The sequence below is a fragment of the Solanum verrucosum genome, unplaced genomic scaffold (genome assembly GCF_900185275.1).
Source record: "Solanum verrucosum unplaced genomic scaffold, falcon-dt-bn FXZP01000235.1, whole genome shotgun sequence".
NCBI lineage: Eukaryota > Viridiplantae > Streptophyta > Magnoliopsida > Solanales > Solanaceae > Solanum > Solanum verrucosum.
Window position 1 is genome coordinate 150,437 of NW_026019948.1, and position 112,836 is coordinate 263,272.

Below are 112,836 nucleotides of genomic sequence, written 5' to 3' on the forward strand. Positions count from 1 at the left end.
GTGAAAGTTGCTCAATTAATAATCCAAATATTCTTGTATTAGTGGTTATTTTTGTTTGTTTTAAAGTTATTTTTTGTTTTTATCCTGTGTGCTCGATATAATTTTTGGGGATCCTATTAATTTTTCGCATACTTGAATTTCTTTCTTTTTTAAAAAAAATAAATCTAAAACATCTAATTAAAAATAGAAAATTGTATCCATCTAATCACAAAAGAAACAAAGAAAAATGAAACAAAAACATAACAAAAAGGAAGATAAAAAAACCTATACAAAAATAAAATATGGTATTAATCATAATCGACATGTATTGCCATAAAAAATTTAATCAATAAACAAGAAAATAACAGATTAATTCAAGGCTGACGCTCTCAACAAGATTTTCTCCTTGGAGTTCAAATCTAAGACTTCTGATTAAGGATAATGAAACAGTCTTGCACCACAACATGAGTTGGTTATTTAGAAACACTTTTATTTTTTCTAATATAGTTTGATAAGTTATCAACAATGAAATGGTTCCATATTGATCTCTTTCATCTATTATATAGCTCTAATGATGATGATGGTTTAGTTGTTGCATTTATGTATTGGTTTATGAATTGATTAAAGTTGTCGTAGTTGCAAATTGTGTGCTTTTTTTCAAATGATGATATACAATTACTTTTTAAAAATTTGCCATGTCACGAGTCAAGTCATCATTCATCAAATATGTATAATATTTATGCAAATTAATCATAACTCAACGTCTTAATATACACCCGTATAATTGCTTTAATCAAACAAGCTATAAAATAGAATCCTAAACCAAGAAACACATGACAAAGAATAAGTATAATCCTTTTTTAAAAAAATCTAGTTTACGCCATTACAACAATTAGAAATTAGAAATATATACCCTTTGGGTCGTTTCGTTGGAAACAAGTTATCCCAGGATAAGTTATCCCATGATAGCCCCATGATAAGTTATCCTGGAGTTAGCTATCCTGGGATAACTTATCTCATCGCTATGATATAAATGGTGGGATAAGTTATCTCAAACATGGCAACCAAACAACATAATTTTTTTTTAATCCCATCACTATTATCAAGACGGTGATTAGTAACTAGTCACTAGAATTGAGACACAGCTCAACTCCTATTGAAAAAATTGAAATGTCTCACAACGTTCTGAATCTAGCTCAGGTACCATTTTTATGAGCCGCTTTGAAATTTCCGATGAAATGAGGCAGGTAAACTTCACAATTGTACGTTGAGTATAAAAACTACTCATTTAGATATATATCGTCTGATTGACAATTTTCTTAATAATAACTAATAAGTTGCTAACACATAATATAAAAAGGTCTTTACATTATTCATGGTAATTCTATAAGTAAAATCCGAAGAAAATAGCATGTACGTATTCACAAACCTTACCTTACATTGCAAAGATAAAAATATTATTTCCGATAGGTAACGATTGGTGGAAACGCATGGGAGGTGCGCGTGGGGAAACGGAATAGTGAAAAGATTCACATGTGATTGACGCCGTGGATTTCGGGGGCCATTTGGAAGTCAAAAGCATTTGGTTGGAAGACAGACCGGAGAATATGAAAATGTTACCCCACATTTATCTATAATTACATTTTACTCCCCAAATTTTGTTTATTTTATTTTGTCAAATAATCTGACTATATCGTAATGATTTTGATTAATATAACATTTTATGAATTTATTAATATATATAATTTAATTTCTAAAAATTAAAAATAATAACTAGACTAAATGATTTGATAACAGTATTTTAACTCCGTTTGCACTTTAATTTATAAAGTTAAATTAGTTGACTTAGTATAGATATATTTGTTTACATATAATTAAATAATATATATTTAGTTGATTTAATATAAACATAATATATAGTGCGAGTTCTTTTTCTAACTATTTATTAGTATGAGTCGTTAATCAGAGGCTTGTGATGAGATATATAAGATTTCTTCATTATTAATTAAATATTTTGTATTTAAATTTTGAATATGAGACTTTATTTTAGATGGGAACTGGGAAGTACTTATTTTAATGAACTTATGTGATTCAAACTAAAATTAGTCGAATATTAATATTAATAATTAAATAAAATAATGAAAAAATCTTAAATATAGCGCTCTACGTGCCAATCACTTACTCATTGGCCGACTCAAGTGATAAGTCGGCCTTTTCCATTTGATTAATGAAATAATAAAATAAACACCAAAGACCAATATTTATTATCGTGATGGCTGAGATCTTTTTATTCTTAATTAGAGGTTTTAAATTAAGTTTTTTGAAAATGAAAAAAATATGTTGGAAGCTTCGTTCTCATAAATTGAACTTAAGTTCGAATTTAGTCAAGATTTTACATAAATATCAAATATCGAGCAGAAAAATGAATTACCAAAGTGCCCATTCTCTTATTTCTTTTTATAATTTTATTTCTTAGAAGTCACATGTAAGGAGGTCCTATTCAGAGTAAGTGCATAACAGAAAAGTTGTTGACAAGAAAGTCAGTCCAAAGTTTTAAATATACTTGCCTTCAATTTTTTAATATTTTTTTTTTGGAATTATGTTACGCAATATAGTTTAGAAAAAGAAACTGTAATTTCACAATATTTTCAAGGAATTAAAGTATGTAAATAAGAATTGAACATATAGTTAGTTGAAAAGTTGTAGTATGAGAAAAAAAAACATGAACCATACCTAATCATGCAGTCTTTCTATTTCACGTTTTTTAAAAAAAGAAGGTGTGATAATGTCATATTTTTCTTTTAATCCTTTTAATTTTTCATTCGATATTTAATATTAGTATTTATTTTGGGGCACAAATTTGCATAGAAAGGTTTAGATCATATATTTATATTAGAAAATTCATTAAAATATATAAATATTTAATTGTAAACTCATCAGTAAACTAAAACCAATTATAGGTTCAATAAAATTAATTCCTAGGATGGTCAACTTGTGGAAATATACTACTAATTAATTCACCTTTATTTTTTTTACGACACACTCAAATTTGCCTTTTTATACATAAAAATATATACAAGACATGTATTTGATATGTTATATCATGCTTTAACATCCTCATAGGTTGGGTGCATGACTTCAATGATATGCTTAAAACACATAAATTTTAGATCTTAGCTCCATCATTCTATATTTATAATTTAAACTTCTTGACTTGGTTTTTTCCATGACGACCTATTCTTGCTCAATGCACAATTGATTATAAAGAAAAGTTCAATTTGTCAATAACATCCAAGGACCAAGATATTGATTGATTATATTCAAAAAGTATTTGATTAAGACTTAGTCATTTCTTAAGATTTCTCTTGTATTATAATTGATGTGAATATTGAATTATTATAATTTATTAATTTATAAGTGGGATATATGTATTTCTCTCTTTTTTCTTTAAAAATAAGAAGAGATAATATCAAATTGGATAGAGTGGAATGAAGGAATAACTTTTTATCCAACTCCTTTTTGATTTGTAAGAATTGGAATAGGTTGAAATTTTGCTCTAAAAAGAACAAATACCTTTGAGAATGCAAAATGACAAATTTTGTGGATTCAATTCTTATTGTCCCCATCCTTCTTCTATTCTTTTATAATTTTATGTAATAAAAGATTAAATCTTTTCCATGTTATTAAGCAAACTCTTTTAGAAAAGATTTTAAAATTAAGTTTTCTAAGAAAAAAAATACTTAGAGCGATTTGCTTAAATGTAGAAATTCTTTTCAGAACATTACAAAATTATTTACTTAAATATAGAAACTCTTTTTGAGACGTTACAAAACTTGTTAAAAATAATATTTTACACTATTTTAACGGATCACCTTAATTTTTTTTTACATTAATTAATAACAATAAATACAAAGCATATACTGATTTACAATGTTGTTTTCATTTTCATTTAATAAAAGTGATCTGTTATTTTTTCTTTTGCCTCTTAAATATCATGCACTTATTAAAGTGAGTATCAAGTTTACTCTTAAACTATTAAAGTGATAATTATTTTCAAATATTTTTTAAAGTTAAAATTGACTAATAATTTAAGAAAAACAAAAGAGAATTACTAGAATAATAAGCATCTCTACCTTTAAATTTACGATAGCGGATTTAAGTCATAAATGAAGCAAAAAGTAACTTAATAATTACTCACTCCATCACAATTTATATGATATTGTTTGATTGAATACATAATTTAAGAGATATAAGAAAATTTTATAATATCCAAAACTACTCTAAAATAATAAATTGTCTTTTTCTAACAAAAATAGTTTTCTTCTCCCGAAAGAGAAAAAGAGAAAAAGAAAACGCGCCAAGTTGCGCAATTTAGCAGAAAGGGCGTAGGATAAGGTAATTAACAGCTCATATATTCCAGCTTTTTATTTTATTTTATTTTAGTGTTAACGCCGAACCAAATAAGGGATGCGTTTCTCGGACATTGTCAGCACATGTTATTTACATCTAAATATGCAACAAAACAAATCACCATTTCTTCAAATCTATACACAAATAGCATCTTCTTCTTCTTTTTTCCAAAACCCAAAATCTTCAAACAAAAAATAACACCAAAAACTCCATTTTTTATGTGCAACATTGACAATAACATTTTTTTTTCGTGTTCAAAGGTAAATTAAAATTAAAACAGTATTGTATATGCACTACAATGGATTTTATTTTTTTTGCAGAATTTGAAATGTGGGGATCTGTGTTTCTCGATGATCCAAATTCTAAGATGTTTTGTTTTTTTTTTCTTCTCGTTTTTATCCGTGTAAAAATACATTTTATTTTTTGCTATTTATGAATTTGGAATGTGGGTTTTTTGATTTGTTAGTGAGAAGATCTTTGATTGTATTAGAAATGTTTTACTTTTTTGTATGAATGGAAGAAATTTAATTTTGTATGATCGTGTATTTGATTAGATTTTGTGTTTTTTTTTTAAAAAAAAGATGTATTGATTTGGGTGTTTTAATTTGTATAGGTAATTGTTGGATTTGCGTTGACTGATTGTGTTAACAGCCAATGAAAGAGGATTAGTTATATTTTGTTTGGAGAAGAAGATATAATTTTTTTGTGATTTGGAAAGGGACCAAATTATGTTGTCTAAGGGTGAACATCAGACGGTCCCATTATCTGTGTTGTTGAAGCGTGAATTGGCCAATGAGAAGATTGAAAGTCCGGAGCTTTCTCATGGTCAAGCTAGTCAGAGCAAAAAAGGCGAAGATTTTACGTTTGTCAAGACAGAATGCCAAAGAGTTTTGGGTGATGGAGTAGCTACATATTCTGTTTTTGGAGTAAGATTTTTCAGAAAAATGTTTCATTTATATGCTAATGTTGTAATTCCTGTTTGTATATGTCTATATATGTTTGATATTTGTTATTGTTGGATTATTAGATAGATTTATTGTTTGAGAAGGATAGTTTTGACTTTGTTGGATTGTGTAAGATGCAAGTCGAGAACTCTTTGTTTGTTCCGATTATCATTGACAAGGAACTGCTAACTCATTTGTTCAAATGCAACATCTAGTAAGTAGAGGTGTATATTGAGGTTGTTTCATTGCAAAAGTTTGATTGCCCCATTTGGTTACGCTATTTAGCGATGGAGATAAAAGTGGAACTTAAGGTGTGGGATGGTGTACTGATAGCTCTTGTGTGGGTTGTATGGAAGGAGAGAAATAGGAGAGGCGTTTGAAGGGATAGAAATATGATTTTGTAAATCTAAAGGAATAATCGTATATCTTTAGTTTCCTTTTTGTGCACCCATGAGGTCCTGGTGGTATAGGTGATTGAGTGTCCTCCGTAGAATCATGATTTTGCAGAGATTCTCTAGTTTTTGGTATTTGAAACTAGTTAATACGATATTATGTAGCAGTGATGCAACTCTGGTTACAGACTAACCTGCTGTTTGTTGTCTAGTATTGGATGTCTTTTGAATTTGGTCGACTTATTGAAGTATAATGACATCTCTGATTGTTCAATCTGTGCCATTGGTTATGTTTTTGACTTGTAGAATTTATAAGATATAGTTTCCATCTTTGCGTTTATAAATTGTTGGTCTTGCATCCTTCCGTAATCACATTGTTATATTTTCTACTCTATGCAGAATTAGCTTTTAAGTTTTGTCTTTTTCCTTTTCTCATTCTCATTTCTTCAACTTTAATGCTGTTTCCAAATAAAGAATTTCTGTGTTGAACACTACCTAACATCTCTGTTGACCTGGAATTTCTGTTTAAGATGTTAAATTTCAATAATCGCACTTACCATTTCCTTTCTTAAATAACGTCCGTCTAATAGTTGTGATCTCCCATCTTTGCAGTTATTTGATGGGCACAATGGGTCAGCGGCCGCTATATATTCTAAAGAAAATCTCTTGCAGAATGTCTTGAGTGCTATTCCTCCTGATCTTAGTAGAGATGAATGGGTTGCAGCACTGCCTAGAGCTTTGGTTGCAGGATTTGTCAAAACGGATAAAGATTTCCAAGAAAAAGGTATGAGTAGTGTTTCTTCATTAATTTCTGGAAACAAGATATTGCAATTTGGTGTGTATAACGAGAGCCAGTGAGTGAATTATATTCAAAGTGGAGAAGTAATTCCTGATGCCCCTGTTGACTTTTTGTTGTGAATTACCTGAACCCTAAGTTGCCCGGATCCTTCACTTTCGGTGTCGCGCCCATGGGTGTGGGTATGGGATACTTACTGGATTTGTTCAACCGGTTTTAGGTACTTTGGTCAAAATTGACGGATATATTCCGGGATAAATATAATGGTTTATGTAATCAAATCGTGAGCCAAGGTGAAATTGAAGAAAATGGAGTACCTTGTGTATAGAAATTTCTATATCAGTCCATTTCCTTATATCACCTTCTGGGAATCTCCTCTTGATCAATATTTTCTCCTCGGAATATTCCTCATAATGTCTCATAATTTAGACATATAACTCTATTTTTAGATATTTTGAATTATTTTCCGAATTCCCGCACCCGTATCCGTATCTATATCTGTATCCTTGAGTCTTAAAATTTGGATCGTGAAGGATCCGAGCTCTATATCCCACACCCAATTCTGAACAACTTAGCCTGAACTCATTGAAGGATGCAGAGAAAATGCTTTGACGTCCTTACATTATTATGCCATGAAATGTAGATAATCAAGGAAACCTTGTAATTTTGATTATGTGCTGGTATTAGGCCTGCTTGATCAAACATGGCACATAAGGCATGTGATATTCCATTTGTTGATGCAAGACTTGTTATTACTTCGGGGCTTCTGAATTTGTATTTGCTTCCGATGATATTATACATGTTTCCTTCAGCTCTTGGCCTCTTGCTATATGTTTTTTTCCCCTTCTGGCTTGGCTTCAAATATTAATATCTCCGGTATAGTTGACTTTTCTCAAAGAAGAAACAATCTAATTGTCTGCTACTATACTATGCATTTCCTGACATTGTATTGTGTTAAACTTGCAGCAAAAACCTCAGGGACAACAGTCACGTTTGTCATAATTGAAGGATGGGTTGTAACAGTTGCATCAGTTGGCGATTCTCGATGCATACTTGAATCTGCTGAAGGCGGAATTTATTATCTATCAGCCGATCATAGGCTTGATTGCAATGAAGAGGAGTAAGATTAATGCCTTTAGCCAATTAATTAGTATGCTTTCACCTCTTGCAGTAAGGTATTGATTGTTTTTGTTTTCAATTGAATAGGAGGGAACGTATAACAGCTTGTGGTGGAGAAGTTGGTCGGCTTAATGCTGGCGGCGGTACAGAGGTATGTTGGTGGTCTTGTTACATATGCTCTCTGGTTTTAAAACATTACTGCACCCTACCCCACCCCACCCCACACACATACATTCTTGTTGTCTTTTTCGTTTTCATTTCTCCAACTTCCTTCTTCGGGAAGAAGTTTCAGAAAGTGGGTTAGCTTTGTGCTTTATGTCTTACCAGTGATTTAAATTTATTTCAGATTGGTCCTTTGAGATGTTGGCCTGGTGGACTCTGCCTCTCGAGATCCATTGGAGATATGGATGTTGGCGAATATATAGTTCCTGTACCCTATGTGAAGCAAGTAAAGGTTGGTGTACCATGTGTTATGCTTTGCTTTTATGTGCTTGATCTCATTGCTCTTCATTTCCCTTGTGTATCTGCAACGACGTGTAGCTCAAGTTAACTTGAAAAGACTCTACTTCTTCCCTGTATTCTATAGTGATTGTCAAATTTGGGATATGGATATTGGATAGTATAGTTTGACTTGAGGTTTTACTCTAAAGCATTTAATATTTCTTGATTGAATGTCAATAAATATTGTGCTTGACGGTGAGGTGGACTCTAGTCAGGATTGCTCTTTTTCTTTAGTTTTCCCCTTAAATGATTTCCATAGTGTAGTGGTTTTGCAATTATTTTATTTTTTTGTTGCTTTGGATGCTTGTTTGACGATACACAATTACCATAAGCCTTTTAATCCAGTCTTGATTGGTGCAAATATTGGGGGAGAAAGTGTATTGGTTCCTGATTTAGTTTGTCTGTCCCTGAAATCTTTTTTCGTATGTTTGCGTTGAATTATAAAGTCAGAAAATTACCATCATTAGGTTGGCATCAATGAGATCATCCCTTTTCAAGAACCCAATGTGATTGAATATCATATCTGTTCTAAAAAATTCTAAATATTTGTCAACAGCTAACACCAGCTGGTGGAAGGCTAGTAATAGCAAGTGACGGCGTCTGGGATGCTTTGTCTGCTGAATCGGCTATTGAATGTAGTCGTGGAATGCCTGCAGATGCTGCAGCTTCTCAAATTGTTAAAGTATGATCATTACGTGATATCTTATTGATTTATTATGATATTATTTCCTTGATTAATTTTGCTTCTATCTAGTCTTAACTCTTCCTCCAATTTGCAGGACGCCGTACAGCCAAAAGGGATTCGAGATGATACAACCTGTATTGTGGTCGATATACAGCTCCCAGAAAAATCAAATCCTCCTCCGCCACCACCACCCAAAAGGTCAGGAAAAGGAGTATTCAAGTCTATGTTTCGCAAGAAGACTTCCGAGTCATCTTCTAATATTCAGAAAGATTTTTGTGAACCGGATGTTGTGGAAGAACTATTTGAGGAAGGATCCGCATCACTTTCAGACAGGTTTTGTCTCATGCTAAGTGTGTCCCATTTCAGTTATTGCAATGTCTTAGATCTCGTGTTATATTTGCTTTCTTCCCATAATTGCAGGTTAGACGCAAAATATCCAGTCTGCAACATGTTTAAGTTATTCATATGTGCCGTCTGTCAAGTAGAGATAAAGCCCGGACAAGGTGTTTCAATACATGCTGGCTCCTCAAATACAAGAAGTTCACGGCCATGGGACGGCCCTTTCCTTTGCTCAAGCTGCCAAGAGAAGAAAGAAGCTATGGAAGGGCGGAGACCTTTTGGAGGTCAGTTGCCTCACTCTCTGTAGCCACGTTGCACTCATTTGCCTTGAAATATATCGATAACCCTTACTTTACTATTTGCTGCAGATGGAAGATACAGTAGTGAGTGACTAGTTAAGCAAATATGCATACTAACAACTGCTTCATAGACTATTTACAATTGGGAGGTATGCCATCGTTGTCCCAATGGTTCTTTCTGTTTCAGTAAACAAAGAACGTGAAATGGCTTCTGTGACTTGTGAAATACATGCATTAGTGCTTCTAGTTTGCCTCCTCTAGCTCAGAAATTGGAGCTCTGAACTGCATAGTACATAGTTGGGCCATTTCTAAAAAAAAGGTTCACATTTGGAATATGTTTAAGGATATCTTAATTCAAGGCCTTATTAAAGCACATCAGAGATAATATCTATGATTATGTTCAAATGTACACTAAAATAGTGAATTAATGGCGTGACAACGATCGCCATTTTTTCGTTGTAACATCATTAGTTAGTAAAGTTTGATTAGGGATTCTTTTGAGTCTTGTTTTTGTTTTCCTCTTTGCCCTCCTCTACCAGGAGAAACTTGCTGATCATCTTCTTATTAAATTAATTCTTATATTATACATTAATCACTCCCTTCTCAAGCAAGAAGTGCAAGCATTGGAAACTGGCACGTATTTCGTATATTTGGCTTATTTTTACTGTATTTCATATGACGATGATATGAAATGAACTTAAATGAAGAAGTGTGGGTTCATATGGACGTTGTTTTCGATATTTGTCTGATTGATTTATCATATTAATGTTGAAAGTATCAATATACAGCATATCCTTGGATTCTTTTGCCGACTTTTATTTTAAAATTTCTGGAATTTTACACAAAATTTTAGGCATGTAAATGTAAATTCTGGACTTGCAATGATGTGACAATGTACCAAAAAATTGGAGTATTGGAAAGCAACAACACAAATGAGATCTTCTTGGTCTGGAATTGTTCTTTCCTTTGTCAAATCACATTCTCTCATCTGAAAAAACCAGAAAAAAATTATTTGTGAATTCTTTGTGAGGAGCCATCAATATTTGCTATAGTGTACACTCTCCTATCATATACTATACAAAACAATGATAGGACATAATTAAGTTGATAAAAATGTCCTCTTTCTAGCGGATTAAACCTTAACATGGAGACATATGATTCTTTATTTATCTTGTGTTGGACCGTATATTGTGTTGTCTACTGTCCTATCTAGGCATTGGATTTGCTATGTATGGACCAGAGGAGGATGTAACTAATAACCAACAGGTTCAGCTGCACTTGGTATTTTTAGCGTTGAACTTAAATATGTGTGTTTGTGGAAACACACTTAAAAGAGCCTTCAATTCTAGATTTGTCAAGTTTAAATTCTGAATCGGCACTTTAGGAAAGGACATATAGAAACAAACATGGTATAAAACAAAGAGTTGATGGTCAAAGCACAAATAATATCCTTAGTGGAAAAACTTTTTTTTCTTGCTTTGCCCACTAAGCAACTTGAAACTTACATGCCCTTCTTCTTTTTTTTCCCTTTCTCAATAGACACTATGAATTATAGGATGGCTAGACAAGAAACAAGCAAACATCTCTTATCTTTAGCTTAGAATAAATGAGTGTATGATGAATAATTATATTATATACATAAAATATGAGTGGTGTTTAATTTTGGTGGAGAAAAAGAGTATGGCCACTCAAATAATGGCTCTATGATTGAGATGTTGACCTTAACTAAGTAGCCAAAATTCTTCTTGTGGTCTAACCATGTTCTCCAAAATGGACCACTTGGTACACGTGTGTTTGGCCCCACCAACCCCCCACCCCCAACTCCAACCCTTACCTAATTGTTATTTTTTTTTTCACTTGGAGTCCGCATTGGAGTTTCGACTAAATTTGGATCGACATTGTATGATCTATTTGGGTGACACTCCCAATGATATTTTCCAAGGCTGATCCTGAGTCCTCTGATTAAGAGTGAAACAGTTTCACCGCATCACAACTCATGTTTCTAGAACTCTCTTACTACAACTTTCCTATGTTCTTTTTGGTCTTTCCTAACTCCCAACTTTAATTTTAATGCACTTTACTTTTATTTCAACTGCTATCTTTTAAACACTTTGTACCATATTATGCTCCACTTATCTTTTCATATAAAGCATTTACCTTCTTTAGAAAGAATCAATGAGATTTATGGAGTAGTTATTTTGGTATTAAATGAGGTTTTTTTTTGGTTGATTTATGCAAATGTTACTTTATTAAGTTATCATTTAAATTTTATCATATTTTTAGAGGTATGACAAATATAGTCCTTGGGAAATTATACTTTTGAACATCGTTATACTTAGAATTAATTTTAATTCATATATTATTCAACTTCACAGACAAACATTAGATTGTCGTTTGTTGTTTAGCTATAACTTACAAAATGTTAGATCATGGTCTAATCGTCTTAATGTTATTCCATAAGATTTTCAGTTTGTTCAAAATGAATATTTAGATCAAGATCTGAAAGGTTCATAAGTTATAAAAAGATGGTTATTAACTAAATAATTGTCTAACAACAAAAAGACCATTGACGCTGATTTTTTCTCTCTCTATTTATTTAACTGTCAACCCTTAACTACTATGAGTAACTCGAATTCACATCAGACAAATCAATTTAAAGGGATCAACCCTTTCTATTGAAGCATTTACGAGACTCAAATCTGAGACATTTGGTTGATTATCGGAAAAAAAAGATGCTAGTGGACACAACATATGGGGCCAATAAGATGAGGCATAACATGCAACCCTTACGTGCATTAACTATATGGTGTTTTGTTCAATTCGTCTAGATAGATTGAACCTTTTGAAGTATCCATTAATATTAGCAACACATTTTTCTTTTTTTCTTTTTTTGTTTGTTAGGCAAAATTTCAAGTTGAAAGGTGAACCAAGAAGCTCTAAAAAGTCACAGATTTAAATGTCATTCGAGTTGTCTTTTGAAAATAGATTATGACATTTTTGGTAGGGACATTAAATATGAATAAATCATTTGCATTTAATATTATTGATTGGCATTACTGAGACAAAATATCTACTCGTATCTAAATTTGTACATAGAATAAGTGTACGTACTATACATATAGAGAGTGACTTATAATTATAATAATAATATTCAATAAATGCCACCTAACTTGTCTATCATTATATTGATATTGAATCCTTTCACGGGTTCTCACCATTTTATTTTTCCCAACAATCTTGCAAAAGATTTTTATTATTATTAATTACATTCAGTTTGAATGGTACTAGTCGTATATTTGTAGTTTTTTTCTTTTTTATCTATCGTTATGTATTGTTTAGACTGCTTCGATTACTACTCTATTTTCTTGTTGTTATTGCTTCTTTTGTCGACTGTACATTGTTTTTCTTATTTAGTTGTTATGTTTTCTTCTTCTTTCACTTGGGTTTGATATACTTGAGCCGAAAGTCATTTGGAAACAACTTCTTTACCTCCACAAGGCAGTAGTAAGGTTTGTGTACACTCTAACCTCTGCAGATCCGCCCCATTTAGCGGGATTTCACTGGGTATATTGTTATCGTATCATTTTTCGTCGTTACATAATCTCACACATCAACAATTTGAGTAATAAATCTACGAGAGAAATAGGATATGAGATAGAAATATTATAAAAAGATAGGATAAAAAATAAAATAAAACTATTAAATAATAATATGAGATAAAATGAGAGAAAATATTAAAATAACGATGCAATCACAAATCAAACTTCAGACACGGGATTGTTAAGTCAAACTTTAGCAAAAAAAAATGTCTGAAATTTGGATTAATCAGGCCAAACTTAGATAAAAATGATTGAAGTTAGCTTGAAGAAGCAAATATCAAATGATTAAATACGTATTACACATGCAAATCAAATGATGGTCCCAAAATAAACTATTATGTACACTTGTCCCAATAAACTTGTGTATTGTACAGTAGATATGTTTTCGTATCACATTAAAATAGAGTTAATTTGCATTAAAATAAAGTGATGCTGGTGACAGGAGAGAAGATTTGGTACCTATAGTCTAAAAGGGGTTATATTATTAACAAATAAAAATGTTATTCCCCAGCCATTTGCGTGCAGAAAAAAGACATTAAAGTTGAAATTACCTAAGTGCAACATACAAATATCATCTGTTTGATTTGATCTAATCAAAGATTCTTCTTGAAAAAGGTGCACTCCATTTCGAGCTATGAATATAAAAAAAATTATGTTAGAAATATTAACATCAAATAAGTCATGCAATGCACCATTCAGATTTAATTGAAATTTCAATTGAACTCCAAATATGGAGAGAAATCATCAACAAAAAAGGTGCACTCCATTTCAGCATGAATTCTCACATACCTATATGTGACAAAGTATTACAAAATCAAGCCCCAAAAATAGATACTCTTGGTAACAATTTTTACTGAGGTGCAATCAGAATTTTAAGTTGATATGTTACTAATATAAATAATCGTTAATTCAATTAATTAAATTTTAAAATATATATTCATAAATGTATAATCCATGTTATAATAACTATATGAAATCAACGAGAAAATCTATGCAGGATTATTTTATGCAGACTAAAAAATGAAATAACTAATACTATATGAATAATCCATCTTGCATAACTAATATTATAATTGAGGGGTAGTTCAGCTAGTAAAGGCCTGAGGACAAAGTCCTTCAGGTCGCCAGTTCGAGCCCCAGCAGGGCCACTGGAGGCATTACATACCGGCCGCGTCTCCAGGGCCCCGTGGAACTAACCGTGGTGCACCCGCCTTGAAACAGCGGGACCCAGTAGGTACAGCTAGTCGGGTTCGCAAAGCGACACCCGGAAACCACGGTTAAAAATAAAAATAAAAAATACCTATATAAAGTGATACATAAATTTCCTCATTACTAGTTCTAATATTATAATATCTACCTAACTTTTACCGTCTATCAAACGATCCCTCAATGCATACCAAATAAAATATATTACACATATATAGTTTGTGTTAAGACAAGTAGTACATTTACACTATCCATCCCATGACTAGTACTAGTAGAAGACAGTACATTTATACATTAAAAATAGGGTAGTAGTATGTTTTTTTGCCTATGGATTTTGGCCCCCCAAAATAAAACTGCTATAAAAACCTTGGATTTTGTTCTGTCAGTGTACTTTTCCTGAAATTAGCACCTTATACCTGCTCATATATATATGTATATAAAATAAAAATATATATATACCCCACTTCAATTAGCCCAAAAAAAAAAAATCAATCTCCTTCTCATATCCACCATAAAAAGTAAAATAATACAGATTGATGCACATAACATTTCGCGTTTCACAAATTCGAGAAAGGGCCACCACATCCCCATCAAAAGCTCATCACTATAATTGCCACACAACAGACATTTTAGCCTACAAACTCTTCTTTCTTCACATATAACCTTATCTTTTTTTTTTCTTTCTTCAAACAAAGAACATCAAATCTTGAAGAAAAATAAAAACACCCAATATTAGATCTTAGTATAAATTTTATTTTATTACTTTCTTTTAACATTTTTTTTAAAGTCATGGATAATATGAGAGTTGGAGAACAAGAATTGAAGCAGAGCAATAAAGAAAACCAGAAAACAGAGCCACCACAGTCCGGCGGTGTTGCTGCGGTGTCACCACCGTCAGCTTCATCATCTCCGGCGCATGAGTTCTCCTTCACAATTTCACTTCACCCAACAAATTCCACAAAAGCCCTTGAAAGTAAAACCAAACAAAATCTGAATCCGAAATTGAACCCGAACCCGAATCAGAACCCATCCGCCATTGATTTAACTCCAGCTGATGAAATTTTCTTCCATGGCCATTTACTTCCTCTTCATCTTCTTTCCCATCTTCCTGTTTCGCCTCGCTCTTCAACAAATTCCATTGACAGTTCAATCCCCATTAGTAAATCAGAACAAAAAATCCAAAAATCCATTAAACAGTTAGATGATGATGATGATGATAATTCTTATTATGATTTAAACCATAGTTTTCATCATCATCCCGAAACAACAAATTCATTTAACATACCCAAAGATCAGAAACCCAAATCCAAATCTTTTTCCATATTTGGATTACCCAAACGAAAAAAAGGCGAAAAGGATGAGAAAGAAAAACAGAGGAAGCTGAAATTCGATGTAAGTCAAGTTTTGAAAAGGTATATGAGAATGGTGAGACCATTTTTATCATTTGGAAGCAGAAAAAATATGCAATTTCATAGACAAAGTTATTCATACTCTGGGAATTTGAGTTTTCGAGGAAAGAATACTAGTAATAGTAATAATAATAGTAGTAAAGGAATAAAAAGAGGTGCATATTCAGCTCCAGTTTCTATGAAGAATTCACCAACAAATAGTGGATTACTTGTAGCAACACCTGGAGGTAATTATGGTAATTCATCATCTTCTTCAAGTAGTGATAGTACTATGGAAGAATTACAATCTGCTATTCAAGCTGCAATTGCTCATTGCAAGAAATCTAGTTCTTCAATGGAAGACAAGAAAATCAAGATTTCATCATCATGAAGTAAAAAGGGCATATCGGTACACTACAGCTCCCGCTATGTGCGGGATTTAGGAAAGTATTGAACCAAAAGGGTCTATCGGCATTTCTGCAAGAGGTTATTTTCATGGTTTGAACCTGCAACCTCCTGATCACGTGAATTTGATCATTTTTATCCTCTTTGGTACTACTTGTTTATTTCTAGCATAGTTAAATTTTTATTTTTAATCCTTTGTGTATCATAAATTCATAATCATGAAGTATATTTGTAAGTATTTTTTTTTACTACATGAGCTTAAAAGCATGGATTGGCAGGGCATTGGACAACCTTGTAGAGTTGATTTTTTTCATGTGAACTTTTCTTCTACATTGTGTGTCAGTGCACAGAAGTTAAACTCTTTTTATGAAATCGACATCGTAATTGGTTATCAATTTTCATTGCTTTCAAATGTTGATAGAGATCAATTAGGCCATTGAAAGAACAATACAAGTCTCTTGATTTGAATATAAGAGAAAATTCCCCAATTTTACTGCTATGTTATTTCGATTACTTTTTTTTCATTCATGCTTTGATTATGTTTCTTTTAAGCGGAGAGCTTTGATATGATTTGCGTACATCATATCCTCTTCAGATCGAATTTATGAAGTTATATTGAATACGTTATTGTTGTTTAATTTATCAAATGCCAAGAAAATGACCTGGTTTGAACTTTGAAAGATTATCATTATGAAAAAACAAAAAAATGAATCTTGATATTTTTATTAATCTTTATTGTTTCTTCTTTCTTGCATACTTAAAATTGATGTCCTGGTTAGAGTGTCATTTTGTTTTTTCCTTCAAACGTTGATTAGAGTCAATTTAGCTATTAAAATAATAGCATTGGTCTAATGTTTTGAAAAAAATGAAGTATTCAAAGATTGTTAAATTAGTTGTCAATATCAACTGTCAATCATCTAGGTAAAATTCAGATTACTCCTCGATAAAATATGAATTTAATATCTATACACCGAATTATTTTACATGATCTACTAATGTGGAAATCAACGTTTGCAACTCAATTTTTGGGCCATAAATGTTTGAACTTGAACAAGAAAATCATATAAATTAATGATTAAAATGACTAATATAGCAGTTATGTTTAGGCACTTTTTATCCTAGTTCAAATAATTATGACTACTTTCTATAGTAGACCCTACCCCCCCCCCCCCCCCCCCCCATAAAAAAACTAAATTAGAGAAGGAAGGACAATGTCTATATCGCGATGTTCTTTCTACGAACAAGGTAGTTCCATCTTTATTTATTAGGAAAACACCGAAAGCAAATAAGATTGGAACTCCTTTTATTATGGTCAATCTAGTGGTAGCAGAAATGCCGGCCACCTCCAATGTAATGATGTATAATATTGAATAAATAAATCATTGTTCTAACTTCTAACCCAAAAAAAAGAAGAAAAAAGAAGGGACCATTGAGGTTGTCTAAGAGTAATAATGTAACACAAAATACATAGCATGTGTAACATGTTGCTTTCAATGTGTTCATGCACAACTCAACTTTTAAATTTTTGTTAAGTCCATTCTTCTTTTTGGTCTTTGACAACTCTTCTTAATGGTGACTACCAAGTCCTAAAATCCTTGTGCTTTTTTTAGTCTCTCTTCCTTTTCGAATCTTTCTATCTCTTTCATTCATCTCATCCATAATCCTAATCATTTTAACATAAAAATTTGTGTGGCTCAAAAAGATTCGATGAAGTGATGATAATTTGTGGAAATTCGTTTTGATAACAGATGAGAATCAAATTCAAAATTTCTAAGTTTTATATGCTTTTATTTATATCATTAGGTCCTCAACAAGCGTTACATGTTGACATTATCATTGGATAATGGTTAATAGTGGTGGATCTAGAACACAACTTATGAGTAGGGAACCTAGCTAGGAGCTTCTTCGCAGATTATATATATATGTGTACAGGGGCAGACCTACATGGGTGCTAGGGATTCACCTCAACAAAAAATTACACGGTATAAGGTAAATTTTCTGTATTAACGTAGATATATTAATTTTGAACCCCTCACAAACAAGAAGCAAGTGTGGTGTAGTGGTTGATCTCCTTAAAAATTGACTCTTGCAATCAAGGTTCAAATCCCATTGTGAACTTTATATTTTTAGCAAATGATTTTTCAGGTCTCTTGTAATGGAAGTAACTTTTTGTGTCTATAAACTATATAGTACTACTTTCTTGGAATTGTGAATTGTTGGCTTATTCACACGTATATGCTTTTTATTATTTTTTGAATCCCCTAAATAAAAATCTTGGATCCACTGTATGTGTATATAGTATATAGAAACAACAAAATATTATTGTAAATGCAATTATTATTACTATATATCAATTTGAAATTACTATAGGAAATCATAATTTTTCAATCTTGAATTCACCCCATATCATGGATAATTCTAGTTTTCTTTGTATTGGGACCTGATTTTGACAGAACATGCAAAAGATGAGATTGTTTGACAAACATTCATTCTTCTTATCTTTCATTACCTTTCGCAAAATACTTAGTTTACTAGAATTTTTAAAGGTATAACAAAAAACATATTTGAAGTTCTACTTGAACTATTACAACACACCCCAACTTTCAATTGTTCTCTTTTCCTACCTTTCGATGTATATTTGACCATTATGATTTACTAGGATTCCTTTATCTTTCATTAAAATTTGCTAATACTAATTAGTTGACCAGGTTTTTAAAGGTGTAACCAAAATATACCCTATATATATGTTTTCCCAAGAGTAACTGAGGAGTTGTATTTATATTGTTGTAAGTTACAAAATAGGAACGTTTTATATATCAGAGACAAAGTCAGCATTTAAAGTTTATATATTCAAAATTTTGATTCTTTTAAATTATTTGTTCTAAAGTAATAATTTATACATATTTAATTGAACCTAAACCACTAAATCCAACCGATTCATAAGTTATACTCCAACTCCACCCCTAAATACCACTTCTTCTTCTTTGTGAGTTGTGAGTTGTGACCATTAGCTCGAAGCTAAGTATCAAACTTGCTCACATTGCTGCCTTATATGTGAAAGCGTATCGTCTAAGATTTATATTTGATTAGTTCAATATTCGTAACACCGAATATATATGTTGATATAGTAGATCTAAAAGGCAGAAGACAATAAGAAGAGTTTTTTTTTCTTGTCAAAACAATGTTAAAAGGTTTGAAAAGTAAAGGCACTATTTAGGACCAATATATTCAGTGGGTCACATGAGTTGATGTTTATGGAATTTTATTTCTTTTATCAAAGTACAACAATAATGTTTTAATGTGGTACTTTGGTCCAGTTTCACATCCCAACAACTACTTTTTCTTTGTTAATTTGAACTCTCCAGCCCTCATGATAATAATGATGATTTTGAACTCAAACTATCATCATTAGAATGATTTGCTACTCATGAGGAACTGATTAGTGAAACAAGAAAACAATTATCATTAACAATCATCACATAATATCCATTTAGAATTATTGTTTTTCTTTCTTCCAAAAATAAGATAGAATAATAAGAACAATGATTATGCCCTAATTTTTGAGTAAGTTGTGGTCGGTTTTATGATTTTTTCACTACATACATAATTTCATTTAATAGTATTTTTGGTTGTCCCCTGCTCATTCTAATTAACAGGACATTTTATTCCATTGATATCTTTCGTGGAAAGAAGGGAAAAACAGCTTAACAATTTCTTATATACATTCTTACTAGTTCAACGTGAAAATAGAAAGAGAGAGTTGTGCCTAAGACAACATGATCGCATAAATAGTTAGTTCTAAATAAATTGTACGAGAAAAAAATATGTCCGATTAATATTATTTTTGTTGTTTTGAAGTACTCTTTGAAAGGTTTGCAAAGTAAATATTTTACAAAAATTATTTAAACAAATGGTTAAAGCGTGCTATTTAAAGAAAAAATAAATTAATTGACCTATATTTATTTATTTTGATTAATTAATTTAAAATATAGCATAAGACATGCCGATCTTGTCATCAACAATCATTTAACCGTAATTATATTGTGAAAAGCTCCAAATAATAATAATTCAGAATGGTCCACTTATTTTCACAAGTTAGTGATTTAAATCACCTCTTCCTTTTCCAAGAAGTTAACACTACCATATCATTTGACACTCAAATAAAACTGAAAAGACATAATAATAATAATACAATAGAACTCCATTGCTAAGAAAGTAATTAGCAAATTCACACTACACTAAACTTATCACTAAAGGTAGATTCTTTTACTAAGGGGTCGTTTGGTAGGAAGTATTAAGAGAAATAATCCATGTATTATGTATGGTACTATTTAGTATTATGTTTGGTAGAATTTTAGGCTTATGTATAACTAATCCATGTATTAGTTATACATCTTACATGGTATTATAGGATGTATTACAATACCTCTCATTTGGAGGTATTAGTAATACATTGGATATAATATCATGGGATAAGTCTATGTAAAGACAAAAATATCCCTCAAATCATTTTGATTATTTTCGTGATTTTTTTTTTATATTTGTACTAGTTAATTTATTTAAATAAATTAGCTCATAAAATATTTAGAGAAAGTTGTTTGTTACTAAAGAAATCCAATACAAATCAATGCAATGTTTTGAAATTTGATTGTTTAACATTTACTAATTAAAAAGATAAATATAACACCACATGACGTTTGTGATCTTAATTGAATGTATTATTAAATCTATGAAAAAATAAAAATATCCCTCAAATTATTTTCATTATTTTGTTTATTTTATATATATATATTTCAAAAAGTTGAGGTATTTGATTAAAATTTTATGAAGAAAATGACATTAAACATTGAAGAGTAATATGCCACTCGAGTCTGTATCATCCAACAACTCTCTGCAAAATAACCATATGTGTAGAATTGATTATGAACTTCTAAATTAACTAAAATATACTTTATTGGCGAGAACATATCTAATAATCACCTAAAGATCCTCCCCACTAACATCTTTAAAAGCCACGTATGTATTTATTAAGATGACAATTATTTATCTTCAAATAATTCAAGTGAAAAAATTGCAAACATGACAACAAAAGTGTTCTTCTCCTATCTAGTTATGCAAACATGACAACAAAAGTGTTCTTCTCCTATCTAGTTAGAAGGTCATTTAAAAAAAATATTATTTGGTAATTATCTACCTTGACCCAATTTTATAATAAATCAAGGGTATAATTGAAAAGAATTTTTTTTATAGAGTTTTAGTCCAAACACAAGATGAGGTGAGAAACAATGAACCAAACACTTGATAAAAATAAACTCTGCGTTACTAATCCCTGCTCTATTAATCCCTGCATTACTAATCTCTGCGTTACTAATCCTTGCGTTATTAAGTTTTGTACCAAACGACCCAATGCATTAACATCTTGTAGATGGTAACTTAGCGTTATTCAGGTTATAATATAAGTGCAAATATCATGATATAGAAGTACTCTTGCGGTGTTCCAATTTATGTTTAACAAGAGTTAATTTGATTTAATTTTAAAATTAATTCAACTCAAAATTTTTGCAAAAAATACTACTCCACTATAAGTTACACTTAATTTTAAAAGAAAAATGTATACTCCTAGTTGAAAATTGTAGTCCAAAATTTCTTTGAGTACTCTTGGGAAGGGAAAAGGTGATGCATTAACAAAAGCTTATGGTTTAGTGGAACCTTTGCTCAATAATATTCCTTAATATCGAAGCAAGGCATTGACCCAATTGTAATTTACTTCTTTGGTCCCTAATTACTTGTTCACTTTTGATATGACACATCTATTAAGAAAACAATTAATGACCTAGTAAGTTTACCATTTTACCTCTATTAATTATGAAATTGATGAATTAAAAACTTAAGATTTTCAAAAAATTATACTTTTTTCAAAGTAATTAATGAGGATATAATCGATAATTTTTTTTTTATCCTTTCTTGATTTATCAAAATAAACAAGTAATTAGGGATTAATAAAAAAGAGTGAACAAATAATTAGAGATAGAGGAGTACTTGACAATTAACATGTTTTACATCAGTAGTTGAAAATTCTGAGCAACCAACAGACAAGATCTAAGTGTAATAAGTCGGCCTTAACTTTATTTTACCTGTCATGCTTTTCTTTTACACGACTTTATAAAAAAAAATTTAACTAAAAATAAAATTTGACTAACTAAATTGACATTTTCTATTTTTAATCTCAATTATTTAATACTATTCTCTTTTTACTTGAATAAAGGTAAAAAAAACTAATAGTACCTGGTGCATAAAACATTCCACGTTAACAAGATAGTCCAAAAAAGGATCATATCTCAAGAGATGTGACCTAAATAACTATTATAAACCAGTTATTACTAGTAAGCACGACAATTAAAATAAATGGTGGCATGCATGAGTATATTATTGTATATATATCATATTCTTTGGGACAAAAGAAAAACGAAAAGCAAATCCATTTCTGAAAATTAAATTGCCTCATTAATCATTTCCCAAAATCTTTTTCTTTCTTTTTGACTGAGGACCACATTTTTTGATCAGATATATCATATCATATCATATCATAGAGAAGTTAGATCCAATGCATTGAAACTAATAACATGTATAAAAGCTTTAGTTTAGAATTCCAAAGATTATTAAATGGAAAAAGAAAAAGGAAAAAAAAAGAAGATATACTTAAATGGGCTCGATGAAGATTTTTTTTTTCTTCTTTCTCGTGATTGGAAAAACGTGCAAGCATATACTTGATTTATGTTCAGTCTTTTTCTTCTAACTTTTTCAACTGAATAAATGATAAAAAGTGAATAAAAAGAAAAATAGTAGAGAAACCTAATAATTAATTAATACTAGTGTCACTCTCCATTACTTTTTTCCATCTCCATAAATATATCTCATATTTTTTACACTAATCCGTATCCAAAGTTTGGAAAATGTACATAATATATTATTAGTATGTATAACTTGAATAATATTTATACATATACGGAATCCAAATTTTTACTAGTCAAAATATAAAGAAGTAAATTCATAAAAAATCCAACGAGTATATATATGTAATACTTTTACCTATCTACACAACTTTATTTTTCGAGGACGGGACACCCCTCAAGTACATGTGGCTCCACTTATTATTGATCTATTGTACAGCTGAAATAATATGTATACATATTAATGTATATTAATATTTATAACATCCATTATGGTAGTATATATTTTCACATTTATTTCATTTGTTTTTATTAGTTTCTTTATAATTCTACATTCCTTCGTATTCACCTAACAAATTTGTGTAGATTTATTTGCATTGATATCCATTGGTTCACGCGTATTCATTCACTTCAGAAAGTATTATACATCAGTTTGCAATAGTATATATTGATCTGTATACGCATATTCTCTTATGGAATTTTTTTCAAAATGTCGATATTATACATCTTTTTCTACTGGGCTTCAGATGTTGATGTTCTATTTACTGGGCTGCAGTGGATATCCAGCCCAACTTGTACAAGCTTAAATACCAACACAAATTTGGGCTATTTAGAAGCTTCAACTTATCTCGGCCCATTTGAAAGCCCATAGTTTATACGGTTCTCGTTAAAAATCAGGAAACTATGCTCGATCTCGAAAATGAATGATCTTGAAGTTTGACTCTCGTTTGTTCTATGAGCAAAACTTACTGTGAATTTGGGAGTAAAAGTTGTTTGATAAAAAATAAAAAATAAAGTTTTTCTCGACAACCATGAACAACGTATTATCATTTATCCAAAATCAAAAGGACGGAGAGGAGGAAAGAAAAAATTTCGCCTTATTTCTTCTAATATTGGATCTATATTTATATAACTTTAAAAATCACTCTTACAAAGGGACCTCGTGTGATTTATTTTTTACAAATTGAATGTAAAATAGATTTAAAAAAATTAAAGTCAAACGTATAAGTTAGAAAAGAATTTCAACTCAATTGATTATTTTTGTATCAACTCTTGATTAATTTGTAAGGCCAAAAGTTTGGTTCTTTGATATTTCTCATATAAAAAAAATGGAAGAATTTATTTAATACCGTGTTGAGTAGGTCAAAGTGACATTTCAAAAACTATATTGTGTTATATAATGTTGTAAGACTTTTTTTCCAAAAGAAAAATATACTCCTATAATAATTACCTTTCTTCAAACAAGAATACTCTTTCATTATTATGCCTAAAATGTCAGAGGAATGTGACGGAGTAATAAGTACTTTTTTGTTTTTAATCGGAGTTTGAGCTATGAATATAGAATCCTCTTTATTAAGAAAGGTTTTTATCATAAAGTAAAACTTTCTGATGCGAATTCAAATTTAATTGAGCTTCAATACAAATATGAATGATAGTGATTTAAAAAAAAATAGAAACTTTAGATTGCTCAATGAAAAATAATCACACGAACAAAATGCACGTTGATCAATATAAATTGTTTTCTTGGTGCACAAAAAATTAGACGTTGCAATATATCATTTTTTGGTTAAAATTTACAATTTGAAATAATCCATGATGTCCAGAAAAAAAATCACGTGAACATAATAATTTATGATTTGAATAAAGAAAATAATCCTACAAAGATCTATGACATGTAAAAATAAAGTTTTTATTTTTATTTTTATAAAACTGAAAATAAATTCATAAAAGGCTATAGAGTACTTGACCTAATCTAGCCTATTTCAGAACTATAGAAGTTAAAGAAGAATAGACAATTATTATGAATCCAAAAATGCTATGACTACTAAAGGATGTGATATGATTGTAAATGAGGTTGCTCCTTTTTTAATCAGAAGTTTTGAGTTTAAACTCTGTGTATGAAATAATTTTTAATAGGGGGCGCTTCCCCTGAATAGAACCTTATGTAATGTAAATTTCAGTAATAGACACCGAATAAGAAAAAAATGCACCCCAAAATAAATGCTATATCAAATTCTTTGTCCCATCTTATTATGTGATGTGAAAATGAAATGGAAGGCACGTACTTCTAGTCCCATTTAATTTGAACTTATCATATTTGGAAGTTAAATAAGTTCATCAACTACCATTTTCTTTTAAAAGATATTTTAATTATAAAAAACAATATTTATAAGTAATATTTTTACAAAACTCTTATGGTAATTTATTTTGCAACTTAACTATCAGAAGTCCGAATATTTATTTTCTCTAGATATTGTTTGATCAAAACTATTGTAAAGGTAACTATATTTCTTTTTAAAAAACTATTTTAGAGAAACGAGCTTTTTGACCAATTTTTTTTTTTGTTTAAAAAAGTGTTTTGAGTAATAATAGAAATTATTTTTCAAAAACATATAACCAAATACAGTTTGATGGTCTGATATTGAAAAAAAACACGTTTGATTTGTCAAATTGAGAAATCAAACACAAATGTTATTCTTTCACTCACGTTCTTATTGAACTCAAATGACATCAATAAAAATTGTGGTAGAGTGATAAATACTCATTTATTTTTAACCAAATATATAATGATCGAGTTTCCATCCCTTTGTTCGGGAGCACTTTATGCTTGATATAGGTTTTCTTGACGCAAGTTCAGTCGAGCTCCAATGCGGTACGAGACATCCGATGATTTTTAAAAAAAAGACTCAAATGACACGTCATTGCCACCTGTAGAGATCTATTTTGCTACTCCAAAGAATTGTACATCCTGCAATAAAAACTCAATTATATACCAAACATTAACGTTGTACTCAATTTTCTCTGTTCCATTAGTCTTCAATTTCTGTTCTCTTTCTCCGGTAAGTTCATCTAGTCTTTACAGAAAAAAAACCCTTTGATTTCACCCTGTAATTTCATTCTTCATTTGGTTACTTACACGTTTTGAACTCTTACGTAAATACTGTATATTATAAGTATAAAAAAAGAATACTGCTAAGTATTCAATACGATGGCGATGTCAAATGATTATGGCAGTGGCACATTCGAATCATATTAAAAAGAATATGCTTTTTTTCAACGCTCAGTCTTTGACAGTTATTGTTTCTGAATTATGATTTCTTTGTATATTGTATTTTGTATTTGTGGGTTTCTTGATTTTTGTGACCCTAATAAGCTCAGCACTGATTATTTGAGCTGAGTTTAGTTTCTGATACCATTTTATTGATGGGGTTTTGGTTTGATTTGTTGGGTATTCAGCAAATTTGTGTATTGTTGTAGTATATACATGTTTCCCTCTTTTTGAATTGTGATCAAATAGAGAGTAAAGATTGGGAAAACTGTTAAAATTTGGATTTTTATGGTGAAGATTTGGAGATTTAGTCAATTTGATGAATGGAATGTAGTAATGAGGGGGAAAGATTCAATCTTTGATAAATTGGGGTTTTGATTTTGTGATGGGGAAATAAGATTCTGTAAAGTGGAAGCTTGTTTGGTAGATATTGATAATATTTAGAAAAAATGAATACTGTGGGGAGGATAGGTAGCTACATTGGGAGAGGGGTAAGTAGTGTTTCGGGGACTTTCCATCCATTTGGTGGTGCTGTAGATATCATAGTGGTGGAGCAGCCGGATGGGAGTTTGAAATCCTCTCCTTGGTATGTTCGATTTGGGAAGTTTCAGGGAGTTTTGAAGGCAAGAGAAAATGTGGTTAATATAGCTGTCAATGGCGTTGAAGCTGATTTTCATATGTATTTAGATGGTAGGGGACGGGCTTTCTTTATAAAGGAGGTAGATATAGAAGATGGGGATTCTTTGTCTTCTTCTTCATCCTCAGGTGAGGATACTGATGGGCAAACCAGTAGTAAGCGGCCAACAATATCAAAGAGTTGCAATTATGATGTTGCTGAATCTAATTCAACTGCTCAGATTAACGTGAGCGGTGAGAATGTCTCGGTGAGGGCCAATTCCCGAAGACCTGGGATTTTAGGCCGGGTTTTTGGGACAAAGTCGATGAAAAAAGTCAGGCTTCCTGGGGAAGAAAATGATGCCAGTATTATGAGGACAGACTCGTTGGAGTGTGCTGAAATGGCAGCTGATCTGTTAGAAATGAAGTGGTCTACTAATCTTACCCCAAAGAGGTACAACAGAGATTACGTCATACCAGTTGCTGCCCAAGATATGTCAAAGGGTGTTAAAGAAGAGGACTTGCAAGCAAATGACAAGAAAAGTGATACGAGTTCTCTTGCACATGATAACATGTTAGACAATCTTGACTTCCGTGAGCCTGCTTGTGAGAAGGATGATGGTTCTCATCCAAGCTTTCAAACTCAAGAGGAGTCTGTCAAGGTAACTGGTAAACATGTGTTTTTTCCAGAATCTGAGAATGCCGCAAGAGTGTCTGTTGTCCAAGATGTTGAAGATTATAGTCGTGAAGAAAGCTTAAAAATTTCTGGTGACAGTGGTGAACTAGGCGTAGTTAACGCTGATCATGATGCCACGGGTGGTACATTTATATCTGAGGTTGCGAGCCCCTTTTCAAAATTTGTGGATTCCCCTGATATAAAGAAACATGATTCTTTTACAGTTAGCCGTCTTCCCGAGGAGGAACATGAAAATGCTGCAGTCCAGTCCTTTTTCTATTGTGAAACTGAAGAGAACTCGACAACAGTGCTGGATGTTTCAACTGAAGAGTTCACTCAAAACTTGTGTGCTTCTCGCGAGCTTGAAGCTCGTATGCGCACCCAAACAGTCCTCAGTATGAATGATTTAATGTCAAAGGGAAACTCTCAACCAGAAGAGGATTTATTATTTGAAAAGGATCCTTCAAATGGTTTCAAGGTTATAACCAACAACACTTATCCAAACTCAATCTCTCATTTTTTGGTTTCCGATAGCGGTTCGTTGAATAGCTCTGCTGCAAAAGATTTTGGGTGCATTTTACCCATCTCTTGTTCAAGCACCTCAACCGATAAAACAACAAGCATAAAAGATAAAGCAACAGGCAAACTTGGAGCCTCTTCCGAGGCTCTTGGTGATCCTAATGGATCTAGTGGCAGTTTGGTCCCACTTCCTGTTTCTTCATTAGAAAGCTTGGAGGAAGAGCACCTCATCTTTGGTGATATTGATGATGGTTACGACACTGTAGGCAGATACACGGAGTCAACTTCTTCAGATTATAAGGAAAATGAAGATTACCCCCCTGCATCTTCAGGCTCTCCTGATATCAACGACTACCGAGTACCGAACTATGAATCTGGTCCTACTCTGGACAAGTCCATCCAAAGTGATCTGTCAATTGTTGCAGATGGAAGAAAACTCAGAACTGTATTAAGCAATGTTGACATTCCTGCAATAGTTCAGGGCGATGAAGTTATGCGGATGGGCAGATCTTTACCCAATATGTGGTCTCATGATACTGCTTTTCCTTCTATTCCTGAGGATTTACATTCATCAATTGTACTACAGACAACAGAAGTTGCTGAGTTTGCAAAGGAGGTGAAAAATATTTCAGCCACCCCAGAAATTGGTAAGAGAGTATACAATTGTGCGTCCTCTTAAAATCATTTTGAAGCTTATTGTGATGCCTTTTCTACTCTTTATCTTTGTATAGTTTGATGTTCAGATAATTTTTCTATTTTGTCTGGTGATACTGTGATCTTACCTTGAAGGACCTGAAGTTTAATTTTGTTTTAGATCGCTTGAGAGGTTATATGCTGGAAAAAGAAGCTTATTGATATTGACTAAAAAAATTAGGCAAGATAATCATTGACGAGTTAAAATGAATCTTTGCAGAAAGAGATCCTAGATCCATTAATTCATTGGGTAGTAGTAGCAGCAGCTGGAGATCATGGTCTTTTGCTTTCAAGAGATCAAGAAGCATGAAAAATTCTGGCTTGTCCATGGATGAAGATGTAAATACTGGTAAGGATATTTCAAAAAACACAGGTGGTAATAGAGAAGAAGATGTGCCAAGGCCAAAGATTTCTAAGAAGAAAATAATGGTAACCACTCCAGCACCTGAACAGCTGGCTACTTTGAATCTGAAGGAGGGAAAAAACATAGTTGTTTTCACATTCTCGACTGCAATGCTGGGGAAACAGCAGGTCATATGCTGGGACTTTTTTTCCCCATTACATCCCCCTTTTGTGTTTGAGCACTTTCAAGAAATTTTACATCTTTCTTTCTATGTAAGTGTGGCAAATGCTTCCATGTTTATAGTTTGTCTAAGGTGCTTACTTCACAGGTTGATGCACGTATATATTTGTGGAGATGGGACTCAAAAGTTGTAATATCTGATGTTGATGGAACAATTACAAGGTAATTGATTCATTTTCTACTATAGATAGTTGGTGATATTATCCTCTGTACGAGCTTGCTTTTGTGTCCAAGACGTTCTATTTTGTTCTACTTTGATCACAATGAATGTAACAATGGTTAACTTCTAATTTATGCAAATGTTTGCCTTGGTGGTTATTAGGTAAGATATATCAACTTTGTTCTGTTACAACAATCTGTCGTATCCTTTTTTTTTGTTTTTTTGATAAGTAGGAACTGTCTTATCCAACATCAACTTTAGCAAGTAGTAACAATTTTGGCTGTAAATTGCTTTCTACATGTAGTTAACTTTGTGATTCACTTCCATGTCCAACTACCTAAGCATTGGATGTGAGATGTTCATAATTGCTGGACCTTAAGATGATGCACTTGGAGCTGTTGAAAAATTCCACAAGCCTAGCGCTCACCCTCTGTAATAGATTGTCACAAGAATTAAGAATAAAGTTTTTATAAATTATTGTAGAGAAAAATGGGTCAAAAGTTAGATATGAATTGGATGTTTTGGTACTAATGAGATTTTATATTTTGAAAAGGAACCTGGAAGATGGAATTTGGACACCAAATTTGAAAACCTCTTCCAACATTTCTTTTAAATGTCCTATAGAGTTTCCCTAGAATTGTTTCTGATCTGAAATACAAAATTGTAATATAACTAGAAATAAACTTCTGAATAGAGAATCAAAGCTGAAAATTAATGTAACTTCATCCTTACACCCATACTTTACACCATCTGACCTTGAAACATTCTACTGGAAAATAGGGCTTATTTGGTGCAACCTGAAGTATAGTTATCAGAAAGAAGGAAATGAATCTAGTAGGGATGCAATTTAGCAGAGTTCAAAAAGCAATTGACAAGTTTGGTGTCCCCCCTGGCTCTTGGATCAAGTAGATTGAGCCGTAGAATTTTTGACTGAAGCCAAACATCACGATTCTATGTTGTTTCTTCCCATCAAAACCTGGAACAGCAACAGATAAATAATGTCATTTCTAGCAAATTTTGCCAAGTGTTCCTTTTATAGGCAGAATTTAAGTTATAGCTTTTCTAGGTTGAGCCATTCTTTCACTAGAATTACCTATAACCTGAGATGATATATTGAAACAGGTGGAAGTTGGTTTACATTTTCCAACTTGTTTAAATTAGATATCTAAGGTTCAAACTTTTCTATGCTGGTCCTTTCTCCTCTTTAAACTTCTGTTGGTTCCACTATTTGGTTCCTTTGTGAACAAAAAAGGTAGACTTTTGTTTGAGCTGGTTGATATATGATAAACAATATAGATGTTCTTCCTGGTGCCTGTCTGATGTGCGATATTTTTGTCAATTAAACAGATCTGATGTTCTAGGACAGTTCATGCCTTTGGTTGGGATGGATTGGTCACAGATAGGCGTTGCGCATCTCTTTTCGGCCATCAAGGTCCGTAGACTTCATTTGTTTTCTCTTTTTCCCTTTTTCCCTTTTTTTGAGATTTGTTCAAACTTCTTGCTGCTTCTGCTAATTTTGTAGTTCTGGCAAGTAATCTGTCATTAGGCCCCAGTTTTTATCTTAAGAATGTTCCTTTTCTCTGTTAGCTAAGGGTCAAAATGTATCTACACTTCTTCTATGTTAATAAATTACTCTTTGTCCTCATTTATGAGGCATACTTTCCAAAAAGAATGTCATACTTTTTTCCCCATACTTTCTTATTTAAAAACAATTTGACTCTTAACTTCTTATTTTGCCCTAGTAAGATGATTTATAGCCACACAAATGTCGATGACATGTTTTAGACCACAAGCTTCAAAAGTCTTTCTTTCTTAACTTTCATGTCCAGTCAAACACCACCACATAAATTTGGGATGGAGTTTTTATTTTTAACTCATTATAGCACAAGAGTGCATCATGATTAGACAATTCCTCTTTGCTGCAGGAGAATGGATATCATTTGCTTTTCCTAAGTGCACGTGCTATTTCACAGGCCTATCTCACTAGACAATTCCTCTTTAATCTTATGCAGGTAATTTGATAAAAAGAAAATTTGGCTTAAGTAATCACTTTTTCCTCTCCTTCATTAATTTGACTTCATTATTTTTACTTTTGATTTTGATAATTGCAGAATGGCGTGGGATTACCAGAAGGACCAGTTCTTACATCACCTGATGGAATTTTCCCTTCTCTATTTCGAGAAGGTCACTAGTTATTCATTTCTTTATTTTCTGAAGAGTTTCCCCTTGATTTTTTCATTGTTCCAAACTATGCATCCCATTGAATTGCTAATATTTTGTTTGACGTATTCTTATGAATGAATCATGATTATTGGAATTAAACAAGACCATCCATTATTGTCTGGGTAGCTAAAAACAAGACCATATTGTACTTCCTATCCTTGTATACTTTTCAGTTGGGCGTGCTGGTAGAGAGCATTAAAGTAGAAGTAAGCTGTTGCCTCCTTGCCGGTGCTTACCGTTTGCTCCCACCACTCTTTGATGAGCATTTGCACAGTTACGCCACTCTTGCTACCACATATTTCTAAAAAAACATTCAGTTAGTGCCAGAGTGCTCAGATTACTGCTCCCACTTTGATATCTTCTTTGATTTTTTTAATTTTTTTTTTTTGTTGATGAAATATATATGTTCTTTGATTTAAGTGCATTTGAAGAAGGAACTTATTCTTGAAGATGTAACAACAATTTTATTGAAATTATCTACTCCAGCGAACATGGTAATTGGTAATGATCCCAGGAAGTTGATGCTATCAGTTGTTGGATATTTACCGACTTTTCTCATACTCTCATGTTCTTATCTCGTTTTTTATTTATTTAGTTGTTTTAGTGATTTTAACTACCCTGTTGACAATTACCTCCACAATTCTGCAATATAAATGGAAAGATCGATGACATTGCCGGCAACATGCCTCAAACTGTATCAGTAGCAATGTGCATTTAGAATGCAAAAGGCATTTTGGTCCAGTGGCTGCTGGTTTCATGCGAAAAGGCATTGTTGGTTCACTGGCTGCTGTTTCAAATTTTTTCTTTTACAGCGTGAACTTAAAATGTGAAAGAAACTAGTTTTTATTCTGCATTGTAACTCCAATCTCCGTGCTTGCAGAGTGTCTTAATCTGATTGAGTATTAGAATATTAGGACATGCTCTCAATTTTGCTAATATTATGACTGAGAGATGCATATTCTGTACCTTTTGCAGTGGTTAGAAGAGCTCCTCATGAATTCAAAATCGCTTGCTTAGAGGTCAGTTTCTTGATTCAGATTTTCTTCCTTTTTTCGTAATAGAACTTTTGGCATTTTAAGCAAAAGGAGTTTTGCACGTCTGCCAAAGCCACGAGGCTGGGGAGGCTTACAGACTATTGCTTTGATGATCTGCATTATGTTTAGTGTTCTTTTTTTTACTGAAATAAAGACGACTCAATTATATCTTTAGTCAATCTTTATTTTTTGTTAGATTAAGGGAGTTATGACTTGTAAACATTATACAACCCGAGTAAGTGTAATAGATGGGTAGTTGGCGCTTTTGTGTTATGATGCACAAAGAGTCACTGTTTAAACTGGTAATTCCACATGCTCAATATGTACAAACCAGCTGCTCGAGCCTCGATGCACTAAGATTTGGTTACTATTTAAGAAATCTTACTGCTGTTCAAGGTGGATGACAAGTTGGGTTGTTTGGTGTCGCTTAAAATATGGCTGTGCAGAAACATCAAATGTTTTTGATGAAACAAATAAATTGCAAGATGGGTATAATGGCTAAAAAGAGTAAGTGTGAAACGTTGGGAAACATCTTTTACCATGTACACAACAAAGGTTTTTTTTCCCTTTATGTATTTTGTTTTATTTTTCTGTTTATCACGGGTTTTCTATGGGAATAACAAAGAATGCAAATTATTGAGGGCAAGGAGTATCAAAATTACTGGCTCTGTGGAAGATATAGTTACTAACGTTGAGCATATGTATCTAGCTATGGTGAGAAATGCAGATCAATAACATGTTAAGTTTCAAGTTTGCAGGATATAAAAGCATTGTTCCCTTCTGATAGGAATCCCTTTCCCTTCTATGCTGGTTTTGGAAACAGACACACAGATGAGATCAGCTACCTCAAGGTTGGAATACCTAAAGGGAAAATCTTTACTATCAACCCAAAGGTACATAGTCAACTGTTACTATCAACTGGAAAGGACCTTTTGCAGATAACTCTGTTAAAGAAAGTTTCTTATTTTTTATATTCTACAGGGTCAAATCGTTGTAAATCGACACATAGACACAAAATCATATACCTCTCTTCATAGTCTTGCCACTGCCATGTTTCCAGCAATTCTCTCATGTGAGCAGGTTGGATTTTTTCCCTTCTCTAACTATGAATTTTGGATCATTAGAACGTAACAGAGTGAAGAGAAGTATGTGATCTCATTCTTCAGTTTTTTACCTTCTGCAGAGAATGTAGGATATAATTAGCTTTCTTGAACTGGAGTATAAGATTCACTTCCCGCATCATGTTAACTTTAATAACTCACCATCTTGTCTAGTCCTGAACGTGTTTCTCTTATTTAGAGACTTAAACACAATCTAGAATTACAGTAGGTTCACTACACTCAAGTTCTTTCACCTCGTCTCCTGTGGAAGCTCAAAATTCTTGACTTGTTATCATTTTTGTTTCAAAACAATGTCTGTTGTGCTAGGCCCTGCAGCCAAGGAGCAGCCATTTGGTGTGCCCCTTCTTGCTGCAGTGTTCTTGTACAGTGATACTTTTTCTTTAAATGATTAGTATCATTTTCGAGATCAGGATTGAGATAGTAGTTGTTATATCCTCATGATCGGTAACTTTTTGTATAGCAGACACTTTGAAGAGTGTCTCCTCCTGGAACAGTCTCTCTACTGTGACAGGGTTGGATAAATTCTGTTCTAAATAATTAAACCAATTATAGGAAGAAAAAGGGCAAGACCTTGGGACTCTTTCCTTAGGCTGGAAAGTTTTTATGGTCAACATATGAAGTTTAGAAGTTATTGAATTGGAAAGATAATTACTTGCATCCTTTTACTGGTAATAGAGCCTAATAGTGCTGAAACTTGAAATGTTATTTTTGGAAAATTAAAACTGTGTACAGAGCAAAGAAAATTGAAAGTAAGGAACTTTGAACCTTTGGTCCTTTTCACTTGGCTGGACATTTTTTATTATTGAACTTACAAAATCAAAATTGAATTAGGGATAGCCAGCCCATCTCACTACTGAAAGTACCAACATTATCAGCTTAAGCTAAACCAGTTTTTTCTATGTAAATATTAAGAGTGTACGACAATGGTTGAGGGAATTGGTTGTCTCGTTGTATGGTTTTGGACAATTTTCATCATAGGATCTAGCTTTTGCGATTGAGTTAAGCCCTATGTTAATTTTCTTAACATGATACCAGAGCAAGACCCGTCACTGTTGTAGTATTTCCCAGTGTTGGGGGTCCTGAAGTTATGTTATTGACGTACTGGAATGCAAGTGCAGGGTGTGTTAAGGTTTTAGGGTTTCCCATATTGGTTTAGGAAATGTGATATTGTCTCATCATATGGTTTTGGACTATCATATTATTTTGTTGTAATTAGCATTCGAAATGCTTTTACTTTCATTACTTCTTTTTGAACTGTTTTGGACGGTTTTTCCTTGAGCCGAGGGTCTATTGGAAACAACCTCTCTACCTGTAGGGGTAAGGCTTGCATACACTCTACCTTCCCAGGCTCACTTTGTGGGACTACACTAGGTATGTTGTTGTTGGCATCTGCAAAGAATTTGCCAGTTGTCAATTCAGATTATGGTTATTCCCCATGTGCGAAAAGGATAGTTTTCTGGATTCCGAAACATCCTTAGAGAATCGCATTTTCGAGTCGGGACGAGAAATTTTATGTTGTTTATTTTTTGTTTGTAAATGGATCATTGACTGCCGTTTAGTCAGGGTGTTGCTTGATCATATCCCATACTCTTTCGGGATATGAAGTAGGCGCAGGTCACCATGTCAAATGCTTCTTTCATGTACCTGTCTGTAAGCTTCAATAATCTTACTCTTGCTCAACAATTTTCACTTTTCTTCAGGAGGATTTTAACGTGTGGAATTTCTGGAGAATTCCACCTCCTTATATTGATTGAAAATTAGCAGAGTCCATCCTGAACTATTTTTTTGAGATTCAGGGATGGTACCCCCACGGCCAGCGTAAGATTCAGGTAACTTTTATTTATAGTTTCAACTTATGATGCTGAAATTACAGGAATTTGTTACATTAGTGTAGATTCCGAACACAGTCTGTGGTCTAATGTGTAGGCTTTTACATTTTTTTTTTAAACTTCTTGCAGCAAAAGGCTAACGTGTCTATACTTTAAATATGCAGCAAGTTTGACTGAACCGCAGACAAGGCTCATTGTATCTGTATATTGCATATGGAAACGACTAGTGTATATACTATTGTTTTATATCCGTCATCCTGGAGGAGGAAAATCGTGTACTCAATTTTCTGGTATTCTACTCATCAATCATAATATAGCCAATTCGCTAAGCCATACATGTATGTATACACATACTTATGGGAGGAAGATATGAAATACGTCCCACATCACCCCTCCTTCAAGACGAGTTGAACTTTGTAAATTGTTGTAGTATTAGTATATGTTAATGAGGAAGTGTAGAATTTGTTGTAGTTTGGTGATTTATAGTATCTTTGTCTTATAATGGGACTTACATGTTGAGGCAAACTGTATAAAGGTTGAATTGTGAATAACACACATCAGAATATTGGACCAGCATTTGAAGTAATTTTTTCTGTATAAAGGTTATGTTGCTCAGATTCTTCACAAATCTTGACGGATGTGTGTTGCCAGATCCTTAAAAGGTAGTGCAGTTTTATAAGGAGCTGGACATGGGTGCAAGAATATTTTTGGAGAGTCTGAGCAACGTTAACTTTGGTCCTTGAAATTGGTTAAATGTGCATCTTCAAATCCTCTAAAGAGAATTGGTGGATAATCCATCACTAATTTATTGTGGCATGGTGAGATTCCGCCTAAAAATTCTAAGAATACGGTGCACCTGTTAATACTGTATCCATTATGATTGCATAATCAAAGGTTCTGATTTTTGACAAGTTCCTATTTTGATTCTTAGGCCCGTTTGGCCATGCGATATGGTATCATGATATGATATTATGATATGGAATCATGAGATGAAATTGAAGGTTTGTTTGGACATGCGATATGAAATTTTTGTGTTGTATATTTTCTTATAAACAAAAAAATCTCGTAAGTTGTAAAACTATTAAAATAGCCCCAATTTTTTATTCAATCTTATCAAATAAATAAAAAATTATAAAATCGCATAATAAATTATTACAAAGTTATTTGTTCTCCACTTAAGTAATTGTTTTATCTAACTTTAATTTAATAAAAAAAAATTGAACATAAATTGTAGTGTACTAGTCTTTAATATAATCCTCCCACATAGTACAAACAATTTCCTCACGTTGAACTTGCATTTCTCGATCATGTGACCGAGAAGACGAACCAACATTGTTACTTTGAGCCATTTGTTGGTCAATATCCTCCGCAACTATATCTTCATGTTCATAGACCATAAATTTTTCATCACTACTTTGGTATTTTCGCAAATAATTATGTAACACTGTACAAGCTATGACAATTGTCACTTGTGTATCAATATCATAATGGTTCATGCCTTGTTTCAATATTCTAAATCTATTTTTCCAAACTCCAAAAGTCCGTTCAATCACATTGCGCAGAGATGAATGCCTATAATTAAATAGTTCTTTGGCATTTTGAGGCTCTCTTTCACTTCCTCGATAATCTTGCAAATGATAGCGTAGTCCTTTGTATGAAACTAAAAATCCTTTTGTGTTTCGGAACTGCATCAACAACATAATATTTATCTACCAAAAAACATTTTATAAAGAATTACTAAAAGCATATGTGACGTAAATGAGACAGTTTTGTGTAAATAAATAATATTTATTCTAAGGATGTAATTTAAAGTTACCATGTGGCGGAAATATGTAACTAAATACTAATAACTTACACAAAACATAAATGTGCACTTATTAAGGCCATAAAATAAATTTATTAATGTGATTGAAATTTTACCTTAAACCAAGGCCAAAATCGAGTATTATGTCGAATTTTGGAATGTACACCAGTCATATTTTTTGGTTGTATAAATGTTGGTGCTATGTTACTAATTGCCTCGGCAACTATTTTAACATGCCGGTTAATTGTTTCAAGTGAATGTTGAAAAGTTTCACAATCGTGAGGTGTGAGTTAAAGTGACTATATGTGGGTGCGAATAATAAATTTTATGTCGGTGAGAATAATAAATTTTTAAAAATAATGATGTGATTATAAATTCTATTTACATATGAAACAAATGGTTAGTAGATATAAATGTGGGGTTGTTTTAACAAAATATAAACTAATGGATCAATTATTGTATTAAAATATCCTAAATCATGATATGGAATCACCATGTAATTCCATATCATGGTTTTTGGAGAATATGGTATCACCTCTCATGATATGGAATCATGAGATGGAATCAGCGTAAAATCGCATGTCCAAACGCTGATTCCATCTCATGATACCATATCGTGATATGGTATCACATGGCCAAATGCCTACTTAGAGTAAGAGTAATCCATCCGTTTTAGTTTATGTGACATAATTTGATACAATACAGAGTTTAAAGAAAGAAATAATTTTTTTAAAACTTAGTCTTAGATATATCATAGCTTTTACATGACTATACTTTTTCTTGAAACTTGTGATATCAAACATGTTATAATTTTGGTATGCTTATTGAAACTTCTTATTAAAGTTTACATTGTTCAGATTTCAGAATCCAGTACTTTTTTTCATTGGAAAAGCAATAAGAAATCCAAATATGCCTGAGAATCCTGTACTTTCATCTGGACAAAGCAAAGAAGAATTATTTGTCCACGTAGCCCAGGACAACAGCAAGTGTAGGTAAAGGATAAATTGGGTTCGAGCGGTGTGAATTGATCTCTAGTCCTCTAGGTAAATAACTAAACGTCTAATCAAGTACAAGAAAAAGCCATGGATTTACGTGCTCTATATTTTAGCTATAACTATGGAGAATTATATTTGAACCATATAAAAAATGTTTGGAAGTATTTTTTTATGAATAATATAACAAAGAGTAAACTCAATCCTTTTCGATAAAATTGATTCATTTCCCTTTAAACAATTATAATGGTTTTCGAAACCTAACATATTATATTGTTTTGTCTTAAGGTATGGAAAATGGTTCACAAAAACTCCAACTTGCCCTACCCTACTTCGCATAGTAAAAATATCTATTTTTTTTTACAAGGAATTCACAATCCTAGCTTTTAAGTGGGCAGAAGGTAAACTTCACTCCAGTATAACAATCTGCAAACCAAAAAGAAAAGTAAACGTATTAGATTTGACACGTCTCACGGGATAAGCTCAATCGAGAAAATATATAAGAATTTGAAACCTATGACCCCCATTTAAAAGATCATCTACTCACTCAACTCGATCAATATCCTTCATTAATTAATTACCCGCTTGATATATATGTGTGTAGAGTTACCTAAATACGAGTCTGACTTTGTATAATCACCTAATCAAAATATTAGGCACACTAGCGGTGTTGTTTTATTAGACTCTATCAAATCTCAAATAATAATTATAGCTGTGGATCATTACTATATTATATAAAATAAATACTATGCTCTTTCACCAAACTATTATTCAACGTTGAATATTCTTGACGGTTTGGTTCTGAAACTATGATTCTCTTTTAGATTTTGGTTTTCTCGATTTCTGACCAAAAACTAAAAGAGAATATGTGAGCCTGAGAAAAAAATTTCAATTTCCTCTCCCATTTTATTGCTATCTTTTATGTTTGATTTGCTGGGGTTTCAGCAAATTTATGTATGGTCTTTAACTTTTTCTTCTTTTTTCTGCCTATCTTTATCTGTGTTTGAATCTTGATCAATTTATGTTCTTTTATCATTTGTTGTTAGAATCCAAATACGTGAGCAAGAGAAAAAGATTTGGGAAATAAGTAAAGATTGGATTTTTATGGGAAATATCTAAAGATTTGGTTGAGGGGATCAATGAATTGTAGCATATGAGCTAAAAAATACAATCTTGGTGAATTGGGTTTGTTATTTGTGGGAAGCTTTGTTAGATTTTGTTGTATGTATTGACATTAGATGATTTAAACGGAGTCACGTGGTTAGTGAGGATTCATATAGCTGACTTCGAATTGTTTAGGACAGAGGCGTAGTTGTTGTTGTTATAAGAGAATGAGTACTATGGGGAGGATAGGTAGTTACATAGGTAGAGGGGTACGTAGTGTTTCCGGGACGTTAAATCCGTTTGGTGGTGCTGTGGATATCATTGTGGTGAGGCAGCCAGATGGGAGTTTGAAATCAACTCCTTGGTATGTTCGATTTGGGAAGATTCAGGGGGTTTTGAAGGCTAGAGAAAATGCGGTTAATGTAAGTGTCAATGGCGTTGAAGCTGGTTTTCGTATGAATTTAGATAATAGAGGGCAGGCATACTTCCTAAGGGAGCGGGACATGGAAAATGTATATTCTTTAACAACTCGAACATCTGAACAACTTGCAACATTGAATCTGAAGGAGGGAAAGAATGTGGTTGTATTCACGTGCTCGAAACAGCAGGTCATTTGCTGACACTTCTTCTCATTACATCTCTTTTTGGTGTGTATGCAAATGCATGCTTATAATTTGTCTGAGGTTCGTAAATTTCAGGTTGATGCACGTATATATTTGTGGAGATGGGACGCAAATATTGTAATCTCGGATGTTGATGGAACAATTACTAGGTAAAATCAATTCCTTTTCTAATATAGATTGTTGCAGTTAGTGTCCTCTCTATGTGCTGTTGTGTCCAAGACTTGCTATTTTGTTCAACTTTGATCATAGTGAATGTAACAATTATCAATTTTTTATTAGTGCATTGGTGGTCTGTTATCTAATTGTATAGGTCAGAGGTATCAACTTTTCTCTGTTACATGAACTGATATCAACTTTACTGATTACATTTCTTTTTGGCTCTAAACTGCTTTCTTCTCAGAGTTAGCTTTGTGATTCATTTCCATGCCCGAAATTCTTAGAATTGGATGAAAGGTGGTCTTAATTGATGAACCTTAACATGATGCACTTAGAAGTGTTCAAACACGAGTCCAGTATCCACTCTTCCCTTTTAGATTTTCGTAGTTTGTCTTGGGAGATTAAGAGTAGAGTTGATACATAATTAATTGTAGAGAAAAGTGGGTTTACAAATAGATATGAAGTTGAGATTTTTATCTTTTCTACTTTCGAAAGAGAACTTTGAATCCCAAACTTGGAGCTTTTTCTATGTTTACCACCGACTTTGTCCCTTAAATGTTGCATAGAGTTGCACACAATGGTAATATAACTAGAAATGAATTCAAAAACTACGAGAATCAATGCTGAAAAAGGTCATGTCACTCACTGCACACCAAGCAGCCTACTCCAGTCATAAACTAATTATGAACTTAATCTGATAATGACCTATGGTTGTCTAAGACTTCAATTCAAGATCCATCCTTTACATGATTAGGAGATTCTTAGCCCTTCTGAGGCACATTAGAATTACAAGCTTTGATATAATTGCTGAAATTTATCAATTCCCGAGTCCATCAAACTAGGTATTGATTGTGATTCATGGAGAAAGCAAATACTTTTGTTAAGATACATCTTGCTCGTCTTCTCTCCCTCTATGATCTTATGCCGGAACTGAAACCTTCAAATGGTGCATTTCATATCATAGTAGTACTTCTGTCATTCTTGATTTTCCCCCCAAAGAATTGTCATTTGATACTTTTCAAGAGTTGATCTTTTATCACAATATTCTTAATCATTTCAATAATTTGGAGGGGAAAAAGCTCCAACTTGTAGTATTGTTGTGTAGTATCAATTTTCTAGATCTTGATGTGCTACATGTTATCTTATGTCCAATATTGCTTCGATTTTCGGTCAAAAGTGAGACTTATGAGGCATAAGAGTATCAGCTTAGGATTTATTATTTTTTATGCACCTATAGAAAGTGGGTCCTCTTTAACTTTTGCAATATTCTTTTTCTTTTGTTTTGATAATTTTAGCTATAATAGTAGTGTTCAAAAAGTAATTAATGGTTGAAGAGAAGATTTTTTATCTAGGACAGGGGATGCTATTTTGGCAAAGAATATAAGACAATCTTTTTTACACCAAGGTGGGTAATTACTATGAGAGGTGCAAACTGCCAACCATTTATATGTTGCAACCACATCCATAGTGTATACTATATGACCTTGAAACATTTTATAGGGAAATAGGGGTTATCTGACAGTGCAACTTGAAGTTAATAGTTATCAGAAGGTTGGAAATGAAGGATCTGGCCCTTCTTCATTGGTCTCCAGGCTCCAATCGGGATGAAATTTAGCCGAGTCAATGAAACATTTGATGTGTCTGGCTTGGCTCCTATGTTCTAACTTTTGCAGACGCTAAATATAGCTGCAAGACTTCTTGATAGAATGCAACCCTATGACTCTATGTTGTGTGTTTCCATCAAAAATGGCATAGAAACAGATAACAACTGTCATTTCTAGTTACTTTTGCTCCCTTTCTCTTTGTTTCTTGTTATGCACTTGCTTAAACCGTACATGACGTGTTCCTTTTCCAGATTGATTGCAACTTTCTTACCTGTTAGTCATTTCCCTGCTCTAAAATTTTCTATGCTGGTTTCCTTTGCTCCTCATTGAACTTATGTTGGTTCGCCTCTTGGTTATTGGCTCCTTAGTGAACAAGAATGCTAGACTTCTGTTTGAGTTGTTTAATATATATAGATAATAAATGTAGATCATATTTTTCCTTTGTTTCTGCCTGATGTGTGATAGTTTTTCTCAATTAAACAGATCTGATGTTCTAGGACAGTTCATGCCTTTGGTGGGGAGGGATTGGTCACAGACAGGTGTTGCACATCTCTTATCGGCTATCAAGGTTTGTAGACTTGATTCATTTTCTCTTCTCCCTTTTTTGAGGAGGTTTATTCAGATTAACCGTGAGAATGTACGTTGCCAATTTCATAGTTGTGGCAAGTAAATTGTTACTAGATCCAGGTCTTTAGTACAAGAGTGGTCTTTACACTGTACTGGTTAAAAAAAAAAAGAATGTTCATTATATTGGGAACACATATTTTGCGCTTTTGCAATGACTGCTAAGGTTCAAAATGTTTCTACACTTACTCTATCTAAATATATCGTTTGGTTTTCCTCTGATAGTAGGATAAGAGTGTATGATCTTGTCTTCTTGCTGCAGGAGAACGGCTATCAATTGCTTTTCTTGAGTGCACGTTCTATTTCACAGGCCTATCTAACTAGACAATTCCTGTTTAATCTTATGCAGGTATTTTATCTTAAGTGTACATTTCCTTTTTCTCCTCATCCATTAGTTTGACTTCATCTTTTGTGTTTTTGATAATTGCAGGATGGAAAGGGATTACCGGAAGGACCAGTTGTCACATCTCCTGATGGGCTTTTTCTTTCTCTATATAGAGAAGGTCGTTCCTTTCTTTATTCTGTGAAGAGTTTTCCCTTTAATTCTTCATTGCTCTAAACTATATCCAATTGAGTTGGTAATATTCTGTTTTCCCGTATTTGTGTGAACCATGATAAATAGAATAAAACACAATCATCTTACAACATCTGGGTAGAATAAAAAGCTAATATAAATCTGTTTTTCTTTTAGAAATTTATTTATAGTGGCATGTTGCACTTTCTTTCATTATATAATTTTTCAATTGGTGATGCAGGCATATCTTTGAAGGAGAAGTAAGTTTTTGCTGGTGCTAATTGTTTACTACCACTCATTTTTGTTAAACATATTTGCATTGTAACGCCAATCTCACTACCTCATATTTTAACATCTCCATAGTGCCAATTGTTTAGTTACTGCTCCGGTTTTTATTAGCTTGATCTTTCGTTTAAGTGCTTAGAACATGGAACTAAATCCTGAAGTGGTAACAACTATTTCATAGTTGAAATTATCTACTCTAGCAAAAATGGTAGTGATGCATGGAAGTTTCATAGCATCAATTGTTGGAAATTTTCCGACTGTTCCATCATTCTCATGTTCTTAAGTCCTTTCTTATTCTTGAGTCATTTTTGCACTTTGTAACTGTCCTGCCGTAGACAACCTATTTACCCTTGCATAGAAAAAGAAGGATTGTTGCTTCAAACTGTATTAACAGCACTAAGCATTTAGAATGCGTAAGACATTATAAGTGCAGTGGACTGCTAGTTTCATGCTTTTGGGAATGAGCTAAAAATGTGAAAGGTGCTATTTCCTTGTGCTTTTCAACTTCAACTTCCGTGCTTGCAGTTTCTGATTTAGTAGTAGGATATTTGAAGTAAATTCTCCCAGAAGAAGTTCTTCGGATATTGCTAAGAGAATGATTGAAAGATGCATCTAACTCTTTTATCTTTTGCAGTGGTTAAAAGAGCTCCCCAGGAATTCAAAATTGCTTGCTTACAGGTCAATTCTTGATTCATTTTTTTTCCTTATAGTATTTTTAGCATATTAAGCAAAGAAGTTCTGCATGCCTGCCAAAGCCGCGAGGCTGGGGAGGCCTTGGACTGTTGCTGCAACCTAGTGATGATCTGCTTCTGATAGAGTGCTTTTGTCATTTAAAGGAATAAACAACTTACATCTACTTACTCCTGTTTAAGGTGGATGGGAAGTTGGGTTGTTTGGTGTGCTCTACGCTTAAAATATGGCTGTGCAGAAACATCTCCAGATGTGATTAATATAATAAATAATCACAAGACAGATTGTATAATAAGATAAAACTTGAAATCATAACTTGGAGTGGGAAACGTCTCTCACGATAAACGCAACACTGCTTTCTCTTTTGGTGCTTCATAACCCCCCCCTCTCCTTTTTACCAGAGATTTTCTCTTGGAATAATAATGTTTGCAACTTCTTTAGGGCTGTGTAGACGTTTTAGTGACTAACTTCGGCAATTCATCTTAGGTCATCTTAGCTTTGGCAAAAATTATAGATTATAACATATTGAGTATCGACTTTCAAAATGCAGGAAATCAAGGCATTGTTCCCTTGTGATAGGAATCCGTTTTATGCTGGTTTTGGGAACAGGGACACTGACGAGATCTGCTACCTCAAGGTTGAAATACCTGAAGGAAAAATCTTCACCATCAATTCAAAGGTATGTAGAAGTCAACTGTAATGGACCTTTTGCAAGTAGCAGTTTTTTGATGATATTATTATGATGGTGTACAGGGTCAAATTGTTCTAAAGCGCAACACAGATACAATGTCATACTCCTGTCTACATGGTTGTGTTAATGACTTGTTTCCACCCATGTCCTCAGTGAGCAGGTTGGATTTCTTAGCTTTTCTTTTTTCGCATAGATGATACTTGACCATATAGAAGGGGAGAGCCTTGACGTAACTGGTAAAGTTGCTGCCATGTGAATACTATAGACTCTTGTGATCCGGCTCTTCCCCAGACCTTGCACATAGAGCGAGCTTAGTACACCGGGCTTCCCCTTTTTATACTTGACCGTTTAGCATTTGATAGAGCAAAGAGATATTAATCTGTGATATCTCGAGTTTCAATTGTTCCCCTCACAGTTAGCTATCTTAACGTGGAGCATCAGAGCATTTTCACCATTACATTCATTTTAATGATCGTCCGTCTTGTTTGCTCATATGTGCAGCTTACGGAGGCTGACTATGTGAGAATAGCTTCTTGATCTGCATATCGCATGCTAAGAGAAAACACGTGTGAGTGGACTCACAATGCGAACCTTTGTTGTATTTTTTCTCTCCTTTTACTTTATTTGCATAAAGAGACGAGTTGGTAATTACATACTCTAAACTACACAGCTTCATTCTTTGGCTTAGCCAAAGACAGCTTCACTGTAACTGTATCTATTGCTCATGGAAGTTACTATCATGCATCAATAGTTGCTTTTTACTCATTTGCTCTGCGTTCATGTATATAAACAATTTTCGGAGGAAATTACAAATAAGTTCCATAACGATCGAATGAGTTGGATTTTGTAAAATGTTGTAATAGTTCATAAGAAGCTGCAGAGGTTTTGGTCACCTATATAAACTCTTGTTATATGGGCAAAAGTGTTGTTCCCATGAGGTAGTGTTTTCGTGCTGGATAATTTTAACATTGGAGTTCTATGTTTATTTTATATGCTGCTCTATGGATTCATTAACTATTGGAAGAAAATTGTGTCTCAGAACTTTTAATTGCTGGTAATATAAGAGTACTTTAGATCAAGTTCTCATTCATAGGATTTTAGAATGTTGGTAAATGAAAACCACCTCGATCGGATCAGAGTAAACAACAATATTGAATCAGGCTACCCTTTGCCTTGAAAAAATTCACACGCGGCCACTAGCTTTCCCAAAATAAGGGGAGATATGCTGCTTACTGCTCACGAAAACATTCTGCCTATACCTATAGTGAAGTTGTCGTCTATGTCTTTCTGATCTCCTTTCCTTCTGTTCATTATATTTTAGGTTTTGACTCAGTGAAAATGGTGTTGGCCAAAAAAGGGAGAGAGAGAGGAGAGCCTTAGGCCACGCAAATATAGGGAGTGTGAAACTAAATGGAAAATTTAGCTTCGTTGCATAAGTTAACAGTAAATCTACTGTAGGTAGCTTAGGGTGTGTTCGGTATGAAGGAAAATCTTTTTTTTTAAAAAAAAGTGAATTTCTTACTACAGGGTATGGAGTGGTGGAGGGTGGGTAGGACACACGTGTGGAACTTGGTTATATTTTATTTTATTAGAGAAGTTATTTTTCTCATTTTTAAGGAACTCGTTAACTATTATATCATTACAAAATTAATTCAATATGGTTATGTATTTATGTTTTGGTTTGTGTGGTACAACATGTTGGAAATTGTCTAGTGACCATCTTGAAACGCCACACGTACATATATATCAATATAACTCTGTCCATCGAAGCTCCAACAGAAATAGTTAGTTATTGTTACAAACATGCAAACATGAAAATTAATAAGACACAATCCTAATACCTAAGTGCTTCAACGCGAACTCCGCGAGGTTAATGATTTCATCCTCATCAATGGATCCATCGCCGTTAACATCAGCAGATTTAACAGCCCGATGGACCTTTATCCGGCGGAACCAGCCTCCATTCGATCGGACCGCCTCCCGGAGATCTTCTTTGCTAATCTTTCCATCCTTGTTTTCATCGAATTTCTTCAACCATCTCTTGAATTCTGCCAAAGTCATTTCACATTTTCCATCGCTAGAAACGCTACGATATTCGATACTTTTGAATGCCATAAAGTGATAAAAACTAGTTTGTGATTGAGACGTGATATAACTTAGGTGATGAAATGACTTCACATTTATAACAATAAAAACACATAGATGCTTCACTTTTACGCAACTGTGTAAATTATTTTATTATAGTAGAAATATAATGCCACTTTCACTGCTTATGGAATAAGTTAATGGATTAAAAAGTGTAACAAGTGAGTATAATTAAATTTGTTAAAATCAAATTTGTATCATATATATTGATCTAACTTTGAATACTATATTGTTAGTTGATTCGAAAAGACTGAAGTTTAATCCTAATGGCAAGGAAGGCAACTACTAAACGAATCTCTCATGATAATATCTTTTTCTGTTAAAATAATTGAAATGTTCTTAAAGTTACTTAAAAAATATACAAATTTTAAAGTATTTTAAATATAAAATTAAAGGATGAATAATAGAACTAGAATGAAGAGATAGATAATTACGAATACATTTTTACTAAGAGTATTTCAAAATTAGTCATGAAATATTTGTTGAGGATAACCAATTTATGACTTTTGATTATTTTTAACTTATAAACACTTTTAGTATTTATTAAAGGGAAAATTGTACATAATGACAACTATTAATTCAAATTAAATAGTATAACCACACTTTGATTTAATTGTGTCCTGTAGCAAACTGTTTGGCAGTCGCCTCTCTCCCTCAAACTCTCGCTCGCCACTCTCCCTCTCTCGCTCGCTTCCTCTGTGCTCGCCTCTCTCGCTTTATACAACAGAATTGTATAAATTGTGTTTCTGTTTGTATAAAGCGAGAGAAAATTGTATATACACATGCAAATACATATATATTTGTACTATACACTTATAATTATACAATAAAAATATTTCCCTGCCCAGTTCTCTTTTGTCTTTCTCTCTTTCTCGCTTTATACAACAAAATTGTATAAATTGTGTTTCTGTTTGTATAAAGCGCGAGAAAATTGTATATACACATGCAAATACATATATATTCGTCCTATACACTTATAATTATACAATAAAAATATTCCCCTGCCCAGTTTTATGTTTGTATAATGTATAATTTATATTTGTATAAAACGAAAGAGAGCAATTTTTTATATACAAAATTTTTTATCAACAATTTATACAAACGAGAGGCTAACAACAATTTATATAAATGGGCTGCCAGCGAAATTATACAAATCTGAAGAGGAGCCAACTAATTATACAATTGCTTCTTTTTGTATATATGTATAGCGAAATAGACATAACTTTCAATTGTACATGTATAGCGAATTATACATATATATGTTTGCTATAGAGCGCAATTATGCAAACTTTGCTATAGTATACAAATATGATTTTTTTATTTGCTATATGTGAAAATTGCTCTTAATAAAATGCGTGATAACTCTTTTGTTATTATTCACAGGAGATACATGTCTTGTAAACGCAAATAACCAAACAACCCCAACTCTATGAGATTGGACATGACCTACGATGTACGAATAGTTGCATGTACCTCGTAATTTGCACACAACTTAACTTTTAAAAAGTCCGGAGCCTAAAGGGCAAAAAAAAATTGTCAAAATTTTTAAAGGGGTATATCATTTTTTTTTTTAACCAAAAGGGTAAAAATGCTCCTGAGTAGCAATTTTTTTCTAACGCCGTTACTCCGTTAAAAGAATCAAAATCGCTGACCAACCAACGATTTTGTTCAATTTTTTCCCCCTTTTTTTAAGAACATCACTACATGTGCAGCGTTTTGCGCGATTTTTTTTATAAAAAAAATAAAATCCTGCTATGGCAGCGTTTTTATATAAAAAAATATTTATAAAATTAAAATTAGCATTGTTCCACAGGTAGCAATTTTAGTAAAAAAAAATAAAATCGCTGCCTTTGCAGCGATTTTAGTAAATTTTTTTTTTTTTTTAAAAAAAAGAAGTCATTTCGCTGCCTTTTTTGAGAAATCACTGCCAAGGCAAAAAATATTTTTTAATACGATTTTTTTTAATTTTTTTTTATTTAACTTCAAATACTCTTTTTTGGGAAATCACTGCCAAGTCCCTTTTTTTTTTTCAATTTAACTTCAAATATCACCCAATTCATACCCAGACGGCTACTTACTAATACCAAAAGTTTACATAGTCACTCTGAAAACTCAAAAGCATCCATATCGATCTCCACTTGTACAAGACATGAACTGACATACAAAAAAAAAAAGAGTCTACGTCCAACTACACTCAATTACCACAAAACACAATTTATTTATTTAACAATCTTGAAGGTCAATTATAAGTGAAACTACACTTATAACTAATTAACTCCTTCTACTTGTTGGAACAGGCATTTCTTAGCCTATAACCACGTTTTCTTGCATACTCTACAAGTTTATCCAACTCTTTCTTATCAATAAGCCCATCACCATTCTTATCAGCCCGGTGGAGGGCTCGGCCCGCTCGATATCCCGGGAAAGTGGACCCCAGCTGCCGGAATGCCTCCGTGAGATCCTCCTTGGTGAGGTAGCCATCCCCGTTGAAATCACATTTTTTGAATATATTCGTCAATTGAACTTCAGTCAAAGGTACATGTCCACACGTACATCGTATGATGTTCCTGGGAAGGAAAAAATCCAACATATTGTAATTTTTTTCAAAACAAGAATCTTTATTCTTTTGTATTTGAATGCGAACTCTCCGATGGATGAGGAATTAAGTACAAATTATGAAATTAAGATTATATATAACTACTGTTCTAGTGGGTGCAGCATCTTTTTATCGAAACTTTATTCATATTTTTCGATTAAATTATTTGATTGAGTCCTTGATAATATGGAATTTGTGAGATGTGCCTACTCAAGTTTCAGAATTTGCAAAAACTTTCCGTTTAATTTGTGATGGTAGGGAATAGGGATATCATAATTCCATTTTTAACAACCTTTTATAAAAATCTGAGACTTTTTGATTAAGGATGAAACAGTCTCATCACTGCACCACAACTATGTTGGTCGCAGTAATTGTCTTTGATGAATGACATAGCTGTTAATAAGAATCGAATCAAATTAAAAGAGTGGCATACAACGTGTATCACGAAGAATATATTACTTCAAACACTCAACTGGATAAAGAGTGACTGTAAAGAAAAATATACTACTGGTATCTTTTTTTTTCTTCTAGTTGATAATTTCAAGATATCTTTTCTAACATTTCATTTCATAATATCCTTATCTTCCTTGTGTGGTTTATGATATAATTATTAGTTGTTGCCTGCCTATAATTGACTTAATGCCTTTTTTAGTATTTATTAAAAATACTCTCTTTTTTTCATTTGATGTGATGCTATTTCATTTGTAAGTATGTTTCAAAAATTCAAAAATAATAGTAATATCTATCGGTACTTTTAAAGTGGGAATTAAGAAATCCTTTTAATACTAATCTAACGTAGAATCTTACTCTCTGTCTATGTATACATTATATTACTTTATTTATGTTTTATTGTTTTGCTATATCACCATAAAACTTTCTAGTATAAGATAAGTTGATTGAAGAAGTTATATATTTAATGAAGAAAATTTCTTATCTTTTATTGTTTTGTTTGTTTACCGGTTCGTATATTATACGTAAATGGAATGAGTGTAGCGTAAAGGGTTTCTGATATATCTGGAAAAATTGATATCAATACTAGGAGTTTTTAACAAATAAGATAAAAAATCATTATTCTTTCGTTTCGATACAAGAAAATGATTTTTTCTACATCCTTTTTTTGTGTCGAAGACTAGGAAGACAAAAATCCCTCCTAGAATCTTTTCTTTCCCGCATTTAAAAAAAGAATTTATTTTTTAGCCAATTAAAATTCATGTAATTTAACTCTCTAGCTAGATCGCCAGATATATAGTATTTTGGAATTCAAAGAGTAATAACTTGATGAAAAAGGCTAAGCTATTGGAGTGCTAAAAAATCCATTAGTACAAGTAATAATATAATGCTACTATCAACATGAGTTGTAGTTCAGGGGTGTGACTGTTTCAGTGTACACTTAATCAGAGGTTTCGGTTCGCTGGGTATGGAGAAAATTCTATTGGAAGCATCATACCCCCGAATGTCCAGATTTAGTTAAGGCTCCAATTCAAACTCCGAACACCAAACGAAAAACCAAAATAGCTATAGGCCTATATAACAAAACTTACATAAAGAGAAAATACAAACATGATGATCAAACCATATAGACATACTTTGACCATATTCTAAAACCCTAAAAAGGCAAAAAAAATACGCAATTTTTTCACGTACATAGTTATTGATTTACTTCTTACAACAAGCGGAAGCTAGTGTACACCCATGTTTTCTTGCATACTTAACAAGTTGATCTAACTCCGCGGTCATATCAATACATCCATCACCATTCTTATCAGCATGGTGAATAGCTCGAGCAGCTCGCCATCTCGGGGCGTTGGAGCCTAGATGCCGGAACAACTCCTTCAGATCTTCTTTGTTGAGGTAATTGTTGCCGTTGGAATCATATTTCTTTATAACTTTGGTTAATTGTTCATCGGACAAATGTACATGACTGCAGACACACTTTATGTTGTTGTTCCTACTAGGCCTAATAAAGTTCAACATATTTAATTTAGATGTATGTATGTATGTACGTACGTGTATATGTATTTTGTGAGTTAAAGAGAAAAAGATACAAAAAGTAGTGCTTTATAGGAGGATGTTGATAATTATCAAATGATGAGTAATTAGACAAACTGCATGCAAAGGAATATATATAACAAGTTTCTCGCTAAGGAGAAAAACTTTTTCATTTTCCACCATTGGCCGTCTTGCCCACTCGTTTCGCGACAAGTCAAGGTTACTTAAGTGGTTGAATATCTTTATCGTTAACGACGATCCCACTTTTCGTGATAAGTGAGACTTGCTTAACTGATTGAATATTTTTATCATCAACCGACAATTGAGGATTTAAATCAGATAAGTGGGAACACTACTGATCATAAACTATAAGGTTCAAATTTATATTACACTTATGAAAGAATAATGTCAATAAAAAAACTCATTTAACTTTTTAAACTCGAATACTACTACATAAATTAAAACGAAAAGAATATATATTGTAAGCTCGTTCGCATCCAACAAATATGTATTCCTCCATTATTGGTTATGGTCTTTGTGGAATCACCTTAACTAACTTCTTTTGACTAATAATTACTCTTTTTGACTGATGCTTACTTTACACGTGTTATTCTTTTTTTTTTTTTGTTTTCTTATATAGTACTGAATTGATGTAAAAAGTCCATTGGATTATGAAATTTGTTAGGTTCCAAACGCCCTCTTTTGGATAATGTTTTTCTCAAAAAATAATAAATAAAGAGAAGGGGGGCAAAAAATGGAATATGTTTCCCAATTCTTTTTACATTTAAGTTTCTTATATATTTTCTGAAATAATTCTTTCTAAATTGGTTCGATTCGTTGTAAATGGGTAAAAATCACGTTAAAAACGTTATTCTCAAAATTGAGCTCCGCAATATATTAATTTTATGAGGTCTCAATGTGAACATCAAACATTAAATCGGGTGGGTAATAAAAGAAGTTGAGGAATATATAAAGGAATTATATGATTGGAATTCTCTTTAGAAATAAAGTGATATAATATGAATTTCTTTTACCGGCCAAATTAATACACAAGCCTGATGATGTCATTATACATGATATCACTTATAGGGAAAAGAAAAGTATGAATATTATTTTTTTCGATCCATTTTCTAGGGCAAGAATAAAAGGATTACTAGATACACAAATTAATTTAAATGATAATATTTATTACTTTTAATTACATAATTAAGTAATAGCTCAATCAATTAAGGCAATAAGGTCAGTGTCCATTTATGTTAAAAATCTTAAATATCGAATACATTAAATTCTAACTATTGTTACAACATGGTAGGTAATAAATTAATAGGAAAACCCCACCTTCTAGGGGGGTGGGGGGGGGGGTGGGGGGAATCGGGTTCATATATATATCATTTTCATGACTTGGCTACATATATTTGAGCTTGTGGAGGGCATGCTTAAGAATCTAGCCAAAAATAATTTTAATATTATTCTATTTATTAAAAATATTATCTCCATTCATTCTAACTGTCATAGCTTTAACTTTTTATGTTCATTAATTAGATTCTCAATATTGAACAAGTTTCAAACTTTTGAAAATCATGCATGGTAGGGGTCACAGCAACACCATCTATAGTTTGGACGGTTTTTTTGAAGAAAAATAAATTCTAGAATGTTTTTTTGAAGAGAATAAATAGAGGTGAGAGGGAAATAAAATAAATTGAGATAGTGCAAGTGCAAGGTGTCAAATTTTGTGGCTTTATTATATGGGTCAGAGATCAAGGGAGCACATCTAATTATTAAGAGTTCTTACTCCTCCTGTCATAATTATATCTGTGATTTTTTAAAATTTAATGCATATATTATTAAATTTAATTGTGAATTTGGATATAAAAATAGAATTTATATATTTAAAAATTATATAAAATATACTTTAAGTTACATAAAAAAGAATTGCAGAAAAACTCGTTTGACTCTCAAAATTTGAGATGTACATAAATCGGACATACAAGAGGAAGTGCCTAAAACCTCATGTAATTTTCTAAACATTATCAAATTTCTCTTTTATAAATGTGAGTCGTCTAATTTAGAATTACGGGGCTAATTACATACTCTCCTCTGTTCTTAATTACTTATCCATTTTTTCTTTTTTAGTTGTCTCTAATTATTTGTCCATTTTTTGTTGTCCCTAATTACGTGTCCATTTCGACATTATACCCTCAATTAATTACTTTGAAAAATGTAGAACTTCTTGAAAACCTTAACTTTTTAATTCATCTACTTCATAATTAATAGGGGTAAAATGGTAAACTCACTATGTCAATAATTGTTTTCTTAATAGATGTGTCAATTCAAAAGTGGACAAGTAATTAGGAACAAAGAAAGTATGTTTTAACAATATCTGAGAAAAATTATTAAATTCTCGAGAATTAACATTCGCAATTATAATCTACTCCAAAATGAAACAACCTATTTGTCTTCCCGTGGAAACACATTATAACTTCCTCATATTGGTAACGAAAAAGTAGATTCGTTGAAGATCTCAAAATAAATAATTAATAAGAATGTTCATCACCATGTTCTATTTTTTTCGTTAAATTTATTGCATGTTAGAGTCATGAAGAGAGAGTAAGATGTTGAGACTATAAATTAGTATGATTTTAGGAGAAATATTTCATCACACATTGAACTCAATCGCTTACTATCACGCTTCTCATGTAATAAACTTACACATTTTGATACAAACGCAAAATATGACTAAAATCATCTCAAATTAAAATTTTCTCATTTTATCCCCCCCTCTATATATATGTGTGCTAATTTGTGTCACATGTAATTATTTCTGATTTAAATCGATCCAATTTATCTATCCAATCGTGAAAATTCAAGAAGTAAATAAAAATCTATTTTGCCTACTATGACCAAATTTACATAGCAACAATACATATAATATATTACAACACCCAAAAGATCCTCTCTTTTTTTCCCATATATTACAAGACGATCTAAAAAAAAAAAAAAAAAGACAACAATACAAAAAACACCAACTAAAAAAACAAATCAAAAGGACACATAGAACCCAACCTAGCTTTTTTTTTCTTCATTTCCCACCTGGTATCCTGTATCTTGTTAAGAAATACTAATGCCCCATCTCGAAGCATATTGAACAAGTTCACTCATTTCATCTTCGTTAATATATCCATCACCATTTTTATCTGCGTAACGAAGGGCTTTCCCAGCTTTCCAACGACAAAAATGTAACCCCATCTCTTTAAAAGCTAATCTCAATTCTTGTTTGCTAAGTTTACCATCTCTATTTTTATCATATTTCATAAGCATACCTTTCACTTGCTCATCACTTAATCGATGACTTACTCTTCTAGGAATGAACCAAGGCATTTTTATTTTAAAAAATATTTTTGCTATAGTTTTTATTTGTGTAATCTCCTTAGGACAAGTATTTAGTGGTTGGATGAATTTTCAACAAGTTGTATTTCATCTATATATATAAATCAGTTTAGAATTCATGTTGATCAGTCATTTTCTATTTGAGAATATTATTTCTTTTCCGTGGATTTATAGATTAAAAAGAATTTATTCCTTCTTCAACTATTATTTACACTTGTTCGGATATATGTGGAGATATGGGGTCATATTATATATATAAAAACGAATTTAGAATTTAAATTTTATTGATTCAACTTTCATGAACATTAGTTAAAAAGGAATTAAATACTGTCGTAAAGGAGTGTATCTAATAATTCTCTTTTGCTTTTGTTGTTCTTTATGGATATTTTTGTAAAAAAAAAAGAAGTTAAAGATCTTTCAGTAGCTTTGAACTCTTATATATGCTTCAATTATTACTACTATTTTTTTTTGTTAGAGCAACAGTGACCTATGTGAAAAGATAAAATAAAATAGTTTAAAAATTTTAGGATTGTGCGTATAGGTTAGGTAAATGTAGGCTTCATTAGTTTCACATTATGAAATTCTAAAATTTAATAATTCAAATTAGAGTTATTAAGTATATCTATAATATTTACATATTATTAATTATTCATATCTTAATTATTAAGTCTGTGATAATTGATGACAATGGTGATTGTGGTAGCTGTTGATAATAGTGAAAACGATGATTAACTGTATGAAGTAGATAAAGTACTAGTAGCAGTCGTCAACTATCAGCTTAACATTAAAATTTTAAATTAATATAATAGTATAATTTAGAGGAATTTTCGCAAATAGCCACTATAATAAACTTAATTATGTTCTATAGCTATAGTTTACATATTTACGGGTTGTAGCTACAGTTTAAGCTGCCCTGTTTGTATAATTTCTGGATTTGTATAATTTAGTTATTTTTATATAAACTCGAAATAACGAATTTATACAATTACAAACATCAGAAATGTAAATAGTTATACAAATTATAATATACAAATTCCGAATTATACAAACGTTATACAAATTATATTTTACAAATTCTGAATTATACAAACGTGCGAATTATATAAAACTAAAAAGTTGAGCCACGTAATTATAACTAAAAGTAGGTCGCAAATTGTAAATATAGCAAACTATAGATATGTTCAGGGGCGGGCCTTCCTTGTTGCAAGTGGGTTCATATGAACCCACTTGGTTGAAAAAATACATTGTATATATATATATATATATATATATATATTCAACCTGATTTTTGAAACATAACACTATATATAATTAATTTGACCCCACTTGAATCAATAGTAACACGTAGCCCAGTGGCAAAGTGATTACAATTTGACTGATGCATCGCGAGTACGATTCCCACCCACAACATTTAATATTGCTTAATTTTTTTGCCACTGACTATGTTAAGTAATTAACTAGTACATATTTGCTCATACACATAATTTTCCCTTTAATTAATTATTAATAAACTACTCGATAATTCTTGAAACCTCTTTTCTGTGGAAAATATAATATTCCAGAAATTTGATTGAATTGACAATTCGACCGATCCATTTGATTGAAATTAATCTTTAAGAATATTTTTTTGGGACTCTTTTTCCATTGTAACTATTAAGTTTCTCAACTTTATATTTGGTTATAATTTTTTTATCTAGTAGCTTGGTCGAAAAGCACTAAAGAATTAATACTCAAACCACTAAAAGATTAATTATAAAGCATATTTTTTTCCTTCTTATCCACATATTCTGCTATTTTAATCTACGTAACTGGTAAAAAATTCTAATATTTTATCTCAGATTTGATCAATCTCATGTTAGAGAAAAAAAAGTCATTTTTTATTAAATCTTATGCTCTAGATAAATGTATATTCTACAACATAAAGTATAAACTCTTTATTAAATTAATTAATACTATATTAATATAGTCATAAACTCTAAATTTCCAATACCGGATCATTACGCAATCCATACTCCATACAAGGACAACACATGCACATCGACCAACTTGTTCACTTATATATCATGTCGAAAGTTATGAGTTCAGAAAAAATCGTACTTAAAGGGCTATATCCATTGACTCATATGTGAATTCAGAATTTGAATATAATATATTCAAGTTCGAAATTCTATTAAAGCTTATTTGATTTAATTTTTGGATTCAAAATTTATATTCCCTATATTATAATACGTAGCACATTACTTTTAGCTTTTTTTATATGAAGCAAAGAATAAGTTCCCCTTATATATTATATATATTCAAGATTCATTTGGGTAATCATAGATTAATTTATTTATAAATGGATATAAGAACATATATGGAAGATGATAAGACAGGCAAACACTATAAATATATACCAAAGGTTTAAGAATATACAACAGAAAGTAGAACAATATATATCTTGCCAAATGATTTATGTTAATCTTTTAACACATTATCTATGGTTCTCTTTTACATTAATTATTTCAAGAAAGTTTATTATAATTGTTAAAGTATTTAATGAAAATGGGTGTCAGTTAAAAACGAAGTTCTAAAGAGATGAATTTTAGATTTAACCCAACTTTAAAAGCTAATTCATGAAAGAGGAAGATTGTTAAGTCTATAATAGAAGACCACTTGTCTCTTTTTTATCCACGTGGACTCTTAGGCAAAAGTCTTAAATTTCTAATATTAATTCTTTTTTTATTTTTCTTGTTTTTTATGGTTATTTTAAATTTTAAAAAAGATCTTTCGGTATCTTTGAACGCTTGTGACTTGATCAAAAGTGGAAGTAATAAGAATATGAAATAACTATAGTTTACGCTATGAATGATTTTCTTTAAAAGGGGGTGGGGTGAAATCAATAGTGACTAAGTATGTTTTCTATGGTAATTTTAGGTATTCATATAGTATATCTCAATTATAAGTGTATTTTTAAAAATTCTATAACGTAACCATTAAATGGATCAGCATAAATCTAAATGATTAATACTTATAGCAAAGTCTTAATATATCATTAAAATGCTAATCATTTCAAGAATTTGTACAAAATATGACATTTTAATATTCAAATTCATCCTAATTATATACAATCAAATGGTTCATAATATATCCTTTGGATGACTTAGTTGGTTTGGAGGATGGTCATCCATATGGATGATTTGAAATCGATCCCCTCAATGTTTTCTAAGCATGTCTCATAGGACTTGCCTATTGCAGTTTATATCCCTATGTGATTTGCAGGATATTACACAGTTAGGTGTTTACAATGCACACAAAGTGCTCACCCCACGGATACAGACGGTGCAAAGGTTATATAGTGGATGCGGATTTCCTGGGATTCAAAAAATAAAATAAATGGGCCATAATATCTTTGGTGTATCATTTCTAGTGTTCAAGATTTGGAAGGAATGTAATATGTAATAATTGAAATTAACTATATTAGAGTATAGAATAATTTCTAGCTTGTCCAAAAGCACAATTTAATTGATTATTAATAAATTAACTACAATGCACCAAATGTTGAGTTACGTTACTAGATATTTCTTGAAATCTTTTATGTGGAAAATATCGATAAGTTCTACCGAATTAAATTATAGACATTACTTTAGAGTTTTCTAATGAATGAATTGACAACTCGAAGAATCCATTTGATTGAAATTGCTATTTAAGAATCTTTTTTGAACACTTCTTCGTTGTTTGATTATTAAATCATACTTTACTTCGAGTAATTTTATATATGTAGAACTCAAAGCACTAAAGATTACAATGCATTGTATTAATTTCGTACTAAATAAATATAATACATTTTAAAATACTTAAATATATACATTTATATTATATGCATAATTCATTTTTCCCTTTTTAATATATTGTAATTGATTTTTATAGATGATAATAAATAAAAAATATCGCCAAAATTAGTAATTAGCTATAAAAAAAACTCACCCAAATATTTTTTGTCAAAAAAGTCTCTAAATATTTGTACATAATGTGATATTCTCACTACTAAGACTTAGACTTAAAGCATAGTTTTTGCAAATATATATATATATATATATATATATATAAAATTATGTGTTTTTCTAATATTTTTTTTTTATGTGTATGTGATATACAACATTACAAGACAGACAAATTACGAGCATTTGTTATACAATAAACATAATTTTTATATTTAAAAATAAAACATATTTACATTAACTGACTAATAGCAACTTCTTTAAAAAAATAGTAAAACATATTGTAAAAGGCAAAGTAATAAGTAATAACTTGTCAAAAACTGGGCAATCATGAAAGTCTTTATCTTAATTCTACTAAATTGGAGGATTACCTAAATTTCGGCTGATGATTTATTATTAAATATTAGTTAGATATGTTGTTAATAAACTATATATGGTCTAAGAAAATAACAATATATGGAATCACTTAAATATATATTTGTACACCTTTACTTTGCGCCAAAAAGATTCTGCACTTGCCTGCTCCACAGATATAGGTTGGAATAAAATAAAATCATATATGATTATAATAATAGAGTGTTTTTTTGGGGGGTTCCCACGTGGTGTTGAGAGTCCGTTTTATAACCCTGACTAAATTTAGACCATTCCAACATAATTTTCTCTATACCTAGTATTGATATCTTTAATTAAGGGTGAAGCAATCCATGATATAATCATAGAGTTATATGTGTTACATCAGAAGCGTATCCAAGGAGGGGTTACCGGGTTCACGTGAACCCATGCTCCCCTTCCGAGATCATAAATAGTAGTGTTATATTTTTGAAAAATGTTGAAATATAGATGTGTGAATCCATATCATAAAATGATATGATGACTGGGTGCACCTCTCTACGTGAGGTTAGAAATTTGAATTTTATATTTATCTTGTTTTATTTTTCTTTGTAAAATTAGTTAACACCTCCTAAGTAGTTATTGGTAACACTTTTGACATTTTAATTAGTTTTGGACCTATAATATTAATTTTAACGATTTTCAGTAATAAGAACCTAAATGTCCAACCGATCAAATTTATATTTTAGATCAACCTTTTTGTAATAATGCACCCATCATTTCAAAATCCTGGATACGCCTCTCTGTTACATTCACTATAAATAAATTATATATATATTCACTATAATTTAATACTATATTCTAAAAGTTAAGATTACTTGTTTTAATTTTTCAAAATATTGTCGATTTCATTAATTGTGGATAATTAATCTGCTTCAATATGCCCTAAGCACGAACAGAAAAAAAATATGAGTAATCTCACTGCTACCCATAAATAAAAATTAATTTGGTTAGCTTCTAGAACAGAATTATACAATTACATGGAAATTAAAACATTGAACATCGACAATAATACGTGTCCCACATGTCAATTACATAGCAACAATACATATACATTACAACACCCAAATGACCCATTTTTTCCCCAAATATTACAAGATATCTTTGGTTCTCAAAAAAAAAAAAAAAAAAAGACACAACAACACAAAAAAACATATATAAAACCCTGCCTATATTTTTTTCAACGTTTCCCACCTGGTATTCAATACCTGTTAAGAAATCTTAAAGCCCCATCTCGAAGCATAGTGGACGAACTCGCTCATTTCATCTTCATTAATATATCCATCACAATTATTATCCGCCAAACGAAGGGCTTTCCCAGCTTTCCAACGACAAAAATGTAACCCCATCTCTTTAAAAGCTAATATTAATTCGTGTTTGCTAAGTTTACCATCTTTATTTTTATCATATTTCTTGAGCATACCTTTCACTTGCTCTTCACTTAATGGATAACTAACTTTTCTATGATTTAGAATGAGCCAAGGCATTTTCTTTTAAATTTTTATGTATATAAGTATTGGTGGATGAATTTTCAACAAGGGGTGTTTTCATATATATAAGTGTTGGCTTAGAGACTTTCATGAGGAGTCATTTTCTATTCTTTCCATATCTCTTGTTGAATTTTCCCTCTGCAATTGCAAAATAGGCCGAATTCCAAATGAAGTTGGCAACTTATTAGACCTTGATCTTTATGGAAACAACTTGGTTGGATCAATTCCCACATCAATTGGAAACTTGAGAAACATTCAGCGCTTCAACTTGAGTAACAACTATCTTACAGGATTTATTGGAGATAACATTTGTAAATTGCAGCAGCATTTGGGTGAAATTTACTTGCGACAAAATCAACTTTCAGGATCTCGTCCTAATTGTTTAGGGAACGTTGCTTCCCTTAGATTGATATATCTTGCTTCCAATAAATTGAGTTCCAATATACCAACAAGCTTAGGAAATCTTAAAGATTTAGTGTTTCTTGACTTATCGTCAAACAACATGGTTGGTTCTTTACCTCCAGAAATTGGAAATCTAATGGCTGTGACATATATGGATCTGTCAATGAATCAATTCACAAATGGAATTCCTAGGGAAATTGGAGGATTGCAAAATCTGGTGCATCTTTCTTTGAGACACAACAAGTTGCAAGGATCTATACCTGACTCAATCAGCAACATGGTAGGCTTGGAATCCTTAGACCTTAATTTCTCATAATAATATATCAGGAATCATTCGTATGTCTTTGGAGAAACTTCTATACCTCAAGTATTTCAATGTTTCTGACAACAAGTTGCACGGTGAAATACCCTCGGGGGGGGGGGGGGGTCCTTTCAAGAACCTCTCGAGTCTGTTTTTCATCGACAATGAAGCATTGTGTGGTTCTTTAAGGTTTAGTGTCCCACCATGCCCCACATCATCAAAGCATAGATCAAATAGGAAAAAAATGCTTGTTCTATTTCTTGTGCTGGGAATTGCACTCGTATTTGTTCCTATTACCTTTCTGTTTGTATGGATAAGGTATAGAAGAGGTAAAAGTGATCCTCAACAAGCTGATTCATTGTCTATTGTAACAACAGAAATAATTTCATACTATGAACTGCTCCAAGCAACTGAGTCGCTTAACGAGAGTAATCTAATTGGTTCTGGAGGTTTTGGCTCTTTACAAAGGTGTTCTGAGAAGTGGGACTGCCGTTGCAGTTAAAGTGTTCGATCTGCAACTGGAAGCGGCATTCAAGAGTTTTGATACAGAATGTGGTGTTTTGCGCAGCCTTCGCCATAGGAATTCGTCAAAGTCATTACAAGTTGTACCAATCTTGATTTTAAGGCTTTAGTGCTCGAGTATATGCCTAATAGAAGTCTTGATAAGTATTTGTATTCCCACAACTACTTCCTAGACATCAGGCAGAGACTAAGCATTATGATAGATGTGGCATGTGCTTTGGAATATCTTCACCATGCGGTTGCTCCTCGCCCGTGATTCATTGTGATCTGAAGCCTAGTAATGTCTTGCTGGATGCGGATATGGTTGCCCACCTAAGTGACTTTGGTATTTCAAAACTGCTTGGTGAAGATGAGAGTGATTTATACACAAAAACCTTAGCAACATTTGGTTATATTGCACCAGGTACATCTCTTTGTTTTTGCTAATTTAAACATTGATTTTTCGTCTTTTTTTTTTTTTCAATCAAGAAAGTATATTGCATCTTTAAATTAATTGTTTGACTATAGAGTATGGACTGGATGGACTGGTGTCAACAAAATGTGATGTCTATAGTTACGGGGTTATGTTACTGGAAATGTTTACTAGGAGAAAGACTAGTGATTTTGAGGGAGATCTTAACTTGAAGCAATGGGTGAGTTATTCACTCCCAGAGGCAGTAATGGATGTTGTAGATGCCAACTTGGTTACACCAATGGATAATCGCTTACAGAAGGAGTTAGATATCATGGCATCAATCATGAAAGTAGCATTATATTGTTGTGCTGAATCTCCGACAAGAAGGACAAACATGAAAGATGTTGTAGGGATGCTATAGAAGATCAAGATTCAACTTCTTACATGTTGAGCAATTTCTTAGAATCTCTTGTAACAAACCAATCACTTGTTTGCTAAATTTTTGGATTCATGTAAAGATTGCTTCTGTTTTTTTTAGCACTTGATTTGTGCATGATTCAGTTTTCAGAAATTCTAGATGGTTGCAATAAATATCATTATTTCCTTTTAACTAAAACTAAATTGACCATCTTGAAACAGAATGAGTTCAGTGCTTCTATCCTTTGTTTAGTGCTTTTTACTGATGCAGAGGATGAGTGAGTTTGTGTTCTTTTACCTTTAATTTTGCGCAGTATTCTTATGTAATGTGTTGGAGCAAAATTCAGTTCAAGTATTTGAGCATTTCAATAGTTAATTAAAATTAATGACTCATGTGAAATGTGATTGTGCAACAACATTTCATTTACTACCCTATAATTTTTCTATAAATAGTGAAGATCTTCCATTATTTTATACACAAGAAAACATAGAGGGTAAAAGATGAAAAGTATTATATCGTGTTTATATTGAGATTAGTGTAGTGAAAGAAAGTGTTAGAGACTTCCCCTTATATGTTATCAGTGTCGGTTGAATGGGAAAGCCACTACATCAAGTGCTTTAGACAATTAGACCCCCAAATTGAAGGCCCCAAAATTTTATTTTATATGCTATAAAAATATGAATAAGAAGTACTAAACTATTTCTTTTTTGAAATGTGATAGAAGTTAGTGAACTAATTCAAATTTATACTCTTTTCAACTCTATTTTTGTGGCTTGGTATCAAGAAGAATGGCAGTTTTTCATATTTAATTAAAATATGATGTTAAATATCTCATTTTAACATTAATGAAATAATTATTGCTATAAATTTTTTATAATTTATTTTAGATCATAATTTATTTTTATTTTTTTAAATAATTATGCACTATCTAATCAAATACATTCACATGAATCAGAGAACATAAACATTATGCAATATATAAAAATGATGAAGTCTCTTGCTTGTTTTTTACTTGGAGAAGGGAAAATAGAAAAGGAGATTGTAAGATGAGAATCGAACCCTCACCAATAATGTGAAAATTCAGATAGTCAATGAATTGAACTATTGAGATTTTTTTGACAAAGTCGATTGTAGAGTTAATTATATTTTTACTAGATAATTTACTCGCGCGAAAATAATCTTTCTAAGCTTTTGAACAACCTTTCCAATAATCGACTGTTATAAGAAGAAAAAAGTAAATTTTAGTAGGTTTTAAGAACATTTCAAATTAAATGATTTGACATTACCACATATCTCAAGAATTTTAAATATATAAATGAATGATTAAAAATATCTTGATATGTAATCATTTTTATCTTTTACATAATTTATCATGATATAATTGTCTTGTTAAAACTGAGTGATGTTTTTATGTAGCGATTAAACATAGTTTTTTATATTTTTTTTTGTACATGAAAAATACAGAATTCATAATTTTATGATTAGAATAACTCCTTGTTAAAAACAAATTATATAAAAGTTTTCGATAATCAATATTAGTTTTAAATAAATTAAGACTGTTAAAAATGTACACCACAACAACATAAATAATTTTTTTAGAGACAATCTACTTGTCTGAGGTCAAACGCTCACCACTTTTCATTATTGTTACTTTGTTACTCTAACAAAATTTATAGAAGGAGAAAAATAAATTTGAAATACAACAACAAAATAATATTGTTGACCCTTTTAGAAATTCATTCTTCATTAAACTGGTGCTTTGAAGGCCCTTCTAGATGCGTCATGAATGCAACTTTATGACTTTTTCAGAAATATGTATGTATAGTTGTTGCATTATGAAAGTACAAGTAGATCAAAATGTTGGATTCTAGACTCATGTTAAAGAAATATTCTCGAACATTAAAAAATTAAAAATGAGTCTAACCTAGATAACTCAAATGCTCAGCAATGACTTGGGACATAAAGGACAACAAATCTATGTTAATAGACATATCTTTTGTAGCTTAAGATATTACTTTTATTTAGAGAAAGTTTTGTTTCATATTCTTCAAATTAAGCTTGCTGAAAATAGTCATAACTCACACCAAAAATATTAAGTAGAGCTGAATGAGAAGGAAAAAAAGAAAAAACATTAAAAGGACGAAAGTTTTGTCCAAGTGAGATCATATACATACCAAACAAAAAATAATCAATACAATTTTAAGGAGACAACAAAACAACGAGAAAAAACATACATTAAAGGGAGTAAACTATGAGATATCCAATGATAATAACAAATCATTCTAACCAGAAAAGTTCTCATGTTTTAAAATAACATACCTCAGAAAATTGACAAGTATTCATAATATCCAGTGATAAAATTTAGTAAAAACAAAAAAATATGGACATGCAAAGTTATTATATAATATTTATTACGATTATGATTATATTTAATTTTGTCTTTCACAAAATTATAATATTAGTATTTAATAGAATGATTATTGCTTTTGAAGGCCCTCAATATAATGATGGATTGTTAGAAAATTGATATTAAAGAATGAAATACACGTGCATACAAGAATAAACTCTTCTTTATCTATAGCAAATTTATAAGTGGTTTAGACATTTAAAATGTGATTTCTTGTATACTTAGATATAAGATAATCTCACATTATTTTAAATTGTCACCCCCTTCTTCACTTCACAAAAATTAAAATCACTAACGAGTGACACCCCTTCAATATTTATGATGTCATGACGATTCAATACTTGAAAGAGGTAAAATTTATTTAAAACTCTCATCTCAGGTTGCAGATTTCTTAATTTGGAGAGTTATAGTTAAGGGATGAATTTTAAGAAACTGTTAGATTAGTTTAATTTTTAATTATATTTCTATTTTATAAAGTTTATAATGAACTACTGATAGATGTTAAAATTGAAACATGATTATCGTGTTATATTGTGTAAGAATTATATTTAATCAAATAAAATAATTAAAAAAATTATTTATAATGAGATGTTAAAATAGTAGAAAATTTCAAGTTGCACTTGAAAAATTCCTTTCTCAATCTTAAATCCGAGCTTACTACTTGAATCACGAAATGCGATTTTCTCACTGCCTATTCAATAATTGATTCCTCAAATAGAAACTAAAACACATTATAAATTGTGAAGTCTACAAGCTAATAATTTTCTTTAAAATGAAAATTGCCAAACACAGCAATTAATATAAAATGCAGCCAAAGCTAAACAAAATTATTAATTAACATTGCATCAAACGGTTGACAATATGTGATTTATACTCCTTGCGGTATATTGTGTTAACTGTTGAGTATATATATTAGATCAAAACATCTTCAATTACAAACTTCGATTGCAATTTCTTAATAATTCTCTTTTGATCTCATGACGTGTTAAAAACAACAGGAAAAAATATGACATTTAATATCATAACAAGGAGTTTTTTTAAAATAATAATAATTATACATAAAAAAATAAAAAATAACTTATCTAAAGCATGAATATAATTCGAAAATTAAAATATTGTTATTTGCAACTTAGATTTTTACATGAATAAATTTATTTTTATTGGTAGGTCATGCAACAACCATTGTTTTATATATATATATATATATATATATATATATATATATATATATATATATATTCCAATAGATATTATCTAGATGTTCAAAGCTTTAAGTATGACGAGATCATCGGCTTTTGGTCCCAAACAAAGCATTTTCGTACAATAATATCTAATGTCAACATAATATTAAAATAAATTATCATAATGAACAAATCGTTACAGTAGAATTCATTCAAGGATTTGAAATATCAGATCTGATAAAAAAAAAGGAAATAACAAATATAGGAATAATGTAATTTCATAGAACATGAAAATGATCATGGTTATCAATAAAGTTGCTCAAAGTCCAACTTGTTCTTTTAAAGATTGATTTCAACCTCTGGGAAGATTTCAACATCCCTTCTCTCGTTGTAAACTCCATTAAAAGATCTAACAATCTGTACACATTTCCTTTCTATTAACAACAAATGAATATAAGGAGAATTAGCGTGATCAGTGTTATGAACTGAAACTAAAAGTGATATTATTACTAAAGGATAAAAACAATAGAAATATACACAATTTTTTTTTTTTATTTCTTCCAAATGTACCTAAGTCTCTTCAAAGTGTATAGATTGTTAGCGTCAAATACCACAATTTATAGGGCATCATTGAGTAAAATCAAAAGGTATCATAATCATGCCATTAATATCTTGAGAGTGTGGGAAGATTACGAAGGTGTGAAGATTAATGATGAGATAGTGGAGGTGTGGTATTAATACACATTATGATAGAAATTACACCTTAAACTGATCAGATAGAGAAACGAAAAGTTTCTCTAATAGTTTTTCGTAACTTTATCATTAATTATTTTTACAACTGATCTTCATTCTCCTACTTTATTTTAACAATAAGTGAATCAACTTAGCAATTTAGGCATATTTAATATTTAATTAATTAGATATTTTATAATATTTTAATTTAGTATAGGGATAAAATGGTAATTCAACTTTGCAACTCGAGGCTTCCCACTTTTAATAATATATGATTTTTTTTTACTTTGAAATGAACTTGAACAATTCTAAATGTATGAAATTAGTGTATGTTTTTTTTATACAAATATACGTGTATTAATCCCTATCAATTAGTAAAAAATATGAAATTTACTTGAATATTGTTAAAGCTTCACTATCTCAAGGCATATACTTCTACATAAAAGTTTAGCAAGTTACACAGTTAACAACTAAAGAATTAACAAATAAAAACACATGCAAAAAATAACAAACAAAAGATATTGTATCTTGATTCTGCTTTCAAAGTGATAAGCATTGATACTTCCTCCGTTTCATATTAAGTAAATTATTGAGCCTTTTTTTAATGTTAAAAATTAAGTGGATTGTTCAAAATTCAAAAGAGTTGTTGCATTTCTTTTTTTCCATTTTTGCTCCTCATTTACAATTTTCAGGTGATAATTTTAAGAGAGTTGATTGCTCATATTTATGATTTTACTTTGAGTTATTAATATTTTCAAAAGTAATTTGAGAATAATTAAAAGGGCAAAAGTGGAAAATGATGTTCAGTTTATATTCTAAATTTTTTTCCTAATGAATATGTATTGCCTCATAAATTCACTTAATATGGAATAGTGTGAGAAACTATATATATGACACTACATAATGATAAAAATTCATAGATTTATACCAACGGTTAGAAGTTGAAAATGAAAGCAAGACTTGGTAGATTCACATTCTTTTTTGTCATTTTTATTAACATCTCAACAAATTAAGTGAAAACAACAAGAAGAAGACCATCTACTTATCTAAAATGAGTGGTTTCAACAGTACTTGAATATCTGTCTACTTATTACATTGAATGATGGAATGAATGAAGAAAAGTAGTTTTTCCTTTTTCCTTGAAAAAAGATTCCAAAGAAAAGTCTCCTAAACACTAATATATGTACATATGGAGAAGGACGGCGAGATCTTTTCTCTTAACATTACTCTTGTTGTTTCACTATGTTATACCTACTTCAGCCATGACTCCTACCAATGTTTCTACGGATCAATTAACTCTTCTCTCTTTGATATCCCAAATTAGTTCAGACCCATGTCATTACTTGAATGAAAGTTGGTCTCTGAATATTTCTGTTTGTCATTGGGTAGGAGTCACTTGTGACTATCGTTTCCAGCGAGTGAAGTCCTTGAATCTTTCCAACATGACTCTTATAGGCAAGATTCCACGCGATTTTGGAAACCTCACATTTCTTGTTTCTCTTGACTTGGGAAGTAACAATTTCCATGGAAATTTGCCTCAGGAAATGGCACGCTTGCGTCGGCTTAAGTTTGTTGATTTAAGTTTGAACAAATTCAGTGGGGAGGTTCCTTCTTGGTTTGGGTTTTTACACCAGCTTGAAGTTTTAAATCTTAGAAATAATAGTTTCACTGGTTTCATTCCCCCGTCACTCTCGAATGCCTCAAGGTTGGAGAGTTTAGTAATATCTGAAAATTTACTCAAGGAAACGTCCCGGAAGAGATAGGCAATCTTCACAACCTGTACATAAAAGATAATCAGCTTACGGGTTCTATACCATCGACAATTATCAATATTTCTAGAATCGAAGTCGTTGCATTTACAGACAATAGTTTATCAGGAAATCTTCCCAATGGTTTATGCAATGATCTCCCGATACTCAGAAGGCTTCATCTATCATGAAGCAAGCTTCATGGTCATATGCCTATAAGTTTGTCAAATTGTTCACAACTTCAAATATTGTCTCTATCCGGAAATGATTTTGATGGACAAATACATAGTGAAATTGGAAGATTGAGTAACTTGCAGACATTGTATGTTGGAGGTAACCATTTCACAGGTATATATGTTTTATCTTTGAGGAAGAGGCAGCTAAGGTGGTTCACTTCCAATGGAGATATTCAACATTTCAGCACTGAGAATAATGGCTCTTTCAGCCAACAATCTATCAGGAACTCTACCACCAAACATACCAACATTGAAATACTTTATATGGGTCGCTTAACCAATCTTGTTGGGATTATTCCTCATTCTATCTCCAATTGTTCAAAGCTTACTAGACTAGAGCTTTCATAAAACAAACTCACAGGATTGATTCCCAATTCTCTTGGATATTTGACTCATCTACACTCCCTAAATAACTTGAGTGGATCGATTCCTACATCAATTGAGAACTTGAGAAACCTTCAGCGTATGTATTTTCAGTACAACAAACTTACTGGATTTATTGGAGATCATATATGTAAAGTGCAGCATTTGGGTGCTATTGACTTGGGTCAAAATCAACTTTCAGGATCTGTTCCTAATTGTTTAGGAAATGTTACTTTCCTTAGAGAGATACATATGGATTCCAATAAATTGAGTTCCAATATACCAACAAGCTTAGGAAATCTTAAAGATCTAATGGTTCTTGACTTATCATCAAACAACATGGTTGGTTCTTTACCTCCGGAAATTGGAAATCTAAAGGCTGTGATACAGATGGATCTGTCGATGAATCAATTCTCAAATGGAATTCCTAGAGAAATTGGAGGATTGCAAAATCTGATGCATCTTTCTTTGAGACACAACAAGTTGCAAGGATCTATACCTGACTCAATGAGCAACATGATAGCTTTGGAATACCTAGACATTTCACATAATAATATATCGGGAACTATTTGTTACCTCATGTATTCAGGTTAGTCCAAAAATGCAGAAACAGAAAGTAGATGAAATAGACAGAATGATTTTTATCCGAGTCCACAGAAACCACTGTGTTTCCTTAAAAAAATTTAATCCCCTCACTGTACCCGAGGTTGCAGATTAATTCCTCTCAAGATAAAACGGATTAACCTGTTAAAGAAGTAGCGGTACCTCAAACTTCAATAACTTCAACGAACGCAAGAACAACAACAAGAGCACACACAGACTCAGTCGATCGACAATTTTGTTTATGTAAGAAAATGTATGCAGAGAGGAAAAAATTTCAGTGTTTAAAACCAGAAAAAACATCTCTATTTATAGCCATTTACAGCAAGGAATGCGTCTGTTCAGACCCATTTTTTCCAGAAGGTTGTGTCTTTTGGGAAAAATAACGACTTTTCGGAACGTTATTACCGTTGCATATGAATTTCAAATAAATTCCGTTGCGCCAAATTAATTCTGTTATTTTAACTAACATTCTGAATTAATTTATAAGAGAAAAGAAATGAATTAACAAGATTGATTAAATAATTTTTGTCCAAAAATATTATCAATCAATCACTTGCCAAATCCAAATCCGAAGCCGAAGCCGAAGTCGAGGCCGAGCGAGCGACGACGACGGCGCGAGGGGGCACCTTCTTCTTAACCCTTTTAGAACTAAAAAAAGTGTTTCCTAATATAAAGACAACAATTTCATTTCTTCTACCAATATGGTAAAAATGACTTTTCATTTGCACTTTGCAATGACTTTTCATTTTCCCTCCAAAATTGGTTCCCCCCCTTTCATTGGTTCTTTCTCTTTCCATTTTCTTTTTTTTATTTCCCACTCACACTTGCTAAACCCAACAATCCCCCACATGAATGGGGAATGGCTATAGTTAAAACATATGCATGAAAAACTTGTGTGTCTTGTAAGTAAGAGTTAATCGCATCTGGATAAGTAGGTTTCCCTTTAAACTTTCCGTAGTGAACATATATCGTATATACTCGGTCAATCAGTAGATTTGATATCTTTGAACCGTCGAGCTTTGGTGTATACCTAGACAACATAAGTCACACAATCAACCCGTGAACTGTTTTTGGTTCTCATTGTTTTGTTCATTTAAGCCATGAACACATCTCGATTAATAAGTGCTTAGAGAACTGGCTTTATCGGATTCTCCTTGAAGCGGCTTACACTTCACACTTACATATGTGGTTTCTAACTGTGTTATCCCGTAGATACACCATTTGATATACCCTGTATCAAACTTAGAAACCATTAAAAAGTCCTTATGTCTTTATCCTGGTTACTGAACATTGTCACATCATGAGAATGGACCATCAAATATGTTTTGACAATGTTGAACCGTCATCTATGACTTTGTTTGATCTCCTTGAACCTAGATCTTGGGATCTCCAGTCTTCTAGGTAGAGTTACCGCCACGATGACTTGTTCTCGGCCATAGTCCCATTCCCGTCGATGATCTCTCAACCCTCTCTCTAGTTAGGCCTTTTGTAAGTAGATCTGACACATTATCCTTTGACTTTACATAGTCAATTGTGATAATTCCACTAGATAGTAGTTGTCTAACAGAGTTATGTCTTCGTCTTATGTGACGAGACTTCCCGTTATACATAACGCTTCCAGCCCTTCCTATTGCAGCTTGACTATCGCAGTGTATGCATATATGGGCAATTGGTTTGGGCCAAAACATAATATCTTCTAAGAAATTCTGGAGCCATTCAGCTTCTTCACCTGCCTTGTCTAAGGCGATAAATTTTGACTCCATTGTAGAGCGAGTTATACATGTTTGTTTGGATGATTTCCAAGATATTGCTCATCTACCAATAGTGAAAACATATCCACTCGTGGATTTCGTTTTAGTTGACCCAGTAATCCAATTTGCATCACTATATCCTTCAAGAACTGCTGGATATTTGTTGTAATGCAAATCATAGTTTTGAGTGTCTTCTAAGTACCCCAAAACTCTTTTCATTGCCAACCAATGATTTTGATTGGGATTACTTGTGTATCGACTCAGCTTACTAATAGCGCAGGTTATGTTTGGTTGTGTACAATTCATGACATACATCAAACTTCCCAATACTCTAATGTAATCCAATTGAGACTGACTTTTACCTTTATTCTTAGCAAGATTAAGGTTCACATCAATTGGGGTCTTTGCCTTTTTAAAATTCAAATACTTGAACTTTTCAAGTACCTTTTGAATATAATGAGATTGAGACAATGCTAGACTGTTAGGAGTTTTGTGAATCTTTATTCCCAATATCAAATCGGCTACTCCTAGATCTTTCATATCAAACTTATTAGCAAGCATACGCTTAGTAGCTTTTATATTGGCAATGTCATTGCTCATTATCAACATGTCATCCACATATAGGCATATAATGACTTCCTAATCCGTAGTGTCTTTAATGTAAACACATTTATCACACTCATTGATCTTTAATCCATTTGACAATATGGTTTGATCAAACTTTGCATGCCATTGTTTCGGTGCTTGTTTTAGTTCATAAAGTTACTTAACAAGTTTGCATATTTTTTTTCTTTGCCGGAAACTACGAAGCCCTCCGGTTGTTCCATGTAGATCTCTTCCTCCAGCTCTCCATTTAAGAAGGCGGTTTTCACATCCATTTGATGGATTTCACGACCGTATACTGCAGCTAGGGCAATTAATATCCGAATTGATGTAATCCTAGTCACTGGCGAGTATGTGTCAAAATAATCAAGACCTTCTTTCTGTCTAAAGCCTTTGACAACAAGTCTTGCTTTATATTTGTCAATAGTTCCATAATCTTTCATTTTCTTTTTGAAGATCCATTTTGAACCCAAGGGTTTGTTCCCTGGAGGAAGATCAACCAACTCTCAGGTATGATTGCTTAAGATTGATTCAATCTCACTATTGACAGCCTCCTTCCAAGAGGTTGAGTCGCTAGACAACATCGCTTCCTTGAATGTTTGAGGCTCACTTTCAAGAAGGAATGTTACAAAATCATATCCAAATGAAGTAGTTGTCCTTTGACGTTTACTGCGACTTGGACTTTCTTCATTGGTTTCATTCTCTTTTGGTTCTTCTCGAGGTTGTTTAGACCCCCCACTAGATGACTCAAGTTTAGTTTTATACGGATAAATATGTTCAAAAAATTTAGCATTGTTTGATTCCATTACCGTATTATCATGAATATCTGGATGTTCGAACTTATGAACCAAAAATCAACATGCTTTACTATTTGTGGCATATCCAATGAATACACAATCCACAGTTTTAGGCCCTATTTTCACCCTCTTAGGTATAGGAACCTGGACCTTGGCAAGACACTCCTACACTTTGAAATATTTCAAGTTGGGTTTTCTACCTTTCCATTTCTCATATGGAATAACACGTGTCTTCGTATGAGGCACTCTATTGAGTATTCGATTTGCTGTAAGGATAGCCCCCCCCCCCCCCCCCCCCACAAGTTTTGTGGTAAACCTGAACTTATAAGTAAGACATTCATCATTTTCTTTAAAGTTCAGTTTTTTCTTTTTGTAATTTCATTAGATTGTGGAGAGTAAGGAGCAGTAGTTTGATGGATTATTCCATTTTCCAAACATATTTCTGCAAATAGAGATTCATATTCTCCACCTCTATCAGTTCTGATCAATTTTGATCTTTCTATCCAACTGATTTTCAACTTCAGTTTTATATTGCCTAAATGCATCTATTGCTTCATCCTTACCATTTAGCAAATAGACATAACAATATCTAGTGCAATCGTTAATAAAAGTTATGAAATACTTTTTCCCACCACGTGTTGGTGTTGACTTCATGTGTCAGTGTGAATCAGTTCTAAGGGATATGAATTCTTTGCAACAGATTTATAAGGATGCTTAACATACTTAGATTCAACGCAAAGTTGACATTTTGATTTATTGCACTCAAATTTAGGCAAAACATTTAAGTTAATTAGTTTTCGCAAGGTTTTGTTATTAACGTCCCAAACGTTTATGCCATAAACATTTAGACTCAAGCAAGTAAGAAGAAACATAATCTTTATTCATATCAACTGCAATTACATTGAGTTTAAAAAGGCCCTCAGTGAGGTAACCTTTTCCTACATACATCTCATTCTTACTTACTACAACTTTATCAGAAACAAATACACATTTGAATCCATTCTTAGTCAGAACTGGTATAGAAACTAGGTTCTTTCGCAATTTCGGAACATACGAGACCCTGTTCAAAGTCACCACATTGCCCGACGTCATCTCTATGAGGATCATGCCAGTTTCTTCCACCTTTGCAACAACGGAATTTGCCATAAACAACTTCTCGTCTGTAGGTGCTGGAGTATATGATGAAAATAAATCTTTGTTGGCACAAACATGGCATGAGGCACCAGAATCTATTCACCATTCTCTTGGATTTCCAACCAAGTTGCATTATGAAAGCATTGCACAAAGATCGTCCATCTCTCCTTTGGATTCAGCCAAATTTGCTTGATCCTTTTTCTTGTCTTTCTTGGGACCCCTACATTCGGTAGCCTTATGACCATGTTTGCCACAGTTGAAGCAACTTCCATTGAATTTCTTCTTAGGAGGATTCCTCTTTGGACCATATGCTTTCTTTCTTTTATTTGATTTTGTGGGATCTTCTTCAACAATATTTACTCCAGATATTGCTGAATTACCACGTGACCTCTTTTTTGCGGCCTTGTTGTCCTCTTCGATTCTCAACCTTACCATGAGATCTTTAACAGTCATCTCCTTGCGTTTATGTTTCAAGTAGTTTTTGAAGTCCTTCCACAATGGAGGTAACTTCTCAATAATTGCAGCCACTTGAAAAACATCATTCACAACCAATCCTACATTAAAGATTATGTGAGTATTAAGAATAAACTTAATATTTCCAACATAGGTATTAAATAAATTTATACCTTCAGCAAAAGGATCATGGATTATGACCTGCAATTCTTGAACTTGGGTGACGACGGTCTTACTGTCTATCATCTTATAGTCCAGAAACTTTGCCACAATAAACTTCTTCATTCCGGCATCCTCTGTTTTGTACTTCTTTTCTAAAGCATCCCAGTGTTCTTTTGAGGTTTTCACATTACTGTACCATTGTACAGATCATCCTGCAGGCCACTCAGAATATAATTTTTACACAAAAAATCAGAATGTGTCCATGCTTCTGTTACCAAGAATCGTTTTTCAGGCGGAGTTTTATCCGACATAACAGGAAAGTTCTCATTAATGAACCTCTGCAGACTCAACGTAGTCAGATAGAAGAACATCTTTTGCTGCCATCTCTTGAAGTCGACTCCAGAAAACTTTGCAGGTTTCTCAGCTGGTGCTAGGGCAGTATTTGAACGATTGTGTGCAACCGATGTTGTTGCAGTACTTACTGTTCCAGGGTTTACTTGACTTGAATTAGTCATTTTTCTGTCACAAATGGCAGGCAATTTAGTATGTGAAATACTACCAGTAAAAAATAAATCCTTACATAGACTGTTTCTGATTTAACGATAAAGTTTTTATGTTCTTTTAATCGTTAATCGAATGAATTTTAAAAATTCAAACAGAGTAGAAAACCATAAAGGTTTTAATCTCCAGAAACCTTAAATACATAAACTATTAACTTTCTTAAGATTGTTACCTCCTGTATTCAAGTTAGTCCAAAAATGCAGAAACAGAAAGTAGATGAAATAGATAGAATGATTTTTATCCGAGTCCACAGAAACCACTGTGTTTCCTTAAGAAATTTAATCCTCTCACTGTACCCGAGGTTGCAGATTAATTCCTCCCAAGATAAAATGGATTAACCTATTAAAGAAGTAGTGGCACCTCAAACTTCAATAACTTCAGCGAATGCAAGAACAACAACAAGAGCACACACAGACTCAGTCGATCGACAATTTTGTTTATGTAAGAAAATGTATGCAGAGAGGAAAAAATTTCAGTGTTTAAAACTGAAAAAAAAACATCTCTATTTATAGCCATTTACAACAAGGAATGCGTCTGTTCAGACAATTCTGTTCAGACCCATTTTTTCCAGAAGGTTGTGTCTTTTGGGAAAAATAACGACTTTTCGAAATGTTATTACCGTTGCATATGAATTTCAAATAAATTTCGTTGCGCCAAATTAATTATGTTATTTTAACTATCATTCTGAATTAATTTATAAGAGAAAAGAAATGAATTAACAAGATTGATTAAATAATTTTTGTCCAAAAATATTATCAATCAATCACCGAAGCCGAGCGACGACGACGGCGCGAGGGGGCACCTTATTCTTAACCCTTTAAGAACTAAAGGAAGTGTTTCCTAATATAAGGACAACAATTTCCTTTCTTCTACCAATATTGTAAAAATGACTTTTCATTTGCACTTTGCAATGACTTTTCAATTTCCCTCCAAAATTGGTTCCCCCACTTTCATTGGTTCTTCCTCTTTCCATTTTCTCTTTTTTATTTCCCATTCACACCTTCCCAAACCCAACACTATTCCCATGTCTTTGGAGAAACTACAATACCTCGGGCGTTTCAATGTTTCATTCAACAAGTTGCACGGTGAAATACCCTCGAGGGTCCTTTCAAGAGCCTCTCGAGTAAATTTTTCATCAACAATGAAGCATTGTGTGGTTTTTCAAGGTTTAATGTCCCACCATGCCCCACTTCATCAGTGCATAGATCAAATATGATAAAATTGCTACTTCTATTTCTTTTGCTAGGAATAGCACTTGTATTTGTTCCTATCGCCTTTCTGTTCCTATGGATAAGGTATAGAAAAGGTAAAAGAGCTCCTCAACAAGCTGATTCATTGTATATTGCAACAACAGAAAGAATTTCATTCTATGAATTGCTCCAAGCAACTGATTCGCTTAGCAAGAGTAATCTGATTGGTTCTGGAAGTTTTGGCTCTGTTTACAAACGCGTTCTCAGGAATGTGAAGTTTTGCGCAGCCTTCGCCATAGGAATCTTGTGAAAGTCATTACCAGTTGTTCCAACCTTGATTTTAAGGCTTTAGTGCTCGAGTATATGCCTAATGGAAATCTTGACAAGTATTTGTATTCGCACAACTACTTCCTAGACATCAGGCAGAGACTAAGTATTATGATAGATGTGGCACGTGCGTTGGAATATTTCCATCATGGATGCTCCTCTCCCGTGATTCAATGTGATATAAAGCCTAGTAACGTTTTGCTGGATGAGGATATGGTTGCCCAGCTAAGCGACTTTGGTATTTCAAAACTTCTTGGTGAAGATGAGAGTGATTTATACACTAAAACCTTAGCAACATTTGGTTATATTGCACCGGGTACGTCTCTTTGTTTTTGCTAATTTGAACATTGATTTTTCATTTCTTTTTTTTTCCTATCAAGAAAGTATAATATTGCATCTTTTAATTAATTGTTTGAACTGGTATGGGTGTTGCTGCTGAAGGGAGTATAATGGTCTAAGAATTGGGTTTCTTTTGGTATTGCCGTGTATTGTTATTTGTAAAAATTAGGCAAATGACATAGTATAAGAAATAAATTACTTCCTTTCCCTACTCTTTCATTAATTACCAAAAATCCCTTTTTTTAGTGTTTTTCGGATACATAATATAGCAGTGTGGATACTTACTATAGCAGCGCGGATACTTTAATTAATAACGGGCGGATACTTAAATTATTAAGTTGTTAGCAGCACGGATACTTAATTAACGGGCGGATACATAATATAGCAGCGTGGATACTTTAATTCATAACGGGCAGATACTTAAATTATTAAGTTGTTAGCAACACGGATACTTAATTAACGGGCGGATGCATAATATAGCAGCGCGGATACTTTAATTAATAATGGGCGGATACTTAAACTAATAAAGTATCCGGTTAAGTTGAATTGGGGGAAAATAAGGGATTTTTGTATTTTAATAAAAGAGTAGGGAAATATTGAGAATATGTAAAGAAGTGTTGTGTATTTAAGTAATTTTTCCTTGTTATTTTGGGCTGAGAAAAGGAAGTAAGGCCCAAAACCTGGTCTTTGATGGATTTAAAATGTTGGCAGAAAAATGTAATTAAATAAGTAATGACCAAATGAATTTAAATTGTAGCCAAATTGAATTTATTTAGTAAATTTGGCTAGTAATTAAATAGGACGAATTAATATAAATTAATTAATGAGCTTCTTACTCTTAACGAAATAAAATAATTAACTTAATTTTAAACTAAATAAAATAATTTAAAATATAAACTATTATATAACTAAACTAGTTAACCAAATATTTAACAAAATCTTTTTGAGATGGTTTTCGAATATTCATAAACTATACTAATTATATACAAAATTATATAAAACATATATATTACTTAAAAATTATAAACTAAATAAATAATTTAAAATATAAACTATTATATAACTAAACTAATTAACCAAATATTTAACAAAATTTTTTTGAGACGGTTTTCGAATATTCATAAACTATACTAATTATATACAAAATTAGATAAAACATATATATTACTTAAAAATTATAAAAATGATAAAACTAACTAAAAGTAACTTGAAAAATATTTTGAACTTTATAAAAACTAATTATTTCAAATCGTTTGGAATTTAAGAAGCTCAGTGATTAATCTATATTGTGGAGGTCCAAAATTGGGTGTCAACAGTCATCAACTTTACCAGTTACACCAATGGATTGATTTAATTCCTCAATTGCTATCAGCATGTGTTTGGAGCCACCAAATAGCAAGATTTATTTATGTTCACTAGTTGACCAGAGATGTGTTCATAGTCCTTGAAGGTGTTTAGCATAAGAGCTAGAGAGTTGCTTATTACCTGAGAAAAAAGAACAGTATAAGTTAATAACTGTGGCACTACTTTTCATCACACAATTCTAGTGAATATGAAAGCAAGACTATTTACAAAGAATTAAGCACACAATAAATAAAGCAAGACTTGGTTGACTTGTCATGTCTTTGGCTGATTAGAGGAATTTTTTGCCACCATATTTGACAATTATGATTGAGATGTGAAAGACTTGGTTGAATGGAAAAGTCTCCTAAAAAGAGATCTTATTGCTATTCAAAGTCTCAAAACCACAGGTTACTAGTACTAATATTTGCACTAATGGAGAAAGCCTTCACTATTTTATTCTTAACAATACTCTTGTTGCTTCACTATGTTATAGCCCAAACCAACATTACGACTGATCAATTAGCTCTTCTCTCTTTTAAATCCCAAATTAGTTCTGACCCCTTTCACTTCTTGAATGAAAGTTGGTCTCCTGCTATTTCTGTTTGCCGTTGGGTTGGAGTCATTTGTGGTTCTCGTCACCAGTGAGTGAAGTCGTTGAAGCTTTTCAACTTGGCTCTTACAGGCAGAATTCCCCGTGATTTTGGAAACCTCACATTTCTTGTTTCTCTTGACTTGGGAAGCAACCATTTCCATGGAAATTTGCCTCAAGAAATGGCACATTTGCGTCGGCTAAAGTTTCTTGATTTAAGTTTAAACAGCTTCAGAGGGGAAATTCCTTCTTGGTTTGGGTTTTTACACCAACTTCAAGTTGTAAACCTTAGGAGTAACAGTTTTACCGGTTCCATTCCTCCGTCACTCCCGAACGCCTCAAGGTTGGAGACTTTACAAATATCTGCCAATTTACTTCAAGGAAACATCCCTGAAGAGATTGGCAATCTTCACAACCTGAATTGGTTATCCATAGAAAATAATCAGCTTACGGGTTCTATACCATTCACAATATTCAATATTTCTAGAATTGAAGTCATTTCAATTTCATATAATAGCCTATCAGGAGATCTTCCCAATGGTTTATGCAGTGATCTCCCAATACTCAAAGAGCTTATTTATCAATAAACAAGCTTCATGGTCATATGCCTACAAGCTTGTCAAATTGTTCAAATTAGCAAAAACAAAGAGACGTACCCGGTGCTATATAACCAAATGTTGCTAAGGTTTTTGTGTATAAATCACTCTCATCTTCACCGAGCAGTTTTGAAATACCAAAGTCACTTAGGTGGGCAACCATATCCTCATCCAACAAGACGTTACTAGACTTTATATCATAGTGAATCACGGGCGAGGAGTATCCATGATGGAGATATTCCAACGCACATGCCACATCTATGATGATGCTTAGTCTCTGGCTGATATCTAGGAAGTAGTTGTGCGAATACAAATACTTGTCAAGACTTCCATTAGGCATATACTCAAGCACTAAAGCCTTAAAATCAAGGTTGGAGCAACTAGTGATGACTTTCACGAGATTCCCATGGCGAAGGCTGCGCAAAACTTCACATTCTGTATCAGAACTCTTGAATGCCGCTTCCAGTTGCAGATTGAAGACTTTAGCTGCAATGGCAGTCCCACTTCTGAGAACGCCTTTGTAAACAGAGCCAAAACTTCCAGAACCAATCAGATTACTGATTCACTTAGCGAGAGTACTAATCTGATTGGTTCTGGAAGTTTTGGCTCTGTTTACAAAGGCGTTCTCAGGAGTGGGACTGCCATTGCAGTTAAAGTGTTCAATCTGCAACTGGAAGCGGCATTCAAGAGTTTCGATACAGAATGTGAAGTTTTGCGTAGCCTTCGCCATAGGAATCTCGTAAAAGTCATCACTAGTTGTTCCAACCTTGATTTTAAGGCTTTAGTGCTTGAGTATATGCCTAATGGAAGTCTTGATAAGTATTTGTATTCCCACAACTACTTCCTAGACATCAGGCAGAGACTAAGCATTATGATAGATGTGGCATGTTCGTTGGAATATCTCCATCATGGATGCTCCTATCCCGTGATTCATTGTGATATAAAACCTAGTAACGTCTTGCTGGATGAGGATATGGTTGCCCACCTAAGCGACTTTGGTAATTCAAAACTGCTTGGTGAAGATGAGAGTGATTTATACACTAAAACCTTAGCAACATTTGGTTATATTGCACCGGGTACGTCTCTTTGTTTTTACTAATTTGAACATTGATTTTTCGTCTTTTTTTTTTTTTCCAATCAAGAAAGTATATTGCCTATTTAAATTAATTGTTTGACTGTAGAGTATGGACTGGATGGACTGGTGTCAATAAAATGTGATGTCTATAGTTACGGGATCATGTTGCTGGAAACGTTTACTAGGAGAAAGCCTACTGAGTTTGAGGGAGATCTTAGCTTGAAGCAATGGGTGAGTTATTCACTCCCCAAGGCAGTAATGGACGTTGTAGATGCCAATTCGGTAACACCAATGGATAATCGCTTACAGAAGGAGCTAGATGTTGTGGCATCAATCATGAAAGTAGCATTAGATTGTTGTGCTGAATCTTCGGCAAGAAGGACAAATATGAAAGATGTTGTTGTTATGCTACAAAAGATCAAGATTCAACTTCTTGCACGCTGAGCATGTTCTTGGAATCTCTTGTTCCGAATCGATCACTTTTTTTGTTTTGATTTAGAACTTGATTTGTGCATGATTCTGTTTTCAAACATGCTAGTTGGTTGCAATGAATGTCCCTGTTTCCTCTTAATATTTATTAGTGTTGCAAAAGACAAATTAGCTATATGAATATAAATAGGCAAGTCATATAGTAAATGTAACTTGACTAAGGGACATATAACATCAAGACAACAAACAAAAAGCGCAATGACAAAAAATGCTATGATTATAAAGCCTACATGATTAAAAAAAAATGAAAGAACAACTCGATGCAAGAAGTATCAATTCATGCAAGAAATGGAGAATGGTCTCCTCCAAGGGTTGTAAATTGTAATGCAGGCAAACATCAATGAATCCACGACTCGGAATCATGACCTACAGGTCGAGTTAATATCTCAAATGGTCACTCAACTTTGAGTAGTTTACTTAGAAAGTCACTCAACTTTGAGTTGTTTACTTAGAAAGTCACTCAACTTTGAGTTGTTTACTTAGAAAGTCACTCAACTTTGTTTTATCACTCAAAAGTCATTCAACTATTGATAATATCACTTAGAAAGTCGTTCAACTAATGATATTTTACTTAAAAAGGCATCCAACTAATTTAAATATTTTTTCATTAAATTTTGTTGAAATACAATTTTATTTTAAACTAATTTTAAAAAATAAAAAGTGCTCATTTTAATTATTTTTTTGAATTTTGTTGAAATATAATTTTTTAAAACTATGTTTTTTCAAAATAAAAGATCGCCACTGAGCATCTTTTTGATCTTTTTGATTACTCCTTTTAATTTAGTAAAAGATTTATGTTTTAAACGTACAGTTGCAATTGACAAATTAAAATTAAAACCTACAGTAGCATTGTTATTAATTTATTAAGAAATAATAGAGATTGTTATTTTAAACGTACAGTAGCAATTGAGAGAAAAAATTGCTTTTCTGTTTTAGTAATTATTTTACTGGAATTAAATATGCTAAAAAATGCTACTGTTCGTTTTTCAAAAAAGTTCTAATTAAATAACTGAAGAAGGTCAATAAGATAATTAAAATAAATATCTTATTATTTCTAAAAAAATAATTTAGAACAAAAATTAGATTTCAATAAAATTTAATGAATAAACTATTAAATTTGTTGGGTGACTTTCTGAGTGAAATATCAATAGTTGAGTGACTTTCTAAGTGAAATACCAATAACTTAATGACTTTTGAGTTATAAATAAAGTTGAATGATGACTTTCTAAGTGAACAACTCAAAGTTGAGTGACTTTCTAAGTAAAGTATGCAAAGTTGAGTGACCATCTGAGATATTATCTCCCTACAGGTCCCACAAAGGCAACTTTAGCATTGCTCCAAAGCATATCGATTATTTTACTTTACATTACCTGTTGAAGGGACTTTAAATGCCTTATTTATTCAAACTTTTGACTGGATTGATGAAATTCGACTGGCCACCCAATCCCATCCGAAAATGCTTACCATTAAACATGACATTGAGCACCAAACTGCTACCTAGTACCTACTCTGATTCCCCAGTATGCATCCGTCTATTACAAGAATTTCATTCTTCCCCTATTGGTGGTCACGCTGGGATCGCTCGTACTTTTCATTCTCTCATCTATGCAAGCTTTTGTGACTGCTTGCCAAGTGTGTCAACAAATGAAGGACATGAATCGCAGCCCTGCTGCAACCATTGCCTATACCGAATGTGGTGTTTCAGGAGATCACTATGGACTTCATCGCTAGCCTTCTGAGTTCTATGGGAAAGTCCACAATCATGACTGTTGTATACCGCTTGTCAAAATATGGGTATTTTATTCCATTGTCATCCACTTTCACAGCGTATTATAATGTCATTAAACTATATGGACCTCCGCGAGCTATAGTAACTGACAGGTATCCGATACTTCTTCACTCTTTTTGGCAGGAAATTAATAGACTCCAGGGCGCCTCTCTGGCTATGAGTACAACGTATCACCCACAAACTGATGTCACTGCTGCAGATGATTTAGTTGAGAAGTACATGCTGAAGAGAGATGATGTTTTGGTGCTACTTAAGAACAACTTGTCCAAGGCTCAAGTGTGGTCAATTGAATAGATTTCACCCAAATTATAATGTGTATGGGTCAAGTATCCATTTGTACATTTTGGCACGAACTCTACGCACAAGTCTAAAGTTTTTCTTTAAAAAAAAATAAAATTGCAAGACTTGGTTGTCCAATTGGTCAAGCCTTCAAACGATAATGCCATACAAATGAATGTTGTTTTTTTATTTTCAAGAATACAAATTTATAAAAATATCTCTGAATAAAAAAAATTGGCTTCAACGACATCTTAGGTAGACACTTAAGCTTGTATAAAATTGAAGAAGTAGACACATATGCCCTAAGTGACATAATACACATAGGATGCCCAGGGGTAAATTTTTTTGTTTTGAAAAACAAATTATTATTTTTTTGGAAAACAAAAAAAAAAATTAGGGGTAGGTTGGTGGAAGGTGGGGGGGTGCCTGGGGGAGGGAGTAAATTTTTTTACAGATTTTTTTTTTGTTTTTGGAATTTAAGGGTAGGTTGGTGGAAGGTGTGGGGGGGGGGGGGTCCCTTGGGAGGGGGTAAATTTTTTTTTTTTTGAAATAATAGATTTTTTTTTTGTTTTTGAAAAACAAAAAAAAAAATAAGGGTCGGTTGGTGGAAGGTGGGGGGGGGGGGGCTGGGGTACCCGGGGGGAGGGGTAATTTTTTTTAAAAAAAGACAGTTTTTTTTTTTTTTTGGAAAACAAAAAAAATTTAGGGGTAGGTTGGTGGAAGGTGGGGATGGGGGTGGGGGGTGCCCGGGGGAGGGGGTAATTTATTATTTTGTAAAACAAATTTTTTAAATGGGTTAGAACCATTTTACCCAAACCATATTTGACCAAATTCATATTTATCCATATTTTATTTGGGTGGATTGTAATTCAAACCATTTTTGCTCAATCCATATTTAATCCATCCAAATCCGATCCAATCCAACCATTTGTCACCCCTACGCACACCCAATGGTAAAGAGCATAGTTGTTAACTGAAACAAAGTTAAGAGTCATGTTTATATATTATGCCCATTAAATATAACTTTGAGCATCTTTTGAACCAGTTAATTAGATGTATATCTTTGCCCCCACATTTACGTTTGCAAGACTTGGTTGATTTTGGTCTTCTTCAGTTTGTCAAATCTTTAGGACCCACGTAACTTGGAATTTTTTCCTAAAACAATAATTTAGTAGAAGACAACTTGGGAAGTCTTTGGACTGATTAGAGGAACAATTTTGCCACCAAAGTTATGGTTGCCAAGACTTTATGTATATTTGGTCCTAACCAATTTTGTCAAGTCTTTGGACCCACATAACCTGGAAAATTCCCTAAAATGATAACAGCCAATAAAAATTAATGTTGTGTATTAATTTATTTTAAAAAAGAAAATGGAAAAATATACCCCTCATTAAAAATATGATGCATATACACCCTCACAGTCTAACAAATATTTTTCCAACGTATAATATAAGTTGCTAAAAGCAGCACTACATTTCACCACACAATTATAGAGAAAATAAGAGACTTAGTTGACTTGCACAAGTCTTTGGATGATTAGGGGAATTGTTGCACCATTTTACATTTCTGATTGATTTGATAGTATAGTATTGATATGAATAAATAAAAGTAATATTTTTAAAAAAAAAATAATCATGTTGATCTGATTGCTATTTAAAGTCTCAATATCATATGTTACTAGCCATATAATTTTTCTATTAATATTTGCACTAATGGAGAAAGCCTTCACATTTTTCCTCTTGACAATACTCTTGTTGCTTCAATATGTTATGACCCAAACCAACATTACGACTGATCAATTAGCTCTTCTCTCTTTGAAATCTCAAATTAGTTCCGATCCTTTTCATTACTTGGATGAAAGTTGGTCTCCTACTATTTATGTTTGTCATTGGGTAGGAGTCACTTGTGACTACCGTCAGTCCGTCACCAGAGAGTGAAGTCCTTGAATCTTTCCGACATGGCTCTTACCGGCAGGATTCCTCGTGATTTTGGAAACCTCACATTTCTTGTTTCTCTTGATTTGGGAACTAACAATTTCCATGGAAATTTGCCTCAAGAAATGGTACGCTTACGTCGGCTTAAGTTTCTTAAGTTAGTTTCAACAAATTCGGAGGGGAAATTCCTTCTTGGTTTGGGTTTTTAAAACAACTTCAAGTTTTAAATCTTAAGAATAACAGTTTCGCTGGTTTCATTCCCCCGTCACTCTCGAATGCCTCAAGGTTGGAGACTTTAGTAATATCTGCCAATTTACTTGAAGGAAACATCCCGGAAGAGATTGGCAATCTTCACAACCTGAAATACTTGTCCATGGAACATAATTAGCTTACGGGTTCTATACCAATCACAATATTCAATATTTCTAGTATTCAAGTCATCGCATTTACAAACAATAGCTTATCAGGAAATCTTCCCAATGGTTTATGCAATGGTCTCCCGATACTCAAAGAGCTTCATCTATCAATAAACAAGCTTCATGGTCATATGCCTACAAGCTTGTCAAATTGTTCACAATTGCAAACTTTGTCTCTAATTGAAAATGATTTTGATGGACGAATACATAGTGAAATTGGAAGATTGAGTAACTTGCAAACACTGTTGCTCGGATCCAACCATTTCCCAGGTATGTTTTATCTTATTAGTTTCTGGACACGTGTGTACTCATCTAAATTGACATAAATTGTTTCAAATTATCATTGTATTCAAAATAGATTTATAATTAAATTACATGAATATCGTTCATTTTTAAACAAAAATAGTTCAAATAATTGGAATCTACTCTTAGATTCCAATAACAAATTAAAATATGACAGCAAAGTATCTCTTCTCCAAATGAAATAAAAGATGATAATATTTAGTATTTTAAAATACTATAATTATAAACACAAATTAATAAATGTATATTCTTATATCATATGTTAATTACCTACAAGACAAAGTTCAGAGAAAAGAAGAAAGATGAAAAATGAATAGGATTTGATAGCACTTCATAGAGTTAATTAAAATAATATGAAGTCTACAAGTTATAATCAATGGTTAATTTTATTTATTATTAAAGGATCATATCAAGTATTGAATCCTACCAAATTAATTTTTTCAAAAATGAGCTTAGAATACAGAAACATAGCATCAACAGAGTGACAACTTAAAATATGAAAGGGTATCAAAAGTTGAAACATTGAATTTGTTTTTCTCAAAATGAGACAAAAGGATAAATATTTATATCACTATTTCTTCGGTGAATTAAAGAAGTTATTAATAATTTAATTATATATTACTTTCTTCATTTCAAATTATTCATTGTGTTTCAATCTTGTACACTCCTTAAGAAAAAATTGATAAAAAATGTAGTTTTATCTATTCTATCTTACACACCCCTTACAAAAAATAAACATAAATAAGACAAATATTCAAAAAAAAAATAAGGAAAATTACTAAAATTTAATTGTGTACATATTCAAAATGTTTAAATGGATTTATAAGACAAATATTTGAAGTATTTAAACATTTTATTAGTTTATTAAGAATAGAATATTTTAAAAAATATCTATAAAATTCTAAACGATGTAACACATAATTATATTGAAAATTGCTCAAAGTGGTAATAATAAGGTGACTTATTTAGTATATAAATCTTTATATGTTAGTGTATATTGTATCCTACTATTTAAATTACTTTTATCATGATTAAAACTATTGTCACCAATATGACATGAGGTTTAACAATGCATTTTAAAATATATCTTGATTGCATATAACCCATCATATATGCATACGATGCCAATAATAACATTTACATAAAACAAAATGATATAAATCCTTCTTACAAATATTTATCAGATCCTAATAATCGCGATTGAACCTGAAAAAAACCCTATTCAATTTATGTGTCAAACTATTAATCCAAATACAATATAATTTATATATTCTTATTATAAAGCTCTAGATCTTATTAAAATGAGAATTTAGAATAAAAACATAAGGACAAATGAGAATTTAGAATCAAAACATAAGGACAAATTAAGACAATGAATGAATGTAGTCACGATTGTAATAGGATGTACACCAGTTTATCCGAAGCGTAAAGTTGTAGGGACTAACAGATGTTATTGGCATACTCCTATTAAAATCTGCAGCGTATATAAAACTTTTCAAATGAAGGTCACTTTTTTCCTCATAGTCCAAAAGAAAATTACAATATAATTAAAGTGTCAATTACAATAAATAGCAAAAGAAAATAGATATAATTATTGTATTACTAAAATCTAAAAAAGTTGTCTAGATGATGGTATCGACAAATCACTCGAAGCAGATAACATCCTATTATAATTTACAATATGTAAGGCGAAAAAAGAATATCTCTTTGTAAATAAAGAATGAGAATTAGCCAAACTATTACTACATATTATGTCTAAATGATGAAACTAACTTTACCATCTTGTAAAATAATTCGTTGGATAGTTTCCAGTTACCTTCGAGTAATTTGACTGTCATATGAAATTTAGTTTTTCAACTTCCTTTATCTATTTGAATTTTGAGGAAAACGAGTGGTATTTATACTATTTTATAGTAGTTCAATTGGAGAAGTCTAAAGGTTAGACTAATTTTAAATGTCCTATATTCATTTACAATGAATGTTGTGTGCATTGAATTTCATCTCTTAGAATTCTTCATGCTTTGACAAAAACGTAAAAATGTTTTGAGCAAAGTACGAGTTAGGGTTTTGCCCTGATTTTCTTTCCTTATTTGAAGTTAGTTTTTCCTTAAAAATAAAACAAAACATTACCATAAATGTTTTTACTTTTCATGAAAGGAAAATATATTTTTCTTCCATATTTGATTTATTCTTTCCTTATAGGAGAAGTTTGAAGATCTATAAATTGAAGATCTATATTCCCATAACACAACACAATAACATCCACAATGTAGACGTTTAAGAGTTTAGTTTATGGGGAGATTTATTCTCTCAATAGTTTTAATATTTTTCTCTTATATTAGTTTTCATATTATGATATTATATTTTTAATATAAGTTTTTGTTATCTGATTTATCAACTCTATGATTTGCAATTGTAAGCTTCCGCATGACATCCTAATCACCTTGAAAATCCAACAGTATGGGTCATTCTCATATCGTACTTAATTACACATTAAATAATTTAATGCACATTGAATAGTTTTAAAACTGATTTCATCTATATCTAATTAGTTATTAGAATATATATTTGGTTTTGTAAAAGAATACTAATAGGAATAGTGTTTTGAAGGATAAAAAGGTATTTCAACTTTTCATTTTGATGTTCCCATTTTTAGTATAACTAGTTTTAACGCACGTGCATTGCACGTGAGTATAAACCATGTACTACGCTATTTTTAAAAATAATATGAATATTGTTAAATAAAATAATTAAGTAAACCATTATAAAATGAATGATAAATTTTAAGTTCATATTAATAGTGGATACTGTTTTATTTAAAAATATACAGTTTAGACTACGATAGGTTTTTAAAGAGTCGCCACTTAATTTTTAAAGAAAAATCAAGAAAACTATTTTTCCAAAAAGATCAAAACAGTAAATCTAATGAAAATATTTAAAGGGGGTTCAGGGTTCATATTAACATTTCGGGAAGGATTTGAAAACACCCGAAATGCCCGCTAAGACGCGGTTATCCGGTAATTAACTATTTGGCTAAACGATTTAAAATAAAACATTTTTTGTTTGAAGAAATAACAACTTAAGACCTGAACTTGTTTTTTAAAGGGAAAGGGTGATGAAAAAAAAAATTAGTTAAGGACTAGATATTTTAAAGTAAAATAAAATACTTGTTTTATTTTAAAGATATGGTTGTTTCGTCTTTTGGGGAATTGAATTACGAAAAAACCTTAGAATTGACTAACAAATAAACAATTAGACAAATACGAAAAAAATAAAATAAAAAGGGAGAGAAGGTTTAGGCCCAAGTCTGGTTTTCTGTCCGACTGGGCCAGTACTTGGGCCTAATTTCATTTTTTGGGCCCTTTTGCACCTGTCCTAGACTATCATAAACATTGAATTTCTTTTGGGCTTTAGGCCCAATTTCACCTGTCTTAACACTAGCAAACAATACAAAAAAAAAACTGAAATTGGGGCTTTTGAGGCCCATTTTCGCCACTCATTTCAGCCTTCTGAGGCCGCTACTACTGCTATCACTAGTTTGGATTTTTAACCAACAAAATCTGCTTCCTTTTCACGACTTAGCGGAGGTTGACTCGCAAAGGAAGGTTCAAGTAAGCGAAGAGTCCAATTGGACTCGAACAAGAAGGTTCATGCAAAGAAAGGAAAGGAAGTAGCATTAGAATTAGCAAAAAAAAAACAAATAAGTGATAATAATAAAACAAGCTAAGCTACTAACGTAGCATCACACGAAAAGACTAGAATTTATCAACATCTAACTACCACCTTAGGAATATGATTTCTACCAACAATCAAAATGTACATGATCAACAACTAAAAAAATAACACTTAGTACAAGATTTCTAAAATAAGCTAAAAACAAATAAAAGAGTTATAATTCAATTATATTTAGCTTAGCTACATGTGTATAGAAAAGCATTGGACAAATAGAAGCAACACACTTAATCTAGAACAACACCCTTGGAGCAAAATCAGATCATAATGTAAACCAAAATCAAAAGATCCAACTAAAACTTATACAATCAAAAGTCTTATGAGAAATCCGGAACTAAACTTGTAAAATAGGATCCAAGAAATTCAAATAAGAGAGGGAAAAAATGAAGAAGTTGATTCAGTTTAAACGGCTAACAAAGCTAAACAAAGCAGTGAAATATATGCTGATATAAAACCGATATGCTGCCCTCCAAACACCGAGAAACATTCAGAATTGATCAACATAGTTTCCAGACTTCACGATGATTCATTAAATGGACTTATTTATAGCTAATACAGATAGCTTGACATCAAATCCCAACAACTTGCTCCAATGTTAATAAACAAGAAACGGCGCACTTGGCATTAATCCAACAGATTTTACGCATTCGGTAAAGCGAAGCATCAGATATTAGAAAAGAAAATGAAAGAAAATTGATAAGCATGGAGGGGATTAAAGAAGGCAGTCTTGAAGTGAAGAGGGGATTGGGACATCAAGCTATATCGATTTATACTGTTGACACCTAATTTTGACCCTCCCCGATAATAATTAATTTCGAGCTTCTTAATTTTGAAATGATTTAAAGTAATTAATGTTAGAAATTTCGAAAAAATAAAAATAAATAAGAATAATTTGCAAGTTGTTTCAAATAGTTTGTCACTTGTTATAATTTTTAAATAATAATATGTCTTTTATACAATTATGTATATAATTAGTGTATTTTAAAAAATATTGGAAAATCGTCTCAAAAAGATTTTGTTTAATTAGATATTTGGTTAGTTTGTTTAGTTATCTAATAGTTTACAATTTTGAGCTAATTAGTTAGTTTATAATTAAGTTAATTATTATATAATTATGTGTCTAATTAGTATATTTTACGAATGTTCAAAAATTGTCTCAAAAGGATTTTAGTTTTATTTAAACATTAGGCTATTTGGTTTAAATTAATTAATAACTTATATTTCGAGTTAACTAGTTTATAATTAAGTTAATTTATATAATTATGTGTCTAATTAGTATATTCTATAATTATTTGAAAATCATATCAAAAGATTTTTATTTCTTTTAGCTAAGTGTTTTACTAACTTAGTTTAATTTAAATCATAATTACGATTTTGAATTGATTAGTTCATGTTTAAATTAATTATATTATTATCAAATTAATTACTTTATTTCGTTAAGATTGAGAAGCTCCTAAATTAATTATATTAATTCATCTTATTTGAAATTTAGCCAAGTTCACTACATAACATTCAATTTTGGGCTAATTTTGTAATACACTTGGCTATGTTTATTACAAACATACCCATTTTCTAACCTCAATTTAAACCCATCCAAAGATCAAATTTGGGCCTTTTTACTTGTCTGTCAGCAGCCCACACGACCCACTCCAACATTCCCATTCCAATTCCCAGCCCAAATTCAATTCTAAAGAAACCCATTCCAATATAATTCCAATTAACCCACATGTACAGCAACCCAAAATAGACCCGACCCCGTATGCATTTCCTCTCCTTCACGCGGCGTGAATAGCAACGTTCACAAACGTTTGCCAGCAATGTTCACAAATCAGAAGCGATGCAGTACACTGCTCATTTTGTCGTCTTCCTCATTTTCCCTCTGCAGCAGCGCGATTCAGAGCAGCAGGGCGACGTGCTTTCGTCCTTGTGGCCTCGAGATAGAGCCACGTTGCTCGCCAAGGACACGGGAATCGATCCCAACCGTCCTTCTACCCTTTCCTCTTCCGGAAATGGCCAAATCTCGGAAAAAAGGGTGTCTCCCCTTAATGGTGAAAGAAGTTTTTGGGTTTTGAAATTTTCGGATGGGCTTTGGACCCGAATTTTTCATTCACTTTCCCTCTGTTTTGCCCTAATTCCCCTGTTATATATGCCCTCTGGTTGTTCACTGTAGGGGGGGATTTTTGAAAAAAAAAAGGGGTAGGAAAAGGGTTGGATTTTTATTAGGCAAAATACTAAGGAGAGTTTGAGGAGAAACATTTTGAATATACAATACACCTCGAAAATAGAGGGACAATAGTTTCAGTTTTGGGTTCATTTTTTCTTTTCTGCCCAGATTCCTTAAATCATCGTTCGGGCTCAATTTTGGTGGTGGAAGCTCATCGCCTCCTGCTCGTTCTTCCCAGATTTGCTGCTCCGAAAGAGGTAAAATCTTTTCTAAGCTTTGTTCTGTTCAATTCCTAGTTACTCTATGTGTTCTGTTTTAGATATTCTTAATCATGTTTTGGTCATTACATGTTAACATTGTTTATATTAATGATAGAGATTTCCTTTGTTCTTTCTTGAGGTTTTGCTACTGTTATTATTAAAATGCAATAGAGCTCTCAGTTTATTTCCTTGTTTTCCCATGTAGTTTCCCTCTGTGGTGTAAATGTTGACTATTTCTAATCTATATATCCATTTGTCTGCCTCTTATAACTGACTTCATGTCTGCTCGAAATGTATAATTTGCTTACGAGATTTCTTGTATGATCTTGGCCTCTTTGAGCAGGCCTCAAGATTAGGTCTGTTTCGAATTTTACACTTGCCTAAGCTTTTACTTGCCTACTAAGATTAGTGGTTTTACCTTGTGGGATCATGTCGTTTCATTTGTTTATTTTTAAGCCGTGAAGATTCGCACTTTCTAAAGGTTTAGCTTTCTTCGTGTAATCAGAACAGATTGGTATTCGATCAGATCCATTCTTTTACTTCTTGAAGATGAATGCACCTACTTGTATTCATAGTTAGTTGTTTGATATGCTATTTAGTAACTAGTGTCTTAATTTAATTTTATTTTGGTTGAGATTTCCTCTCATTTAGCGCCAATAGACATTTGGTTTGAAGGTTTAGGTCTTGTGAGAGCATTAATGTTATGGTATTACTATATTGTTGTTCCCTTATGCGTTTTAAAACACAATGACACCTCTCGTCGAGAAATAGGATTAAAGCATTGGTCCTTTCCAAGTTTCGTTCTTAATTTTATTAAGGAATGTCTAAATTTCATTTACCAAGTTTAGTAGCTTCAAATTTGCTGCTATGTTATAATGAGTTTGAAATCTTTGGACAACTGCCTCATATGTCTTTTTTTTTATATATAAAATAAAATAAAATTTGTGTACGGGAAGTGTAAATCTATGTAGTGTTTAATATGTGGCTGTTTGTTAGCATATGATCATTACGTGTCTCTTTAAAATTTTGATTTAGTTTCATTATCAATCTTAACAAGATATCTATATGTTATTCAATATATGTTAGTTATTAACATTTTAATTATTCTTACCTTCTATTTAATGCTAAATCTGTCCAGTTTTCGATTAATTGCTTCTCTTTCTTTTCTCTTTTCATGAAAAATCTATCCGAGTCCCTTTTGGGGGCCCACGGTTCCCTCGCATTTTCTCGTTGGGCCATGGAGGCCTAACAATCCCTCATCGAGTCAATCAACTATTGAAAATCGACGAACAGGTCCCGAAGTTAAAGGAAGCACCGGATCAAGAAATTAAAAGATTGGGCCAAAGGCCCACTCTTAATTCCAAAACAAATTGTATTTTGTTATTTTGGGCCTAAGCCCACTTATTTGCCACACTTATTAGTTCTTAGGACAGGTGCAAGTGGCTCAATTGGGCCTTTGGCCCAAAATGAAATGGGCCCAAGTATTGGTCCAGGCGGACATTAAAACCAAACTTGGGCTCGAGTCTCTTTCCCTCTTTACTTTTATTATGTTTGTGTGCTCGTTAATATTTGCCGCTTAATCTTAAGGTTTTAAAAATTCAAATCCCCAAAAGACACCCATTTTGAATTAATTACTTAACCAAATTATTCATCTCTTGCTTGACTTAATAAATAAATAAATAAATATTTTTACAAAATATTTCGCTTAAATAATAGGTCAATTTTCCCTTTTCCCCTTTTAAAACGATGCTAACTATAAAAATTGTTCAAGTTAAGCTAAGTTAAAATTGTTTTAGCCAAAGGATTAATTGTCGGATAACCGCATTAGCGGATATTCTAGGTGCTTTAAAAACATTCCTAGAATATTAATAGGAACCTCGAACCCCCTTAATAGTTTTCAATAGATTTACTGTTTTAGTCTTTTGAAAATAATAGTTTTCTTGATTTTTCTTAAAAATTAAGTGGCGACTCTTAAACCAGTCCAAAATATATTTTCCTAATAAAACATATACATTCTTAAAACTTAATAAACATGTTGAACAGTGACTTACTCATGCAGATTCATAAAAGTTCGAAACCAAACGAGATAAACTATGGAAGCTAAAGGAAAATGAGCACAATATCGAATTACAAACTTGAAATCGACTCGAAAAACAATACTTTAAGATTCACGCACCTGTGTTCAAAACCTATTCAAACCTAAGTAAGCAAAGACCAATATTTCAGCCCAAACAAATAACTCTAATCTTCGTACAACTATCGCCATCAAACAATCAGCTAAGCAAAAGAGACGTAAAGAAAGGTGAAGTTATCTACCTTCTTCGAAGCAGCGAACTGAGAAGAACGAGTAGAAACGAGCTATACGAACACCAACGAGAGATTCCAACAGAAAATTAATTTCCTAGCTAGCAAACCCGGAAACTTCAGCTACAGGGATATTACAAAACCCTCGAATCTGCATGAGTAAGTCACTGTTCAACATGTTTATTAAGTTTTAAGAATGTATAAATCGATATAGCTTGATGTCCCAATCCCCTCTTCACTTCAAGACTGCTTTCTTTAATCCCCTATATGCTTATCAATTTTCTTTCATTTTCTTTTCTAATATCTGATGCTTCGCTTTACCGAATGCGTAAAATCTGTTGGATTAATGCCAAGTGCGCCGTTTCTTGTTTATTAACATTGGAGCAAGTTGTTGGGATTTGATGTCAAACTATCTGTATTAGCTGTAAATAAGTCCATTTAATGAATCATCGTGAAGTCTGGAAACTATGTTGATCAATTCTGAATGTTTCTCGGTGTTTGGAGGGCAGCATATCGATTTTATATCAGCATATATTTCACTGCTTTGTTTAGCTTTGTTAGCCGTTTGTGTGTGTGGGTGTGAAGATAAGTACAGACGTCTCCGTACCGGTCCTCGAGACTCTACTTAGACTTGGCTTGTACACGTGAGACCTATGAACCTGTGGCTTTGATACCATTTTGTCAAGATATGGGTTGGCAAGGTAAGAGATGATTGGTTGTATCAACTTTTTAGCCATTGGAAGGACTTTTGCATGGTTTGAGTTGTAGCAGTTAAATACTTGTGATTGTAGAAGAGTTCGATGAAGTTTCATTTGAGAAGTTTGACTTAAGGTAAAAGGTAATATGCGGTGGATGTTTGGCCAAGAAACTATAATGATAAATGATTTACGGGAAGAACAAGAGTCTTGCGCGATGGATATAAGTTAAGAGATGTGAAGGAATAAAACATCACGTGTAGATCCTTAGTTTGAAGTTGAGGATTGTGTAAATTTCTGCTTTTATGTTAGATATGACAATGCAAGGTGGACTGGTTCAGCACAAATGTATGATGTGTTATCAACTACTTTCTGAACACTTGGTATTGGTGTTGGTGGTAAACGTTGATGTATGAGGAATTCTGCAGTTTTTGAATTGGTTTGAATTGTTCAGCTTATGGTAGGTGGCTTACGAGTGTCCAACCGAAAGGACTTATAGCTCTAAATGGTTATTGAGGATTTTGAACTGGGTTGATAACTCTATTTATGGAATTATCCAAACTGTAGTAACGCGTTACATAGATCTTTGATGGTAAATAGAGATTGTGTGCTCATCGTATACGAAATTATTGAAGTGGCCAAGAACTGCTTTAAGTTTTGGCATGAGATATATGATGGTTTCAATAATAGTTGAAGCTGGGTAAGTAAAGGATCGCGTGTAATCGATATTGGTCGTGATTCAATAGTTCTATCTCAATGAAAAGGTATTATGACAGTTAGAACTTGGATTATTAGCGATTGGGTGAGACCCATATCGATCGTGGAATGCTTCAATGGAAGGAGGAAGGACCATAATTCAAAATTTTGGAAGCAACGATGTGTTTCTAAGAATGACTAGATACTAGTGGCCGTCTGAGGGTAAAGTAACTGGCCGGTGTGACTATGATGTTCTGGTAGTATTGATATTGTTGGCTTTAATGGATTATTGTAAAGAGTATGAGAAAATGGATAAATTGAGTATGTCTATGATTGTTATGAGGCCGGACTGGCTGACTGTGAAGTCAGACGAATGGGAAGGTGTGTTATGGACATCGTGGAAGGGATATCTTGGGTTGTTCAATTTCGGTTTTGTATATTCTTATGTGTCCATCTACCTCATTTTAGACATGGTTTTGGATTATGATTCGCTGTCTATGTTCAGACGTGTTTTTACTTTTGTGGGTGGATGCCTAGTGGTGAATCGGATGGACCGATTCATGCTCTCTTGGCAGAATATAATACTTGTGTGGGTGGGTCGATTCAGAGATAGTGGGTTCGATGTGGTATTGGGGTGGTGGAAGGTTTTCGGAAGTTCTACAAGTGTCATCTTGCTTTTGGAAAGGTATAGAGAGGCTACCGTATGTGGCTACAATTTTTAGCTATTTTGGTATTTATCTTGCCCCTGTATGCATGGTTCAACTAGGTGTGGTTCGATGCTTAGGTGGCCCATGGGCCTAGTTCTTCCGTTGCTGGAGTTGTCTACAATTACGGATCCTACTTCAGTGTTTTGGTGGCGTCCTTAGAGGTTTTATATGCTTGGATGGGTCGATCATCAGTTGGATACTTGATCATTTCTATTTGTGGGTTAGATATGCGTGATTATTCCAAGATGGGTGCTCGATGGATATGCATCAGATTAGTATGGCTCAGACTTGTGGAAATGTGGTAATGAGAATGGAATTTTTTCTAGAGTCGGTGATGGTTCGTGTGTTGTGAGAGCTTGGTGACTGATTTAGGTTCATCCTTGATTTTTCTGTGGTTAGTGATTCTGAAATTTCTCTCGTGGTTACATGATTAGGGGTTTGTCATGGTAAATATGTTGTGGTTTTGAGATCTTAGATTCAGATTCAGTCTATGAGTTACTCGGTGGTTTGAAATAACCCTTTGAGGGTTAAGTTGTCAAGATTGATTTGGGAATCCTTTTTTTTTATATGGATTTTTGGTGATAAAGTGTAAGAATGGGTTCGTTTGGAGTAGTAATTATTGAGTTCGGAAGTTTCACCTCGGGGTTGATAGCGTCGAGTATTTTTGCCTTCTTCTACTTTATGTTCGAGGACGAACATGATTTTTTAGTGGTGAATAATGTAATGACCCTAAAGGTCATTTTTAGAAATTTTCATAAAATGACCGTTTTACCCCTCTCGATAGTTGCCTCGAGTCCTAATTGTTGTATTTTCGAAGTTGGTTTGGAGGAAAATTGATGAAAAGTTGAGTTTTTGGAAAGTTGAGTTTTTAAGAGTTAAAGTTTGGTTAAAAGTGCTATTTCGAGTCATTTGGAGTTTCGAGACTCGAATCAGATTTCCGTCGAGTCCAGCAGTTTTAGAATGTCGAAACGGGTCTATGAGAATTTACAGAGTCGAATTTGGAGTTAAAACGAAGGTTTGAGGTCCTAAGTTGCTAAAATTGTGAAATTTTGATCAAGAGTTGACTTTGGTCAACAAACGAGGTTTCGGTGCTCGAAATGGAATTCCGAGGGCACCGCTGGATTCAAGGGGTGATTCTAAGTCTAGAATGAGTCTTGGTGAAATTTTTAGAGTCCCGGAGTGCGTTTCGAGTTTTTGAGCCTAAAGTTAGTTTTTTGACGCCTTATCGGATATCGGGTCAAGGAGACCTCGAATTCAAATTCCGACGAGTTCATTGAGTCCGAAATGTCATTTTCAAGGTAGTAGCATATTTGGTTTGTATTTGGGAAGTGCCAAATGAGTTTTGGGTGAGCTTTAAAGCTTCTTGGATGCTTTGACACTATTTCAGCAAATTGTGGCAACTAAAGGGTTCATTATTAGTTTTAAAGGTCGAAATTTTTTTTATAAGGTTCTGAAATTTTGAGCATGAATTATAGGACTTATCTGCAAATTTTGGTGCATTTTCGCTAACCCGAGATTGAACTTTTATCGCAAATAAGAAATAATTGTTTACCGAGTAGAAATGATATTTGACTGGGCAAACGAGCATGAAATTGAGCTCCGATTGAACGAGCAGGTCCGTATCATTATTTAAGACATTTACAAAAAAGAATCGGGTCATTTCACTATCGTATGAGAAAATTACGGCCTTTTTAGTGAAATATTAACTGCTGTTTTTCTGGTGCATAACAGCCATGTACTGTTATAAAAATCTCAGACGGTGTTCATTTGGTATTTTGAGCATATCGGGAGTTTTAGAGATCGGAATGGAGTGATTCTTACGGGTTTCTTCTTGAATTAATATGAGGATTAGTATTCAATCTTCAATTCGACATTTTCTCATAATTTCTTTATCTGGTTTTTTTTCCTATCCGTAAATCTCTTGGGAAAAATTGGGGATTTATCGATTTGGACTCCCTTTTTGATGAAAAAGGTATATTTACGATCCTTATGTTATGGGTAAACTGATTTTAACATAAAATTATTGATTCATCGATTATTTTCATCATATTAACCGCGTACAATTTGGACTTTCCCGATAAAGTTAAAGTTTGATAAATTGAGAATTTCAAGGTCGATCTTAACTCCGTTTTTGATGAAATTTCATATTTGAACTTATCTAAGCATGGGTAAGATGTTTTTCAAGAGATATTTCATTTTCGAGTCGGGGTTTCGGATCCGAATATTTTAGGCTTCTTCAAGAACGTGAATTTTCCTTCAAATTGAGTTTGTGAATTGATTTCAACTCCGTTTTCAAATTGGTTTTCACCATTAGCTTCCAAATACTTTAAGGATCATTTTACATAAAAAAATTCCAAATTTGGGTATCGTTTTCCGATATGAGACTTTTGGACCGTTTTGCCATTTTTCCCTAAGTTTCTTGATTTTGGTGTCATTGGACTCGAATTGTGATTGTGAATAATTGTTTGAATAGATTATCGTGATCCGGATTATACTCGGAAAGAAAAGGCTCAAGTCAAGTAACTTTTGGAGTTCGTTTTAAGGCAAGTGGCTTCCAAACTTCGTAAAACTCTTAGACTACGCATGACTACTTTCCTAACTGTGTTAGGGAGTAATGGGGATTGAGGATGGGTTTTATTTGTTGATTGAAATTGTTGTAAATGAAAGATGGGGATTAAAACGAGCTAAATGTGTTATATGTGACTTGAATTTGTTGAATAAGTCATGTGATAACTGATATTGAGGGGATAGAAGTGCATGAGTATGTTATGATTGATATAGACATTGATGTTGAGACAGATGATGTGTAATACTATGATGTGGTCGTGATATGGTTGTAATTGAGACAGATGATGTGTAATATTATGATGTGGTCGTGATATGATTGTGATTGAGACAAGTGATGTGTAATACTATGATGTGGTCGTGATATGGTTGTGATTGAGACAAATGATGTGTAATACTATGATGTGATCGTGATATGATTGTGATTGATGACATGTGCAAATTCATTATTCATCCCATGTGTGAACTATCTGTTGCATGAGTTCTAAGAAACTGATATGAGGATGGATGGATATGAGACACAGTTGAGACTAGCTCCGGCTAGAGATATATGAGATGGACTAGCTCTGGCTAGCGATTTGGATGCCGATGGGATCTAGTTCCGGCGGTGATACATGGTCCATGTGTGACCTCCATGGGTTCTGATTTGAGTATTCAGCGCGGACTGATTACGTCAACAGATGTGTATCGTAGGACAGACACGCATCACGACTACATGACATCATTATTGCATTTTGCATTGCATTTGCCTTATCTTTGTCTGTGATGTGTGGATTGTATCGGTTTACCCTTCTTATGTGAAATTCGATCTACTTGCTCTTATTTGTTGATCTGAGGTTGATGAGGATATACTGTTGGTTCTGGCTGTTGAATATGATCTGTTTAGTATAGGTTGGTTGGTTTGCTGCTAGATTGAAGTTTCGGCGGTTCGGTTGGGATTGAAAGGAGTTGGTTGTAGCTGCTAGTTTTGCTTAGTTTAGAGTTACTTGCGAGTACCTGTGGTTTTCGGTACTCACCCTTGCTTCTACACAATTGTGTAGGTTGACAGCTCTCTCTCAAATTCAGCTTAGTAGTTTCTTTAGCAGATTGAGCTTCGGGACATACTCGAGAGGTAGCGGTTCATTCCAGACGTGCCCTTGAGTTATCTTTACTTTCAATTTTGTTCTATTCGAGAAATATACTCTGAGACTTGTATATTTTTATTCGAATTCTGTATTTAGAGGTTTGTACATGTGACAATCAAATTCTGGGTAATGTTAAGTCTTAATTAAAGTCTTCCGCTTATTTATTATCTTTTATTCTCGTATATTATCTTCCTAAATTTTCTTTTGCCTGCTTATGTTCTGTAACTTGTCTTCTTTCTTTTGCTCATTGTTTCTAATACTGAAAGAGAAGTTTATACAGAGGGAAGCTAGGGTTCGGTTTTGGTGGGAAAATGGGTAAAGAATCGAAAGAGAAAGAGGCCCATTTCGAATGCAAATTCCAAATTTTTGTCCAAAAGCCAAAGAATATTCCAATTGATTCTCTCAAACCGAACGGATTGAAGATGATGTGGAGGGCCTTGATTCACTTGGGTGTCCTTGAACTCGACGTGGCGTCAATCTACGCGAGCAAGGACAATTTCGCGTGCCTTTTTTGCTGCTGAAATCGTACAAATTGGAGAGGGACATCGAGGAAGAAGACAAGAAAATCGCAGTGTACTGCCTAGCTTTCTCACGCCGTGAATTTGATTCCGTATTGTTGACGTTGGAAGCTGCTGGAATTGTTAACGTTAGAGCTGGGTTTCTTTTTGTTAACAACAAAGGGTTGGGTCGGGTCTATTTGAGCTAGGAATTGGAGAAAGAATGGGCTGGGAAATGCGAAGTAGAATTGGGCCTGGGATTGGAAAGATTGGAATGCTGAAAATTCCAGAAGGGTCCAAATTTGGTCTTGCAAAGGGGTTGAAGAAATTGGCAAGGAAATGGCTACAATTGCAATTATAAAGTATTACAATTATAACCAATTGAAGTTAAAACTTAGCCGATTTGAATTTAATCGGTGAATTCGGCCAAAAGTTAATATAAATTAATTAATGAGCTTCTTACTCTTAACGAGATAAAATAATTAACTTAACAATAAACTAAATAATTTGACATATAAACTATTATATAACTAAACTAATTAACCAAACATTTAACAAAATCTTTCGAGCCGGTTTTCGAATATTCATAAACTATACTTATTACATACAATATTATATAAAACATATATATTGTTTAAAAATTATAAAAAGTAACAAATCTATTAAAAATAACTTCCAAACTATATTATATTTATTTTTTGAAATGTTATAAAACTAATTATTTTAAATCATTTGAAATCTAAGAAGGTCGAAAATTAATATATATTGTGGAGGTCCAAATTTGGGTGTCAACAGATACAAATTTTCTTATGATTACTACTGAAAGATAATCACTCTTAAAATCTCTTAGTTACACATACGTTATTACTCTATTGTTGGAGTTCTTACTTTTAATATAATATAATATAATAATATAAATAAATATTGATTTAAAATATAGAAGATATACGAAATTAAATGTTTTTTGTTGGAGTATTATTTTAATTGACAATTCATGTTCATATTTTGCTAAACTTTGAGAATCTCAACATATGTAAATCAAACTTGAGTTTTAAAGAAATTAAGAATAGAAAACATAAAAAATCGTATTTTAAATATGTGAGGAAGCCCCTCCATTAATAGTTATCAAAGGGTAGTATGAGCATGTGCATATTTCTTATCATAAAAGTTACAACCCTTCGAAAAGGTCACAATGGTAGTGTATGAAAAAAATGTTTGTTGTGTCTTATAAAAGAAAAGTCGCAACCCTTCATAAAGGTCACAACTCATCGGAAAAGTCATAACTCTTTAAAAAAGTCACAATCCTACGGAAAAGTCAGAACTCTTTGAAAAAGTCACAATCTTTCGGAAAAGTCGCAACCCTGTAGAAAAGTCACAACCCTTCGTTAAGGTGACAACTCATCAAAAAAGTATTAACTCTTTTGAAATGTCACAACCCTTCAATGTGAAAATGTGTCTGTAAACAAATAAATATAATACAATATAAAATTTAGAAGATATATTAAATTTTGTGTTTTAAGTTGGGGTGTTATAATAATTTAACATATAAGGTAGGTAGTTCATTCTTTTAAGGTAGTACACATCAAAACGAAAGATAGAGATTTGTCTAATTTTAATTTGATATGAAATTTTAAAAAATAAAGAAGACTTTTAATTTAAGGATATATAGAATATATAAAGATGTCTTTTAACTTTGTGGTCTTAAAGATGTTCCTCCACTCCACCCTTGAAAAAAGATCATTCTATATTAAACTGAATAAAAATAAAAGATCGACAAATAATTGGAAACAAAGGAGTACTTATTACTTCTAGTTTGGACTCTTCAAACATTTATTTGATCAAATCCTTTTTCGTCAACAATTTGAGACTTTTCACAGCTTGAACACTAAGTTGTAGTTTGTGCAATAGAAAATCATTGAACTTCTTGTCATGTAGATGTTGCTGAAAAAGTATAGTTATGGCTATGAAAATGAGTACATTTTAATTATCTAGATAGTCTTCTCGTTTGAAGTTGAGTTATTACATTCTCCTTTTCGCATAAATTTTTGTTGATCTATCTTATTTACCCACAAGAAATATTGTAATTGCATAATTGAACAACTCTCACAATCTTTCTTGTTATAAAAAGAAGAATACAAAACTTACAAAAGTGTAGTTAAAAAGTGGGAGTAAAACCCCTCTATTTATAGACAACATATTATTGTCACACCCCAAAACCGGATGTGATGGCACGTGTCCAAACCCCACCGGACACGTCAGCCTAACACCCAAAAACCCGACGATACGGAATTAATAAAACAAGAATAAGATAGAAAGATAAGCGGAAGTCTTTAAATAAACTCAACATAACCCTAGAATTGGTTGTCACATGTACAAACCTCTAATACGGAATCTGAATAAAATATACAAGTCTCATAGTGAAGTTCTAGAATAGAACAAAACAATAAATATAGATAACTTGAGGGCACGTCTGGAATGAACCGCTACCTCTCAAGTAAGTCTGGAAGCTCTAATTTGAAGATGAGTAATAAGTCGGATCTGATAGAGCTGTCAACCTACACAACTGTGTAGAAGCAAGGGTGAGTACCAAAAGCAATAGGTACTCGCAAGTAACACTAAACTAAGCTAAACTAGCAGCTACAAACAACTCTTTTCAATCCCAACCGAACCACCGAAACTTCATTCTAACAGCGAACCAACAACCTATACTACACAATTCATAATCAACAGATATATCCAACAGTGTCTCAACATCAACCTCATATCCTCGTGTAAGAGCAAATAGATCATATATCACATGAAGATGGGCAAATAGGTAAAATCCACACACCACAGACAAAGATGAAGTCAAATGCGATGCAAATGCAATAATAATGTCATGTAGTCATGATGCATGTCTATCCTACGATACATATCTGTTGACGTAATCAGTCCGCGCTGAATACTCAAATCAGAACCCATGGGGGCCACACATGGACCATGTATCACCGCCGGAACCAGATCCCATCGGCATCCAAATCGCTAGTCGGAGCTAGTCCATCTCATATATCTCTAGCCGGAGCTAGTCTCAACTGTATCTCATATCCATCCATCCTCATATCAGTGTCTCAGAACTCATGCAACAGATAGTTCACACATGGGATGAATAATGAATATGCACATGTCATCAATCACAATCATATCACGATCACATCATAGTATTACACATTATCTGTCTCAATCACAACCATATCACGACCACATCATAGTATTACACATCGTCTGTCTCAATCACAACCATATCACGACCACATCATAGTATTACACATTATCTGTCTCAACATCAATGTCTGTATCAATCATAGCTTACTCATGCTCTTCTATCCCCTCAATATCGGTTATCACATGACTTATTCAACAAATTCAAGTCACATATAACACACTTAGCTCGTTTTATTCCCCATCTTTCATTTACAATAATTTCAATCAACAAATAAAACCCATCCTCAATCCCCATTACTCCCCAACACAATTAGGAAAGTAGTCATGTGTAGTCTAAGAGTTTAACAAAGTTTAGAAGTCACTTGCCTCAAAACACTTCAACTAGTAACTCAAATTTGAGTTTTACCCTTCCGAGCACGCTCCAAATCACCACAATCTATTCATAAATGGAATCTCACAATCAATACGAATCTAACAACACCAATATCATGAAATTTGGAGAAAAAGGGTAAAATGGTCAAAAAATCTCGTTCCAGAAAATATTCTCGAAATCTGGAAATTTTTAGTGAAAAATGTTACCCAAGAAATTTAGAATCCAATCGTGAAAACCGTTTCGAAAAAGGAGTTGAAATGAGTTCACAAACTCAAATTTTCTATTAAATTCGGATTAGGCAAAAACCCCCAAATTTTACAGTTGAGATCTCAAATTTTGATGTTAAAATCCATAAATAATCGATGAAAATCAAAGATCTAAGTTGGAAACAACTTACCCAATGAATTCCTTGCGAAAACCCACTTGAAATCACCTATTTTCGAGCTCTCAAAGTCTAAAAATGGAGAAATGGGTATTTTCAAGTTGGGGGAAAATGGCTACTGGTTTTTGACTTAAAAAGGACTGCTATTGCAGCTGAAACACAACAATAACACCAAAGTTTAAGTCCCCGTTGGACCCTCGAGATTCGTTCGGAATCTCGTGCACACAAACTAAATATGTACATCCACTAAATTCGACGTTCCGGACTCAATGGAACCGTCGGAATTTGAATTCGAGGACTCCTTGACCCGAAATTCAATAAGATGCCAAGAAACTAGTTTAACGCCAAAAAAATTCGAAACTCAAACGGAGCGTCTAAAAATTCAACCAAGACTCATTCTAGACTTAGAATCGCCTCCCGAAACCAACGGTACTCTCGGAATTTCAATATGAGCCTCGGAACCTCATATGTTGACCAAAGTCAACTCTTTATCAAAATTTCACAACTTTAGCAACTTAGGACCTCAATTCTTCGTTTCAACTCCAAATTCAACTCCGTAACTTCGCACAGACCCATTTCGACATTCTAAAACTGCTGGAATCAACGGAAATTCGATCCGAGTCCCGAAACTCCAAATGACTCGAAAAAGCACTTTTTAACCAACTTTAACTCATAAAAACTCAACTTCTCAAAAACTCAACTTTTTACCAACTTTTCCTTAAACCAACTTTACAACCACAAAACATGGGACTCGGGGCAACTACCGAAAGGGAAAAATAGTCATTTCCACGAAAAATTACCAAAATGACCTTTCGGGTCATTACAATTATAGTATGAAAATGTGTTTATCGTGCCTTATCAGATAAGTCACAACCTTCAAAAAAATCACAACTTTTCAAAAATGTCATAACTCATCGAAAAAGTCATGACTGTATTAAAAAGTCACAACCATTCAGAAAAGTCACTATCCATCAATGTGAAAAGGTGTCAGCTTTTAATATAGTTAAAAACAATTAAATAAATATATTATAAAATATAGATTATATACTTAATTGTGTGTTTTAAGTTGGGGGTATTATAGTAATTTAACATTCAAGTTAGGGAGTTCATGCTTTTAAGGTAGTATAGATAGATATGATATGATATGACATATATATATATATATATATATATATATATATATATATATATATATATATATATTATATATGATATGATATGATGAATGCTAGTACTATTGTATCTAATTACCTTAGATCTTTTTTTATTACACATTAAATGCAGGGATAATTCCACGAGAAATTGGAAATCTTGTTAATTTGATGGAGTTAGGCGTGGAGAGAAACCAAATTACCAGCTCTATCCCGATCTCCATATTCAATATCTCATCGTTGCAATTTGACTCATATGTGAATTCAGAATTTGAATATAATATATTCAAGTTCGAAATTCTATTAAAGCTTATTTGATTTAATTTTTGGATTCAAAATTTATATTCCATATATTATAATACGTAGCACATTACTTTTAGCTTTTTTTTTTATATGAAGCAAAGAATAAGTTCCCCTTATATATTATATATATTCAAGATTCATTTGGGTAATCATAGATTAATTTATTTATAAATGGATATAAGAACATATATGGAAGATGATAAGACAGGCAAGCACTATAAATATATACCAAAGGTTTAAGAATATACAACAGAAAGTAGAACAATATATATCTTGCCAAATGATTTATGTTAATCTTTTAACACATTATCTATGGTTCTCTTTTACCTTAATTATTTCAAGAAAGTTTATTATAATTGTTAAAGTATTTAATGAAAATGGGTATCAGTTAAAAATGAAGTTCTAAAGAGATGAATTTTAGATTTAACCCAACTTTAAGAGCTAATTCATGAAAGAGGAAGATTGTTAAGTCTATAATAGAAGACCACTTGTCTCTTTTTTATCCACGTGGACTCTTAGGCAAAAGTCTTAAATTTCTAATATTAATTCTTTTTTTATTTTCTTGTTTTTTATGGTTATTTTAAATTTTAAAAAAAGATCTTTCGGTATCTTTGAACACTTGTGACTTGATCAAAAGTGGAAGTAAGAATATGAAATAACTATAGTTTACGCTATGAATGATTTTCTTTAAAAGGGGGTGGCGGGGGTGGGGGGGTGGGGGGTGGGGTGAAATCAATAGTGACTAAGTATGTTTTCTAAGGTAATTTTAGGTATTCATATAGTATATCTCAATTATAAGTGTATTTTTAAAAATTCTATAACGTAACCATTAAATGGATTAGCATAAATCTAAATGATTAATACTTATAGCAAAGTCTTAATATATCATTAAAATGCTTCATTTCAAGAATTTGTACAAAATATGACATTTTAATATTCAAATTCATCCTAATTATATACAATCAAATGGTTCATAATATATCCTTTGGATGACTTAGTTGGTTTGGAGGATGGTCATCCATATGGATGATTCAAAATCGATCCCCTCAATGTTTTCTAAGTCTAGCATGTCGCATAGGACTTGCCTATTGCAGTTTATATCTCTATGTGATTTGCAGGATATTACACAGTTAGGTGTTTACAATGCACACAAAATGCTCACCCCAAGGGTAGAGACGGTGCAAAGGTTATATAGTGGATGCAGATTTCCTGGGATTCAAAAAATAAAATAAATGGGCCATAATATCTTTGGTGTATCATTTCTAGTGTTCAAGATTCGGAAGGAATGTAATATGTAATAATTGAAATTAACTATATTAGAGTATAGAATAATTTCTAGCTTGTCCAAAAGCACAATTTAATTGATTATTAATAAATTAAACTACAATGCACCAAATGTTGAGTTACGTTACTAGATATTTCTTGAAATCTTTTATGTGGAAAATATCGATAAGTTCTACCAAATTAAATTAAAGACATTACTTTAGAGTTTTCTAATGAATGAATTGACAACTCGATGAATCCATTTGATTGAAATTGCTATTTAAGAATCTTTTTTGAACACTTCTTCGTTGTTTGATTATTAAATCATACTTTACTTCGAGTAATTTTATATATGTAGAACTCAAAGCACTAAAGATTACAATGCATTGTATTAATTTCTTACTAAATAAATATAATACATTTTAAAATACTTAAATATATACATTTATATTATATGCATAATTCATTTTTCCCTTTATAATATATTGTAATTGATTTTTATAGATGATAATAAATAAAAAATATCGCCAAAATTAGTAATTAGCTATAAAAAAAAACTCACCCAAATATTTTTTGTCAAAAAAGTCTCTAAATATTTGTACATAATGTGATATTCTCACTACTAAGACTTAGACTTAAAGCATAGTTTTTGCAAATATATATATATATAATTATCTGTTTTTCTAATATTTTTTTTTTATGTGTATGTGATATACAACATTACAAGACAGACAAATTACGAGCACCTGTTATACAATAAACATATTTTTTATATTTAAAAATAAAACATATTTACATTAACTGACTAATAGCAACTTCATTAAAAAAAATAGTAAAACGTATTGTAAAGGGATAAGGGTTTGAAAAATACCCCAACTTTGGTCGGATTTGCTGTTGCGATACTAAACTTTCATGAGGACCTATTACCTCCCTAGACTATTTAATTCCGTATTTTAAACCTAAATATTTGCCCACATGGACATAAAAAGTAATGCAAAATTATAAATAGTAATGTGTCCACGTGGGCACATATATACCTTTAAAATACACTATTAAATAGTTTAGGGGGTAAAAAATATGGTATTAAATAGTCTAGAGAGGTAATAGGTCCTCATGAAAGTTTAGTATCGCAACAGCAAATCCGACCAAAGTTGAGATATTTTTCAGACGCTTATCCCTATTGTAAAAGGCAAAGTAATTAGTAATAACTTGTCAAAAACTGGGCATCATGAAAGTTTTTATCTTAATCCTACTAAATTGGAGGATTACATAAATTTCGGCTGATGATTTATTATTAAATATCAGTTAGATATGTTGTTAATAAACTATGGTCTAAGAAAATAACAATATATGGAACCACTTAAATATATATTTGTACACCTTTACTTTGCGCCAAAAAGATTCTGCACTTGCCTGCTCCACAGATATAGGTTGGAATAAAATAAAATCATATATGATTATAATAATAGAGTTTTTTTTTGGGGGGTTTCCCATGTGCTGTTGAGAGTCCGTTTTATAACCCTCACTAAATTTAGATCATTCCAACATAATTTTCTCTATACCTAGTATTGAGATCTTTAATTAAGGGTGAAGCAGTCCATGATATAATCATAGAGTTATATGTGTTACATCAGAGGCGTATCCAAGGAGGGGTCACCGGGTTCACGTGAACCCATGCTCCCCTCCCGAGATCATATATAATAGTGTTATATTTTTGAAAAATATTGAAATATATGTGTGAATCCATACTCGGAGTATCATATAATGCGATGATGTCTGGGTGCACCTCTCTATGTGAGGTTAGAAATTTGAATTTTATATTTATCTTGTTGTATTTTTCTTTGTAAAATTAGATAACACCTCCTAAATAGTTATTGGTAACACTTTTGACATTTTAATTAGTTTTGGACCTATAATATTAATTTTAATGATTTTCAGTAATAAGAACCTAAATGTCCAATCAATCAAATTTATATCTTAGATCAACCTTTTTGTAATAATGCACTCATCATTTCAAAATCCTGAATACGTCTCTCTGTTACATTCACTATAAATAAATTATATATATATTCAGTATAATTTAATACTATATTCTAAAAGTTAAGATTACTTGTTTAATTTTTCAAAATATTGTCAATTTCATTAATTATGGATAATTAATCTGCTTCAATTGCCCTAAGCACGAACAGAAAAAAAATATGAGTAATCTCACTGCTACCCATAAATAAAAATTAATTTGGTTAGCTTCTAGAACAAAATTATACAATTACATGGAAATTAAAACATTGAACATCGACAATAATACGTGTCCAACATGTCAATTACATAGCAACAATACATATACATTACAACACCCAAATGACCCATTTTTTCCCCAAATATTACAAGATATCTTTGGTTCTCAAAAAAAAAAAAAAAAAAAAAGACACAGCAACACAAAAAAACATATATAAAACCCTGCCTATATTTTTTTCAACGTTTCCCACCTGGTATTCGATACCTGTTAAGAAATTTTAAAGCCCCATCTCGAAGCATAGTGGACGAACTCGCTCATTTCATCTTCATTAATATATCCATCACAATTATTATCCGCCAAACGAAGGGCTTTCCCAGCTTTCCAACGACAAAAATGTAACCCCATCTCTTTAAAAGCTAATATCAATTCGTGTTTGTTAAGTTTACCATCTTTATTTTTATCATATTTCTTGAGCATACCTTTCACTTGCTCTTCACTTAATGGATAACTAACTTTTCTATGATTTAGAATGAGCCAAGGCATTTTTTTAAAATTTTTTATGTATGTATTGGTGGATGAATTTTCAACAAGGGGTGTTTTCATATATATAAGAGTTAGCTTAGAGACTTTCATGAGGAGTCATTTTCTATTCTTTCGAATATAATTTTATTTGGAAAAATATTGAAGAATTTATCCCTTTCTTCAACTAGTAGTGCGCAAGTAGTTTTTATCCCAGAAAGTTACTTAATTTTATTTTGTAACACAAAAGTGAAAAGTCGTCACTCAATTAATGATGATTAATTATCCCAGATAGTCACTTAACTATTGTTATTTCATCTCAAAAGTCACTCAACCAATTCAAGCAATATTTCTAATAAATTTTTAAATAAAGTTTTTGAAAAATAAATTGCTAAAATTCGAGGGAAACATTTGCTTTAACGCAATAAAGTCACTCAACTATTTTCATTTCATTTACAAACTAGTCAGTCAGTTTTAATGCTTGCTTTATAGGTGAATTAATTGACTACTCGATCGATCCATTTGATTGAAGAATCTTTATCCATTGTAATTATTAAGTGATTATAAAGCACTAAATGATTATAAAGCATTATTATTGTTTGTTCAAGTAAAAAAGTAATCACCCAAACTGTTGTAAATATCTTATAATTATTATCTTTTTGTTTGTTTAATTAGATGCTTTTCGAATTTTGAAGATCTTATTATTACAGTATATTTGAACACTTGTGCTTCACGCTAAACTTAATCAAAAGTGGAAGTTTAGAAAAACAGAAAAGTAAAAGAATTTTATAGCTTTTTTTGGGCCTACGTGGATGATTTTTGCAGCATATAATTAGAAGAGAATTTCATAAATAGTAAAGAGATTAAACTTAATAAACTTCCATAGCTATAGTATATTTAATTACATTTCATAACTATAGTTTTGTTTGGTATGAATATTTTGTTTGTATAATTTGCTTATCAATATACAAACAAGATAAGTATATACAAATTTTGTATCTATACATTTAAGATTTTTTTCTGTAAATTATGTCTTGGACCTATAAGAAAGGTGTATAACTCCTAAATACTACCTTAAAATATCTGACAAATCCAAGATACAATAAAACTTAAAATTCTGATATACTTAAAGACTAAACTGAACTTTTAATAAAAAAAAATCAACATTAGATGATCATTATGACAATATTAGTGCAATATATTTATGCAAATGTAAGATTTTAAATTTATGGATTCTGAATTTCAAAAAACGATAACAATTGGTTATCTTTATCCATGACACATTTATTTTTCCAGTGACCTTCCATTTCCTATGATTTTCTTTCACAATACAACCAATTTGGTTATCTTTATCCATCACACATTTCACAACCTTGCACAAATTCTCTTTTGTAAACAAATCGTTTTCATCTTTCTCCATTTCTACGCCAACCTTACGTTGTTGTTCCATAAGCCTAGCAATTAAAGTGTGTTCAAAAGGTCTTGGCAAAAGTACCAATTGACAATCACACAGCGCCAAAGACTCCCACATCGATCCATAACCACAGTGAGTCACAAAACAACCAACTGATTTGTGAGTTAAAATCTCTAATTGTGGCACCCAACAATCAAGAATCAGTCCCTTTTCTTGAACCCTTTCTTTGAATCCCTCTGGTAAGGCTTCTTCTACTGAATTTGTCTCTTGAGGTGGCTTAACAACTAAAAGAAATGGTAATTCAGTCAGTTCAAAGCCTAAAACAAGTTGTTGAAACTGTTTCTTTTCAAGAATCATTTGGCTGCCAAATTCACAGAACACTACTGATCCTGGCTCGAAAAGAACAGGTCCTGTGTAAAGGACTAGTTTTTCAGAATGTGTTGCTATGTAGTCACAAAAGGTTCCTTCAATTTCTCTACATGTTCTCATACCTATTGCATCGCATCCTGTCATTCCCTTCTTCACACTTCGTAAAATGTCACCCCCTTTCCATATTCATGAATTAGAAATGATAACAACTTAGCTTCACTTTCGCGCAACACCACAGTAGTAGAAGGGTAATCTGGTGGTGGCTTTACTAGCTCAGCTGCGGTTGATGCCATAAAAGTAGTCTTATCTGGTGACTTAACAAATGGTATAGATGCTGCAGCAGGGCTAAAAACAGTGTAAAACAGAGTCTTGATACCCCCAATTTCTCGTGCTAAATCAGGAATCCAATAAGCAATGTCAAAGAAAACGAAATGGGGTTTTAGATTTTGAAGAAAAGATTTGATTTCATCATACAATTCATCAAAAGCTGTTGCTAATAGACTCTCCAATGAAGTAGGAACATCAGCTGTAGTCTCTGCTCCATATGGAAGGCCATCAACATGAGGTATTGTCAGTTTGTAAAATGCGATGAGATTTGGGTAAAGATTGAGTTTTTGAAGTCTAATTTTTGCATTTTTGGGAAACAAGAATGAGATTTTGTGACCTCTTTTTGCAAGTTCATTTGATAGATTCATATATGGAATCATGTGTCCAAAAGCAAACCATGGGAACATCACTATTTCAAGCTTTGACACCTTTTTTTCTTCTTTTTTGCCTCTGATGAATTGCTACCTATGTTTTAGTTTATTCAATTTACCTCAGGAGGTTGAGATAAATTTATAACTTCTACCCAAATATAGTATAA

The 112,836-nt window shown here is 32.3% G+C and overlaps 3 protein-coding genes and 2 pseudogenes across 6 annotated transcripts; 4 read left to right on the plus strand and 1 right to left on the minus strand.

Moving 5' to 3' along the window:
* The first annotated feature begins 4,450 nt into the window (after window positions 1-4,450).
* LOC125813437 (probable protein phosphatase 2C 12) lies at window positions 4,451-10,108 on the plus strand. Its single transcript, XM_049492941.1, has 10 exons — window positions 4,451-4,649; window positions 5,003-5,315; window positions 6,338-6,509; window positions 7,488-7,641; window positions 7,728-7,791; window positions 7,987-8,094; window positions 8,698-8,823; window positions 8,921-9,159; window positions 9,247-9,449; window positions 9,534-10,108. Exons 2-10 carry the CDS (start codon window positions 5,118-5,120, stop codon window positions 9,554-9,556), a joined length of 1,287 nt encoding a protein of 428 aa, XP_049348898.1. The 5' UTR covers window positions 4,451-4,649; window positions 5,003-5,117; the 3' UTR covers window positions 9,557-10,108.
* Window positions 10,109-15,058: 4,950 nt separating this feature from the next.
* Window positions 15,059-16,342, plus strand: LOC125813501 (BRI1 kinase inhibitor 1-like). The gene has a single exon (XM_049492998.1). It carries the CDS (start codon window positions 15,059-15,061, stop codon window positions 16,046-16,048), a length of 990 nt encoding a protein of 329 aa, XP_049348955.1. The 3' UTR covers window positions 16,049-16,342.
* Window positions 16,343-25,822: 9,480 nt separating this feature from the next.
* Window positions 25,823-45,274, plus strand: LOC125813401 (phosphatidate phosphatase PAH2-like). Of its 4 annotated transcripts, XR_007442062.1 has the most exons (11): window positions 25,823-28,518; window positions 28,785-29,095; window positions 29,236-29,309; window positions 30,655-30,739; window positions 31,233-31,319; window positions 31,419-31,491; window positions 32,506-32,549; window positions 33,323-33,457; window positions 33,546-33,644; window positions 35,386-35,514; window positions 35,644-35,726. XR_007442062.1 is itself a non-coding variant. In XM_049492919.1 (10 exons), exons 1-10 carry the CDS (start codon window positions 26,511-26,513, stop codon window positions 45,122-45,124), a joined length of 2,937 nt encoding a protein of 978 aa, XP_049348876.1. In that variant the 5' UTR covers window positions 25,827-26,510; the 3' UTR covers window positions 45,125-45,268. The 4 variants fall into 4 exon arrangements, 3 of the variants coding, with proteins under 3 accessions (XP_049348876.1, XP_049348869.1, XP_049348881.1); XM_049492919.1 differs by lacking the exons at window positions 30,655-30,739; window positions 31,233-31,319; window positions 31,419-31,491; ... (3 more) ...; window positions 35,386-35,514; window positions 35,644-35,726 and adding exons at window positions 42,281-42,365; window positions 42,684-42,770; window positions 42,852-42,924; ... (2 more) ...; window positions 44,664-44,761; window positions 45,097-45,268 and having other exon boundaries at window positions 25,827-28,518; XM_049492912.1 differs by lacking the exons at window positions 29,236-29,309; window positions 30,655-30,739; window positions 31,233-31,319; ... (4 more) ...; window positions 35,386-35,514; window positions 35,644-35,726 and adding exons at window positions 40,113-40,186; window positions 42,281-42,365; window positions 42,684-42,770; ... (3 more) ...; window positions 44,664-44,761; window positions 45,097-45,274 and having other exon boundaries at window positions 25,829-28,518.
* A 15,287-nt stretch (window positions 45,275-60,561) lies between these two features.
* On the plus strand, window positions 60,562-81,250 carry LOC125813589 (receptor kinase-like protein Xa21; annotated as a pseudogene).
* Window positions 81,251-111,262: 30,012 nt separating this feature from the next.
* The window catches only part of LOC125813590 (UDP-glycosyltransferase 79B6-like), a 1,806-nt pseudogene continuing 232 nt past the window's right edge, over window positions 111,263-112,836 (minus strand).

Coding starts and splice junctions, on each gene's coding strand:
- LOC125813501 (XM_049492998.1), top strand. CDS start 15,059: ATGGATAATATGAGAGTTGGAGAACAAGAATTGAAGCAGAGCAATAAA.
- LOC125813401 (XM_049492919.1), top strand. CDS start 26,511: ATGAATACTGTGGGGAGGATAGGTAGCTACATTGGGAGAGGGGTAAGT. Junction 29,310..42,280: donor GTTGATGGAACAATTACAAG/GTAATTGATTCA, acceptor TCAATTAAACAG/ATCTGATGTTCTAGGACAGT. Junction 42,366..42,683: donor ATCTCTTATCGGCTATCAAG/GTTTGTAGACTT, acceptor TTCTTGCTGCAG/GAGAACGGCTATCAATTGCT.
- LOC125813437 (XM_049492941.1), top strand. CDS start 5,118: ATGTTGTCTAAGGGTGAACATCAGACGGTCCCATTATCTGTGTTGTTG. Junction 7,642..7,727: donor CTTGATTGCAATGAAGAGGA/GTAAGATTAATG, acceptor TCAATTGAATAG/GAGGGAACGTATAACAGCTT. Junction 9,160..9,246: donor TCCGCATCACTTTCAGACAG/GTTTTGTCTCAT, acceptor CCATAATTGCAG/GTTAGACGCAAAATATCCAG.